The sequence below is a fragment of the Arachis ipaensis genome, chromosome B8 (genome assembly GCF_059453495.1).
Source record: "Arachis ipaensis isolate K30076 ecotype BB chromosome B8, ASM5945349v1, whole genome shotgun sequence".
NCBI lineage: Eukaryota > Viridiplantae > Streptophyta > Magnoliopsida > Fabales > Fabaceae > Arachis > Arachis ipaensis.
This window is the reverse complement of record NC_142443.1, coordinates 16,785,639-16,929,817: the sequence shown is the minus strand read 5'-3', so window position 1 is coordinate 16,929,817 and position 144,179 is coordinate 16,785,639. Positions and strand designations below refer to the sequence as shown.

General features: G+C 34.2%; 14 protein-coding genes, 1 non-coding gene and 3 pseudogenes across 16 annotated transcripts in view; 12 read left to right on the top strand and 6 right to left on the bottom strand.

Annotated features, from left to right (window-relative positions):
- Positions 1 to 408: 408 nt before the first annotated feature.
- Positions 409 to 2,711, top strand: LOC148547327 (uncharacterized). Its single transcript, XM_088495387.1, has 5 exons — positions 409 to 689; positions 911 to 1,121; positions 1,356 to 1,472; positions 1,695 to 2,072; positions 2,388 to 2,711. The coding sequence occupies exons 1-5, from the start codon at positions 409 to 411 to the stop codon at positions 2,709 to 2,711; spliced, it is 1,311 nt and encodes a 436-aa protein (XP_088351513.1).
- Positions 2,712 to 8,082: 5,371 nt separating this feature from the next.
- LOC148547326 (uncharacterized) lies at positions 8,083 to 9,643 on the top strand. The gene is made up of 2 exons (XM_088495386.1): positions 8,083 to 8,195; positions 8,917 to 9,643. Exons 1-2 carry the CDS (start codon positions 8,083 to 8,085, stop codon positions 9,641 to 9,643), a joined length of 840 nt encoding a protein of 279 aa, XP_088351512.1.
- Positions 9,644 to 11,790: 2,147 nt separating this feature from the next.
- LOC148547325 (uncharacterized) lies at positions 11,791 to 12,480 on the top strand. The gene has a single exon (XM_088495385.1). It carries the CDS (start codon positions 11,791 to 11,793, stop codon positions 12,478 to 12,480), a length of 690 nt encoding a protein of 229 aa, XP_088351511.1.
- Positions 12,481 to 16,073: 3,593 nt separating this feature from the next.
- LOC107614444 (HSP20-like chaperones superfamily protein) lies at positions 16,074 to 17,649 on the top strand. The gene is made up of 2 exons (XM_016316652.3): positions 16,074 to 16,453; positions 17,130 to 17,649. The coding sequence occupies exons 1-2, from the start codon at positions 16,144 to 16,146 to the stop codon at positions 17,408 to 17,410; spliced, it is 591 nt and encodes a 196-aa protein (XP_016172138.1). The 5' UTR covers positions 16,074 to 16,143; the 3' UTR covers positions 17,411 to 17,649.
- Positions 17,650 to 18,407: 758 nt separating this feature from the next.
- Positions 18,408 to 18,480, bottom strand: TRNAA-AGC (transfer RNA alanine (anticodon AGC)). The gene has a single exon. It is a non-coding gene; the product is annotated as a tRNA-Ala (tRNA).
- Positions 18,481 to 23,391: 4,911 nt separating this feature from the next.
- LOC107613520 (kinesin-like protein KIN-14N) lies at positions 23,392 to 28,750 on the top strand. The gene is made up of 17 exons (XM_016315562.2): positions 23,392 to 23,950; positions 24,105 to 24,373; positions 24,513 to 24,657; positions 24,753 to 24,862; positions 24,978 to 25,097; positions 25,212 to 25,394; positions 25,952 to 26,161; positions 26,249 to 26,323; positions 26,403 to 26,549; positions 26,639 to 26,777; positions 26,894 to 27,003; positions 27,097 to 27,258; positions 27,351 to 27,571; positions 27,712 to 27,793; positions 27,874 to 27,978; positions 28,092 to 28,196; positions 28,402 to 28,750. Exons 2-17 carry the CDS (start codon positions 24,176 to 24,178, stop codon positions 28,579 to 28,581), a joined length of 2,292 nt encoding a protein of 763 aa, XP_016171048.1. The 5' UTR covers positions 23,392 to 23,950; positions 24,105 to 24,175; the 3' UTR covers positions 28,582 to 28,750.
- A 4,071-nt stretch (positions 28,751 to 32,821) lies between these two features.
- LOC107610583 (uncharacterized) lies at positions 32,822 to 35,452 on the top strand. The gene is made up of 6 exons (XM_088495384.1): positions 32,822 to 33,003; positions 33,219 to 34,309; positions 34,490 to 34,663; positions 34,841 to 34,958; positions 35,041 to 35,207; positions 35,301 to 35,452. Exons 1-6 carry the CDS (start codon positions 32,822 to 32,824, stop codon positions 35,450 to 35,452), a joined length of 1,884 nt encoding a protein of 627 aa, XP_088351510.1.
- Positions 35,453 to 42,335: 6,883 nt separating this feature from the next.
- LOC110265744 (uncharacterized) lies at positions 42,336 to 44,213 on the top strand. Its single transcript, XM_021108961.2, has 3 exons — positions 42,336 to 42,418; positions 42,510 to 43,179; positions 44,195 to 44,213. The coding sequence occupies exons 1-3, from the start codon at positions 42,379 to 42,381 to the stop codon at positions 44,211 to 44,213; spliced, it is 729 nt and encodes a 242-aa protein (XP_020964620.1). The 5' UTR covers positions 42,336 to 42,378.
- Positions 44,214 to 47,809: 3,596 nt separating this feature from the next.
- LOC107612401 (uncharacterized) lies at positions 47,810 to 50,466 on the top strand. The gene is made up of 3 exons (XM_016314125.3): positions 47,810 to 47,948; positions 48,073 to 48,742; positions 50,247 to 50,466. Exons 1-3 carry the CDS (start codon positions 47,909 to 47,911, stop codon positions 50,263 to 50,265), a joined length of 729 nt encoding a protein of 242 aa, XP_016169611.1. The 5' UTR covers positions 47,810 to 47,908; the 3' UTR covers positions 50,266 to 50,466.
- Positions 50,467 to 57,294: 6,828 nt separating this feature from the next.
- On the bottom strand, positions 57,295 to 60,391 carry LOC107610582 (uncharacterized; annotated as a pseudogene).
- A 7,172-nt stretch (positions 60,392 to 67,563) lies between these two features.
- On the bottom strand, positions 67,564 to 69,412 carry LOC107610581 (protein FAR1-RELATED SEQUENCE 5-like; annotated as a pseudogene).
- Positions 69,413 to 81,548: 12,136 nt separating this feature from the next.
- LOC107610579 (uncharacterized) lies at positions 81,549 to 82,745 on the top strand. The gene is made up of 3 exons (XM_016312615.3): positions 81,549 to 81,724; positions 81,822 to 82,491; positions 82,586 to 82,745. The coding sequence occupies exons 1-3, from the start codon at positions 81,685 to 81,687 to the stop codon at positions 82,602 to 82,604; spliced, it is 729 nt and encodes a 242-aa protein (XP_016168101.1). The 5' UTR covers positions 81,549 to 81,684; the 3' UTR covers positions 82,605 to 82,745.
- Positions 82,746 to 83,862: 1,117 nt separating this feature from the next.
- PNSL3 (PsbQ-like 1) lies at positions 83,863 to 131,289 on the bottom strand. Of its 2 annotated transcripts, XM_088496071.1 has the most exons (4): positions 130,871 to 131,289; positions 129,936 to 130,222; positions 129,690 to 129,849; positions 83,863 to 83,935 (listed from the first exon to the last, which is right to left on the bottom strand). In XM_088496071.1, exons 1-3 carry the CDS (start codon positions 131,187 to 131,189, stop codon positions 129,733 to 129,735), a joined length of 723 nt encoding a protein of 240 aa, XP_088352197.1. In that variant the 5' UTR covers positions 131,190 to 131,289; the 3' UTR covers positions 83,863 to 83,935; positions 129,690 to 129,732. The 2 variants fall into 2 exon arrangements, with proteins under 2 accessions (XP_088352197.1, XP_016172127.1); XM_016316641.3 differs by lacking the exon at positions 83,863 to 83,935 and having other exon boundaries at positions 129,600 to 129,849; positions 130,871 to 131,288.
- LOC148547324 (uncharacterized) lies at positions 93,707 to 94,790 on the top strand. The gene is made up of 2 exons (XM_088495383.1): positions 93,707 to 94,322; positions 94,411 to 94,790. Exons 1-2 carry the CDS (start codon positions 93,707 to 93,709, stop codon positions 94,788 to 94,790), a joined length of 996 nt encoding a protein of 331 aa, XP_088351509.1.
- LOC110265238 (protein FAR1-RELATED SEQUENCE 5-like) lies at positions 106,610 to 109,514 on the bottom strand (annotated as a pseudogene).
- On the top strand, positions 125,216 to 125,719 carry LOC148547323 (uncharacterized). The gene has a single exon (XM_088495382.1). The coding sequence runs from the start codon at positions 125,216 to 125,218 to the stop codon at positions 125,717 to 125,719; it is 504 nt and encodes a 167-aa protein (XP_088351508.1).
- A 4,257-nt stretch (positions 131,290 to 135,546) lies between the features above and the next one.
- LOC148547322 (uncharacterized) lies at positions 135,547 to 137,328 on the bottom strand. Its single transcript, XM_088495381.1, has 4 exons — positions 136,884 to 137,328; positions 136,644 to 136,731; positions 136,133 to 136,453; positions 135,547 to 135,730 (listed from the first exon to the last, which is right to left on the bottom strand). The coding sequence occupies exons 1-4, from the start codon at positions 137,326 to 137,328 to the stop codon at positions 135,547 to 135,549; spliced, it is 1,038 nt and encodes a 345-aa protein (XP_088351507.1).
- A 6,427-nt stretch (positions 137,329 to 143,755) lies between these two features.
- The window catches only part of LOC107611822 (thioredoxin-like protein CXXS1), a 1,112-nt gene continuing 688 nt past the window's right edge, over positions 143,756 to 144,179 (top strand). The window contains exons 1-2 of the mRNA XM_016313712.3: positions 143,756 to 143,985; positions 144,142 to 144,179. The exon at positions 144,142 to 144,179 is cut by the window's right edge and continues 85 nt beyond it. Of these exons, the coding sequence (XP_016169198.1) occupies positions 143,884 to 143,985; positions 144,142 to 144,179 (140 nt within the window). The 5' untranslated portion in view covers positions 143,756 to 143,883. The remainder of the gene's footprint in view (positions 143,986 to 144,141) is intronic.

Here is a 144,179-nt window from a genome sequence, read left to right as displayed (position 1 = left end):
AAAGCAGCCCTCGAAGAAACAAATAAGCTCCTCAATGCCGGCATCATCAAAGAAATTCGCTTCACCACATGGCTCTCAAATGTGGTAATGGTAAGAAAAAACTTAGGTAAATGGCGCATGTGCGTCGACTTTACAAATCTCAACAAGGCTTGTCCAAAAGATGTCTATCTTTTACCTTGCATTGATAAACTGGTAGATAATGCTTCTGGGTTTAAAAGGCTAAGCTTTATGGATGCGTACTCTGGTTATAACCAGATTCTCATGCACCCAGAAGACCAAAGCAAAACAGCTTTTATAACAGAATATGGAAATTTTTGTTACAAGGTAATGCCATTTGGCCTTAAGAATTCAGGAGCAACATATCAGTGACTGATGGACAAAGTCTTCCACCAACAAATAGGTCGGAACATGGAAATCTACGTAGATGATATGGTAGCAAAAACCTCAGCACAAGGATCACACTGCGACGACCTACAAGAGATCTTCAAAAAAATCCGAGCATACAACATGAGGCTTAATCCAGAAAAATGTGCATTTGGAGTTCAAGGAGGGAAATTCTTCGGATTCATGCTGACCTCACGGGGAATTGAAGCAAATCCAGAAAAATATGAGGCTGTTCTCAAAATGAATAGCCCAAAGACGATAAAGGAGGTACAACAACTAGCAGGAAGGGTAGCCGCACTGTCACGGTTCCTACCTGCAGTAGCGAACCGATCATACCACTTCTTCCAGACAATCTCCAAAAACAAAAAATTCAACTAGACGGAAGATTGTGAATGATCCTTCACCGAGCTTAAACAAGTTTTTTCATCTCCACCAATCCTTCAGAAGCCAGAACTCGGTAAACCGTTATTTTTATATCTGTCAATTTCTAACTATGCTATAAGCTCGGTATTAGTCTCCGAAACAGGAAAAACACAAAGACCGGTGTACTTTGTCAGCAGAATACTACAATCGGCAGAAACCATATACCCGAAGATAGAACAGCTCGCCCTAGCACTAGTCACCACAGCAAGAAGGCTAAGGCAATACTTCCAAAGCCACACGATAGTAGTAAGAACAGACTAGTCGCTGTGACAAATCCTGACAAAACCCGAGTTAGCTGCACGTCTGATAAAATGGTCCGTTGAGCTTTCTGAATTCGACATACAATATCAACCAAGAAAAAATCCAAGATTGCAAATACCAGCCGACTTCATCTCTGAGCTAACAACCAAAGAGAACAAAGCTGGAAACTATATGTAGATGGCGCATCAAACAAAGAAGGAAGTTGAGCAGAAGTAACACTAAAAGAGGGAGAAGAAGTCATAGTCGAACAATCGCTACAATTTTCCTTTACAGCAAGCAACAACCAGGCAGAATACGAAGCTCTGCTGGCCAGACTAAAGCTCGCCCAGGACCTACAAATACCTCAGCTCACTGTATACTGCGATTCACTACTTGTCGTACAACAAATCAAAGGTGACTTCCAGGTAAAAGATCCTTTGTTAGAGAGATACTGGCTCATAACAAAGGATCTTATTTCAAAATTTCTAAAGTTTGAAATCATACACATAAATAGAGAACAAAATACAAGAGCTGACGTATTATCTAAGCTAGCTACAACAAGGCCACCATTACGCACACCAACACTTTCACAATTAACACTCGAAAAGCCGAGCTTTGAACTAAATGGTGTATTGAGTACTACACAGGTAAGAGACTGGAGGACACCCTTCCTCGAATATATCAAAGCAGGAATTATCCCAAGGGAGGAACAAAGTCCACAGCTCTTTCGAAGAAGAGCAAGCTTCTACACAGTAGTCGGAGACAACCTATACAGGCGAGGATTCTCACAACCTCTCCTAAGATGCATCAGCAAACATGACGCCGAAATAGTAATGGTAGAGACACATGAAAGAGTGTGCAAAAACCACATCGGAGATCGAGCATTATCCGCCAAGATACTACGAACAGGGTATTATTGGCCAACAATGAAAAGAGATTGCATAGCCAAAGTAAAGGCATGCGACAATTGCCAAAAGCACGCCACGATCTCAACAACACCCGCCGAGAAGTTGCATACTCTAGAGGTAAGCTGGCCTTTCGATAGATAGGGACTAGATATTCTCGGCCCCTTCCCGAAAGCGCCAGGGCATGTAAAGTTTCTTTTGGTGTCAATAGACTACTTTTCAAAATGGATTGAAGCACAACCTCTAGCACGAATAACAGCAAAAAAGGTGAGGTCTTTCCTTTGGAAAAACATCATATGCCGCTATGGCATACCAAGAGAAATAATCTCTGACAATGTAAGACAATTCACAGATTATAACCTCGCCACTTTCTTACAAAATTTTAACATAAAACATCATTTTAGTTCGGTTGAACATCCACAAACAAATGGGCAGGTGGAATCAACTAACCGAGTTATTCTGCAGGCCTTAAAAAAGAAGTTGGACGATGTCAAAGGCGAATGGGCCGACCTTATTCCTAAAGTCCTATGGAGCTACAACACAACAATCCAGTCAGCAACAGGGGAGACCCCTTTCAAACTAGTATATGGAGTAGAAGCTCTTATACCAGTAGAGATCAGAATGCCAACCCTAAAAGCCGAGTTATATGATCAAAGCAGAAACAACGATGCAAGATCAACCGACCTAGATCTCATTAACGAGGAAAGAGAGATAGCAGCAATAAAACAACAAGCAATGAAACAACTCATACAAAAATGACATAACAAGAAAGTGATTCCCCGAACATTCGAAAGTGGAGAACTTGTCCTCAGAAACACAGAGGAAGCAAGAAAGCCTCAAACTCATGAGAAGTTAGCAGCAAATTGGGAGGGCCCATTCTGAATCAAAAGAGTTCTCGGCAAGGGAGCATACCAACTAGAAACACTCCTAGGAGATCTAGTACCAGGAAACTGGAATGTCTCCTCTTTGAGGAAATACCAATCATGATATGTATCAAAGCGGATGAAGGTACTCTTTTTCCCATTTGAGGTTTTATCCCATAATAGCAGGGTTTTACTCAAACTCAAAGGATTTTAATGAGGCCGGATGCCATATCCTATTTTACGAATAACATAACTATTTCAATCAATTCTTGCAACAAACATAGTCTATGATGACTATCATATCCTTCATATAAACCTATATATATATATATATATATATATATATATATATATATATATATATATATATATATATATATATATAAACTAAACCGAGCTTCATACTCGGAAAAAATCATAACAACCGAACTACATAGTCGGCAATATTCAAAGCATACAAATGCCAAAACCTTGACAATATTAAAAAAACATCAAAATATCAAACTTACAAACCAAAACAACAAACTAACAATCCTCATTCTATCTTATCCCTAATACTTGAGCTGTCACTTTGCTTATCAGCTTCATCATCAATCAGCTCCCCATTAACAATGATCTTCGTAGCATCAAGCTTACCAACATCAACCTCGGGAAATAGAATTCGAACTTGAGAAGCAGCCCGCTCGAAACCCTAAGCAAATGCCTCGTAAACTTCATTTTCTAACTCCTTCACTCGAGCCGCTAGCTGACCATTCTCATACTTTAAAACCTTAGATCCCTCGGCAACCGACGAGTGAAGCCGCTTTTCCTCAATAAGCTTGGTTTCTTTTTCTTTCAGAGATGAAGAGAGCTCAAGGATTATCTTTTCCTTCTCCTGAACAGAAGAAGACAACTCAGCAACACTAACGAAATCTTTCACCTCAGACTCAACAGCAAGCCCCTGAGCCCTTCCAATGGCAACAATCCAAGCTCCAATAACCTGTGATAAAAGGCATCAACCAATAAGGCCAAGATAAATTAGGAGAAACAAACATAAAGGAATAAGATACCTGAAGGAAACGGCTGGTTCCAGCTCGGCCAACCTCATCGATCATCTTCGAATCCTCAGGGAAGCGACACAGCTCATCAGCAAGGGTCGCAAAAGGGAAAAATCTCGACCATAGAGATCTCATATTGTCATCCTCACAATACGCGTGAAGCCTCTTTTGAGACTCATATGCAGCTTCCACAATCGGCAAAATAGGAGAGTCTTCTTCCTAACTCTCAACCACCTCGGCACGAGCCTTCACCCTTTTTCTTTTTGGACAAGGATTAACCTCGGGCTGTACGGCAGCAGCACCACCCCCTTGCCCACATTGGTTGTCGACTCTTCCTTCTCATTTTTCTTCCTCTAGTTGAAAAATGACTTCAGCCTAGCAGTGGTAATAGTGGGGGCTTTTTCAGCTGCAAGAAATCACAAAAGGCAAATGTCAGTAACAACCATACCACCATACCAAAAATTATTATCAAAGCCAATTACCTAAATAATCCAAAACTGCCTCTTTATCTGAATCCCACTTTAACAACTCTGCAACAGACAACAATCCTCCCGACTCCAACGCCTCTAATAAAAACTCCAAGACAACATTATCATCGGATACCCTATCATCAACATCAAGCACCTAGACAGGCTCAGAAGACCAAGAAATAGGAAACCTCTCCTCTAAAAACTCATTCAAATAGAATGGAAACTCATCTTCAACACTCCTAACTTTGACGAACATAGTCTTAAAGTCTTTATACGAAGATTTATACAGAGAAAAAATAGAACGACGAGGATGGCTACTAAAATTCACCCACAAACCATGCCTAACCCCCTTGGTCTGAAACAAAGAAAAGAAAACCCTTAGAGAGGGAGGTTGTTCCAGAATATGCATCAAGATTTCAAAAGCACGAACAAAACCCCTGGAGTTAGGATGTAACTGAGAGGGAGCACAATTCAGCTAGAACAAAACACCACACTCAAAATCTGTAAATGAAAACCGGACACCCAACTCAGTCAGCAAACAAGAATAAAAATAAAAGTAACACCAACCTTTAACCCTCTCACACACACGATCATTTTCCTCACAGGGTAAAATCTCTATCCTGATGTTATGCCCTTCGCTAACCCATACATTAGACCCCAAAAACCTTCACAGACACAAGATCAATAAACCTATAAACACAACATTTAACCTGCTCACTAACCCAGCTACAAGGATCGTCCTCTGTAACAGTAACCTTAACCTTTTCCATAACTTTAGAGCAAGCAAAACAAAAAACATAAAGAAAAGAGGGGGACCAGAATCCTTCAAAACGTACCTTTGCTACTCATTTCTTTTTCCTCTGTAGAAGATGCAAAGTGAAAAAACCAACAATACAACTGGGGGAATTACCTAAGACAACTCAAGTAATAAAAACATGGGGAACAGAAACGGTTTCTAGCTCTAAAATAAAACCGTATCAATCCTAGCCATCCAAATATCACAGTAAAACCCAACGTCCAGGATGTCACCGAAAACTGAACCGCGATTTCACATCAATCATTTCACCCAGCGCAGGAAACGAAACGGCAATTAAATGCGCAACTTTCTCTTTCCCAAGAAAACCAAGGCAAGTTCGGGGGGAAGTAGCATCTCCGACAACATATCCATGACCGAGGTACACGGAGAAATTAAAAGCTCGCCTTTGTTTTCTTACAAACAAAAGGCAAACTTGGGGGCTATGGTACGTAACGTATACCTCGGCCAACGAACGCATATCTCGGCACAAAATCAAATAATAACAACCAACACAATCCGGACGAGCTATGCAAAGCTCGGAACCTCAACTGACAAAGCTAACGTTATCAATAGCGATAACCTCGGCAAAAACGGAGAATCCCTAAACAAGCTCCAACCGAACAATCCAAAATGCCTATATGAACATACAAACAAAATTGGAGCAAGACAGGTCACAGAACTCACTCTAATTTATTTTCCTCATTTCCTCATAACTCATATTCTTACTTGAGTGTCAGAGTGCTTTTTGCAGGTGCTCCCGCCGTGGTGTTTCAGTTTAGCCTTCTTCCGCCTAAACTCGGTCAACAGCAGAAAATGTCACCAGACCTCGGCTGCATATGCACGGAATAATAATAATAATAATAATATGAGAAGGATTAGTTTTTTCTTTGTTAGTATATTTGGACTTAAAATTCGATATTCTATAGAAAACAGAGGCAAGGGCCTGAAATGTGGAATGTGAGATAGACTCTCTTTCTCTTTGGGCGATGTGCTTTGAGATAAAGTGAACAGCCAATAATTAATTGGTAACAGGCCCAAATCATCTGCTTCCGATGTTGGAATATTTTGTTCATAGAAACTTACAACGGTCCATGCAATCATCCTAACATCAATAAACATTTCTTTTTAGAACATAAGGAGAGTGAGTTCTCTCATGAGGAGAGCTTTTTAGAACATAAGGTTCTAGTCGAGCCCGTACCTGAGTATCATCCATTCCAACAAAATCAACCTACAACAAAAAACTTGTTAGAGCAACTATAGTTTCACCCACATATAACACTGAATCAGCAAGTATTACATTCCATCACTCACACAATCAGCTTATTTATACACCACACATATAATACACAGCACAAAAGCATGGCAACCTTTGGTTTGGCGCCAATAGAAGGAAAAGTGATTGCAATCAACCAGAGAATAGAAGAGGAATACAAAGCTAACGGCATCAACTTGGTGGGCAAGATAATATCGGAGAAAGAACTAAGTTTCAAGGTGATAAGGAATGCTATTATGGGGATATGGGAAAATCCACAAGGTGTTGCTTTTTCGGAGGTAGGAAGGAACAAGGTCCTTATCAGCTTCAAAGATCAGAGAAAAGGGTTTCAAATATTGAAGGGAGGACTATGGAGCATAAGAGGGCAGCTAGTTAACTTGCAAATGTGGAACCAGAGGGAGTCCATACATGAGGTAAACCATGATAGAATGGAGTTATGGATGCAGATACATGGGTTCCCACAGGCATATCTCAACAATAACACTGCAAGAATCATTGGAGACAAGATATGAATAACAATGGAAACAGAGGATCCAAGAAGCAACAATATGTTGGAGAGATCATTTCTCATGGTGAAAGTAGCTTTGGATATAACAAGGCCACTACCAACTGGGTTCTGGCTGGCCAGAGAGGACTTGCCAAATACTTGGATTGAATTTAAGTATGAAAGAATTCAAGATAGCTACTGTTTGAAGTGTGGCTTACTGGGACATGGGAGGAAGGACTGCCAGAGGCCTCAAGCTATGGCAAGCTGGGATCCAAGTAAACCAAGATATTCAGCTGGCCTTGGAGTTAACAAGGCAAAACCGCTCATGTACAAGGAGGCATGGAGAACTGGGGAAGAAACTTTAGACAGCAAAGAGGGAAAAGATGAGGCGCGTGCAATCAACCAAGTTGAAGAGGAAGGTGAGGATCTACAGTTCTCAGCTGAGAATGGCACTGGAGGAATGGGAAGCATTGGGAAACGAAGAGGGAAGGAGGGTGCAAGCGAAAATCAAGGAGAGGGAGTAGCACAGAGCCATAGAGCAGAGGAGCAAGTAGGAGAAGGTTCGAAAAATCAGCAACTGGAAGGATTTGTGTCAGAGAAAGAATATTTGGAGCAGTTAGGAGAATTGGGAAGATATTTTCTGAAGTTAGGTAACTTAAAAACAAACTTGCAAGAGGCTAAGGAAAAAAAGTTAAATAGAGAGGCTGGAAATAATTGGGCCAACATGCCCATTCAATCAAAAAATACAACCTGCATGGAAGTTGAGCAAAGCCCACTAAAAGAAAACAGTGATGGATTACACATGGTGAAGGACAATCTAAGGGAAGGAGAAGCCCAGAATACACAGAGACAGCAGAAACAAAAAGCAAAAATAGGCCCTACTATAATGCAGTTGTTGAAGGAGAAATGGGGAAGATGGGCTACAATTAAAGATAAGGAGTTAGTAGAAAACACGGGAGAAACAGAAAATAATAAGAAGAATGAAAAGGTAGGGAAAGAAAAGTAAATCTGGGAATTCATAGATAAGAGGGATGCAGAATGGAAGGACAAGAAATTGATGTAAAAAATAATGCAATGCAGTGGCAATGGAAATTTTTATTATATGGAACTGCCAAGTGAAGATGAAGGGGAAGGAATTAAGCCTGATGGTGGAACTGACTTAATGGATACAGCGGGAAATTGGGAGGTAGAATTAGCATAGAGTATGGGAATGCAACTGAGCTTGAAGAGGAAGAGGGAGATCATGAAGCCAAAGGCAACAGCAGAGAGCATGCAAGATGAAGAATATGAGGCAGAAGTAGCTGCAAGGAAGAAAAGGTACCTGAACATACAAAACATGGCTGAGGAGGCGGGCCTTAGCATGCCCCACTTGCAATCATGAGTTGCATAAGTTGGAACTGTCGCGGGTTAGCGGCGCCTGCGACAGTGGCGGAGGTGCAGAACCTCTGCAAGCAGTATAAGCCGAGTATTATCTTTTTGATGGAGACTAAAGCCAGTGAAAAACTGTTGATAGAATTAGGAGAAAAATCCATTATGATAAAGCTTTTTGTGTAGAATCCCGGGGTTTGTCCGGTGATTTATGTTTATTTTGGAATGATAATATCAGTAGTAATGTTTATGCATGGTGTCTTAATTATATTAAAGCTACTATTAAATATAAGAATGGAGATGAATGGGAGTGTAATTTTGTTTATGAGCATCCAGATCCAAAGAGAAGGAAAGATTTATGGAAAGAATTATCCATAGAGAATGTAAATCTTAATAAACTGAGAATGTTAATAGGGGATTTCAATGAAATTTTAAATTAAGAAGAGAAAAGAGGCATGCATCCCAAACCAAGAAATCAGATTTTGGTGTTTAGAGATTTTGTGGATACTAATGCACTTATGAATTTTGAGTTGAAGGGTATGAGATTTACATGGTTTAGTAATCCTAGGAATGGATTTATTACTAGGGAAAGAATTGACAGGACCCTATCCACGTGGGAATGGAGGAGAATGTATCCAAATGCTGTGTTAACAACTATACCTTCTATTAGCTCGGATTATACTCCTCTAATTTTGAGGTTTGAACCAAAGGTCAAGATTAGAAAAGAATTTAAATATGAGGCATATTGGGAGGATCATGATGAGTGTGAAAATGTTATCAGAAGGGGATGGGGTAGGGAAGGCAGATCAGAAGATGAGAACTGGAACAAATTAATTAAGAGAATGGAAGGAAGCAAGAGGGAATTAAGAAAGTGGAGTAAAGTGATATTTAAGAGAGCAGATCATGAGATCGAAAGGATGAAAGCAAGACTACAAGAGATTATGAGCTCAGATTTGGCAGAGGAAAGACAAGAAGAAATTAAGGAATTAAAGAGAAGAACCACCTTTCTATGGAAGCAGGAAAAAAAATTCTGGGGACAAAGAGTCCGGATCAAGTGGCTGAGGATGGGAGACAAAAATACAACTTTTTTTCATGCGTCTACAGTTCAAAGGAGGGACAAAAATAGGATTGAAATATTGAAAAATGCAAACGGGGAATGGATAAGTGAAGAAGATGAGGTGAGGAAGATGGCTGAAGAGTATTTTGAAAGCTTGTTCAAAGCCATTAAAGATCTCAGAATGGAGGATTGCATTGGTAAAATTCCAAAACGAGTAACACAAGAGATGAATAATAGTCTCATTGAAGATATTACTGATAAGGAGATTAAAGATGCAGCTTTTAGCTTAGGCAGCCTTAAAGCTCGAGGCCCTGATGGACTTAACAGCCTGTTTTTCTAAAAACACTAGGAGATTATAGGAAAGGAAGTTACCGCAGTAGTAAAGAACTTTTTTAAGGAAGGAACACTAAATGAACAAATTTGTGAAACTACTATTGTCCTGATCCCGAAGGTAAAGTAGCCAGAAACTCTTAATCAGTTGAGGCCGATAAGCTGCTGTAATTTCGTGTACAAAATTATATCAAAAGTCATGGTGATGAGGCTGAGAAAAATATTGGACAAGATTGTATCCCCAACTCAAAGTGCTTTTGTGGGTGGGAGGTTGATACAAGATAATATTGTCATAGTGCAAGAGGTGTTCCATAGTTTGAGTAGAAAAGGGAATGGGGGATCAAAGAATTTGGCCATTAAAGTGGATATGAATAAAGCGTATGATAGGTTGGAGTGGGATTTTATTGAAGCCACCCTGAAGGCGTTTGGTTTTGATGTTATGTGGGTAAAGTGGGCTATGGAATGTGACGAGTAACATACAGAATTAAAATCAATGGAAATTTATCAAGATAGATTCGACCTCAGAGGGGTCTAAGACAAGGGGATCCCTTTTTTCCATATTTGTATATCATTGCAGCCGAGGTTTTCACAATACTTATGGAGGAGGCTCTGAAAGATAAAAGAATATCAGGCATTAAAATAGCTCACTCAGCACCTACACTGACCCATCTCCTTTTTGCGGATGACTGTATCATTTTCTCAGAAGCAAATGAGGATGAAATATACCAACTGATTTCAATCCTCAACTCCTTTATGAAGGCTTCAGGACAAAGGATAAATTTGGAAAAATTTGGCATAATCTTTGGGAACCAAATATCTATTCAGAAAAGAGTGAATATAGAGGAGATTCTGAATATGGCTTCTTGAGAAAATCCTGGAAAGTACTTGGGGCTTACAGCTCAATGGGGAAGGTCCAAGAACAGAACCTTAGCATGGATAGAAGACAGGGTCATGGAGAAATTGGGAGGATGGAAAGAAAAGCTGTTAAATCAAGCGGGCAAAGAAGTACTAATTAAAGCAGTGATACAAGCCATCCCATCATATGCTATGAGTATTGTTAGGTTTCCTAAAGGCTTTTGTCAAAAATTGAGTAACAGAGTGGCTCGATTTTGGTGGGCTTCAAACGGAAAGGATAGGGAAATTTATTGGAAGAGTTGGAATAACATAAGCTTAAGCAAAAAAGAGAGAGGCTTGGGTTTCAAGGACTTATACATTCAAAATTTAGCTTTCCTAGCTAAACAAGCATGGAGGATGGTAGAGAGTCCAAATGCCATCTGGGTAAAAGTACTTAAAGCTGTGTACTTCCCGAATGGTAATTTTTGGGACGCAAAAAATACAAGGAACTCCTCTTGAGCATGGAAAAGCTTGGTACAAGGAAATGATTTTTTGAAAAGGAATGGAAGATGGATAGTGGGAGACGAGACTAAAGTGAGAATTTGGGAGGACAATTGGATTTTGTAAACGAATAAAATACAAGAATGTAGAAGGTCTGAGTTTGAATATGTAAAAGATTTGTTAAAGGAGGGGGAATGATGGGATTTAAGTAAGCTCACTACCTGTTTCAGGCAAGAAGATATAGGAAAAATTATGAAAATCCCAGTAAGTATTATAGATAGAGAAGACAGATTTATCTGGCCTCATACTTTTGAAGGCAGGTATTCTATTAGGTCAGGGTACAAGGTGGCGAGAAAAGAGATTTTAGCGGCTGGTGTAGGAAGCCCTTCGACAAGTGACGATATTAAGAACTTATGGAAAGAATTATGGGGATGTCAAGTCCCACAAAAAATCAAGATGTTCTTATGGAAAGCTGCCCATAACATAGTGCCAGTGTATGCTAATTTGTATAAGAAAAAAGTTACTAACAGCCCTATGTGTCCCATTTGTTTGCAGGAACCAGAGACAACAGAGCATGCCATGCTATTGTGTCCATGGATTAGAGCAGCATGGTTTGGATTCCAGGTTCAATGTAGCCCAACACCACAGACAGTTACAAGTTTCGGCGCATGGATGCTTAAACAAATAGGAAGAATTAGAGAAGAGAGGAGAGAAAGTCAAGATAGGCTCATCAGCAAACTAGCTTTCCTAATATGGGAAATATGGAAATCAAGGAATCAGGCAGTTCACTAACATGTTAGCATCAATCCAAAGACTACTATAATGAGAGCCATACTAATGGAACAAGACTTCATAGATAAGAAAAAGCAGCAAAGAGTAGAGCCACAGACAATTAAAAGGGACAGGACTAGGAGGATTACCTGGAAACCACCACCATTGAATTGGGTCAAGATTAATGTTGATGCAGCATATAACAAGAGCACTGGAAGTGGAGCAATATCAGCAGCAGTTAGAGATCACAGGGAAAAATTGATTACCGATTCTGCAGTAAGGATCAAGGCTAGTTCAGCACTGGCAGCAGAGGCAATGGCAGTTATGAATGCTCTGATAATATCAAAAAACATGCAAATGGAAAGAGTAATCATTGAGACTGATTCACTTACTTTGACACAAGCCGTCAAGTCCAAAGGTAATATAGGTGAAATACAACCTATACTTCAAGATATTAATTTGCTGATGGAGAATTCCGACAAATGTGGTATGACGTGGGTACCCAGAGAAGGTAATGTTTTAGCTCACTCCATAGCTAATTTGGCTGCAGCAAATAATCTAGGATCTCGATGGTGCTTGGAACCGCCAGAGACAGTCAAGATGATTTTGAACAGAGAGGTAATAAGAGTAAGTCCAACGATTAAAGAGCAGAGCACACGCATATATGCAAGCAATTTGGAAACAGAAGTTAATAGAAAAGGTGAGAGCAAAAGTGGAAACCAAGGTCTAGTTGGGAGATAAAGGAACAACAACCAAAATTTACAGCGGAGCCAAATCAGAGCTGATGACTATGGCACGGTCAACGGGAGTATCTATCGGCAGCATCAGGTAGACAATGATCAAGAGGGCTCTCTAAGAAGTGTAGCAGAGATTGAAGTCACCCCAGTATATCAGTTTAGAGAGAAGTCACGAACTTCAAGCCATGGCCAAGATGGAGTTGTAGCTAGTGGTGATGAAGGAAACACGGTGAGGAGTCCCAATGACGACGGAGGATAGCCAGGCAACAACACAAAGAGCAAGTCGACTCGGTAACGATGAGGTGTAAGAGCAGCATCTTCTTTGCATAGAGAAGACAACAATGCAGTGTTGAGTTTTGGGAGTGTCATCCATGAAAATGGAACGCAGCTGCAGCAAGCAATTGTGGGGAACAAGAATTTCAATACCGGGTCGGGTTGGGTTTTGGGGTGTTTGGTCTGGGCCTTTTTTAGGCACTAGACAATGACAAAAAAAAAAGATAAATATTTCTTTTTCTAATACTAAAAATACTAATTATTTTTTCATTTTTTTGTGACTATTTTACTTTTTTATTATCCCCTCCTCAAAAAAAAAAAAAAAAAAACTTTATCATAAAAAACGTTGTATCACACCAATGACATCTGTCTCCTTTCTCCTTGTATAGAAGTGTTGGAGTTAAACATAATAAAAAATTTTTAAATATACGGATACATTAGTATTTCAGTAATTTTTAACTATTAATTTTAATTTTATTTATTATAATTAAGATTAATGATTAAAAATTATTGAAATATCGCTATACCGTACATTTAAAAATTTTTCAAACATAATGTATTTCACTGCAGAAACTTTCTTGGTTTCGTCCACTCAAAAAATAAAAGTTAGTAGAATAAAAATAAAAAACAAAACTTGTATATGTTATTTTTAATTTCAATACATTTACAATAAACTTCCTACCATAAAATACTTATCAAACACACTCCAAAGTGACCTCCAATTCCATTGGCTTGGAATTCTAATGTCCATGAAGTAGATACCGAACATCCCTTATTCCCTTTCCCATATATGATGAGATGCTTCCTAATGCTAAAATGTTATAAATAATAAACAATAATGCCCTAAGGCTTCATCAGTTATCTCCCTTCTCTAGCACTCAAATAGCTCAATGCCCTTCATTCTTACCAAATAAAGTTATTATATTATATATTAGAAATATGCTCTTTTAGATTGACAATAATATGCATCAAAGATAATGGACATCCATTACCACTGGCTAGGCTTGCCATGATTCCTTTCACACCAGCTTTTTCTATTATGGTGAGGCAAATCATCAAGAATCTTCATCAAGTTAATGGATTTTAGGGTCAATGAAAAGAATAATGACAATTACACAATTACTTTGTTTTTGTTTCAAAGGATGGTTCAAATAAACGTCAAATTTCTCATGAGAAGAGTGAAAAAATGAATCACTATATTTCAATAGTTTCATTTTGTGGAATTGAAATATTGAAAAGGAAACCATTGATTTTCCATGTCCTGCTGGCATGTGACAAATTAAACAATGGTATATAAATCAGCTGAAAATATATATTGTCAGATTAAAAGAAATATTTAATTATTTTGTTAGTTTTATAGTTTGATCAAATTTATAATTAAATTTTTATAATTTTTTTAATTAAATTTTTATACTTATTTTAATTTTGTAATTAGATCACGATCAATGTAAAAATATTAGAGTTAGCGAAATATCTTTTTATAAATTAAAGATACTTACAATAAAAATATAATTAAATCTTTGATCATATATTTTTTAAAAGAAATATTCTGTTAATTTTAATATTTTTATATAAAAATATTTAAATATAAAATTACAAATAATTTAATAATCTAATTAAAAAATATATAAATTTAATTATAAATTTAATAAAATTATAACAACTAATAAAATAATTAAACTTAAAAAAAAAACAAGAAGTAACTTTTTGTCGGTGCTCAATAGTATGTGCAAACAGTAATCTTCAACTAGAATTTCTATATATTCAATAGAAAATAAACTTAAATATTTCTTGGACTTATTATATCAAAGCCTGCCCTTCTTAATGAATCCATTGATTGGCAAAAACTCTTGCTAAAATATGATTTAAAGTTATTATTAGTAAAATTTTTTAAATTTTTTAATATATGTATAATATATATTAAAAAATTTAAATTTGTCATTCTTTTAGGTATTTATTATCAGCTAGACCTTTATAGTTAAAACTTTAAAACGAGGATTCAATTCTTTATAATCATCTCATGTAAATGTAGCACATCTTCACTTTTGAAAGGAAAAGTATAAGTAAATAATTTTTAATCAGTTAATTTTAAATAATTATAATTAATAATTAATAATTTTACATTTTTAAAAAATAAAATTTAAATAATTATTAATTAATAATAATTAAGTATAATTTAAAAATATTTATTGACTTATTGTTAGGTAGATCTTTATTAATTATTTAGCAAAATTATTTTTAAAAAATATTGATATATTTAAACTAAAAGTTTCAGTAATATTCTTAGAGAATCAACAACGAATCAGCCAATTTTAGCCAATATACTAAAAAAATTCATTCATTCAAAATGTTTTTGAAATTATTATTATTTTACTTTTTTTTTCTCAACACCATAATTTTACTCATTAACACCACCGTCAATCGACTACTGTTGCTCTAAATCCTAAATTATATATTTTAAATTAATTTTACTTTGTTAGAATTTTAAATATTCTTTTACTTAAATTTTAAATTTTTTAATGTTTAATTTTAAGTGATAAATGTTGGCTACAATAATGTTTATTATGGAATCTTGATTTTCAAGAATTTCTCAAATTACACAAATGTTAAGATTCAATATTTACTTTTCCTTGCATTTGCTTTATATTTTGAACACTACATAACTTTCTATGTTTTTCACTAACAATAGTGATCCTTAACATTTTACTAAAAATTAAATGTGTTTAGAATTTAGTTAAGCTTTTTCATCTCATTCAAAATTGCAATCCACTTTTTCAAACGTTGCAACTTTTTGTTTGGTTGTTTTCCTAATTAATCCCAACTAATGTCTATTTTGACCCTAAAACCCTAATTCTGCTTTCAATTTCATCATGAGATTTTGGCAAAGGCAACGCCAAATTCAAGCACATACTAAGTTCTGATTGGTCAGCAAGTAAGTACATAAATAACTAGTATAAAAAAATTTGACTATAATTGTAGTAGTAATAACTAAATAACTAACTATAATATACATAATAATCAAGCCATAACTTTTTCATAACTAAGGATTCTCCAATTCTGCTACAGAATCCATCTTTTGTCAAAAGATATTGACTTGATTAGTATCCTTTTCCATTTTTTCCATATCTTCAATGGTGCTATACAACCAAATTGCAATTTCTCTTTAGAAAGGAAGAAAGATCTAGAAAAAAAAAGAAGAAAAAGAAAAATATTCTCTTTTTTAGCTTTACAGCCCTCCAAATATGCCAAAGGAATTTGTTCCTTTTTTTTTAAATTATTTTAATTAGATAGCTTGATTGACACTATAAGAGAAGAAAATGCCACAAAAACCTCTCTCTTCATCAAAGAGCTTCCTCATAGCTCATTATTCTTTTTTTTTTTCTTTTTCTTTTCAATGGCTAGTTCCAAGAGGCAAATTGAGGTTCAAACAGAAGATCAAACACCACATAAATGGTGCAAATCATTGGGAGAAGAGGTTTTCAAAAGATTCTTCAGCCAGGCTAATCCAACAGTGCATAAGGTTTTTGGTGATGGATCATTATTCAGTCCTATGTTGTTTGGGAAATTCTTTGATCCTTCTGATGCATTTCCTCTTTGGGAGTTTGAGTCAGATGTGTTGTTGTCTCATCTTAGGAGCAACAATCAAACCTCTGTTGATTGGTCTGAGACAGATGATGGATACATAGTAAAGGCTGAAATACCAGGTAACACAAAAGAATCATGCCCTCTTTGAGTTTACTTAAAATTTAAAAATAATTCGGTTGATGATTGTTAGAGATATAACCATTTATGTTGCTTCTTCCTATCAGCTTAAACTTTCGAGATGAGTGTTTTATGACATGGTATCAAAACTCTATGTCCGAAAAGTCTAGAATTAGATCCTTTATAAATCCTAAAAATGAAAAAATAGCATAAGACAAATAAAAAAAAGAAAAGAAAAGGCCTATGGAAAAATCAAGCAAACCAAAAAAAAAGCTCTTGCTTGGCTTAAGCTTTTGGGATGAGCGGATTCATGACAATGACGATCTAAAGAGTTTGATTACTTTTCAAATTGAACATGTGTGGAACATAGTATGAAACGGAACCTAAAACCTTATGAAACAGCTCCATCATGTAAATGAATTGAACTTAGAGGGTGAATACCGAGTTTCAACATATTATGTAAAATCAGATTAAGTTAAATTTCATCATATCACTTAATCTTAGAGGAGATTAGCATATACTTTCACAAATAGAGATGTGTTACACAATATTGTCTAATATCAGGGGAGATTAATAATTTACAAGAACAAGAACAATGGTTTATGAATGATAAGGCCTAGTTTAGTTATTACTACTTTATTAAGAATTTCTGTGACACAAGTGATTTCTGAAAAACAGGAGCAGGGAAAAGTAACAACATTCAAGTGCATGTTGATAATGGAAAAGTTGTGGAGATTAGTGGACCATGGAAGCAAAGAGAATCATCATCAAAGTCGTCATCATCATCATCATCACATGACTGGAGGTGTGGCCATTGGTGGGATCATGGATTTGTAAGAAGGCTTGAGATTCCAGATGATGCTGATTTCAAGAACATTGAAGCTCACTTATACAATGACGTTTTCTTAGAGATACAAATCCCAAAGACCAAAAGGGGTACCATTGCTGATGTGGCCTAAAACCAAAGTTTCAATGCTACTAGAGTTTGTTTACAATCCTAGTAGTAACAACTTTTTATGCAAAATTGATACTTACATTTTGACATTTAACAAACTTGTTATTATAACTCTCATACTTCAATCTAATGTTACTATATCAGCAAGCTTATTCTAATGATGTAAAATATAAAAATATACACAGAAGGAAGGGAATAAAGATAAAATTGTAGTGTATATAAGATGCACTACTTTATATCTTCTGAAAATGTTGCTGCTGTTCATATTACTTTGCTCTGATGGGAGAGTAATCTCAATAAAACAATTTAGAAGATAATAATATATTGTATAATGTATATGAAGCCATGACCAATCTCCAATTTTCAGAAGAACAAGAAGCAAATTTATATTCAACATACATTCATGTCTGAATCAAGAGGTTGTTGAAAATAGTTATTGTTAGGTGAGACTCATGACATTTGCTTACTAAACCGTAATTTTTATATTATTACATTATATTCGAGTAAATTGATTTAAAAAATGTTACAAGAAGCAGAGTGCATGCATGGAAGATTATTATCAAAACAATAATACTTGTATATTAATAAGACATTAATTTTATGTGTCTAATATCATGTAATGGTGAAAAAAGGAAGAGGGTGTGGCATAAATAATGGACTTGCATAGTAGCATAGCCACTCCCACCAGAGTCAAAAGGAAAATGAACATTCAACAGCCTTATTAATATTATGAATGATAAGAGCCGAATAAACAGGTTAATTATAGGATTCATGAAGCAACAATGATAGTATCTGTTGTAGACGCAAATTTCACCCCAAAGAAGTGAGTGGCATTAATTAAATGTTTGTTTCGTTTGGCACATTAAATTTGTAATCACCATTTGTAGAATTGTAGACTTGTCACTCATGACTGAGACTACTCAACTGTCTAAAGGTGACTAAGTAAGTAACAAAGAGGAAGGTGAAAAAACAATAACACCATTAGAATTAGAAAATAGAAATGGAGATGCGGGGTATCGATCCCCGTACCTCACGCATGCTAAGCGAGCGCTCTACCATCTGAGCTACATCCCCGCTTTGATTATTGCTACCTATACGTTTTTAGATCAATTTAATTTTACTTAAACTTTTTTTCCCCAAAAGTTTTGAAGGCCAAAAAGAAGCGAACAAAAAACCAGACACTAAACCACAGACTAATTCTCATACATGACATTTGGAGCATCCACTAATCTGCTACACCTGTTCCCAGGCCTGCAATAGTGCAACCAAATTTATGTACTTTGTTACCATATTTAATTAGCCTAACTCACTTTTGTCTCACTCTACATTGGGTAGGTTTAAATAAGTAGTTAGGCTAAACCAACTTTTTTTTTATATAATAAAGTCAACAAGTCACAAACAAGAAATGAAGAAAATAATTAATGCTATATATGGAAAATTTTTAGCCTAAGGCCATTGTATATTATGGATCCAAATGATAAATTACAATGTCAATATGGAAAGTTTTATTAGGTGGATGAGCAAAGGTATACTCAATATACTTACCAAACCATAGCCTTGCAGTTATTATTCCTTACACCTAACTAAAGATATTGGTAATTTGGTAGTATTGTTTTGAGAATTAAACCTCTCTAGTCTCTATATATTTCATAAACTTAAGCAACAAGAACAGATCAGCATTGCTTAATTAACAATCTAGCAAAGCAAATTACTCATGTTGCTACTAGCTTATTACTACATTATTTTTCAGTTAAAAATAGATACACTACAACACTTTCTTGCTAGTAATATTATATATATATATATAATATTACATCTTTCATTTTTATTATTAAAAGTAACGGATAAGAAATTAGGAAAAAAATTGTTAATTAGTGGAAGAAAAAAAGAAGTCAATTAGTGTCGACTCAAGCAAAATAAATATAAGAAAAAAGTATTAATTAGCTTCTTAATATTTTTGTTAAAACTCGAATCATTCTCTAGAAGATTGATTGGCCTATTTCGAAAGCATAAGAGCTAAAACGTGCATAACAAAATGTTACAAGGATAAAATACAAATTATAGTTATACTATAAGCCTTGCTTGAATTACTCATTAAATTTCGTAGAATTGTATCTTCCTAACTATTGCGAAACTAATATGGCGTGTAATCAATATCAGTGTCTTATTTTCTGTACATACAAGAATTTCTTGAACAATAGTTGCCACGCAATAAATAAAATGTAACACATATATACGTACTTTGATTGTGCAATTCATAGGCCTAGCTAATGGAATATGATTTATAATCTTAATTATTTTATCCCATTAAAACTTTTGCCGACACTAGCTAGATAGACCAAAGGGCAAGATCCGAACATCCAGATAGAGGAAGATTGTGACACAAAAAAGAGAACCTTTGATCTTTATTCTTCTTAACATATACATGGAAAATGATGTGCACTACAATATTATTGTTATTCAAAAATGCTATGCACATGTAAAAATTAATTATCACATAATTTTGTATAAATATAAATATTTTTTAAAGTTAATTATTTATTTGATATTCGAAAGATTTGGTCGTTGATAAAAAAGTTCTTGAAAATTATTATTGATAAAATAATTCTTAAATAATTTAAAAATACGACAAAAAAATTTAATAAATATACTTTTGTAAGTAATAAAAGAACTTTTATATTTAACAAACAGTTTATCAAATAAATCTAAATTTTTGTGGTAACATTTGAATAAATATTTAAAAAATACACAAGAATTTGGAATAAAATTTAATCTTTAAATTTTTTTAGTTTTCAAAAAAATATGATCATTCACAATATATATTTTTTTAATTTACTTGACAAAAAATATCAAATTTTAAAGTTGAAAAGATTTTATTTTTCTAATAATAATTTTAAATTTTTTTATTAAAATTTACTTTCTAAAATTATTTTTTAAATATATATTTAATATTTAGTTCTTTATACAAACGACTAATTTAATAGTTAACTTTTTTTATATATATACTTAATTTGTTTGATTACTATTAATGTAAGTAATTTTAATTCAGCACGCACAGGACAAAATGTTTTTATTATTTTAATTTGTGCCATATGGAATTATGGAGGACTATAAGTCAATTCCATGAAGGCATGAAGCATTATTTGAAGAATAAGGGAGAGAGAGAAAGAAAGAAAAAGAAAGGGTAAGGGTCATAGGAAAAGGACAAGGAATGAAGCTGAGTACCAACAAGAACTGAATGGAACCACCACCAACTACTACCTTATTGATCATGATGCCATGCTAAATTGGCTAATTGCTAATGCTATTATTATGTGCATGCTTTATTTCACTTTTTGATTTTCCATTATTGTGCTAAAGTTGGCAATTGGCATATAGAAAAGTTGGGTTTGTTAAAAATATTTCTGGGGGAACCTGATGAAAGAGAAAATTATATTCTTAACTCACATCTGACGCAACAGAATATTTTAATTACTAAGTAATTGTTTTTAGATTTCCATGCAGTTTGGCAAAGTTTTGGAATCGGAAACACATGATGAGAACTGAAGTATAACAATTCTTTTTTTTTTTTTTAAATAATAATCTTGAACTTTAGTTTTGAGTGAGAAAAAAATGGTATTAAATGAGTTACAATAACTGAGAAAATTGTTTAGTTAAATTAGCAAGTAAATATTATTTTTCAATATCAGCTAATTTTTTAAATTTTAAACTTTTAATTCTATACCTTGAATCCTAAATTTTATATCCTATAAAAGAATACAAAAATAATAATAAAACCTTGTTCCACTAAGTGGGGTCGACATATTCTATAAAAAGAATAAAAAACAAAAAATAATTTTATGTAAAATATTGATTAATATTAACTAACAAAAAATTAATTTTTTATACATATTCATAATCTTTGTAAAATATTTGATATTTGAACATTATTATTAGAACATCTAATATAAAAAAATACCCATAATTAAAAAAAAAAGAAAAAACAAATGTTATGGAATTAGGGCAAATTGTGTTGGATCCTGGTACTTCAACAGTGTGAGGAACTTATTTTTTATAATTATTTATTGCTATGTTTATAGTTAAAGAACATTAAAGTGGCCTTGTTTTATTTATTCTGTACAATGTATGTCACCATAGCAATGGGAAATGTTCTGTTGTTCCTGCAGATTTGGGCGGGGGAAACAATTAATTTTTGGATCGAACTACTGTATGTGTCATTTTACCTAAGAAAATGGCTCCTAGCCCCCCTTTAATGGGTACAAAGATATGTGACTAGATATAATAATAATAATAAGGCCATGTTTTCAACATATTTAATGTCTTATTTATTCTCAAATAATAGCAATAATCTTATTGCACTAATTAACCACTGTTCATTTTCAATAACTTTTACTTGTTTTATTGATATACAACTTTTTTGTTTTTTTTTTTCTTTTCTTTTCTTTTTCGGTATGAACTTCATATTAATAGCACTTTATATTATGTATCATTATTATCTTTCTAGCTAAAATTACACTCAAAATAACTAATTTGAATTAATCTAATAGTTAGTTTATTAATCTATTTAAATAAGTGTTGAAAATTCGAATTCTTTCTTATACATATAGTAATTTATTGACTAATAGCAAATTCTTAAATAAAATTCGAATCTGCGATAAATTAGTCATTGATAAAAAATACTATAAAAAAACAAAAAATTACATCTCAAATAAATATTGAAATAACTCTAGAACATAACTTAGCTATTTTTGTAAAATAAGTAAATAGAAAAACATTAGATGATGAATATTTTTTATTAATATTAGTTAATATTTTGCATTAATATTTTATTTTTATATTATTAAAATTTAAAATTTAAGATTTAAAATTTAATATAAAATATTATTATTGGTCAAATAATAATAAAAAATAATAAATTTTGTTGGTGGTATAAAATTGTTCGATAAATAATTATTACATCAAACCATGTAAAAGATAAAAAGACAATGTAGGGAAGCACCTTGGCCTTTGGTGATATATATTCATTCCATTTCCACAGATATAAATTAAAGGTTCATTTCTTATTATCGAAGCATATAATAACAATAGTCAATAATGCACCAAACCATCATTTTCACATTATTTTCGTCGCCCCATGTCTATTACATAGTCAATTCCATCAATAAATAGGTTACATGGCTTAGCTCAATTTATCCCTCCTTAGGGTTGGTTTGAAACGCACCTAGAGCTCGCTTTTGAGTAAGCTTTATTTATGACTAACTAAAAAAAATATACATTATAAACTAAATTCACTATATTTACTGTTAGTTAGTGTTGCAAGTGTGAGTAGTGTTGAAGTTAGTCTCATATCAAAAAAAATAGAGAAGAGTGAGGAGTTTATAAGATAAGAGATCCATTAACTTGATTTATATCATTCAATGCTCACCTTTTTTTCAATATAAATATTTAAAAATATAAACCATGTCATATCTAATCCAATAGAAAAAACAAATGAGTTAATTTGTTTGTGTTTGTCATTGTTTGTAAAATATATGTTTAATATGTATATTTTATAAACATTTATAACTACTATATTTTTATTTATTTATATATATTTTTTAATGTATGTTTGGTTATTATAAAAATAAGGTAAGAATATAAATAAATTTCATGAACATTTTTTTTATAGAGTTTATGCATAAAAAGTTCAATTACATTTTTACTTTTCAATAATAACCAACACACCCTTATAAACTATATAAAACACTAAAATAAAAAGATTTTACAAGCTCATAAAATAGATAGAAAATGTGTTATGTGTTTTTGACTCACAAAAAAAAAAAAAAATTTGTAATACTATAAAGTATCAAGGCACCCCATATAACTCTTAACTAGACTCATACAATTACTAAAACATACACATATATAAATATGAATATGGAACATTATGATTATAAATACAAAAACATTATTATGAAATAAATGAAATGCATGGGAGACCGAATCATACACGTGAATACCACCACCACACAAGTTCAAAATTTTTTGAAGGGCAGTAAAATCAAAATCTATCTATTCATCTTAAACTAAGATCCCAACTGACACACAGTACCAAAACACAAACCACAACACAACACAGATCTGTATAATCTATTGGAAGCTCAGGGACCAAGATTTTGAACTCATTAAAAAAATTTTTAAAAGGAAATTAGAAGAAAAAAGTCTTCACCTTTTTCCATTTTTTTCACCTCTTTCCCTTCATCTTAAGCAAGTACTGTTCCCTCTCTCTCTCTCTCTCCTTCTTTTTTCTTCTTCTTCTTCTTCTTCTTCTTCTTGGAACATCATCTATCATCTATCAATCTCTACTTGCTAAAAGCAACGGCTTTGATATATTTTGTTAGCTTCCAACACAATCCATGACCCCACAGTACTAGTCTTAGTAGTGTCTCTCTCACACTCTTTCTCTCTCCTTCATTGTGCATATGAAGAAGTTCAGTGGTTAGGGACCTTCAAAAGGGTCACCATGTACTAGAAACTCCTACCCCTTTCAAAGCTCTTACCAAAGGTACAATCTTTCTTCATTTCCCATGTTTTATTTTCCATTTTCAGCTTAGTTTCATTCATGGATAGTTCTCATTTCCTCACTCTAAGTTGAAACTTTGAAACAGAGCAGGGTTGTTAAAAATGTGATCTTTTTTGTTTGTTGTGGTTTTGTTTAGTTTGTGGGTGATGAAATCCTCGTAGACAAAGACCAAGAGAAGCTAGTAGAGCTGAAAAGGGTTCAAGAAAAATGGTGGGGACTCCTATTAATGGAAGAGCAAGGCCAGCTTTTGCAGTTGTAAATGGTGGACATGATCAACAACATGGCCCTAGTAGTGATCCACCTAGCAATGCTGGGTCAGATTATGGTGTTATAGAGTTCACTAGAGAGGATGTTGAAGCCTTGCTAAATGAAAAGTCCAAAAGGAAAGACAGATTCAATTATAAGGTTAGTTAAGATCTTGTTGTTTTAAGCTCAATGCTTGTTTTGGTTAATTATTTGAGTTTGAGACCAAAGATGGAACCAAGATTCTTAGTTGTTTTGGTAACCATCATCGTGTATTAACACTAAATTTGGGAATTTTTAGGAAAGATGTGAAAACATGGCAGATTATATAAAGAGGCTTAAGGTTTGCATAAGATGGTTCCAAGACCTTGAGATAAGCTACTCATTAGAGCAAGAAAAATTGAAGAGTTCATTGGAATTAGCCCAGCAAAAATGCATGGAGATAGGTAAAGATTGTGTTTCAATTTTCTTCCATTTTTCCTTCTTTTGAAAAATCCTCACTAAGTTGTGTACTTAAGTGGTTAGATTCATTTAATTACAGAGTTGCTGCTCAAAATCAAGGAGGAAGAACTGAATTCAATTATTGTGGAAATGAGAAGGAATTGCACTTCTTTGCAAGAAAAGTTAATAAAGGAAGAAACAGAAAGATCAGTAAGTTAGATTTTTCATCTCAGTGGAATTTCAAGAGTGAATTGTATTATGAAAACTTGCAAGGGACATTTTTCAATCTCAAACTTATACTTTTTATTCTCTTTGTAAACCCAAGGCGGCAACGGAATCTCTTGTTCAAGAGAAAGAGGCTCGGATTAACCTTGAGAGGTCTCAGACTGCACTAACAGAAGACCTCAGCCGAGCTCAGCGAGAGCTCGAAAGCTCAAATCAGAAGGTAAAGTAAAATTACAATCACAATCAACTAAGAACTTCAATTCTTATGAATTATTCCTAGAGATGTCAAGAATTATTTGTGTAACTAAATGTCTTCATCAATGGAGTTCTGCAGATATCATCACTCAATGAGATGTATAAGCGGTTACAAGATTACATAACAAGCTTACAGCAGTACAATGGAAAGCTTCACTCAGAGCTTTCTACAGCTGAAGAAGAACTTAAGCGTGTAGAGAAAGAGAAGGCTACTGTAGTGGAGAGCCTCACAATGTTAAAGGGCCAACTTACTTTGTCTATGGTGAGTTTTCTTTTGGTGTGTGAATTATTTCAATGCAGAACTCAAGTAGGTAAAACAGAAATCCATGGATTCTTAACCAATACCAACATGGAAACAACTCTTTTCATAAGCACAGAAATGTGCAAAGTGTAACTTTTATTGATGAAACAGATTCTAAGGAAGAACCTTAAGATGTATCCATTGTAGTTTAGATGCACATGATACTTCTATAATAGCTTGGCTATGATAGATTTTGAAATATCTTTTATGTTTTTGATTGACCGGACCATATGCTCATTGTTGGTCCTGCCTTTTTGTTCCTCGTTGTGAGCATGCACATTCCCAACCATTACTACATGCATAACTTAGCAACATATGATCAAATGTGGGAGTTTTTTTTGTCTCTAAAGAGAAGTTATGTCATAATTATTTTGTGCAAGTTTGTGCTGTTTTTCTAAATCTTAACCATAAGTAATGTGGATTCTAGATTCGTTATTAGTATCTTTCATGAAATTCTTGATAATTGTTTCACTTAACATGCAATCTGTACCTTATTCAGTTCCATTTTTTCTTTTTAGTCTTCTCAAGAAGAGACTACAAAACAGAAGGATGCTTTGACTATTGAAGTTACAACTCTTCGAGGAGAATTGCAACAGGTAAGAGACGATCGTGACCGCCAGTTATCTCAAGTGCAAACTTTGACTACTGAATTAGCAAAATTCAAAGATTCTTCAGAGAAGTCAGGCTCTGAACTGGGGAACTTGACTATAAAAGCAAGTGAACTGGAGGTCGGTTTTATATCCTATTTTTGTTTTCATAAATATCACAACTCGGAGCTGCTATATAGCCATGAGGTGTTTGATTTTCCTGTGCAGGCGAAATGTGCCTTGCAAGATAGCAAGATAAAGGCATTACAAGAGCAGCTAGAAACTGCAGAGAAGAAACTGCAGGTAATGAGGCATAGTTTTCAATGAACATGGTAAAAGTTTCAGACTTATGATATGATGTTCTTTTTCTTCTCCTTATCAGGTTTCTGATATATCTGCAATTGAGACAAGAATAGAATTTGAAGGCCAACAAAAACTTGTAAATGAGTTACAAAGACGCTTGGCCGATGCAGAATATAAAGTTATAGAAGGGGAGAAGCTGCGGAAATCGTTACACAATACTATTTTGGTAATTTACTTGGCCAAAACAATAATAAGAAAGTCTAAAGTCCAGACTTTACCTTATTAAATTTTAATCCCTCCACTTCATTTTAACAGGAACTTAAAGGGAATATCCGCGTCTTCTGTAGAGTTCGTCCTTTGTTACCGGATGAAGGTTGTAGCACAGAAGGAAAGATTATATCTTATCCCACATCCATGGAAGCTGCTGGTCGAGGCATTGAACTTACTCAAAGTGGTATGGCTCGTGGTGCTGTCATCGAAGTTGTTTCTCTTCTTATTCTTGCATGCTTTGTTTAGTTATTTTAGTTATCATTTAGTTGTGTTATATATGTTGCTTCTTTTCTTAATTAGGCCAAAAGCATTCTTTTACATTCGATAGAGTTTTCGCACCTGATGCATCACAAGAGGAAGTTTTTATTGAAATTTCACAGCTGGTGCAAAGTGCTCTTGATGGTTATAAGGTAATTTCTGTGTTCTTGCTTGGATGCATACAACTTTAGCAATTAGAACTGTTGATTCTTTGGAGTATGATCAATGAACATATACTTTTCCAGGTTTGCATTTTTGCCTATGGTCAAACCGGGTCGGGAAAAACCTATACAATGATGGGCAGGCCTGGACAGCCTGAGGAAAAGGGCTTGATACCTCGCTCGCTAGAACAAATTTTCCAAACAAGACAGGCTCTGCAAGCCCAAGGCTGGAAATATGAACTTCAGGTTATATATGAAATATACTAATTCAGTATTTTCTTTTCAGTTTCTTCACTTATGCTTGATGTCTAAGTTTTTATTTCGAAACTCTTTTATAGGTATCAATGTTGGAAATATACAATGAAACGATTCGCGATCTGTTATCTACAAACAAGTCATCGGATGCAGCTCGAGTAGAAAATGGTACTCCTGGAAGTGGAAAGCAATATGCAATCAAACATGATGCAAACAAAAACACACATGTCTCTGATCTTACAGTGGTGGATGTTCAAAGTGTAAAAGAGGTTGCTTTTCTTTTGAACCAAGCTGCAAATAGCAGGTAATTAGTTCATAAGGTTCCTTCTCCCATTTCATAGCCATGTTTTACAATGATCTTCACTCCTTTTACTTAACCACTCCTTGTAACATTGGCAAAACAGAATCGATAACTATTTCTATATTTCTTTTGTTTCCTTTTAGATCTGTGGGGAAAACACAGATGAATGAACAATCTTCAAGGAGTCATTTTGTGTTCACGCTTCGAATATACGGTGTTAACGAGGTATGATGCTTCTCTTATAGTAATCTGAACCTTGATTCATATTCCAGTCTTAAACACTGACATTCACCTGATTGTGATAGAGCACTGACCAACAAGTACAAGGAATCCTGAATCTTATTGATCTTGCCGGGAGCGAGCGTCTTTCAAAGAGTGGATCGACCGGGGACCGATTGAAAGAAACTCAAGTATGTAAAGCCTTTCTTCCCCCTACCATCTTTTTCCATATACTTCAGCTTTTATTTATCTAGTTGTTTCAAATGATGGTAATTGTAATTTTTGTTTTTTCAATTGTAATTAGGCAATCAATAAAAGTCTATCATCATTAAGTGATGTTATATTTGCCTTGGCCAAGAAGGATGACCATATTCCATTCAGGAACTCAAAGCTTACATATCTACTTCAGGTACTTTTCTAGTTCTATCTTGTGTTCTCTAAGCCTGTGTTTCTTTATATTTGAAGACACACACACATATATATAGACACTGATGTATATAAAATACATGTAGTTTGATTGGTTGTTAAGACACTAAATATATGTAATTTTTAAACCCCTTGATGGTGAATACCAAATTCATGAATAACATATTTGAATACAATGATTGTGACAGCCATGCCTAGGTGGAGACTCAAAGACATTGATGTTTGTGAACATATCTCCAGAGCAGAGTTCAATGGGGGAGTCGCTATGCTCACTACGGTTTGCTTCAAGAGTCAACGCTTGTGAAATTGGTACACCTCGCCGACACATCAATGGAAGAACCTTTGACTCACGCTTGACCTATTGCTAATCGTCTTATATATATTATATACTTAGGATTAATCCCAATACCATAACCTATATAACTTCTTTCTACCCATCAAATTGCTAAATCTATGTAATACCAATAATAAACCAAAATAACTTTGATTCTAACATCTCCATATATATATAGTTTGTATAAAAATCAAAATTACTTAGCTTTCTAGTTTTTTGTTCTTGGTCGTCGCCCAAACACAGAGACTCGGGTTGGGTTCAACCCGCCAAGCAACACACAGACAAGTCGGTTCTACCGGAATATAGTTTGGGCTTCGGCCCTGTTTCATTACAAAAGAAAAATTAACGGATCAACCATTTTCAAGTACTTTTTCATATCCCAAAAAACAAAGAATTAAAAAATCCAGGTAAAGCATTAAAACAATTCCCTCTTGTGGGAAAGTTTTTCATGATGCATCTTTTTATTTTACATTTTTCTGAATGTGTTCGTAAGTTCGTTCAATGGCTGATCACTTTTTCTTATATCAATATTACCGAATCAGTAAATATTAAAATTTAAAAGCATATAATTTATATTTATTAGAATTTACATACATAAATCAATACTGTTTGTATTTATATTTTTTAGAATTTACATACATAAATTAATAAAATTTAATTGTCAAAAATAATTTAATATTTATATTAATTAAATAATGACAAAAATATTTAAAATTATTGACCCTAAGAGTTCCTCTAAAAATAAAAGAGAGTTTTTCATGCTTGTTTGTCATGAATAAATTTCATTGTAATTATACTCGAGATTGTGATTATTTACGAGTTTACTCCGAACAAATAAAATTTATAGAAAGAAGGTATTTGAACACTTAAATAGATGTTTCGCAACATTTTTGTACTAATTACTGAATCTATAATTAATGACGAATTTAAAAAATGTTGACGGTAAAAGCAATATATATATATAATATAATAATAATTTTGTTAATAAAAATATTATATGCACATAAAAATCAGTTAATAAATTATTTATTAATTATTATATATTTGTGTATAAATATATATATATATTGTTTAATTTATTTTTAATGTATATTTTATATTTTAATATATATTTTATACAGGTCATTATTTTTTATGTACATAGAACATGATTATTATTATAATTATATTTTGTTATTGTAAATATAATTAGTCTTCATATAATAACATATAATTTATAATTTATTATTTAGGTTTCATATTTTAAAAAAATTGAGTAATTTTTTTCTTAACAATACAATTAAAATATCTCTCTTTTATATACATATTAATAAACAATTATTTAAAAATTTACTTCTCATACAATTAGAAGCCAACTCTTATTGATATTTATAGTTGAGAAAATTCTTTTAATTAATAAAATTGTTACGGAAAAAATTAAAGCTAATATAAAAAAAGATTAATAATCTTTCGAGTCGATTTCTAAGAAAAAAAACATCATTTCATTTAAATTAAAAATTAATTATTTTAATAAGTATCTAATATAAAATTCTTAAATTGACTATTAAATACTAAAAATTGAGTAAAAAAATATTATAGAGACAAATTCAATAATTAATAGAAATAAATAAATATTATTATCATATATTACTCAAAAAATTTCAAATTGTGATAGAACTCTTGTCTTCACAATAATACACGTACATTCATCTCTATCTACAATAATAATAAATTGATCTGTGGATTTTTTTTTATTTTATACTTCTCATATTCTCTACCTTTATATTTAAACTAGTTTTACTTAATCAAACACCGATTTAGGTTTACAAATATTAATATAGAGTGGAGGATTATTTTAGTTCCAAACTTTTGGACAAATTTTAATTGAATCTTTAATATTTTAATGTTTTATTTTAGTGTAAAAAGGTTTTAAACGAGTTTAATATTATTCTGTTATTACATTTGACACCAACAATTAATATATTGTAAAACCAATAATTTTTTATTTCAATATGTAAGTAAAATCGATTTACTAGCTAACAATCATCAATGCAAAAAACTTTTCTTTTGATTTTTAAAAGTTGATTATTAATTGCTAGGATTCGGATTTTATAAAAAAAAAAACAAAAATAAATATTATAATAATATTTTATTTATATTTTTTTAACACATAAAAATAAAAAAATTTTAAATTTATGACTTAACTAATAATTCATGATATTCACTCTGTTAATTATTTATGTCAATTTAATAATAGAACAATATATTAAACTTATTTAAAATTTTTTAAAATAAAAATAAAATATTTAAGATATTAAAAATTAAATTAAAATTTGACCAAATTTTATAGACCAAAATAGTATTTTACAGATTTAATATATCTTCGCCCTTTATACGTACTTAAATAACAATGATAATATATACACGTATCGCATTCGTATATATATAGTATACGATTCGTTAAAGCTGGCAAAGCAGGTCAAAGTTGCAGGACACAGCTGCGAGTGAGAGGTCTCTATTGGTTTTATTCTCCAAAGTTGGAGTGTAGGACATGTACCAACCACAAGTTACTTTTATGTTTCAGCATTTTTTTGTGTAAAAGCTGTGTGTAAAAGATTTTAACTTCTCAGTTCTCACCCTGTGATACTGTGTACGGCTCAATATCTTATTTCTTATCCTTCGTTACATTGTCCTAGTTTATCGTCTTCTTTTAATTTTGTCTTTTCTCTTCTCTTCCATATTGCTATTAATTGGATGGTGTCAAGTTCTGGGATCAGGGATGTCAAGAGATTAATTATCATTTAATTTATAATTTTTATCATACGTTAAGTTTTATTATTTTGGTAAAGAGTGATTGATAAATCTTTATATTATCATTTTATTAAATACGAGGTGTATATTAATATTAATATAGTCATTAAAATTAACTACTAAGATAAAAATATTAAAATATAAAAAATAAATTAAAAATACATGTATTTATATATAAATATATAATAATTAATTTTAGTGATTAATTTTAATATTTTTTTCAGTGTTCTCAGAGTCTGTGCTATGGTGCATGCTTTTTGCCGATGATATCGTCCTTATGGGAGAGTCAAGGGAAGACCTAAATAAGAAGTTGGAGTTATGGAGAGAAGCTCTAAAAGTGTATGGTTTGCGCATAAGCCGTAGCAAGACGGAATATATGGAATGTAAGTTAAGTCTGAGAAGGGAAAACCCCAATATAGAGGTGAAGATTGGAGAAAACATCCTACGAAAAGTTAAAAGTTTTAAGTATCTTGGGTGCATCATACAGGATAATGGAGAGATTGAATAGGATGTAAATTATAGGATCCAAGCAGGTTGGTCAAAATGGCGGAGTGCATCTGGTTTTATATGCGACCAAAAAGTGCCTTTAAAACTTAAAGGTAAATTCTATCGCACCGCTATAAGACCGGCTATGTTGTATGGTACGGAGTGTTGGGCGGCTAAAGGGGAGCACGAACATAAGCTGAGTGTGGCAAAGATGAAGATGTTGAGATGGATGAGTGGTCATACACGATTGGATAAAATAAGGAATGAAGATATAAGAGAGAGAGTTGGAGTAGCACCCATTGTGGAAAAGATGGTTGAATCGCGTCTCAGGTGGTTTGGACATGTGAGAAGAAGACCGATAGAACATCCAGTCAGGAGGGTGGATGAGATGGAAGATGGACAAAGGGCGAAAGGCAGAGAAAGACCTAAGAAGACCATCCATGAGGTGGTCAAACGAGATCTACATGTAAACGGTCTCTCTGTAGATATGATACATGACAGAGCATAATGGCGTCGTTTGATTCATGTAGCCGACCCCACTTAGTGAGACAAGGCTTTGTTGTTGTTGTTCTGAGAACCGGACCGACCCGGCTGGTCGGACCGAAAAACTGGCGAACCGGTGTCATAACCGGTCCGGGTGAGGCATCTAACCGAACAAGAAATCGAACCAGAATGACCCGAATTGAACCGGTCAGGTTTGATTAGAACCGGTGAACCGACAGGTTTTATTTAACCCGGACCGGTTCGAACTTTTTTTTTATTTTTTTCTGCGCTGGAAACGACGTCGTTTCTTAATTAAAAAAAAAAAACAAAAGCTGCTGTTGAAAGTGTAACCCTAGCCTCCATCCGTCTCATTCCCTCCATCCCTTGTTTCCCACTTTCCCTTCCCAAATGGTTTGGCCATGAGAAACCACCATGGCACCATGACTCCATGAGAGCTGACAGCTGAGAGATAGAGAGTCTGCTACTCACCACACCTCACCACCGCAACTAGAGCAATGCGCCACTCACCACCACCAAGAAGCACGTCCACGGTCCATCGAAGATTCAACATTCAAGTCGCCTCCTCGTCGCCTACTGACTCCTGGTCCACTGGTCGTCAGTCGTCAATCGCCAGTCGCCAGTCGCCACCTCCGGTCTCCCTCTTCTCTGCTCGTCCCTCCATCCCTCCAGGGTCCAGGTATGTATTTATTGCGAGAAGCCTATTAGGGATGGAGGAATTAACCGGGTTAAGCATCATTTGGCTGGAAAAGGCGGAGATATTGAGGCATGTCGAAAGGTGCCAGCTGTGGTGAGACACCAATTCAATCAAAACATTGAAGATCTTCGAACCAAGAAAAGGAAAACTCAAGAAGAATATGCAGAAAGTTATGGTGCTTGTGATGACGTTGAAAGTGAATTTGATGAGATTGAACGTAATGAGATGCGACAACAACAAGCATCAAGAATTCCAGCACCTAGCTCTAGAAAGGGAGTTGGAAAACAACTCAAGGGATTACAATCCTTTTTTCCACCTGCAGCAACACCTGGAGCTCAACCAAGTATTAAAAGTGTTCTCCAAAGCAAAGAAATTGTGGAGAAGTGTGATATTGCTATTACAAGATGGATGATGGATGCTTTTGTGCCATTCAATGCGGTTAATTCAGCTTATTATCAGCCGATGATCGATGCTATTGCAAACATGGGTGCAGGGTATAAAGGGCCAAATTACCAAAGAGTTCGTGGATATTTGTTGAGTAAATTGGTTGAAGATGTAAAGAAGATGATTGAAGGTTATCGTGTGATTTGGAAACAAATTGGATGTACTATCATGGCTGATGGATGGACTGATCGTTGTAGGCGTACTTTAATTAATTTCTTGGTTTATTGCCCTAAAGGAACTATTTTCCTAAAGTCAGTTGATGCTTCTCATATCTCGAAAACTGCTGAGGCTTTGTTTAAGTTGCTTAGGGATGTTGTGTTATTTGTTGGTCCTGAAAATGTTGTACATGTAGTGACGGATAATGCTGCAAATTACGTTGCTGCTGAAAGGTTGTTGGAATCGGAGTTTCCTAGATTGTATTGGTCTCCTTGTGTGGCACATTGTATTAATCTGATGTTGCAGGATATTGGGAAGTTCGTGGAAGTGACTGAAACTGTGTCACAAGCTTCAATGATTACGAAGTATATCTATAATCACTGCCATCCGTTGTACTTGATGAGACAATTCACAAGCGGCCGAAAAATACTTCGTCCAGCTCCAACTCGATTCGCCACTAATTTCATTGCTTTGCAAAGTATTTTGGCTCAAAAGGATGGATTGAGAGCTATGGTGACATCTAGAGAATGGACAAGTTCAACTTACTCTAAAGAAGCCAAAGCTAAAAAGTTTGTGGATCAAGTCTTAGATTCTAAATTTTGGAATCAATGCACTGATATTGTTAAGCTTACGGAGTCACTTGTTCATGTATTGCGTATTGTGGATAGTGAAGATAGAGCTGCAATGGGTTTCCTTTATCAAGCTATGTATAAGGCTAGGGAAGATATGGTAAAGAGGTTTCAAAAAAGAAAGAGGGTTGTTGAACCTTAATTGAAGATTTTAGATTCACGTTGGGATTCACAACTTAAAAGAAACCTTCATGCTGCTGGTTATTGGTTAAATCCAGCTTTTTGATTTAATTCTGCAGAATTTGACAAGCACAAAGAAACAATTTCTGGCCTACTAGATGTGATTGAGAGATATGCTTACGGTGATGCTGATTTGAATACTAAATTGACAAGTGAGAAGATAATCTTTAAGAATGCTGAAGGAGATTTTGGAAGACAGTCTGCAATACATGAGCAAAGCACAGTGATGCCTGGTAAATTTTTTATTAAAATTAGTCTTTTATGATTGTGATATGTTTAAGATTTGATTTTTATGATTGTGATTATTTTCTTTTTCTGTTAAGATCAATGGTGGGAATCTTATGGATGTCGAGCACCAAACTTGTAAAAGTTAGCGATTCGTGTTTTGAGCCAAACTTGTAGTTCTTCAGGTTGTGAGCGTAACTGGAGCATTTTCGAACACATTCACTCAAAGAAAAGGAATCGGTTAGAGCATCAAAAGCTTAATGATCTTGTTTATGTTCATTACAACTTAAGGCTACAACAAAGGTACTTTTTATTATTCTTTCTTGAAGGCATTATTTTAAATTTTTAGTCATAATAAGAATAATCAAGTTAATTGATAATATAGGAACCGAATGAGAAAGCAAAGTTATGATCCAATTTGTCTTGATGCATTTGAGGATCATTCAGAATGGATAATGGAAGATTCACAACCATTTTTAACTCCTGAAGAAGTTGATGCTTTACGGAATGATCTTGCAAATATGTCTCTTCAATCAGCTTTAGATGATTTGGGTATGCTTTTGTTAGGGATGATTTTGTAATGCTTTAACCAAATGTTTTGCCTTATTATTGATTATGATTTGTGAAACATTATTGAAATGCTAGATGAATTGAATCTGAAAGATGATCGAGATGATGGTGAAGTTAATAATACTTCTGCAGAAAATGCAAATCAGAATGAAACCAATCAAGATGTAGCTCCAGATTTGTCAGATGAAGAAAGATATCCACACTTTGAAGTTACTCCTTGGATATAATCCATGAATTGTTATTTTCATTGTGTTAAATTGAGTTGTTCATGTAATAGACTAATAGTACTAACAAATTTTATGTTTATTTTCGTATTACTACTTATTTTTAGGATTTGAGACTTAATGTTTATTAAAATATTATTGGAGATATGTTTTTTAACTGTTAATTTTTAAGTTTTTAGCTATTTTATACGTTTTACTTAGTGGGACTGGGTTAACCGGTTCAACCAGTGACCCACCGGTTGAACCAGTAACCCAATGACCTAGTAGCCTGAGTGCCTGACCGGTTCGATCACCGGTTCAGTTCTGACAACTATGATTTTTTTTTATAACCGATTGATTTTAATATGTAAATAGTATTTTTATTTATTAAAATTTTTTGTTTTAGAAAAACTCAATTCACTTTATCGAGGAGGACCATCTTAAATTTCAAATTATAATAATAATTCTTGAATAATAAGAGTACGGGAGCGAAAGTACGGGATCATGAAACAGCAATGGTTGCCGCTGCACAGATATCGCAGAGCAGTGATACTTTCGAACGGACAAGCATCTCGCGTCAAAGTTGCCTTTGATGATGACGTGAAATGTAGATATGGACTGGTGGGGCATTGTGGAGGCTGCGTGATGGAGGTCAGAAATGTTATTAGGGTGGAATGATAGGAATCGTATATAGCGTAAATGTCTTTAGGGATCCTAATTTTAAATCTCAAATTTTAAAACATAAAAATATTTAATTAATTAAAATTTTATTTTTAAAATTAATTTTATATTTTTTTAATTTGTTGTTCGTGTTGTTTAATATATGCGTTGCTTTTTTATATTTTCTCTATTTGATTATTAGACTAAAATAATTAAATTAATGAATAAAATTATTGGCCAAAAATAATAAATTATACTAGTTTTCTAGTAATTTTCTAAAAATAAAATATTAACTCAAAATATTAACTAATACAATAATATTAAGTGTACATAAAAATCAATCAATAATATAAAATAAATATTAAAAATAAATTAAACAAGAAAAGTCTCGCGTGAAATAGTTACGGTGGGTGACCAAAATACGAAGTTCTTCCATGCAAAGTTTCATGCTCGAAATAGACAGATTAGAGAAACTGAAGGACGAGAACGGACTGTACCGAACTGATGTGGAAGGTATTGGAGAGGTAGCTGAATCCTTTTTTAAGAAGGTCTTTTCTACTTCAAATCCTAAAAACCCCGAAGATGCTCTAGAAGGTTTGGAAAGGAAGGTAGATGATAAAATGAACCGCATACTCACTAGACCCATCACGGAGGAAGAGGTTAAAAAAGTTATTTTCTCTGTCAATCTTTTCTCAGCGCCAGGTGAGGATGGGTTCACAGCAAGATTTTTCCAATTCTATTGGGAGGTTATCAAGAATGAAGTCTTTCAAGCATGTGCTAGCTTTTTCTCTGGAGGTAAAATGCTTCGCTCCCTGAACCACACACAAATTTGTTTAATACCGAAGATTACATGTGTTGATTCTATGACTCAGATTCGACCTATTAGTCTGAGTACGGTATTTTATAAGGTAATTTCAAAGCTTCTGGCACATAGAATGTAGTTTTGTATGGATAAAATCATCAGTATGAATCAAAGTGCGTTTATTAAGGGTAGATTGATCAGTAATAATATACTTATAGCCCATGAATTTATGCACTATTTGAAGAACAAGAGGCAAGGTGATTTTGATATGACATTGAAGTTGGATATGAGTAAAGCCTATGACCGAGTTGAGTGAAATTTTGTTTGGGAAATGCTCAAGAGGATGGGATTTTTTCAGAAGTGGATTGACTGGATGCAGGAGTGTGTGACTACGATTTCCTACTCAGTTCTTGTGGATGGGTTCTCCCACGGATTTTTCAAGCCTACTAGGGGTCTTCGGCAGGGAGACCCCTTTTCTCCCTATCTATTTCTCATTTGTGTAGAGGGATTATCTCATCTGCTCCACAAGAGTGAACAGAGACATGAGTTTTCAGGTTTATGGTTAAACTGATGGTGTCCTACCATTAGTCACTTATTTTTTACAGATAATTCTATTCTATTTAGAAAAACCAACGCTCAAACATGTCAAAATATACTTCGACTACTTCAGGAGTATAGTTAGGGGTGGCAGTGGGGTGGGTAGGGGCGGATTTTTGCCCTACCCGACCCCGCCCCGCTGTCCTTTTACTCAGGTACTACCCGCCTCATCACTACCCGCGGGTAGTAAATTACAGTACCCTAACCCGCTCCTGCGGGTCCTCGTCCCACCCCTACCCGCCCTATAAAAATTTAATATTATTTTAATTTTTACATATTTATATATAAATTAAAACAAACACTTAAAATTCATAGATAAATTAAAATACAAACATAAAATTCATACAATGTCATTAGTTCAAATAACTTGAAATTAAAAAATAAATTACTGTTAGATCACTACAAATTCAACAATATAATAAAGAATTTACAATATTAGATATAAAATACTCTTCAATCCTTATTTTTTATCACTTTCTACATCATCATTATTAAAAATTTGCAAATCAAAATTTAAACCTGAAAATCAAAAGTGATAACAATTAAACAAAATTAAAAATACTTAGTAGAATTAAACAAAATAAAAATACAAACAAACAAAAATAATTCAAGTAATATATAATGACAATAAACAGCATATTAGTCTTCTTTACAAAGTTGAAACAAATAATAACACACCACACTTCTGTAAAAGATTAAACAAAGCATATAAATTATAGTATAAGACTTTAAATTATTAGAACGAATAATTATTAAGACTCATTTGTCAATAATAATTTATAAGCATGATTAGGGAGTGATTTAAGATTATTATTCATAAGCACATGACTCAGATAAATAGAACAATAATAATTCATAAGCACATGATTTGTCAATAATAATTTGGATTATTCTAGAATGAAAATATGATTGTACAAGAAATAATGAATTTCTGCCAAGAGATAATAAGCACAAGATAACTATCAAATAAGCACATGATTTGTTGAAATAAATTTTTTCTTTGATTCTCAATCAATGAAAAAATCATGTCGCCTTAAGAAAGACTCTATATTTCACTTGGATTACTCATTTTTTCACTGTCACCTTGGCCATGTTTTTCTACAAATTACTTTTTTCTAAACTACGGTTTTGATTAGAAGCCAAATTAGAATACTATCCCATTGACCTTTTAAATTATAAACTGATTTGAATACTATATGTTAATTGACCACATTAGTTTGTTTTTCTTATTTGTTAAGTTAGCTTTTCTATTTTCGGTGCTAACAGTTATTAATAAAGAAAAAGTGAAAAGGTTCTTCGTCCGTGTGGGTAGAGACATTCCTCTCTCCCTCTTTGTTCTGAAGAGTGAAAGTGAAACAAAAATCCTAGGACAACTATAAAATTTTTTTATATATTTTTATATTTAATAATATATATAATATACTCCAGGGCGGCTAGGGGCGGGTTCACCTTAGCCCCGACCCCGCCTCGCCCCGACAAAACTTGCCCCGCACCCGGGGTGGGTAATAACCCGCCCCAACCGGGTAGGGGCGGGTCGGGTACCCGCGGGTTCGGGTACTCCTGCCACCCCTAAGTATAGTGAGATTAGTGGTCAAGTTACTAACCTGAACAAATCTTCGATTTTCTTTAGTCAGAACACGCCTGAGGAGCTGAGGAATGAGATTGCTGAGATTTTGCAAGTTTCACATGTTGGTTCACAGGATAAATATCTAGGCCTCCCTGCAGTTGTGAACAGATAAAAAAACACTATCTTTAACTATATTGAAGTTAAGGTAACCAAGAAACTTAATCAATGGAAGCGATCATTGTTATCGGCTAGTAGTAGAAAAGTTCTTATTAAGGCTGTGGGTTCTGTTGTGTCTATATATACCCTAAGCTGCTTCAAACTGCCAGAGTCACTCATAGACAACATACAAAGAAAAATGATACAGTTCTGGTGGGGTCAGAGGGTGAACGAAAGAAAGCTTCAATAGATTAAGTGGGACACTGTGTGGAGAAATAAAAATTAGGAAGGATTGTGTTTCAAGGACTTAGAAGCCTTTAATTTGGCAATGTTGGAAAAGCAAAGTTGGAGGATACTAAAGAAAACTAATTCTTTGCTGCACCGAGTTTACAAGGCCAAGTACTTTTTCTATTCTCCTTTCATGAATGCTCAGATTGGTCAGAACTCCTCTTCGGCTTGGAAGAACATTCTTGAAGGCAGAAATGTGCTCGAAAAAGGTTTGGAATGGCAAATTGGACAAGGTACTCAGGTCCGTATCTATGAGAATGTCTGGAGAAACAATAAAGACAGAATTCAGAGAGAATCGATGAATATTTTAAATAATAACCTAACATGGGTCAATCAGCTAATGCTTCCTAATGACACATGACACTTTCACAGATACAGTAGCTCAAAACATCTTGCAAACTCCTAGAACTGGTGATTGGTGAACAAGATAAGCTTATATGGGGGAAGGAAAAAAAATGCTCTTACTCAGTAAATACCGGTTATCAGATTAACTTCCAATTCTTCCATCCAGCTTAGGAGTACCTTCCAAAAATTTTTCTTTGTAAAAAAGAATCTGCAAGTTAGAATCCCCACAACCCCATCAAATTGCCCCAAATGTCAAATTGAGGAAGAAATTGTTTTGCACTGTTTAATTACATGCCAACACTCAACTCAAGTATGGTCAAAAATTGGAATTGCTAATATACCTGAAAATTATGACTGAGTTGTAGAAATCGTGGTCTTGAATATGAAGAATATGGGTTCAGGCAATAGTGATATTCATAGGAAATGTCTCGCTACAATAACCCTCTGACAAATTTGGATAACTCAAAACCTAAAGGTGTTTAAAGACAAAAACTCCTTAAGTTTGGAGACTGCTCAAGCTGTCATTAGAGCCAGAGACGAGTTTTGCGGAGTTACCTTCTGCTAATTCTTAATTTTAATTCCTTTTTTTTAAGTTTTTTTCAGTACTCTTTAGTCAATGAATTGTTTGTTTTGGCGAGTGCCACCTCTTCAATTCTGTTGTCCTTTTGAGGACTAACCCAATTTTTTCATTTAATAAAATAACTGTGATACGTGATTCAAATGTTCGTGATATGAAGAGTTCAAGAGTTATTTAGAAGATATTTTAGTTTATATTTTTAGAATATTTTATTTAATATATTTTGATTTTGTTTATTTAATTACTAGATTGGGCCTTATGTTTATGGGCTTTAGGTTTTCTTTGTTTTAACCTAATAAGAGGTTATAAATACCTCCTTAGCTATTGTAGTCATAGAATAGAATTTTTAGAGGTTTCAAAACCCCTTTTTTGGTTTCGTGATGAAACCATGGTGTGGACAATTGAGGTTGAGGAGTCCCTCTCTTGTTACATCGGGAAATTGAGTAGAAGGTTGAGGAGTCCCTTCGATTCAATTTTCAAATTATGGCGTTGACAAGTTAGGTTGAGGAGTCCCTTTCTTGTTGCGTCAAGAAATTGGGTAGAAAGTAGAGTGATTCTCTTTGTACTCAATTTCAACTTATCTTTTTTGTTTCTATTTTAATTTCAATGTATCTTTTTATTCAATTTGAATCCTTATTTTCTTGTTTATTTTTTTATTTTCGTATCATTTGGTATCAGAGCTCAGGTATTAGATTAATTCTTATTAATCTATATTTGTTCTTCTTTTATCATAAAAAAAAGAGTCCAGTGTTTGTCGCGTCTTTCTTTTTGTTCTTGTGTTCTTGTTTTCGTTTGCGTTTCATTATTGTAAAAAAAAAAAAAGAAGAAGCATAAAGTGAAAAAAAAAAAAACAAAAAAAGAAGAAAAAAATAAAAAAAAATGAAATTATCTTCCTTATAATTATTGTCCTTTTTATATATTATTTTTTTCCACCTACAAGATTCGAGGACGCATCTTTTTGAAGAGGAGGAGAATGATACGTGATTCAAATGTTCGTGATATGAAGAGTTCAAGAGTTATTTAGAAGATATTTTAGTTTATATTTTTAGAATATTTTATTTAATGTATTTTGATTTTGTTTATTTAATTACTAGATTGGGCCTTATGTTTATGGGCTTTAGGTTTTCTTTGTTTTAACCTAATAAGAGGTTATAAATACCTCCTTAGCTATTGTAGTCATAGAATAGAATTTTTAGAGGTTTCAAAACCCCTTTTTTGGTTTCGTGATGAAACCATGGTGTGGACAATTGAGGTTGAGGAGTCCCTCTCTTATTACATCGGGAAATTGAGTAGAAGGTTGAGGAGTCCCTTCGATTCAATTTTCAAATTATGGCGTTGACAAGTTAGGTTGAGGAGTCCCTTTCTTGTTGCGTCAAGAAATTGGGTAGAAAGTAGAGTGATTCTCTTTGTACTCAATTTCAACTTATCTTTTTTGTTTCTATTTTAATTTCAATGTATCTTTTTATTCAATTTGAATCCTTATTTTCTTGTTTATTTTTTTATTTTCGTATCAAACTGTTTTTGAGAAAAAAAAAACAATACTCCTTAGTTAATGAATTGTTTGTTTTGGCGAGTGCCACCTCTTAAATTCTGTTGTCCTTTTGAGGACTAACCCAATTTTTTCATTTAATAAAATAACTGTTTTTGAGAAAAAAAAAAAAACAATACATAAAATTATTTAGAGTGTATACGTAACATTTTTTAACTAATTAAAAATTGTTAATCTCTGATATTTTTCATAAACTAAAAATGATTAATATTCCTAATTAAACTTTTTCCGTACATAATATTGGCATGGCCGCGTATTCGAACGAGTCTTGACTCTTAGACTAAGATGCACATGCCAACCGTCTCTTAATATCACGCCATTCTCCACTCCAACTCGCATCGAATACCGCTCTCTCTCTCTTCTTCTTCTTCTTCGTCTTGGTTCCCATCAACACATTCCCTCATTCCCCATGGATCGTACGAGCTATCCGTGCAGTTGCGGACGGAATCGTAAGTCATTTCATTTATTCACACTACTAACAAGTAACGATTCTCTCTATATACCTACATTACCCACTTGTTTCTCCTTGAAATTAAACAGCAAGCATGTGCTACGCTTTCATAGCCGCCTGTGAGAGCCGCCTACGCGTCCAAGAGATCATCCATAAACCAGAAAACCAACGGAACTTGGTCGAACTCGACGTCCACGATCTGGTCAAATCGGTCAAAGATTTCGACGACGTATTCTGGGCCCTCCAGTACATGGGCACAGTGGGAGTCAGATCCCGACCTTTATCCCCAACCGGAGATGCACTACCCGGCTCCGAATGGACCGGCCGGTTCAAAATCAAAGGCATCAGAAGAATCCCAACTACTAAAATCGACCAAGTGAAGAGCTACATCCAGGAGCATTGCGGCGTGTTAGTTACGTTTCCTATCAACCAAGATTTTTATTCACGTTCCGTTGCGATGCCTTATGAACGTGATAAAAGCACCGCAGATCTAGGGTTCCATAATGTGTGTTTGGTTGGGTTTGAGGATAGGAAAAGAGCTTGGATGTTTCAGAATAGTTTTGGTGCTAACTGGGGAGATGAGGGTTATGGAAAGATTAGGTATGATCGTGTTGTGCAGTATGTAGTGCCAATATTCATGGATGAAGAGATTCTACCTAGCTATGATAATGTTCAGCTTCCTAATGATCCTGCTCCGCCTCCTGTTGCTTCAACTTCATCAAGCTCTTGTGATCCTGAAGAGCACCAAACCCGAAGAAGGTATGTCTACTGTAACTGCCACGTTATCATCTAACTTTTGTTAATTAACAATTTAATCGTTATCATAAATGCATGTAATATGGATAAATGACTTGTTATCTTTTCTTCCTATTATCATACTGCTGATGCGATTTTATTGATTCCATTTTCTAGTTTCTCTTCTCAAATTAAAACTAACCAATTTTTGTTATCCATTTGAATAATTTTCTCGGTTAAAAAATAAAATAAAAAACTAACAATAAGAGAAATGTCAAGGCCAACAACTTTTATGATTTGTATAGCTATCAAATAACAATTGGTGTGAAATTTTATGAAATGACTCATTTTTTTTGGTTAAATGCTGGTTAAAATTTAAAAAAGTTGCTAGTTCGTAGACTTTTATTTGTTGTTTAACTTAATTTTAATATATATTTTATACTAATATTTATTTTAGGAGATAATTTTAATATATAAATAATATTTTTACTTAATCAAACAAAGCAACAATAATAAGTAATAGTTCAAATGGCATAAACTCCCCATACTAAATTAAGAGGTTGCGAGTTCGAATTTCCTATCTTTCCAAATTTTTGCTAATGAACAACAAGGACCTTTAATTTCAAAAAAGTTTGTCTATTTTTTTCAATAAATGATTGACATTAGATATTAAGGTAGGTGATATGGTAATAAATGAGAGAGAATTTATTCGGGAAAGAGAAACATTAACTAAAACTTAAAAATCAGAATTAAATTTATTATAAAAAAATATATGTGTATTACATATGATTTTGGTGTTAATTTTGTATATCCCATTACAACAATACATGCTTACTATCGCTGGTATGTGAAAATTAAAATATTGATACTTGGTTTGATAATTTACTATGTGTATAGATTGGCATTTATTTTTTATTATGCACCCATTATCGGGTTTTGTTTAACTATGTTATGTTATTTTATTTGTCCTGTTGTGTGTTATGGATACATGCATTGTGTAGTGCTGAGTGTAAAACTCACTTTGATCTTATATTTTCAGATTTGGACGTCGACACTAGTTGTATTCCACAAGTTCTTGGTAGTTCTATACTTCTATTAATATGTGTTTAATAGAACTCCTGTTGTTAAATTTTAGTCGTGCTACATGTTAGTTTGACGACTGCTGTTAATTACATATTAAGAATTTGGATTTATGTAAACCTATATTAAACTAGACATGCTATATATTTTAAGATAGGATCCCGCTAGGGAGACAATAATGGATAATATAGACTTTAGTAGTTTATTATAAACTAGTCGTGCTAAATGTTAGTTTATCAGCACAATTTATCCACTTTGCAATTATTAAACCCGAAAAGCGGATAGCCAATTTACCATCATAGAACAAAAACAATACAACTAAAAAAATTTCTAATTATAATTTTATTTGATTTTTTTCTCTTCCCAAAAGAGGTTAATACATTAGGTAATCATCATGGCATGCAAGTCATAGCAAGTTTTAGAGTACGCCTAACTAGCAAGTTCATTGAGATATACATGAAGCAGGTAACAAAAAAAATTAAATCCGTGAACGACGGAAAAATGCAACATGTATTCAGGATTAGCCGATTAGGATCTTTCATTTTAGAGTGAATATCCAATCCGGTCTTTAGATAATTTTGTTTTAAGAATTACGAAGCTTTAAAAAAAAATTTTTTTTTTAGTCTTTGATATTTAATTTCGTTAGTTTTTTTTTATCAATTATCTCTTTTCAAAACATACTTACGTAACATATTAATCATTAATATATTTTTATTTAATTTTTATAAATAAAACTAATTTAAAAATCACTAATATTTCTTAGTTTTATACAATAAATTTAGCTAGTTTAGTTAATGTATTTGAAAAAATAATAAAAAATAAGAATAAAAATCAAATAACCTTGACAATTATCCTTAAAAAGATAACGAGACTTCCAAATCAACCGTTTAACATGATATATAGGCTTATTCTATTAATATAGAAAAAAATATTAATAAAAGAATTAATCATTTTTATAAAAATAAATATCAAAGATCAAAAATAATATTTTTTTATTAAAAATTTTGTTATCTTTTGAAATAATTGTCAAGGCCATTTATAATTTTATCTCTTCATTTTTATTATCCGATTAATGAAATTTGGAAATGGTTGTTAGAATTTTTTTTATCTTATTTTACTCCAAATAAATATAAAATTTATAAAAAAAGGTATTTGAAACCTAAATAGAAGTTGCACATTTTTATACTAAACACAAAAATAAAGTGAATTATTGTGAACTTTTATTTACTCTTATATACTCATCTTCTCTACACTTACATTTCAATTGATTTTTTTTTTAATTATTAAACATCGATTTATGTTTACAAATAGCCCTACATACGTACTTACATAATAATGACAATATATATACGTATCATCCACGTATATATATAGTATATGTTAAAGCTGGCAAAGCAGGTCAAAGTTGCAGGACACAGCTGGTAGTGAGAGGTCTCTATTGGTTTTATTCACCAAAGTTGGAATGTAGAACATGTGCCAAGCACACCTTACTTTTATGTTTCAGCATTTCTTTGTGTACAAGATTTTAACTTTCCACCCCTTGATACTGTGCATTTCTCTATTTCTTATCCGTCCTTATATTATCCTAGTTTCTCTTCTTTTAATTTTGTCTTTTCTCTTCTCTTCCATGTTGCTATTAATTGGATGGTTCAAGTTCAGGGGATGTTATAAAAGGGAACAAGTGTACTGTCCAAAAAAGGGGAAAAGAATTGAGATATAATAAAATTATTGTCTCTTTTAAGTTTTATTATATAGATTTATTGAAAAATATATTAATATATTTAAGTAATTTTTTATCTAAATATATTAATTCTTAAATGAATTTAAAAAATAAAAATGATACTTAATTTAACATTGAATATAAAATTAGTCTCTTGGTATCACATCTCGACTAATGAAAGTATTATTGTTCTCGTTTGGGCGGTGAATAAAATCACAATTGATTTGATTATAGAAGGTTGTTGTTGCATCACCCCAAATAGTGTTATTTGTAGCATGTTCACTGCTAGAAGGAAAATGGAATTGCTTTTAGGACGGGGGTAGGCTGTTTTTTTTATATGGAAAAAAATTTAGAGTAACACTTTGAAATGAATCTGCTGAGAGTAATTGAATTCATATGATATTAAAGCAAAATGCAAGTTATAATTTGTGTAAAATAATTTTTTTTTACCTGCAAAATGCAGGTTATAATTTACTTTTTTATTTTATTTTGATACCATCAAAATGCAGGTAATGTTCTGCAGGTCTTTTATTATTTTTATGCCGCTTGCAAAAATGCTTGCATTTTTTTTTAATTTATAACATAGGTTGCTTTTTGAAAAAATGTAAGTTGTGTTTTGAATAATTTAAATATTATAATCCAAGAATTTTGTCTATAAATATTATTGTTATTTTTTTTTATGTTTGTAAAATTTTTTGTGATAATTAATAGTGTCAAAAAAATTAGGTAAAATTAAAACTATAGAAGATATTGCAAATTTATAAGTATATTAAAATTAAAAGAATAAATTGAATATTTACTCATTTAAAACAATAATAATAATAATTAAATTATATTTTTGTTCAGAACATAGGTACATATTAAGATTTTAACTATTGAAACCTTTATATAAAATAAAATGATTACACTCTAGTTATACATACTTTGTCATTAAAAAATAATTAATTTTTCAATTAAAAAATTAATTAAAATGATATTTTTATTCTTATATTTATTAGTTTTTTCACTTCTTTTCTTTTTTAATACTATAATTTCATGTACTCTTTGTCGTCACGAACCACCTGCTGATTAGCCATTTTACCGTTGTCGACCACTTTAAATTCTAAACCCTAATCCTAAAACTTACCCTAAATTTTATATTTGAAAATCTAAATCCTTTAAAACTAAAAATTAAAAAATTAACTAATATTCGACTGATAAAACCTTCTTTGTCTATGTAATTTTAATAAGTAATCATTTAAATTGGTACTTAAAAAATTTTAAATAAGACACTTTAATTTTTAATAAATTTTTATTACATTAAAAGTTCTCCAGATAAATTAGTTCTTTTTAAAAAAAAAATTCATTTATCTTATAAAGATATTCGTTGAGAATTAAATTGTCCTATAATAAATTTGTTAAGAGATTTATTTATATAATACATATATTAAAATTTTTTTGAAAGTTATAGTAGATTAGTGAGACTAATTTATCTGATAAATATAATTTTTAAAATAATAAAAAATATATATATATTAAAAATTAAAGTATCTGATCTAAAATTTATTAAAAAATAATTTGGATATAATATTGCAATATCTATATTTTTTATAATAAACATTATTTTAACACCATTACACCAGTCTTCTTTTAATAATTGAACACAATTTTTTTATTAATTAAAAAATAATTGAAATACACAATTAAATAATAATTATATTTTTACATAGATATCAAGAGTATTTGCAGAATAAATAATTTATTTTTGTTTAGGCATATACTCGATTCTAAATTTATAATGATTTTCATTGGCATGGCCGCATACCAAATCACGCCGTTCTCCACTTCAAGTCCCATCCATTTTAATACTTTTCAGTTTTCACAGTCACACCACACACACACCTCTCTCTCTCTCTCTCTCCCATTCTTCTTTTTCTTCTTCCTCGTTACCATCAACACATTCCCTCCTTCACCATGGATCGTACGAGTCATCGGTGCATTTGCGGACAGAATCGTAAGTCTTTTCATTTTTGAACACTGCTAACACTATTTAATTCCTTCTTTTTTTTTTTTTCCTCCGGTCCTTTCTATATAGCGTTGTTATATATACACCTGTTTTTGTTTTCCCTTTGAAACAGCAAGCATGTGCTATGCTTTCATAGCCGCGTGTGAGTGCCGCACACGCCTGGAAGAGATGCTCCATAAACCAGAACATCAACGGAACCTGATTGAACTCGACGTCGACGATCTGGTCAACTCGGTCAAAGATTTCGACGACGTATTCTGGGCCCTCCAGTACATGGGCACAGTTGGAGTAAGATCTCGACCTTTATCCCCAACCGCAGCTGAAATACCCGGGTCTGAGTGGACCGGCCGGTTCAAAATCAAAGGCATCAGAAGAATCCCAACAACTAAATTGGACCAAGTGAAGAGCTACATCCGCGAGAAATGCGGCGTCTTAGCTACGTTTCGTATCAACCAAGATTTCTATTCACATTCCGTTGCGATGCCGTATGAACGTGACAGAAGCACTGCAGATAACGGTTTCCATAACGTGTGTTTGACTGGGTATGATGATAACAAAGGAATTTGGTCATTTCTGAATAGTTTTGGTGCGGATTGGGGAAAGAATGGTTTTGGAAAGATTAGGTATAATCATGTTGTGCAGTATGTAGTGCCAATATTCATGGATGAAGAGATTCTACCTAGCTATGAGAATGTTCAGCTTCCCAATGATCCTGCTCCTCCTCCTGTGGCTTCAACTTCGTCAAGTTCTTGTGATGCTCAAGAGCATCAAACCCGAAGAAGGTATGTGTACAGTAACTGCCACGTTATACTGCCGATATTTCATTGATTGCATTTTTTCTGTTTCGCTTCTCAAATTGCATTATAGTCTAGTAAAACTGACTCACCAATTTTAGTTATCCATTTGAATACTTTTCTCTATTAAAACAAACAAGCAAAACAAATGAAGGAGGTTGATTTAATAAAAGTTATAAAACACAGCGTCAACAAGGCATTGTAGAACCTTATAGGGTAATAATACAAGGGAGATAAAATATCTACTTGCATATTAAAAATTAGTTATAAAATATTATTTAATTTATTTTTATTGGATATTTTATGTTTTAACATGTATTATATGTATCAATGACTGATTTAGTAATAAATTTTTTTTATATACTAGCATGATTAAAGGAAGATACATATATTCCCTGCTGTTTAAGAATTTAATAAATGTAATTCAGTATTTGACTTGCATCTTTTCTCCCTTTTTTTTTGGTCCAAGTAACACATTTATCTATAAAATGATTATGATTCCATGAAACAAACTCACCTATCTTACTCTCTTTTGTTGACTGAAATTTAAACTTCTGGGTTTTGGAATATAAAAGGATATCTAAAAAAAAAAATTAAATATTTTTTGGTATATATACTTTTTCTTTTCCTGCATTATTTCATTAACCACACAAAATATACAAATAAGAAACAGAAAATTTGTATATTTGTATATTTAAGAAACAGAAAATCAAATGACACAGTCTCTCCATACTCAATTAAGAAATTGCGGGTTCGAGTCTCCTATCTTTGGTTAAAAAAAAAAAAAAATAAGGATGTCGTTGCTGTTTTTTAGTCACCAAAAAAAATAAGAAACAGAAAATAAAACAAAATCTTTTGGACGAAATTTGATGTACAATTTTTTTTTAAAAAAAAAAATATCATTCTCATGTATTTCTATAAAAAAGAAATTTTTTCGCTATTCTTAAACGACTTTAGCTTGAATCTAAGACTTTTTAGTAAATAGATAAACTACTTACCATATTGACTATTTATGTCACTTATTACTATTATATACATTGAATCTGTGAATAATGGCAGATTCATAATTAACATGGTGATTAAAAATTAATGTGTTGTATTTACAAAAGAAAAAAAAAATTAATAGCACGTTTTAGAAAACGTTCAAAATTACAACAATATATGCTTATTAGTGTTCATATGTAAAATTCAAAATACTGATACTTGGTTTGTTAATTTACTATGTGAATATTTTTGTATATATGTTTATTAGATAGAAACCTTTTTGGTAACTAGTAGAATGAACCAAGAGTACATATTTTTACTAAATTTATAAAGAACATGTATTTTGCATATATTAAACTTTTTGTTGAATTTTTTAAACTAAAAAAAAAAAAAATAGTTTCGCTCTTCACCAAAATTTGAGTATTCACCCATAGCATGGCCTTTATTTTTATTATGGATACATGCATTGTGTAGTGTTGAGTGTAAAACTCTGTTCTTATATTTTCAGATTTGGACGTCAACACTAGTCTATTCCACAAGTTCTACGGTAGCTTTTATCTGATTTCATTAATCAAACTTTATCATTCAAGGGCAACATGTGTTTAATAGAACTCCTGTTGTTAAATTTTAGTCGTGCTACATGTTAGTTTGACGATTGCTGTTAATTACATATTAAAATTTTGGATTTATGTAAACCTATTAAACTAGACGTGCTATATATTTTAAGATAATATAGACTTTAGTTTATTATAAACTAGTCCTCGTGCTAAATGTTATTTTATGAGCACAATTTATCCACTTTGCAATGATCACCGTAAACCGTAAAAGAGGATAGCCAATCTACCATCATAGAACAAAAACAATACAACTAAACAATTTCTAATTATAATTTTATTTGATTTTTTATTCTTTCCATAAGAGGTTAAGATATTAGGTATTCATTCTGGCATGCAAGTTATAGCAAGCTTTAGAGTACTCCTAACTAACAAGTTCAATGAGATATGAGATATACATCACCTCAATTTTGACAATGCGATATCCTTGCCCTGACTAGGAAGACATTAACATTTTTTCCCCTAAGGTATTTTTCACTCGGTAAGTAAATAATTAATTAATTACAGATTTGAGTTTCATTTAAAGATTTGTGATTGACTAATAAGTTACTGCATATATAAAGGTATCAAGCTAGGAAGGAGAGAGGGAGGGAGGGAGGGAGGGAGGGAGGGAGGGAGAGAGAGAGAGAGAGAGAGATTATTAGATGATCTGTGATGAGTGAATACAGGGATAATGGGTCTGGACCAAGAGTGTGATCAGAAACGGGTGAAGCAGGAAAAGAGCTCGAACAATTTGTGAGAGTGTCATGAAGGCCTTGACAAGAAGATGGGGCCAAAGCTAAATTTTGGTTGTTTGTGAGAATAGAGAGTGAAGGTCTGAATTGGTGATTTGAGGGAGAGGGAGTAGTTGACGGATTAGAGACACTAGACTTATAAGGGAAGGAGGCTTCATTGAAATAAACATGCCGTGTAGTAATCACCTTTCTTGAAGCAGTAAGACAATTGCATCCCTTTTGTTGATTTGCATAGCCAATAAACACACATTGGCTGAGATCTGTCATCGATCTTGCGCACATTATAAGCTCTTGTGTAAGGGAAACAAAGACACCCAAACATCTTGAGAGACAAGTAATCAGGTTTTTTGTTGAAGAGTTTCTCATAAGGACTAACATTCATAATGGTGGGACTTGGGAGCATGTTGATGAGCTTGACTGTAATAAGGAAGGCTTGCCCCCCAAATTTCTTTGGCATAGAGGCATTTGCCAATAATGTGAGGTCAGTTTCAACAACATGTCGATGTTTCCTTTCCACAGTGCCGTTTTGTTGATGGACATACGGGTAAGAAAATCGCCACGCAACACCTGTTTCCTACACACACTTAGCCAAGCTTACATACTTTTTAGCATTGTCACTCTGCATAGTTTTGATTTTGGTTCTAAGTTGCAATTTAACCATATTTTGGAAATGTTGAAAAATAGTTCTAACTTGGGATTTAGAGGAGATGAGATAGATCCAAGTAAAGCGAGAGAAAGCATCAATAAAATGGACATAATATCTAAAATTATTCATTGATTGAATTGGAGCTGGACCCCAAACATTCGTGCACACTAACTCTAAAGGTTTCAAATATCTGAAAGTAGAATTATTAAAGGGAAGTTGATGAGCTTTTCCTACCCAACATGAAGGACATACAAAGTTTACTTCATCTAAAGACAAATTGCAGAAACTTAAAACTCTTTTGACAACACTATTGGCAGGGTGCCCAAGGCGAGCGTGCCACACTACAAAGTCTTTATTCTTCGGGACGGAAGCAAGGGATGCAGCAGCAACACCACAACCAGCTGCTAAATGAGCTACTAGAAATTTGTACAGGCCTTTATCCACTGTTTCTTGAAGTATGACCTCCTTGAAAATCTTGCATTTAACAAGACAGCAATCATCGTGAAACTCGAAGAAGACTTTATTGTCTTTAACAAATTGATACACACTCAATAGATTCTTTGAGATTTGAGGAATAAGAAAAAGTTTATTAAGCAAGAACTGTTTTCTATTAGAGATAGAAGTAAGAGTTGAATTTTTAATACGAGGAGTGCTAGAGGCCAGCAGATTTTGAGTTGTAGCCATCAATTAGCCATCAATAGTATATTTAATGATGTGAGATTTTATCTAATGGTCAAGAATTACTCATTTTTCTTTTGCTGACTAAGTGCTGGCCAGATCTATTAAAATCTGGTGGTCCCTAGACTTTCCCTTTCAATATAGCTAATTAGCAAACCTCAACCATTACCAATGGTCACCTTCTCGGCACCATTGTATTCTGATTTTTCTGTGAAGTTTGAAGCATCTGCAATCATATGATGCGTGGCACCAGAATCTGGATACGAATTCGGATCTTGAAAAATTGTAGGTGTTGCATATTCAGCTTCATTTATATTGCTTGAGTGTGAAAACTTTGCTACTGGACTGTGAGACTGAGTCTTGATTTGCACTTCCAAAACCTGTGTCATATCGTACCAACATGCTACAGCAGTGTGACCGACTTTGTTGTCCAATTGACATTGTGGAGGAAATTTTGAAGATGATCTTCCATAGCCATGAACTTGATTATCGTGCACTGTTCTGCCTCCTCTGAACCTGTGTGATCCTCGACCTCTGGAGAAGTTTCTACCGCTTCTGTGCCCTCCTCAAGCGTGGTAATGAGAGGACTGTGTATGCGCGACATGAACTTGTACAAAGTTCTCTGGATTCTTTTACTTTTGAAGAAGCTCTTCATGTGCCATAAGCAACGCCTCTAGTTCACCTACTGAAACAGGATCAGATCTGGTAGTGATTGTAGTGATGAAAGAAGTATATTCTTCTGGCAGACCGTTCAAGAGAGCGTCTACATGATCTGACTCGCTGATCGCATCACCAACACATATCAATGAGTCTACAACCTTCTTAATTTCGAGGAGATAATCACTAATTGAACCGTCCTTTCTTGTGTTCACTAGTTTGTTCTTTAATTGGCAAATTTTTGCAGTGATCTGAGAAGCAAAGAAGGTTTCTAACCTACTCCAGACCTTATGAGCGAACACACACCCTACCATGCGAGTGGTGCATCTCCTACTCATCGACGCGAGTAACCATGTCTTCAGCAAACACGCCGCGCTTCTTCCATATTGCAAATTTGGGATTGACCACGCATGCGAGTTCATCTTCATTCGAAAGATACTTCTTTAGTATTGCTCCTCCAGTGATGTGATCAAGTAATTCATAGCCTTCGATCATTGATTCTACCTGATAGATAGATAGATAGATAGATAGAATGATGTAGGTGTAGAAGAATGTGATTATTAGATGATTTGTGATGAGTGAATACAAGGATATATATATATGGTGAGTTCTTTACATTACGATGTATACGGTGACTTAGGTTGAATTTGGATAAATAATTTAATTAAGTTATTTTTAAAAAAATAGCTTAACTAATAAATATTTATATTAAAAGTAGTTTATAAATAAATTATTTTATATTTGATTTTTTAATTTTAAAAATATTTATTTTAAGAGAAAAATGATGAAAAAAATTTTTATTATGAGAGAAGTTATTTTTTTTTTAATTTCTCTTTAAATGCTAAAATAGTTTTTTAGAAAGTTGTAATTTTATTTTAAAAATTGTATCAGACATTAATACTACATCTTTTTATAAGTTAAAAGTTAAAAAAAAAATCACTTATAAATCTATCCAAACGAATTCTAAGAGTGACCAAGAATGACTTTTGATTGACCTTCCAATAATCTTGAGACACGTGGGTTATTGGAATGAGTTGCTGGACGGGTTGTCACTTGTCAAAACAAGTTTAAAGTTGAACACGGTAATTATTTCGGGTTTACCGCTAGGGTATTTAAAAAATTTTAAGATAAAAAATAATGAATTGAGATGAACCACAGAGATTCAATCAGTTAAAAACCGAAAAAGATGGGCCGTTGGGATGTTCACCGTTAAAAAAAAAACATAGCTGAATGGAAGAAAGGATAGAGAGCAAAAAATTAGATTCAGTTGGAATAAGCCCAAAAAAATGAAACTCAATTATTATTATTATTATTATTATTATTATTGTTATTATTATTTTGAAATTTATATTCAATTTTATTATTATTGTTATACCCTAACAATTAAAATGTATAACATAATTTTTTTTAGTTAAAATTTAGATGGCATATTTTTTTCAACTTAATAAACTCGGTTGTTTCGTTATCTCGTTTAATTTACGATTTAGTATAGATTTATTTGTTTAAAATAACTCTTTTTTGTTAGAAAAAAATTATTTGCCTATTATTTTTATCAGATGACATAAAATTATTTTAAAAAATTTATATTAATCGTGTATCCTTTTGATGATTTGAAAAAAAGAAAAATATCTACATTGTAGATAATTAAAGCAAAGACTAAATTTTTTAATGTAAGAATTAAAATTATAAAATATAATTATTTATTGTCCTATTTTTTATACATTCTGAAAATAGAAAAACGAAAAAAACAATTAAAATTATAAAGAAAATTAAACCTTTATTTTTTTGAGAAGATAAAATAGGTGAAATAGATGAAGCAATCTAATTTATTAGTTTAATGACTGATTTGTCTTTTTTTTTGGATTTGGATTAATATTCACAAAAGCAAACCGAACCCACAGAATTCGACCCATTCCCAACAGACTCATACCTTCGACTTGGTTCCCACCCACTCCAACGTAGACCTTCTTCCTCCGATAGTAACATATAAAAGTTTCATGAACGTTGAAGAAGATGATGTTCTTTGTGGGCTCTTTACACGCTATCGTGGAAGCTTCGTCGGAACATATCTCATTGCTGCCTTTGTACCATAGTTGTCGAAACGGAACCGATCATCAAACCAGTTAGACTACTGGATCACAAGTTTAAACAGTGAATAACGGGTTGAACCGATTGATCCGATCATACGTAAATAAAAAAATAAAATAGTAAAAAATAAAAAATTTAAATTTAAAACGCATAATTTCAGTAACAATTTAAGAATAACCAAATAATTCTAAAACAATACAAAACAGTGATAATAAGTATTTCATTATTTCTATTATGTCAAAAATAATTTTATTTTATTTTTATGTTTAAATAAGTATTATTTTCACATTTCAATAATATATTAATTACTTTATATGCATTATAGTATTATATACTACAGGTATTTATTAAAAAAAATATTATTAATATATATAATATAATTACGAAAATAAAAAGTGAAGGAGCGTATGATTATTGTTAAAAAAATATAATTAATTTAAAAATGAGTGAATTTCTAACTAAAATTAAAATAAATTAATTAGAAGTAAACTATTTGATAAAAGATATCTATATGTATTATAATTTGCATATATATTAATAAGCATGACCACTCGGTGGCTATTCATTGATGCCCCTTTCTTTGAGGAGAGGGATTTAAGTATGAAGAATTATACTGTGCACATACTATTCTTTTCTACAACTATTATTTTTAATTATATTCTTTCATTGGATCGAATACTATTATTTTTTAGGCTTTGTCTTTGGTGGAAAAAGTATTTTTCAGACCTTGATGGACCGAGTGGAAAGATGCTAATTCAATGGCTAGGATTATATCCATATAACAAGTGTTAGAAATTCTATGTTTAAACCAAAGTTTAATAAATTTGCAGACTGATTCAGTATAATTTGGTTGGACCAATTATTTAAAGACTGCTTTTTTTTAAAATAATTTTTTTACCAATTATTATTTTTTTTTGGTAACATGGACTTAAAATAATGTAACACAAATCCATACTCCCAAAAAACGGCCTCAATTACTACCAATTCTTAATGATCAAACACCGCATATTTTAATGAAACACATATTCTCCTGTACAACTTTATCTTTCATATTGACATATGATTTTTTTTTTTTTCCGTAAAACTTGAAGGAAATGAAAAAGAATTTATAATAAATCCCAAGTGATTTAATTTATCATTTCTAATAGGATCAATAATACATATTATAAAAAAAAATTAGAAGAATAAACAATATACAAAAATTACAATGATAAATTTAACAATATCAAACAAAAAATATTCTATCGTTGTTTTAATATTGTCAGTATTTTTTTATTTAGTATTATTTTGGACGATAACATTTTATTACTTATAACTCTATCGTTATGTATCATAAGTTTTTTATTTATTTTGTCATTTTTAATAACATCAATAATTGATATTATAACAAAATTATAATAAATAATTTAATTAAAAAAATAAAAGATCAAAATATAAAAGAAAGTATTAAAAATGATAAAAAAAATTATGGAGAAAATTATTAAAACCAATAATGACCAACAACAAACATAAACACAAGTTAAGTGCACAAAAGCTACAGTTTCTTGTGTCAAGTGAACGCGCTTTTAGGATACAAAATTACGTCTACGTTTAGAGCAAAAAAAAGATTGCCAAACATCTCAACGTGTTTGCCAAACACACTCTTAACAGTAATAGTATATCAAAAACCATAGTGTCTTGTTTGAACAGAATGAGTGCATCAGGTAACGAAATTCCTAAAAAGTTATATACCAACATAATCCACAAAATACTAGTCTGATTAATAAAGAAAAGAATAGCAAGATTGATCAGCTTCCAGCATCGTCGTGACATCGGGCCTGCAATATTGTGACTGGCTCAATTGAGATGACCTCGAACACCCCAACACATTCGGCCTTCAAGTCAGGGTTGTTCTTGTTCCCATCTTCCTCTGGCTCTAAAATTTCACCAATTTGTTTATGTGAATCACCTCCCAGCACATCAATTGCAGGCACATTTGATTCCACATCCTTAATCCAACTAATCAGCTTGTTATGAACATCAAGGGAGACAATATTCTTGCTGCTAAGTAACCTTATCGAATCCTCTGTCTCCTCCATATCTCCATTAAATTTCAAGTACTAAAAAATGGCAGTTAAGAATTCCGGTAGTGGCCTCCACTTACACCCCACTTCGTAATGGAACATCCTCAGAGGCTTGGGCGTTGCAACCAGATCTGGAGAGGCGATGAACTGCGGTGGCGACGGCAACGACGACAGTGAGGCGAGCTCTCTCTCCTCTCTGAATCTCTCTGTTTTGCTCTTCTATCAGATCTTCTGAACCAGCAATGTTAGAGTCCACGCCAAGGTTGTCAAACTCGCGAGTCTAGGTAAACTCGTGGAGCTGACCTAGACTCGACTCGTAGACTCATACGAGTTTACCTGTTATACATTTTTCATATAAAAATATATATAGTATGTATAATACATATATTTACTCAGATATAGACATTCAAACTTAACAATTTCAACATCAAAACACATAATAAATTAACATAATACATTAATACTACAATTACAAGTTACAACAAGTACTCTGGATCACACATTTAAATCCTTCACAAGTATGTATCTAGTTCAACATAAAACATACAATCACACAATTAAATCTTCAAAAGACACAACCAAAACACAAAAGAAAACAACAAAGCAACAATTAAATGTTCTAATAAACTCTAAAACTCAAATCCTCAAATATCTTCATCTTCCATGGCATCAACATCATCATCTTCACCATCTTCATCAGAAACATCATTTCTTTCAGGCTCAGGTTCAACACGGCCAACAAAATCATCATCATCATCATTCACATGTTCATCTTCTTCCTCTATTAAATTTTGTTGTGGATCCCCAATAAACTCATTCTCACCTCCCTCACCCATGTTGAATTCATTACTATTCATACCTGGAATAATAAATTCATTACTATTTGGATCATCGTTAGTATTGTCATTCATTGACAAGTGAGAATGCTCAACACTTTCAACAATATTTTCATTAACATTCTCAGTTATCCACTCATCATCAGAATGCACTGCATCAAATTCAAGTTCTGGACTTTTTCTAATTTGCTTGCCCTTTAACTTCAAATTATACATCACATACACTAAATCATTCATTTTCTTTTGATGCAACCGATTTCTTCTTTTTGTATGAACCTACAAACATATAGTGCCAATAGTTAATAAATATACAGAAATTAAAATTAAAATAAATAATGAATAGTTCTAAGGATTAAGGAATCACCATTTCAAATGCACTCCAATTACGCTCACAACCAGATGAACTACAAGTTAAGCTTAGAACTCGGATAGCAAACTTCTTTAATTCTGGAAAACTATCTCCATAGAAGTCCCACCACTCAGCAGGTAGCATGGTCTTCCTACTACTCTTTGCAGTTTTATTACCAAAGAGGCCTCTAGCATAATGAAAGTCAGGAAGCTGTAGACCAACTTTTTTCCTTTCTTCCTGGTTAGGAACCAGTTTTTTCAAACAACTATATAGACCAATCTTAATGTCAGCATCATCAACCATGAAATTTAGTTCATAGTGATAATGAGGATTAAGATAATACGCAGCTGCATGCAATGGTCTATGCAGTTGGCTTTCCCACCTTCCGTCAATAATTTCCCATATAGGTTCATAACTAAAAATAACAATGCAAATGAATAAAAATAAGAAAATTAAATAAATAACTGAATATAATAAGAAAACATGGTAACATGATACATTGATAATCAAATATTAAAGCTTTCAATTAGTCAAGACTCAAGATTACCTCTTTTTAACACAACCAAAATTAGTCTTGATTGTTTCTTTGGCTTTTCTCATGCCTTCAAAGATGAAACCCATGGCTGGTTTTTCATCTGAATCAACCAATTACCGAAGGACTGTAATGAGAGGAATAGCAGCCTTGAGGCATATGACAATATTCTTCCATAGCCTACTATCCAAGGGCATATTTTGGACTCTTATTCCTTCAGGAGTTGATGCAACCTTAGTTGTCTTCCAATCAGCAGAAGTAAACATAGTCATCAACGGTCCTTTATTATCATGAAGACAAGTGAGAGTCAAATAGGCAGTGGCAAATCTTGTGGCACCTGGCCGAACCAAGTCCTTTCCTTTTGTAAAATTCCTCAACATGCTAATGAGCATACTCCGGGAGTAGATAAAAGTGGTGATTTTTCTTCCCTTTTTTATGGTTGTTTCATGCACCTTTCCAATATCAAATCTATGCAGTGTGCAGCACATGGTGTCCAGTACAAACTTTTTCTAGTCTCCATCATTCTTTCTCCAGCAGCCTTATAATTAGCAGCATTATCTGTAACAATTTGGACTACATTCTCTTCGCCAACAAATTCTACAGCATCTTGTAGCATTTTAACAACTTTATCTGTTATTTTTGATATGTCAGAAGTGTCCAATGAATAAAGAAAAACTGTTCCTTTAGGGCTGTTCACCAAGAAATTACAAATACTACACCTTTTTTTATCAGTCCATCCATCCGACATGATTGAACAACCAGTTCTCTTCCACTCTGCCTTAAACTCGGTAAGCATTTCATCAACATTGGTCACTGCCTTCTTTAATTGGGTTTCTCTTAACTCATGGTAAGAAGGGGGTTTGTAGCCAATTCCATATCTCCCAACCAACTCACAAAACTTTAAAAATTCGGGATTCTTAATAACATTGAAAGGAATAGCACTTGTATAGAAAAATATGGCACATTGTTGATCACATTGTTCCTTTAGATCCTCCTTCATCATTTGATTTATTGTTGATTGAACTTGAGCCCATTTTCCTTTTGTGACAAAGTTGTGAATATCTTTCCCCTTTTGTTGAGAATTGTCCTTCTCCTTTTTTGTTTATTTAGGATAATCCTCATCATCACCGAATCTTCTCTTTTTCAATGATGCTTCTTTAGCCTCCACACAGACTTTTAACATCACAGCCTTAACTTCTTCAGGTACTGAAGCACAAGGCTCTGAATCCTCTTTAGTACCGGCAAGATGATGCTTGAATCTATAAATCCCTCCGCTTATAGTCTTTGAGCAATAATTACACTTCACTTTTTTACCATTGCCTTGAACATCAATCCTATGTTTCCATCCTATATCACTTTTATTTCCAGTTGCATTTTTCCTCCTAGAAACAGCAGGTGTAGGTCTAGGAATACTAGGAAGCGAAGACCCTGTCCCTGAACCAACATTCTCAGACATTTTGTATTTTTATCCCTAAAAATCAACAACCCAGATAACAAATTCAGATTCAGATTATCCACTAACTAAATTCAGATTCAGATTATCCACAATCCACTAACAAATTCAGATTCAGATTATCCACTAACTAAATTCATAACTAACACTAACTAAACTAACACAGTAACACTAACATTTTAGACTTCAGAGTCTCAGTCAGATATTCAGACACATTAACAAAAATCAAATGCAGATCAGAGCAGAACCAAAATTTAATTTATCCACTAACTAAATGCAGATTAGGGCAGACACATTAAGTCATTAACAGCATTAGTTTAATTTTTTTCAACATATCAAACGCAGATCAGGGCAAAACCAAAATTGCAGAATTGATACCAAAATTGTTAATATTTGAATTTGTTTACAAAAATTACTTTAGAGATCGGCAGAATTGAAGCAGATCGGCAGTGAAGAACAACTGAACAAGGGCGACAAACAGGGGAGGGAAGGCAAACGCAGTGATGCAGAACACGAAGGACTGCGACGGCCGACGACCACAGAACAGGGGCGGTGAACCTTCACTGCGTGGTGGTGGGGTGGTGTCGACGAAGAAGGAGGAACCTTCACTGCGTGGTGGATGGTGGTGGCCTGGTGGGCTCTGCGACTCTGCGTGGGATGATGGATGAAGGATGAGGCGAGGCGACAGGCGAGGGATGAGGGATCCGTCCGACGTCCGGCCTCTGCTTGGCGGCGCAGACAACTTTGCAGACAACGGTGGCGATTCAGCGCCGTTGGAGAAGAAGAAGAGAGTGAGGCTTGGTGAATGGTGAGGGCTTCGAGTTCGTGGAGTCACTGGAGTGTGAGGGTTTCGAATTAGGGCTGGGTTACTGGGTCTGGGTTAGCTGTAGATTTTTTTTTGGGCCCCAAAACAATGCCGTTTTGGCAAAAATGGGCACCGCTATCAAACTCGCTGACTCGCTAGCAAACTCGCGAGTTTGAGCGATTCTGTCCGAGTCTAGCCGAGTCAACCCGAGTCTACCCAGAAACGAGTTTATGTCCGAGTCAACTCAATTCTACTACCTAAACTCGTAAACTCGTACAAGTTTACGAGTTAACTCGCGAGTTTGACAACCATGGTCCACGCCCAACTTACCGGGGAAGACGACGCAACGATGACAACCGAGCGGATCTCCTCCACCATGACGCGCTGTTGGTGCTTTCTTGTAATAAAAAATTCTAAACTTTTTTCAAATTCCTCTCAACCGTTATTCTGCTTTATTTGTGAACCAATTCATACATTTTTTATTATTTGAATTTATAACCTGGTCCTTCAAAGTCTAAATTATTCTTTTCCCACCGAAGAAACCTCCATATTCTCTAATACTATTATTGTTTGTACAGATATGAGTTTTAGAAAAGAATAATATTAAATTATATTTTTTTTATCTATGAGAACACCATAACTTATTATATTATAAATTAACACTGTACCATTCAACAGAAAATAAAAATATATATTTAATTTTTGTTACTTATTTTTTTAACGGTCTAAGTTAACTTTTATATATATATATATATATATAACTTATATATATATATATATATATATATATATATATATATATATATTATGAAATTATTTAAATTATTTAGGCAATATTTTTTTCCGTTGGTAATTATTCATTGATAAATAAGGAATTAACAATTTTGTTTATTATATTTCAGTGTAGTTATTTTCAAAACATTTGTTTAAACGAGGGAAAAAAATATAAAATCAACATTTTCATGGTTCTCAATAAATAAGTAGTCAATCTTTGTTAAAAATAATTTGTTTATATCATACATTTTCCCTTTTTTTACAAATAAAAATATAATATTAAAAATGAGGAGTCATTAAATTTAAAGAGTTAATTATTTTTGGATGCATAATCTTTTGGATTAAACATGATAAAAAATTAAGTTTTGAAGATTTCGTCACTTCTGATATTTTATTAGTAGATACATAAATCATCTTGTAGTTAGCTAAAAAGCTTTGCGTATATAAACATGGCATCTTGTAAGTTGTAACCTTCTTGGAAAAATATGTTATTATTAATGTTGAATTAGGATATGCTAAATTTTAAATTTTTACTTTAAAGAGTAAAGTGTGATTTATCATCCTTAAAAAGTATTTCTTTTGTTTTTTTCTGGTTCCAACTATGGAATAAATTGTACGAGATCATACTTTATACTCTACAGAAAAATAAAAAATTTAGAAAATCCAAATCCATTAATATTGTATGCAAACTTTTCTAACTTGCTTTATTTACACGACAAGCCTGTTTGTCGATTTAAAAATTTAATCCTCATATATGCTAATCTTTTAAAATCTAATTTAAAATGTAACATTGTAACTTTGCTAACAAAATTAATTCTAAAAAATATTTTGGTCTTTGTAGACTTCATTTTATTTCTTTACTATTTACATTAAATTTGTAATTTTTAGCGATTTTAAAAAACAATAATACTGACATGTTGGTACCTTTTATCTTTTTAATTAACATTGAAAGGGATATGTAAAAAGATCACAGACTATGATAAATAGTTTGGAATTTAAAGGCAACGTAAAAGTTATACACGAGATAGTACACCGATACAGAGTAATGTTCGATCGCGTAGTACAAGAAAGTGCAACATCTAAATTGGCGTCATAGCAAAATAAAAAGCATTGTTCCGAATGGCTTAAGGTTCTCCTATTACCAAAGGTGACTTGATATCGGTTGTGACAATGACGTGGTTGAGGCCTACGAAGAAGTAGGAATCGTCTACTCCGAGGCAGACTCAGAACTTGATGACAGGAACTCAGGGTGATTCAGCCGGCGATAATTCCTGAATGATGAGGCCATGTCGTGAAAACGTGCACGGAGTCGTTTAAGGGCGTTGGGGGTCTCGTAGTGGACAAGTTTCTCCTCCTTTAACAAGTCATGGTTGAAGTTACCATCGCATGCAACTCCAACAGCTTTCTCAACAAGGCCGCTATAGTATCTTCGCGCGCAAGGTGTTCGTCGGTCAAGTATCTCCTGGCCGCACTGCAAGAAGAATATTCCGAGTCTGTTGGAACGACAACCAGGAATCTGTGAACAGTTCCCCTGGTGGCGGATTCGTAGGTCTACTTGTGGTAGACAGGCCAAGGTTCGTGCAGACTAGTACACACTTGCCGGAGTGAGGTTTAGCGGCTCTTGAAAAAGCCACATGGCTCCAATCACAATCTGGAATGAATTTGACTCCTGCAAAGAAACATGTGGTCAAACACGTATTGCAGGTGCGAAATGGGGATGTTCTAGTAGGTGGAGGATGACGGACAAGTACCGTGTTCATGGCGGTCCGCGAGGTTCAACTGGCGAAGGACGTCGTTCTAGTTGAATGACCATGGATTAGCGTGAATACTTGAGCCCGCTCGTCGCTGTTCCAAACGCGCTGCACAAATGAGTGCCCGAATGTGCTCCATGGATGCAACTTCGTTGGCGTTGGCGGCAGGGTTGATCGGGTGCGACATGGCCTGCGGGTTGGAGATACAACGTGAGTTTGAAGGGCCTTTGGTGTGTTCTATACGAGGCAACGTGAAGGCAAAAAAATGCCTGGGTTCAAGTATAAATAGGCAGGAGATCCATCCCCTCCACCACATACAATGGGCCCGACGTACTATGTTCATTTGCAAAAACAGTGGATACCTATTGGCTAAAAAAACCATTATGGAGTTTCGGTAGGTGCAATAAAGAATTATTGAACTACAAATTATATACCATATTTAAAACGCATTACACATGAACATAGGATAAAGTTTAAACTATAATCTAATTAAGCATAACAGAGATAAAAAAATACATTACCTGTTTAATCAGTTTTCTGATTTCTTAATCAAAGTCATTAGATGGAAAGCGAGAACGATAGGAAGTACACTTTAGAGTTATAATTTTTTAGTAATTCTGAATGTAAGCATATTACAGTTAATTGGTCTTAACTTTGTTCAATTTAATAAGATAAATTATTCATGTGAACGAGCATTAGGTACAGTTTTGAGTTATAATTAGGGGAACACTCAAATAAAGATGCTTATTTCATCTTTTATTAAAGATGTATTTATGTTGTGTTTTAATTGGCTTCTGCATAATTTATTCGGTGTTCCTCGAAACATATTATTAAATTCCTCGAAAGTTTTTCTTTTCGAAAACAATAAAAAATATTTAATTTAGACTAAAACCAAAAAGGTAATAGATTAAGTATTATATTTTTTCTCGATAATAATTTACATAAAAAAATGTCACACTCATCAATTTATATATTTAATTTTTTTAAAATAAAATTTATCATACAAATTATATCGATAACAAACTCAAGTCTCTTAAAATTTTTACAAATAAAAAAATAACTTATTTATATTCCAGCGATATATAAAATAATTACTGTATTATTTTTATATTATAGATTAAAATTTATTAATTTAAATTTGTTTTCATTTTTAATGTAAGCATTAGAAACAAACAAAATTTTTACAACTAGATGTAGGGAAATAAAATATATTTAATATTAATTATTGGTTACAATAATTAAGTACATGGTTAAAAATAGTAGCAAATCGAATGAATTTGCTTCGATTTATAAGTAAGAATAAGTCGAATTCAATAGATTCGATTTAGCCAACTGAAAAAACGTCCAACGTAATTAGGGTAGATTTACTGCTCTATGTGGTGCGATAACCATTGGTTTCTCGTTGTCGTTGACCTCTCACGAAAGCAACTGGTGTATCTTGACTCGCTACGGTCCCCAACAGCCAAGTCAAAGAGATGTCGACAGATCCGAAAATTGGTAATGTTCTTATTCCGTAACGTCTTAATAGCCTAACTGCGTAGTAATGTCAATGAACGGTTTTTTTGAAATACCATATGTCCCCATTCCTATCTTGCATGACCTTAATATGTAATTGTAGATCAAGTTTTATTAGTGTCGACATAACTATTAGCCATGGGGTGTTGACTTAAAGGCCTGCACCTGTCAAATCCTGGTGTCCTCCTTTAATATCCACATCAAATGTACTGCCATGAATAGAAAAGAATGGGTGACTTATATTGTAGAATACTAACCATTCAAATTTGGTTAAAAAAAACTAAATGTCATGATTAAAGTTCAAAATTAAGGTCATGCAGGATAAACAGTTCACATGTTGAAATTCAAAATTAAGGTTGTTGTGTTTGCAATAAGTGTTTGTTGTGATAATTTTATTCCGAACCATTTCATTATAGTTATTTTTTTAAAATTCTCAACCAAATTATTGCATTAAACAAGACATTATTAACACTAATGAATTATTATTGTTACACAGCCAATCTTTCTGGATGACCTCTTGGATGACCGGGCTTAGTATGCTAATGCAGACACTGACAAAATAGAATGTAGTGAGTTTGACATAAAGGAGCTTGAGGTTGTTCAACAACTTTCTAAAAGGTGAATTATTTAGACCTAGAACAAAGTAAAATTTATATTCAGTGGCTGCAACTATTACGATACTTCAATTGGTTAAGACAAATTGAAATCTGATTGGGCGACTTTATTTGTCTTCTTTTCAAACTCGGGGCCAATAACCGGAATAGCAATGATTGTGGCGTATTTATTGCGCAGTGGATGATCATGTACCACTTGTTCTATGACTACGATGTCGAGGTATTATCTGTACTTACCTTACATGCAACTATAACAAATTACCTCACTTCCTAATGAGGTTGTATGAATTATCGTCAAATGTAAAGCTGCACAATTGCTTATCCTAACCTACAAGCGTGCTTTTGATTATTACAGAAATTTCAGTTTGTGACTGATTACAGTAGGATGTGCCTCGCAATCGACATGGTATTAAAGTATCACAACGATAACAGAATGGAAACCGTTGAAGCAGCTCTAAAATACTGGAAGAGTTTCATAACTGCTCCATGATAGGAATCCGGCTGAATCTGTTTCTTTGGTTTCAGGCATACAAACTTTTGTTATGTTCAAGGACTTTTTTAGTTGTGCTATTTTGTAAGGTCATTAGTGTAACCAATATGGAAGTGAAAACTGTTATATTTGTGCTGCAGCACATGTGATGTTTAACATGTAATGTGGATTTCATGCTACTGGACATGGTTATTTTGAATGGCTTGTAAGCTTTAATTTACAAGATTGTTGGCATAGCCTTTAGTAATGGTTAGAGAATACGGATTGAGTTGCAAACTTTTGTTGGTGTGCCTTTAGAAAAGGTTGCCCGATAATTTTTGTGTATACTTGTATACATTGACTATAGCTTTTAGATGAAGTTTCTTACTGTCATCAGCATCACCTTTTATGTTCACAATTCAACCAATTAAACTGTCATCACAAAGCATTCATGCATGGCAAATTATTAATAATACAGGCCTACTCAATAACAACGTTGCATTTAATGGAATATATTTTTTCAAGCGTGACCTGAAGCATTATCTTTTATTGGTGATTTGATATTGATGAAAACTTATATCGCACAAATGCCTAATGTTAACTAATGATTTTTTTTAGTTACAATTCTAGCCTTATTTTAATGGCCAATAGTTTAGACATGCTCAAGAAAAGAATTTCAAATCTTGGAACTACATAAGTAACTGAATGACATAAGTTACTGGGTAACTGAAAAATTTTTCACAATAACAAAAGATAAGGAAAGAATAACCTGCCTTAATAATGCCTAACATCAAAATGAAGAAGCCATGACAGGAATAGAACAAACTACTTACACTCAACACCAAAAGTATTGCCTCAAAAAAGTCTCATCCATGAGAAAACCATCACATAAAAACCAATGTTGACATCACATAACCTACCACAAAAATGAATAAATTGACAACACAACCAGAATCATTTACATTGGACAACCAAGGTAAAAATATGTAAATTTTTTCTAATCACCTAAAGACTTCAATCACATGTAGTCATGTCCATCAACCTAGTTTCATCGTGACCTCTTTCCGAAATTATAAACTGGCCTACAGCCGGATCCACCATCCTGCAAACAAATAAATCGCTTGTGCAATCAAATTCTATAGTTCAAAACATTAATGCACTACAACTATCATGACATAAGTAACAAGTAGAAATGTCAAGCATTACCACATCAGGCGCATATGGATCACCAGAATCATAGGAATTAATCAACACATACAAACCTCATCAACAACATCGTCATTCATGGCAGTACAATTTCTTCTGTCGTGGCCTAATCCGAGGCACAGCCTACAACGCCTCCCATTATTGGCATTTGTGCTCCCCCGAGGTGCACCCTTGGACCTGATAACCTTTGGGTCGAGAATGTGAGTTTCATCCACCCTTGCTTGAACACGACTACTCCTTTGCCCTGTGCCACCTAGAGATTTAAACTCCATCGACATTCTGGCAACCTCTGTCATGGCAGTGTTGTATGTTTCCGTGCATTGCGCGGCTGTAAAACACAGCGACAGGCAGGCACTCCACAATGCACCGTATCTAACGCGAAATCCATCCGTGGGATTGACTGAGGCATGCTGACTATTACTATCGGCGACCTTGGCATCTTTGCACCACCTAGGCAAGACCAATTGGCTCGGCAAATCTTCTTTCTCTAGCTCTTTCAGGACACAAAATATATGGCAGCAAGGTATCCCTAATTTCTCCTACAACTTACAAGAACATTCATACTTATCACAACTTCTATCCACGAAAACCGAGTACACATGATGGGCTTTCAATACTTTCGGAACATGAACTTCTCGGTGCCACCGATACTATCCCTGTGCAACACTAATAATGCCCTAACTCCCTCGATCTGTTTTTGCATCTCATAGAATATTTTCCTCATGTAGAACATGCTCATAGATTTTTCCAATGTTTCAAGACCCATTGTCAACACTGGATTTGAGTAAAGAGTCTTGTAATCTGCAATGAACTCGTTATTCCGGTAATCCTTAACTACTCGATCCAAGTTCTCGACCAACTCAAGTATGCAATTCTTCGACTTGATAAATTTCTTAAGTGATGAATTAATACCCTCGCACCGAGAAGTGGTTCGAATGCCGGCACAAAACTTCTCACACAAATAAGCATTTGCCCACATCTCTCTCTTTTCGTATGTCTTTGCGACCCAATCGTTGTCCTCTAAACCGAATGACATGATCATGTCCACCCAATATTTCTCAAACTCTTCCACATCAAAGTGATCATACACAACAGTCTTAAACGCAGCACAAAAATTTTTGTCCTTGATATTAACAACTGCATTTCGAGCAAGATGCCAGGTGCATAGTCTATGTATTGCATTAGGGAATTCACATCTAATGGCCTCTCGCATGGATTCATCGTCATTTGTGACAACGACTTTCGGCTCCTTGTGCCTCATTACTTCTAAGAAGCTACTTAACAACCATTTGTAGGACGAAATCTTCTCGTCCTCTAGCAAACCAAACCCAAAAATAATTGTCTGTCTGTGATGGTTGGTGCCCGAAAATATCACAAGAGGTCTGTTATATAAGTTTTTTCTGTACGTTGAGTCAAATACTAACACATCACCAAAGCATTCATAGTCACGCTGCATGTTATCATCTGACCAAAATAGGTGCCCAAGGTGCTTCTCAACGCAATAAGAGTATTGCACAACTGCCATCGGATCCAACTCAGCCTTGCCCTTTAAGTAGCTTATTGCTGCGACTGCATCTCCCTCGACGATCCTAGATTGCCTAACTCCATCCATATAATTATACAAGTTCTTACTTATGAAGTTAAGATTCCGATATCCACCACACATGTGGGCAAGAAGCCCATTATTTGAGTTGTTTGGAACCCAGCTTCATGCATGCTATGTATATGCGCTTTGTGCCCTTCTGGGATCTTTCTATGTGGAGCTATGACATTAGTGAACTCTTGGGGCGCCAATTCGTGATTATGTTCCTTGACCAATGTTTTCGTCCGCCATTTCCCACAACTTTTGTCCAGAAACACCACAAGCTTGGCATTGCAATTCGTTCTCATCTCCGGTTTATGAGTCATTTTTCTGTCAACTCGCTCGTAATGCTTCTTTTCACGCAGCCCTTGCCGATTGCAGTAGAAAAACTTCCTAACAATATTCCCCTCCTCGTCTTTAATAGAATCTCCCTTTCGCACTGCAAAACCAATACCCTTTGCATACGCGACATAGCTTGCATACGCATCTCCAATCCCATTAAATTCTGCATGTAACAACACAGAACCAATCACAGGGTCTGGACAGTTGAATTGTGTACCCATGACATTCTCGAAGTTTGCATGATCCTCTGCGGAAGCATGCTTATCGCTTTCACCACCATCCCTGCCTTTGTATTCACTGTCTGCATGGCCACTATCCCCTTCCTCAGTCAGCCGTTCCTCCAACCCGTTCAAATCATCCCCATCTCCCGAATCGGTGCTCCAACCATCAGTCCAATGGCTTGACAACTCTGATGTGTTGCCATCATCCAAATCCGACTCACTATCAGACATCCCTAGATTTAAAAAAAAATCCATTGAGGAACACAACATATCGTACACATTGTTGCTTATGGAATTAACTTAAATGGAGATAATTGCTATACAAATTGGCATTAAGCGAAGGCCATAATTGTCAGTCAATAGTCTATCACAATTTTTGGTCTATATAAATTGATTGACTCATTGGTTTCTAACATTACAAAGACAAATTTTTAATTTTTGGGTTAAGGTTGACCAGAAGAGAATTGCTAAAAGAATATATCAAATTCAGTTTAACCAAAATCATTTATACTAAACGCACATAGTTTTTGTTTTCAAAAGCATAAATTTGGTTATTTGATTTTACAGCATAGGGACCTCAAGACTATGACAACGATTAAATATTCTATTAAGTTTACTATTTTTGGTAAAGTCATAAGGAACTGCTTTTGTTCCAATCATAAGGAGTCCCTAATAAACAATTTTTCCGGTGGTCGATTACAAGGTTCATCTTGTTCCTAAGCATCATAATAGAGGTATTTATTTACTTTCAAAAATACAATTTAAGCAACTCTGTGCATTTTTTTGGAAAATAAAACCAGTATATCCTATGCCTAACACAGCAGATTAACAACCATCTCAGCAAATTCAGCACGATTGCATATTCCTCCGATATAGAACAAAGATAAAAAATTAAACTCACCAATGTTAGAGCATAGAATAGGAACGAACAGGAGCCAAATTCTACCATTTCCGAAAACTAACGACGCAACCTAGGAGAGACGACGGACACTAGGCGAGTTAGAGATCCAGAACCAGCATCCAGAGTTCAGGGGTTCCACCCTTGAGAGAGATCGAAGCGGCACTTCAAAAGAGACAGAGGAGAGGCAATGATGGCGCGAACCCTACCGTTCCACTATTCTTCTGCTCTTCTCCGCTGAATTGCCAGAAAAGATTCCGATCGCCTCTTTAGGGATGGCATGCGACCACTTCCCGCAACAGTGTGCACAACTTCAAGATGAACCCTAACTTCTCTAACTGGCTTGAAGGTCTGCTCATTCAATTCTAAAATTTGGGGAATTTTTTAATTTTTTCTTTTGATTTCTATTTCAATTCCCTCCTGTTTCAAGTATTTTGAAATTCGAAAAAATGACCCTCACAAACTACAATTGCTAATCCATTACGTTTCCTACTTACCCGTGTTTACTCACATTTACCGTGGCTCATTAACCAAACTCATTATTTCCATAGTCAAACTCGTATGGAAGTTAGTCAACATTCATTCCATGTGTCAACCTTCAATTGGCTACATATTTTTTAGCCACCTTGTCTACCCAAATAAATTGGCTACCACAGAAGTCACCACATATATATATATATATATCATGCATGAGATGCATGTAGCTTAGCTGTTGAGCCAGCTAGAACCTGACTAACTCTCTATCCTGTATCTAACAAACTGTAACAGAAAGACCTAGCTCTCACTCAAAAACTGAGTTTAATCCCAACAATATAATAAAACTCATGTAGAAATTTGTCAATACATTGTCAAATAATAAGGGTGCTGAAGCTCCTCATGATAGGTTAACTAATATAAAACTTACTCATTTAACATATCTAATAGTAATATAATTTTTTTTTCTTATAGTATGTGAGATTTTTTTTACCATGTCTTTTACAATCTATATTATGATGTTAAAGTGAGTTGTCTCTTAAATGCAGCTTAAAGAATGAGATGTCTTTTTTTTAGATGAGTACGAAAAAACTATGTCTGATATTAAAATTATTACTATAATTTTAATAATCATAAAAAATATATATGAATTTAATAAATAGTTTATGATTATTAAAATTATTCTGATTTTATACATAGAAAATAATAGATAATAATTATTACTATAAAATAAATAAATTTTAGAGAATTTCTTTGCAAAATTTATCTACAAAATGTAAAATAGAAATGGAATTGACGAAATAGCTTTCTGTAAAATGTTAATTAATCTTTCATAATAACATGTATTTGTTTTCCTTTTTTTTTTACTCAGTTCAATGGTCTTGAGAGAGTGGTAATTTATAATATGCAACAATAAATATTAAGAAATAATAGAGAGGAGTGAAAGTCATTACACAAAAAAATTTAGGATATCTTAAGAAAAGATATTTTTTAGTTGTTTCTTCTGTGTTTGGGAAAGAATGATTTAGAAAAAATAGAATTTAGTTTTTAATATTTAAAAAATTATATAATTATCTATTTTAAATAATTATTTAATTATAAAATAGTTTTATTATAGTTAAAATATTAATTTTAATTAAATTGAAGTAACTCAAGTTATAAGTATAGTTAATTATCAAATTAAGATAACATTCAATTAAAAATTAACACATCATCTAAAATAAATTATATGTTATTTAAAAAAAATTGAGTAAAATTTATTATTTTATTAATGGACTTTTGAAAATTATACACTAATGGATTTTTTAAAATAATAATAATTTAGTAGAATACAACAAGACTTGTTGTCATCATCATAATCATTAGAATAATTGATTTGTTTTAAATACTATTTTATGTTTTATTAATTTTTTAGTTTCATTTTTTATAGATAAAAATATTAAAATATCTAATAAATATTAATTTTATTGTATCTGTATAGACTGATAAAAATTTTGTAAGTTACAAATTTTATAATTTAAATCTTTTAAACTAAGTTTCATACAATTATATTTTCTTATACTATCTTTAAAAATTCAAATAACTTTTTATCTAATTTAATCTATTATATCTATTTAAATATTATTTTACATTTTATTGATTTTTAATTTAATTTTTTAGATAAAAATATTAAAATATTCAATAAATATTAGTTTTATTGTATCCGTATAGACTAATAAAAAATTTATAAGTTACAACTTTTATAATTTAAATCTTTTAAACTAAGTTTCATATAATTATATTTTCTTATACTATCTTTAAAAATTCAGATAATTTTTTTATCTAATTTAATCTATTATCTATTATATATTACTAATTTTACAATCAAAATATACCACGTGTCACTCTTTCATTATAATTGAAATTAAATCATTTCTTTTAAAATTAAATAATTCTCTCCTCCTTCTTCTTCTTTTTTCTATCTCTCTTATTTCTTCACCCACTCTATCTCACTTGTATATCATTATCAATAACTAATTACGAATTCGACAATCAAAATGTGCAAAATGACATTCACTAATTGTATTTAAATTAATTAAAATTAAAATTAAAATTAACTATATTATATATTATATATTATATATTACTAACTAATTTAATAATCAAAATATGTCACATGACACTCTCTTATTAAAATTAAGAATAAATATTTTCCTCCAAATTTAATAAACTCACTTCCTACATTCTCTTATCTATCTCTCTTCCTTTTTCTATTTCTCTCTACCCTTCCCACTCTATATATAATTTATAATTTATATTAGTAATTTAACAAATTAAAATATCACCAGATATTTTTTCATTACAATTAAAATAATTTTTTTCTTCTAAAATTAACAAATTTTCACTCTCATTCTTCTTTTTTTTTATCTTTCTCTCTCTTTTCTCTCATTCTTTATTTTTCTCTACCTTTTCGTTCTGCAAAAAATAAAATTAACAAAATAATATAATTCAAATAAAAAATTATTATTATTATTTTTTTTTCAAATTTTTTTATTTAGTTTCAATTTCTCACTGCTTATCTTTTTAATATATATTTTCACTTCTCTTCTTCCAAATATTTATTACATATAATTTAAAGAGAATACTAATATTGTGATTAAAAGTTAGAATCAAGATTCAATTGTTTAAAAAAAATTAATTTTGAGTTAATTTTACAACTATCAATATAAATTTTTTTTATGCTAATATCGAATTATATTTTATATACATTGAGAGAAAAAAATATTATTTTAAATAGTAAGTGTAACACCCTCACTACCAGAATGTCACGCTTCCAGCTGTGCCATTCTGATAGAAAGAAGTATTACGACTTCATATACTTAATAATAAATAGGAGCCTTTGACTCGAATTTGTAACGTTGTTTTCTTTGAAAGGTCGGGAAATACTTTATCTTGAAAACAAACAAACATATACATATATATAAAAGTTCTTACATAAATAGCCTATGAATATAATATACATACAAAACATACAATTCCTATCCCTCTTACGAAATGTAATAGTGATAGAGAGGGGTAAATAAATAATAACTAAAACAATAACATCGAATAAACAAAACGCAATAAAACTCTTCATAAGCCTCGTCATCCGTCTCCTGAAAAGATAAAGTTGTAGGGGGTGAGAACCTAACCACATGGTCTCACTACAGAGTTTTCAGAATTGTCATAAGAAAATATTTAATAAGAAAATCGTCTTTAAACTCAGTGATTATTATTGTCTTTATGAATCCTTTGAAAAACCGATGGTTTAACCACCAAAAATTCAAAAGAATTTTAAAGAAAATTAGTTAATTATCCAAAAATTAAAAACTTACTTTTTAGATAAAAAGATCTTAAAAGTTTTCTAACAGTATGAATGACCAACCTGTTCCAAGCATGAGTTCATTAAGTCTATGCTGAACCAGCTTGATATTTCATACTTTACTAAACCACAACACAAACCAAACATGACTTCAGGCCCAATCAGCTCAATCAATATCCAATTCACTATAACCCAACTAATTTCAGTCACAAACACAAGTAGGGATGTTCGAGCACAATCAAGTAGTTACATCAAGTAGAGCAATTAGCAATTAGACAGAATTATTCACATAGGCAAACCAAGTACAATATGCACACCCAAACAATGTCACATAGATGCATATGATGAATGTCTGCCCTATGGCTGATGAGTCTCATCTGTTAGTTATCAAGCCAACCTGACAATTCCGGTTTACTAAACCTTTGGACTGTCTCCCGACACGCATTCCCATGAGTCTATGCATAGCTTTTTCTCATATATATATCAAATCGCTCAATGGAGGTACCATTCCTGAAAATTTATACGTGCTTGGTCACCCTTACGTCGTAGGGTCAACAGAGTATCAAGTCTCAACTTGGAACACGTGGTGGCAAGCCACGGTACTTTACCCAGAGAAACTCGTATCTCAGATAAAAGAAGTGCAAAAGCCACATATTCATTTATTCATCATCATTTCCACACTTCATTAACAATTCATATCAAATCAATCATCATTCAAGCCATAAGTCACTTTTTCTCAAATGTAAGTTCCCCCTTTTTTTTTTTAAAACACAGTCACCATCCACAACATCTTCCCAAAATATTTCAAAAATCACACCAAATTAAAAGCCTCTTATAATAGATTTAAAATCATTCATCCTTCCATTCCATTTATCAACAATCCCAATTCAAAACATAATTCTTATTTTCTAAATAAATCAAACTTAAAACATATGATCTTTAAAATCAATTTTTTTTTTAAAAAAATTACTTCAAATGAAGTTTTTTTTTTATAAAAAATTCAGCAGCATCTCCTTTAAAACTCGGACTCTACCATTCTTTTTGGGTCCCACCCAAACATTCCTCAAACCTTTCTCAATCATTTTTAAATCTTAATCATTTTCCAAAATTCAACCAGTTCTAATATCAAATTATTTTCAGATCGGATCAATTCCAATAATAAATCTTTTTCAAAATCAAACCAGCTCCAATATTAAATCATTTATAAAATCATACTAATTCAAAACTAAACCACTTCTAAAATCAATTCATTTTTATATCTCAAATCATTTCCAAAGCCAATGTATTTACATAATCAAATTAACTTCATTATCAAATTAATTCCGGAACCAAGAAAAATCATTTTTTTATCAACAACCGCACACCACTCACGCAATTAGTAATTCAATCCAGCAAACAACCACATCCACAAGACAAACAAATCACAAAAATATATTTTTCACATCAATATCTATTTATAACAACTCTGTAATATAAAATAAATTTTAAGAAAAACTCCAACCCCAACTCGTCGAAACTCGAAAGCTATACAGCGCGTCAAAACCCCTTCTTCTCTGTCTGTAACCTTGGCAGCCGCAACCTCAATTCCAATCCACTTCTGCAGCAACCACAGCAACTCTAGTCACAATGTATATAATAATCTAAACGCAATCTTATAACAATTAACACCGCAAAATCTCAGCTAAGATAATAGAACAGTGACCAAAGGGATTTCAGGAATGAAAATGCTTACCGCAACTAAGGAGAAACACTGAACTGAAAAGTAGCGATTCAAGCAGTGGCCCCGGCGGCTATGACGCCGTTCCTAGCATCCAGAGATGCGGTGACGTGATTCAAACAGAACCAGGAGGAGTGACAGCAACCCCAAGCGGCTTCCGTTGAGCTCCAGCAGCATAGACCTCTTCCGGTGGTGGCCCGACAGTGACGACGGCGACAAGAGCTTCGATGGCGGCGGTTGTGGCTCGACAATGAAGGGAACAACCCCTTCCTTCCTCGGTCTTCCTTCTCTCTCGTTCGCGTTAACAACAGCAATGAAGGTCCTTCCAGCGGCGGCGTACGGTTCTAACGGCGACAGAAGCACGGATGGCGGCGATGGGCTTCATCACCGATAGCGGCGGTGATTGGCGCGAGGAGGCGGCGCAGCTTCTCTTCCTCTCCTGCTCTCGGATCTCCTCTCGCGACACGACGGCGACATAGGAACGGCGGCATGACGGCATAGGAACGGCGGCCGTGGCAAGGCGGTGGCGAGCTACGCGGTCTTTCTCTCCCGTCAGTGCTCTCTCTTCTTCTCGGATCTCTTCCCTTCTCCGTCAACAGCGGCAGCGACAGTGGCAGTAACGCCCACCACGCCACCTTCCCTTCTTGCCCCTCTCCTTCCTCTCTGCGGTGTGTTTTGTGTACGTATGGAAAAAAGGAAATGGTGGGGATTTAACGGCTACTGAAAGGGAAAAACAAGGTGTGGGTGTGCTGTGTGCAAGCAAAGGCGACAGTGGAAATAAGGAGGTGGGGTGAGTGTAGTATGTTATTTAGTTAGGGTTAGGATTTTGGGAAGTATTTAGCAAATTAGGGTTTCATTTTAGGGACAATTAATAATATAATTAGGGTATAAAATAGTATTAAAAACTAAGTTTAATCAAATAAAATCATCTTCAAAAAAAGTACTATTTGTTCATCAATATATAAATTATATTCAAATAACTAGTAATTAAATAAAAATTAGAAATAATTAAATTTATTTATTTTTTTATTTATAAAATAAAGCTCAACATCTAAATATTCAAAATATAGTACATAAAATCCATCATTATTATTCAATTACTAGAACTTTACATTATAATTGGGAAATTACCCGAACTTTAAATTATAATTGAGAAATTACCCGATTTATATGTAAAATATCTTAAAATATAATATTGATTAAATATAATAAATAGTAAATAACTTATTATTTAATTTTAGAAAATTTGGAATTTTACAGTAAGCATAAAAATTAATTATTTTTATTTGTGTAATAGACTTAACACTTAATCAAATATAAAAATATACACGTTAAATTCTTTCAAATTTTAGATAACGAATGTGAAAATTAATTATTAGCAAAAAATTAAACTCTTTCGTATACAAATAATAACTAAATATCTTATTATTTGAATTTTTTTATCTATAAAAACCTTGGTCATGTTAGCCGACTGTCACGGCCTTGGACACACTACACGCTACCGTGCCAGCATTCAAACTTACTCAACCTCTTGATCTAAGACCAAGTCAACCTAACCCTCAATATTTAACAAGAAAGCTAAGAACACAAGAGAAAGAAAGTTTTGGTGGAAAGAACACTTTATTACTCAAGTGTTTGTTACAAATGACTCACATACTCAAATTCTAACTCTCGCCTCCTATTTATAGCCATCCACCTCCTCAATAGATAGTTAGGATTCTTTTTTAGAAGATTGGTTAATGATGCAGCCTTGGTAAAGTATCCCTTGATAAACCTCCGCTAGTAATTAGCCAATCTAAGGAATGACCTCAATTCAGATACTTTATTTGGTGGCTCTTACTCTTTGATAGCCTTCACATTTTCTTGATCCATGAAGAGAGTTTCATCTTTAATGATGTGTCCCAAGAAGTGGACTTCGTCCCTTGCAAAAGAACACTTTTCCTTCTTCACATATAGGTTATTCTCTCGCAAGATCTTGAACACGGTTCGTAAGTGTTCTACATGTTCCTCCAAGGTATTGCTATAGACAATAATGTCATCCAAATATACCACTACAAACCGATCAAGGTAAGGTCGAAAGATCTCGTTCATCAAGGTAAAGAAGGTCGCAGGAGCATTGGTCAAGTCAAAAGGCATCACCAACCACGCATACGATCCATACCTCGTGACACATGTGGTCTTAGACTCATCATCATCAGCAATCCTCATTTGGTGATATTCTGACCTCAAATCCAGCTTTGAAAACCACTTAGCTCTACCAAGTTGATCAAACAAATTAGCTATTAAAGGAATAGGGTATTTGTTCTTGATGGTTACCTTGTTAAGTGCTCGATAGTTGATGCATAGTTTCAACGAACCATCATGCTTCTTTTGGAATAAGATTGGTAAGGTGCCTTCGATGGACGGATGAATCCAGCATCTAGCAAATCTTTGAGTTGCTTCTTCAACTCCTCAAATTCTGGCAGTGCCATCTATAAGGTGCTGAGGCAAGCAACTTGTCTCCTGACTCCAATTCAATCTTGTGGTCCACCTTCCTCTTAGGTGGAAGTTGTTTTGGCAACTCGTGAGGCATCACATCCTTATTTTCTTCAAGGACTTCTTTAATTTCAGAAGGAACGTCTTCTCTTTCAGATGTTGACTCTTCTTGTAATAGAGCCAAATATATAATCTCTCCATTCTTGAACCCTTTCTTGAGTTGTATAGCAGAAAACATCAGTAGTCCTCCAACTTTAGAGATTATTGGGACCATGCATGGAGACCCTTTCTCCATGACACATACTATGTCGTAGTATAGTATAGGTATTATATTTGCCTTCCTTTGTAAATCAAGCCCAATGACTATTTTGAAATCGTCCATGAGTGCTACTGAGAAATCTACAAGTACCTTCTAAGAACCAAGAGTCATTTCAACCCCTTTTGTTACTCCCTAAAGGGGTTCATTCTTAGTATTCACGGGTTTGAACCAGCCATTCTTTTTGGTAATCTTCAATCCAAGCCTCTTTGCTTTATTAGGTGTGATGAAGTTGTGTGTAGCACCAGTGTCAATCATAGCCATGACGGATTTTTCATTGATAAAGACTTTGACATACATCAAGCCTTTTCTTTTCTGTAGTGCTTGCCTCTTTATCCTTCACGGCATTCATGAATTGGATAGATTTAACACACTCAGTTACTTAAGATTGAGCCTCTTGTTCTTCGGCGATAGAGGCCAGAGTTCCTAGCTTAGGACAATCCTTCATTTGGTGTGGTCCCTTGCACACGAATCATCTTCCTTTGGGTACAAAAGCCTTCTTTTCCTCGTACTCTTTCTTTGAAGAGTATTTTTCTTCTTTTTTGTTGAGAAACTATTTTCCTTGTCTCCCCCCACCTTTAGTAGAACTAGGTTTGGAGGAAGACTTGGGTCTCCCCTATGATACTCAGTGAATGATTCGGCCACCACGATGGCCTTATCGACATCCTTAACATTTCTTCTTTGTAGTTCTTGCTTTGCCCAAGGTTGGAACAATGCATCTTCTGATGCTAAGTTGGGGATTTGAAGCGTCAGAGTAGTGAACTCCCTTAGGTAGTCACTAATCGTACTCTTGTGCTTCAACTCCCTCAACTTCTTCCTTACTTCATAGACCACATTCTCACAGAAGAATTGTCTTTTCAACTCTCTTTTGAAATCTTTCCATATGGCTATGTTGCAAGTACCCTTTTTCATATCTACGCATTTTCTCCTCCACCACAAAGTAGCATTATCAGAAAGATAGAGAGCTGTAGTGTGTATCTTTATTGCTTATTCGACTACCCCTTAGCCTTCAAAGTACCTCTCCATTTGCCATAGGTAGTTCTCCACCTCTCGAGCATCCCTCACGCCATGGAATTCCTTTGGCTTGGGGAGATCAATCTTTGTCGTCTCTCTTATAATGGTTGGTCGAGATTTTGCCTCCTCGAACCAAACTCGAACTTCCTTAAATAGCTTCAAGGAATTCTCAAGCTTCTCTTTGATTTGGAGCAAGCTTTCTTTGAAAGCATCTAGTTCTCCCAACACGTGAGTTTCGAGGGTCTTCTTGTCATATTCTATCCTTTGGAAGCGCTCATCCATAGAGAATAGAACATTCTTCAACATAGAAACTCCCTCTTCTAAGAAGTTAGAGTCCTTACCTCTAAGTTCACTTGAAGAACGGACCTTTTTGCCCTCTCCCCCATTGAGAAGAAATAGCATTCTTTTTCCCTTTGAGACTCAACATGCTCTATGATTACACTAGAAGCCATACCCACAAACCACTTATGCTCCCTCTCGAACCTTGTTCTGATGCCAAATTGTCAGGGCCTTGGACACACTCTAACGCTACCATGTCGGCACTCGGACTTTCTCAACCTCTTGAGCTAAGACCAAGCCAGCCTAACCCTCAGTATTTAGTAAGAAAGCTAAGAACACAAGAGAAAAGAAGCTTTTGTGGAAAGAATACTTTATTACTCAAGTGTTTGTTATAAATGACTTACACACTCAAACTCTAACTCTCGCCCCCTATTTATAGCCATCCACCTCCCCAATTGATGGTTAGGATTAAATCTAATCAACAATCTAGATTGATCATCGAAAACCTTCACTACAAATATCTATCGTACCATATTTCTCTAAATACTTCTAGATTATTCCATATGACTCTTCATACTCCTATATACATCCATACTCTTCTAGAATACTCTATGACCTTCCAGAGTCTTCTAGAACCTTCTAGGGTATTCCGGGGTCTTCTAGGACATTCTAAAATGTTCCGAAATCATATAGAGCATTCTCAAACACTCTAGAAAACTATACAAACACCGTTAAATCTAACCTTCTTAAATTTACGGTGACACGACGAATACTTTTGTCCCTTACAACTTTTTTATAAAAGTAGTTTGATTTTATAAATCTTTTGTGCCAAAATTTATAATTTCAGAACAGAGTCAACGTAAATTTAAAAGATTTATATTCCCATAATATTATTATAAATAAAAATACTAATTTAATACTATTTTACTCGCTTTTTAATTGATTTTTTTTGTAAGAAAAATATTCAATAAGTATTATATTAATTTTGATCATTGTAATTATATTTTTTTTACATATGTTACCGTTTATATATTTAAAAAAATTATATCTAATGAGTTTATCTTAATTTTTTAGAATTAGACAATAAAAATAATAAAAATATTATAAATTTTGTTCTAATTTAATTATTAAAGATTTTAAGTATTCAAAATCCAAAAATTACCACTCTAAAGTATTTCATAAAATTTATTTATAAAATTATTTATTTTTTATAAAACTTTAAGGATAATGATATTTATAAATGTTGTTTCTATATAAATGCTATTATGTATTTTTTATATGAAAATTTTTTGTCTCTTCAAAAATTATTTTTAAGCTGAGTCTTCATGGGAAGGAGTCTTGACCAAGATACACATGCCATCCGTCTCTCAATATCACACCATTCTCCTTCTCCACCCTCCACTCTCATAACACACTACTCTCCCAACTTCCCAAGTCCCATCCATTTTCTAATACACACCTCTCCTCTTTCTCTCTCTCTCTCCAACACATTCCCTCCTTCCCCATGGATCGTACGAGTTATTCCTGCGTTTGCGGCCAGAATCGTAAGTCCTTTCATTTTGAACACTATTTAATTCCTTCTCCCCTTTCTATATAGCGTTGTTATAATATACACTTGTTTTCGTTTTCCCCTTCAAACAGCAAGCATGTGCTATGCTTTTATAGGCGCGTGTGCGAGCCGCCTCCGCATGGAAGAGCTGTTCCATAAACCAGAAGATCAATGGAACCTGATTGAACTCGACGTCCACGATCTGGTCAAATCGGTCAAAGATTTCGACGACGTATTCTGGGCCCTCCAGTACATGGGCACAGTGGGAGTCAGGTCCCGACCTTTATCCCCAACCGGAGATGAAATACCCGGGTCCGAGTGGACCGGCCGGTTCAAAATCAAAGGCATCAGAAGAATCCCAAGAACCAAAATGGAGGAAGTGAAGAGCTACATCCGCGAGAAAGGCACGGTCTTAGCGACGATTCGTATCAATCTAGATTTTTATTCGGACTCCGTTGCGATGCCGTATGAACGTGATAGAAGCAGTCCAAGTAACGGTTTCCATAACGTGTGTTTGGTTGGGTACGATGATGGGAAAGGAATTTGGCAGTTTCAGAATAGTTTTGGTACGAAATGGGGAAAGAATGGTTTTGGAAAGATTAGGTATAATCGAGTTGTGCAGTATGTAGTGCCAATATTTATGAATGAAGAAATTCTAGATACTTATGAGAATGTTCAGCTGCCAAATGATCCTGCTCCTCCTCCTCCTCCTGTAGCTTCAACTTCTTCATCAAGTTCTTGTGAGCATCAAACCCGAACAAGGTATGTATGTGTAAAGTAACTGCCACGTTCTCTTCCTGTTATACTGCCGATATTGTGCTATTATGTAAAACTCACTTCATTCTTATCTTTTCAGATTTGGGCGTCGACATTAGTTCTATTCCTCCACAAGTTCGTTCTATGCTAGTTTTTATCTAATCTCATTAGTCTTTACTCTTTATCTTCTAAGGGGCGGTTTAATACAACTCTTGTTAAAATTTTAGTCCTGCTAAACGTTAGTTTGAGGACAACTCTTAAATTACAATTTGGATTTATGTAACCCTATTAAACTAGACATTCTATATATTTCAGATATTATAGACTCTATTTTATTATAAACTAGTGGTGCTAAATGTTAGTTTATCAGCTCAATTTATCCATTTTGCAATAATCACCATAAACCCTAAAAGAGGATAGCCAATCTACCAAGTATCATCATAGGACAAATGCACTGGCTACAACAAAAACAATTTCTAACTATAATTTTATTTTTAATTTTTCTCCAAAAAAAAATGTCAAGACATTAGATCTGGAAGATAATATTGGCCTAACTTGTAGGCTCCATATACATATAATCTGGTGTTCAGATGCATTACGATGACCCTAAAATAAAAATTAAATAAATGAAAGATATGTTTATCATGTTAGATGGATTGAATTTTGTAGACAGAAATTCTTTTTTTGGTTTGGTTGTTGGTGGGAAATAAATTTGTTTCGTCCAACATGACCATTTTGATGGACGCGCTTAGAAATGTTTCAGTTCAAAAATTGGACATTAGTATTTCAATGCATCAAGATCGTACCTAGTTTTTATCTTTTGCTGATCTAAGGGCTAATATTCAAGGGGTAAGTATGACACTGTATAGTGGTCCCAATCGGACTAGTCCCTTGACTCCCTTCTACCACGCCTAATGGCTGCTAGACCCGCCATAATATTTTTTATTTTAAAAAAAAATAATTTAATTAACATTAAAAAATTTATAATTTAAAAGTTTTTAATCTAAAATTCTTATAATTTTATCAAACTAACTTTATTATAAATCAAGTTGATAACTATTTTTATAATAGGAATTGATGTGGATATTTAGTACTAAAAAAATAAATTAAACTTTTTTTTAAGGTAAGTTCAATTTTCTAGCTCAATCCATTTTTTAGCGGATTAAGCAGGTAGCTCATTGGATTTCATCCTCTTTAGAACCCCTAATGATGGAAGTGGAAATGATAATAATAGACATGCGCATATGGTGTTTGAAAGAGATGCAGTGGTTACCGAAATTTAGCCTTGAAGAAGCATTACCAAAACGGAGAAGACAGTGAACCAATCTTGTAAAGATATTAAGGACTAGTGTCAAATCTTTGAATCACTTTATTTACTTGTGGACAATTTTTGCAAACTTGTTAACCAAGTTTTTGTTGCATCATGTTCGGTCACACGCTTCTTGATTCTCTGGATAGATTAGTATTATACTGTGAGAGGATATATATGCAACTTTGGAATAAATTAGTGTTATATTGGTATTCTTACGTTTATTTTTTTAAAAAATATAGTAGTATAATAATATTGTTAGTGATATTCTCACATTCTTTTTGAATTGAAAAATACAACAATATTTTTAGAGATAATATAATAGAACATCGTGAGTCACCATCAAACACACTAACGATGTCAATTGTCAACCCTCTCAATAGAAGCGTGACTTCTGTCATTATTCCTTGGCCGAATCTCTTCCTTCATGGACGTAGTCTTTGTTTTCACCTTAGGTGTTATAAATCAAAAAAAGGTGAATCGATAAAATAAAAAATTAACCATAAAATAATAATAAAATTATAAATAATAAAATTATAATAAAAAATATTAAAAATACTAAAAAAATATCATCTATTTTTATTGTAAAATTTGTAATTATAATTTTTTTACTGTTTATTGTTATATTTTTTATAATATGAATTACTAATTCTAATAAAAAATAAATTAAATAAAAATTAATTATAAATAATAATAAAACTATAATTAATAAAAGATAGTTTAAAACATATTAAAAAATAAGAGTATTGAGAATGCTAAAAAAATATAATAAAAAATGTATTAAAAGAATATAAAATTAAAATTTCTATGTATATATTTAAAATAAAATAATAAAATAATATAAAGCTAATCTATTTCTAGAATTAAGAAATGTCTAAGAGTATTAAGATAATAATAATATGTCCTGAGAGTCGCACAAATGTCCTTTCACAATATATCTTAGATTCTTTTTACTTTAGGTGGTAACACGTGTCTCCAGCAATTTTTTCTTCTATTATTTTCTACAATATATGAACACGTTAATTTATTATTTATATTTATTTTTATTTGATTAAATTATTTGTAATTCTACTAGTTTAACATGAAATTTACATTTTTGTGAAATAAAAATTAATACAACAATAAAATAAACGAGTAATTATTATTAAATTTTATAATTTTTATTATTTTATTTAAAAAATTAAAAATTTACATTTTAACTTCTTTTTTTTGAGAATAGAGTATTTTTTAAGTCTTTTAGATTTTATCAGAAATCTACTTAAAAAATATTACATAATTGTTTATTACCTTTTAGTAAGGAGGTTTATAGAACAGTATCAGGGTTTTTTTAATGAAGAAAGTTGTCATAGTCTTTAATCTCTTCTCTCTCACCAGGACAAGTATCAACTTATCAGGTTTCTTCCTTTTCTCTCTCACCCGGATAAGATTACAATGTAAATGTGCGAGAGATGCAAGTGGAGGTAGTTTGGAAAACGAGAATAAACTGGATGAGGATCACAATGCTTGTTTATATTTTTTAAAATATTATTTAATATATATAAATAAAAAAAATTAATACCTTAAGCTATTTGTTTTTTCAAACTTAGCAAATGCCAATCAACACTTATTGCAAATCATCCAAAAATATTATTCAACTTTTTGATAGTGTCATTAGACTATTACTAAATTATGTGAATCTAATTTTTTTTAGTTCTTCTTCTTGTTAATTAGAATATGTTATATATTTTTTAATTAATTAAATAATAATTTTTAATCAAATTTGTTCACATTCAAATAATACAAATTTATTGAACGAACTTCAATAAAACAAAAAATGTTAAAATATCAATCTATGATTTTCGTGTTTTTTTCATTTTAATCAATCTAAACTTAATGATAAAACATACTTAACAAGTTAACAGCATGCATGTATGTATTCTCTCTATATATGTTAAGACAATTATTATTTTAATTTATTTAATATATATAAAAAAATTAACATTTATTTTGTGATAATGGAATATAAACACATTTTGATCTTTTTGTTTAAAAATTAATTAAATAAATAAATGCATAAAAATTATTATTGAATACTAATGGAGGACTTTTGAAAGATGAACAAGTGTATGTTCATTAGTGTTATAATAAATTTTCTTTTTTGAATCTATTAATTAGTATCAAAAGTTATTAAAAGTGGTATCTTATATAATCTCAAATCTTTATGAATTTAACTATAATCCAATCTTGTATTGCATGCACATTATTCCTCATAAGTGGTGAGGTAATCACATGCATTTCATAATAATAATGGCTATTTAATTAACATATAAATGAAATGTATCTGTCACAATGAATGATTTCGCTGGATGGTTTTATAATTACTTTGACTTTAAAGGGCACATTGTGTTTATATATAAAAAATAATAATTTATTAACAAATACTATACAATAGAAAAATTTACTAAAAAATAATAATTTTATATTTAATAATATTCATATATCAATTTTTTATTACAAAAGACTTTAATTTTTATCTTCTACTATTATAAAAAGTACGGGATAAATAATATAAATCAAATACTTTAATACTTTTGATATATATTTAAATAAATTAGTGAATAGGAATATAGGATATTAATAATATGAATTGTGTTGTCATCTTTAATATTAAAAAAAATAGCTAATAAAAATATTTAGATTTATGATATATAATTCATTTAAAATAGAGACGTAAGTCGCTAATGAAAATAGAATTATATTGATTTCATCAGGAATGCATAAAGAATAATTATATTACATGTTTATACGAAAATTAATTATTAATATAAGTCAATAAATTATAATTCAAATGACATAATTTTTTTATATTCTCATAAAAATCGTAGATTCACAAATTTTACTCTTAATTTTTAAAAAAATTAATTATCAATATAAAATATATATACATATACATAAACATACAGTGATTTGTTTTGATGATTTTTTTTGTGTTTATATAATTTTTTATTCTTTTTAAGAAATCAATGAAGTTGCTCAATTACAATCCATGATTAAAACTTAGATTTTGCCTTTTGTACACTGAAGGCATGAAATTTAAATTTAAAATTTCATATATATGTTAAAAGATTCAAACTCTTATCATCATATTATTTTGAGTGAATTACTCTGCTTAAACATTGTAAAATAATTATTACAAATTAATGTAATTTTCGTTTTTGAAAAAATATTAAAACAAAGCAAAAAGAGTATAATACAAAAATTTATATAATTAAAAAAAACATACAGCTACTTTAACTACTCGTGTATATATATATATATATACATCCTAATATAAAATATCTTAAAGATGTTCGATCATAAATTAAGCTTTTGAAAATCACATTCTTTGAGAGTTGCGTTTTTTTTTGTTATATTGCCCATATTTTGTAATTTTTAAATTTATTTATACTTTTAATACAAATTGCCACTTATTCTTCTTAAACAATTATTTTTAAAGAATTTCGATCTATGATTTCTTAGACCGAAAAAAATAGCACATTATTAGACAAGGGCATAAAAATAGTTTACCATACATCTAAAAGGTAAGCATGATGTTCAATGATTCCAGGAGAAAAAGCATGTTTCTCAATATTTCAAGAGAGCCTAATTCATCTATCTAATTTGTAACGGGTTAGGAATAAGGCCAATGCTACCATGTTGAAGTGAAAATTTTTCGACATCTATTGAAATGAGGTGGATACTTCTTATGAAAGACGCGTGCTCGTGTTAATATGATAGAAGGAGACACGGACTGAGTGGCAGTAATAGGACGCAGGAATTTGTCGAGTGTTATGAGGCAATTAGATGAAAAAGCATGTTTAAATTAAGTGCTTAATCATTTTCTTAATTATGGAAAGAATTGGGTTGGTCATTTTTTATGCAGTTGGGCGTTTTTTGCTAAATCCATGAATTGGGCTGATATTGTATGGAATTGATCCAAATGAACTCATACTCTTATATAAATTAAATAACTTAGCTGTTTGCCATAAAAAAAAAAAAAAAAAACTTAGCTCATAAATTCAAGAGGGAACAAAGGACTTACTTGATAAATTATTGTTTAATAATCAGTGGTTGCATTATATTCAAATAAATTAAATATTTTATTCTTCAAAATATTAATCTGTTAACAATGATTTACATCAGTTAACCAAATAGTAACATTGTCACTCATTTAACTAAACACGATGTAATTTATTTTATTTTGAAATCACAAAATCAATTTTTTTGACAGTATTTATTTTTAAATAATTTAATTTATAGTCAATATTTTCAATTTAACCTTAATATTCACTAATTTAATAAAGCAAATTTTTTTTTCATAACCAAATACACATCACTAACAATATAACCATATTACATGCTATCCCGTCCCACCAAGCAATGGAGACATAGGCTGTGTAGAGTCAGAGGATATGCAGTCAGTGTTAGAGAAGGGGATTTATGTGGTTATAGTTATTCATCCCTAATGATGATGACTATGATGTTAGGGTTTTTGGTGTAGGCCCAGCATATGAGTTTTGTTATGATGTGGGATGGGCTTTTTGGTTCGGTTTTTCGGTAGTTAAAATTATGAGTTAAAGTTTTTGTGAGTTGGATAGAAAAGAAAAGTTTTGGTAAAAAAGATTGATAATTATAAAAGTAGAAAACAAAAATACAATGGTAGTCGCTAGTAATTAGTTAATTTAGGAAGGAAAATATATAAGCCAATTCCAAAAAAAAAAAATGAAAAGGAAATATGTGACAAAAAAAAACTTAGTTAGGAAAATTATGATTAGAATTTAGAATGTTGTTCAGAGTCAATCTAATTTTGATAATTTGAAAATTGATAAGATTTAAGAATTTAAAAAATTAGAAAATGATAACTTTGATTTAAAGGAAGAATTGTTTCAATTAAAATGTAAGTAGATGTTTATTAAATCAAGTAGGAATGATAAAAAAGTATCTACGTATTTTTAAAGACGATAACAATAGTTGCCATTGTTAAGTATGAGTTAATTTTTTTAAAATTTATAATTAAAAAATTCTTGAAGAAGTCATGCTTGTTGTCTGTGTATTTTTGTGTATTGTTATATACTGTTTATAGATTTATATATTATCTGGAGATGGTGATAATGGATTAAAAAGCGGAATTGAAAAAACTTAAAACAGAGTTCGCCGCGGGGTTAGGCGAACTATATAAAATTTATAGAGTTTGCCGGAGATTAGGCGAACTTGCCAATTTTTATAGAGTTTGCCGGGGGTTCGGCGAACTTGCTTAAATGCTAGAAAAGAAAAAAAAAATCGTATTTAGGAAATTAAAGTTCAGAAATCATGTTGGGAAAAATAATACCCTTTTTTATTTTAAAAAAATATCCCTTAGGATATGCATTTGATTAAGCAAAATGTAATGCACAACACAAAACACACCTGGCAAGTGATTTGTGATCATATTCCGCAAAGACCGTTTCTACCGTGCTGTAGCCCTTATATTTCAGCAGGTGATAAACTGAGCTGGCGGCATCATCTAGTGGACGCGTATTGATGAACTCCGCATGTCCGCCGTTCTCCTTTCCGGCCTAATTATGCTTGAGAGTGCATGTGGTGCTTCACGCTCCTCGCTGTGCTTGACGCCGTCAAACTGAGCACAGACAGCAGGGATGGTTGGTGTAGGTAGAGATTATACTGGAGCGACAAATAGAGGCTGAACAAGCTCCAAAAGGGAAGTCCGGAGACGATGGGAGGCAGAAGGACCAACAGGCACACTTTAAGCGGACCTACCGAAGCTACCATCATAGGAAGTAGCTGATGGGTTCAGAGAAGTGTGTTCTCTTAATCCATGTCGAAGGGGCAGCTGACCTCCGTGTACGAAGTACAAGAACGACCGACAAAGTACATGAAGGTGGAGAAGGTTGGCCGGCTAAGAGAGCCTGTCCGGAAACACTTGTTCGTGGTCTTCTGGACGGAGCAGACAATTTTTGGTGCAAAGAAGTTACGCCAGTTAATTCGGTCAGACGTGTTGTGAAAGAATTACCGTTATGTAACCTTCAATTATAATATACGGTTTACTTCTGTCTAATTTGTATTTACTTGCAGTGATCAATTATGTCGTTGTTAAGATAATTATATTTTGATTTCACAATAGTTATATTCGTACCCTGGCCCGACACCAACGCCCAGGTCCAAGTAGGATAAAAAAGTCCGAATCCATAGGTTGGCCTCCCGACGTAATCGACCTCCTTCCAAGAAATCGGACTCAACACAGAGTCCACCCTAAGGAAGTTGGGAACGAAGGTTAGCTGGCAGATAAGACTTATTCAAATAAGTAACTGCCCCTAAAATCTCTCAACCCACTTCCAGGAGCCATATCTCAACTTCCCTTAGATAAAAGGACGGTTATCCTTCTTAAAAGGTGAAGCTTCTCCAAAGGTGGTTATTGAATCACCACTATGAATACACTGATACCCCTCAGGTATCTCTAAGTTGCAATATTCTCCAAACTTAGTTAGACTCTTTCTCGTTCAGAGGATTGGCCCATGAACAAGGAGTCCAGCCTACTATTCTCCGGTTACCCCTCGTAAGAAGTTATATAGTGTCATTTTGTCCGGTATGGATAATTACATTACATTACCTGCAGTAGTGGTATTTTACAAGAAATACTTATAGTATTTAACAGTGAAACGGATGTAAACTAATTAAGAAATTATTGAAATTTAACAATGATAGTTATCTCATTATAAAAACAAATTAAAAAAATGTACTTTAGGGTAAATATAGCAAAATATATTTTATTCTTGAACCATATTATTTAATATGCAGTTTGATATTCTTAAAGTTTTATGAAAAAAATGTATTTCAAAGTTAACTTTTTCAACCGGTTATTATTTTTCTTTTGTAATTTTGTAGCCACTAGTATAAAATGATGGTGCTGAAAACCGAACCGGACCGGACGGTTCAACCCGGTTAATGGAGAACCGATCAGCTAACCGATCCGGGTAAGCCTAAAAACCGCATGGCCAAAAACTGGTGATAGTGCCGGCCGAACAGACGGTTAACCGGTGAATCGGTAAAACCAGTCGGTTTTTTGACGGTTTTTAAAGGTTTAAAAAAAAAAACAAACCCCCATATAACAGCCCAACTACCCCCTTTCTCTCAGAAGAAAACCGTAAAACCCCTTTGTATCTCCCTCTGAGTTCCACGCCGCCACCACCCCTTATGTTTGCAAATCATTCCCTCCATGAGCTTTCACTATAGGCGTCCTGATAGGGAATCAAAATCTTTCCCTCTTTGAGCGTGTCGTATTCTCCGTCCTCATGGAGAAACCACACTGCTGGTCTTACGTGAGCGCTACGCTTCGATGTCCTCAGTAGACCGTAGTCAATGTCTCATGCACGGTTCTATAAACTGAACCGGTCATTGAACTGTTCTAGCTGTTGGTTCAGTCGTTTATGGGTTCAACCGTAACTGAAGCTAAAAAACCAATTTATAATAAAATAAGAAATAAAATATAAATAAACACATCGAACCATATTATTATGATCTCATTCAAATACAAACTCATAAGACAAAATACCAAAGAAAATAAACTCGATCACAACATATGAACTGAAGGATAAAAACTACAATCATATGCGTCAACAGTGCTAGGCCCAGTAACGGATCCAGAAAATTTTGTTAGTGGGGGCAAATCATACATAATAAAAACAATAATTTTTGGGGTAAAATGTAATTTTTGTTCTTAATATTTGTAATTTTTTGAAGATACACTTAACATTTACTCGCATTCAATTTTGTTCCTAATATTGTCGATTTGTGTCAAAATTATCCGTAGATGTCAACTTATATATAATGTTAGGAATAAATTGAAAACTTTTAGGGATATTTTCGAAACAAATAAAAAACATTAAGAACCATTTTGACTTAATAAAAAACGTTAGAAAAAAGATTGAATGAAATTAAATGTTAGAAATTTTTTTGAAAAAAAAATGCAAATTTTGGGACAAAAAATAAATAACCCAAATTTTTATAATTATATTTTATTATTGTAAAACGTAATTTGAAATTTTTATTCATTGTCCAGAATCTACTATAAGTGTTTGTATTTTAAATTTTAAAAACGTCTTTTTACTAGAAGAGATTACTGAATTATTTTGACATCCAAACTCTGATGGTGATGTTTTCTTTAAAGTATTTCTGCGTTACTACAAAATAAGTTTATAACTTTAAATTAATTTAGTAATAAATATAAATATTATAAAAATACAATTTATAATTTCACAAAAAACTAAAAGTCCAATATGAATATAAAAGACTCAGAAACCATTCATTGAAAAAAATACTAATAAAATTTTATTATACAATAACCATTAAGTCAAAAATAAAAAAATTACACAATAGTATAATTACAAAATAAATATGGTTTAATTTAATAAAATTAAGATTACAAAAAATAACCATAAACTCTTATTTTTTGTAATCAAAAGAAAATAAAAAAAAATCAACGAAAATAGAAAAATAAGAAACTGGACAAATATAACGAAATATAGCAGCGAGAAAGTGAGTTTTAGGAATAGTTAGGATTAGGATTGCTTATTTTGATTCGTCATTTTTTTGTTATTATTTATGTAATAACTTTTTTATGAAATAGTGAAACTCAAATTTTATATATTTATAAAATTATATTTAACTAAATGTCCTTTAATAATATTGAATTATGAAGAGTGGAGTCAAATATAACGAAATGAGATTTTATTTTTGTACCATATTATTCAAGAGTTGGTTGATATTCTTAAAATGTTATTAAAAAAATATATATTAAAATTTAATAATAAACTACTTATTATTTTTATATGTCATTCTTTTGTACTCACGAGTATAAAATACATATTGCAATACAAATACACGTTTCAGATACATTAAACCGGATGTATATTAACATAAAAAATTATTTAATGGTTGATTTTAGTTGATAAGTTTATCCGAAAAAAATATTTCTTTATAACAATATGATCCTAATATATGGAAAAATGTTTGATTAAAGAGGATAACAAAAGAATAAAGTGGGCTGCAGCTTCAAGAGAAAATAGGAGACTTTTTGCTATAGGTGTCGAGACCTCAGTTAGACAACTAAAAAAAGCAATAGTCTGAGCTGGTCACATCAGGATCGTTTCGCCGTCCATCATATTCCTGCAGCTATTACTGTGACCAAAGAGAGACAAAGAGAGTACATAATTGAAAATTGATCTCCTCGTGAATTAACTTTTGGGTTTCTTGACTTATTTATTTTTTAATTTTTTTTTTAGATTTGAATTAAATTGCTAATCTCGAACTTTGGCCTGGATTAAATAATATATATTCTCTCCTTTCAAACGTTATAGTTGATCTTGATACTTAAATTAAATAATAAAATAATTATAATAACTCCAATAGTTAATTGTGGCTTATTAATTTTGATATGGAAAAGGGTTTGGTGATGTGCATTGAAATGGGTGTTTCACCAATTTTTGCACCGCTATGGGCCAGACAACAAACGCATGTTGCGTTTTTTATTTTCTACAACTATTTTTTTTGTTTTTGAAGCTAAGGAAAAACGCAAGTTACGTTTTTTGCATGGAGGCACAACAAACGCATGTTGCGTTTGTCAGATGGGCATCAAAAAATTTTTTTTTACTTAAAACGCAAGATGCGTTTGTCAGACTGATAGGCTCAGATTTTTTTTTACTTAAAACGCAGATTGCATTTTATATGTAAAATAATATTTTAATGAAGAGCCTTGCATATAAATTGCTAACTCAGCTATCTCTAACTCGTACCTCACTCCTAAATCCCTCACTTGTGCTCCCTTTCACCTTTCATTCATTCATGCATCCCATAATTGTGAGATTTTTTGGGTATTAGAAGGGTAAAAAAAGTGAGATTATGGAAGGTATTGCAAATATACGAGTGTATTATAACGGTGAGGTTATACCGAACACACACGAAGGAGTGACTTTTGTTTGTGAATGTCCGTTTTTATTTGCTATTCCATACACCACGAGTTTTGTAGAGTTGCAAAATGGTCTTTGTGTCAACATACCAAGTCACATTTCGAAAAGGGTGAGCAATATTTTGTACAGGAGTCCTGTACAAGTATTTGGTGGGCTGATACAGTTTCAAATAATGGCCATCACTGACGATGCAAGCATGCAGCAGATGTTCTGTATTTATCAACAAACCCGATTTCAGGCGTTGCTAATAGAGCTGTACGTTGAGTTTGAACAGCATACGGGGGTGGACGAGTTTGATGAGGAGGTCAACGTTAACGAGTTCGGGGATATAGGCTGGGAAGAAGATAACGACGACAGTGAAGAGGAGTTCGAAACCAACTATGAAGTCGATGACGAAAATGATGACAGAGATCTGGCAGGCAATCCGGCGGTGCCAAATGAAGCACATGCTGTTATAAGCCAGCAGCCGTTTGGTGTTCCATCTTTTATGCGAACTCTGGATCTCGAAGCCATGCATGCCCCAGAATTTCCTGAGTATGCGAATATGGGTATGTTATATTATGGTTATTAATTCACGTTACCACTAGTGTCCATTTTATTTGCCTTGTCTGACTGATGGTGGTGCGCTTGTCGTAGGTGAAGGCAACGTTGCGGTCGAAGATGGTGAATTCAGTGTCAGAATGGAATTTGGCTCTAGAGAGTCGATGATATCTGCAATCAAAAGCTACACTATCTCTAGAGGAGTTGATTATACTGTGTATGAGTCTGAGCCGCATAAATTCTATGCGAAATGCAAGGGTTATGGTGCCGGGTGTGATTGGCTTATCCAAGCTAGCTTGATTCGAAAGAAAGCTTGTTGGGAGATCAGGAGATACAATGGCAAACACACGTGCACCATGGGAACGATCTCGCAAGATCATGCCAAGTTGGACTCAGACACAATTGCAGATGCCATTAGGCTGTTGGTCGAAGCAGATCCATCGATAAATGTGAAGTCTATTATTACAGAAGTTTAGTCAAGGTTCAACTACACTATCAGTTACCGCAAGGCTTGGTTGGCAAAGCAGAAATCTGTCGCAAAATTTTTTGGTGGTTGGGAGGTTTTTTATCAGACTCTGCCAGTTTGGTTGAAAGCAATGACTGCAAAGATGCCAAGGTCTCGTGTTCAAATAAAGACGCTCCCTGTTTACCGTGAGTGTGAGGAGGTTCAAGGTGTAAGAGTTCTTCATCGCGTTTTTTGGAGCTTCTATCCGTGTATAGTAGCATTCCGACACTGCAAGCCACTGGTGCAGGTTGATGGCATACACCTGTACAGAAAATATAAAGGTGCGCTTCTAATTGCCGTTCACAGGATGGGAACCAAAACATTGTGCCTATTACGTTTGCAATAGTCGAGGGTGAGACGGCAAACGCGTGGGAGTTTTTCCTAAGCAACCCAGAGATATGTTGTTACCATCGATGGCGTCGGCATTATTTCTGACCGCCATAACTCCATCGACACAGCAATAGCTCGCAGCAACGGTGCATGGTCACCGCCAAGAGCGTGGCACATGTATTGCATCAGGCACATCGGTTCCAACTTCTTAAGGAGGTTCAAGGCTTCGTATTTGCATAAACTCATGGTTAACACAGGTATTTGATTTCGTTGTTATGGTTCTGTTCGTATTAATTTCGTGGAACTTGCTTATGATTAAATGGTTTCTCCAATAGGATATTCTAGGACGGAGCAAGAGTAGAATAAAAACTACCAAAGGCTGAGAGAGCGGGGTGAGGCGTATACGCAGTGGTGTGATGATTTCGGTGTTCAGAGATGGGTGTTGGCATTCGACGGGGGTCATCGTTGGAGACATATGACGACAAACTTCGTAGAGTGCATAAATTCTGTCCTGAAGGGTGCACGCAACCTTCCTGTGACTGCCATTGTTAGGTCTACTTTCTATCGGCTGAACGAATTGTTCACTCGGAAGAGCGCCGAGGCTCATGAGCGTGTCTGCAACGGATTCACATATTCAGAATTTGCCACCAAAAGAGTCGAAGAAAGTTTTCGACGTGCAGGCAACATTGTGGTCAATAGGTTCGACAGGCGCAACGAGATGTTTGAGGTTCGCGAAATGCAAGATGGTTTCATTCACACCGTTAATCTCGCGCAACGACACTGCGATTATGGCCATTTCCAGGCGAGCGACTCCCATGTCGCCACGTTATTGCATGTTGCGCCAACCAGCGTCTTGATTGGCAAATATATGTGCATGACGTGTACAAGATGTCCGAAATTTGCAAGGTCTACAGAGGCGAGTTTGTCTCGATGGGTGACCCATCTATGTGGGCTCCGTATGAAGGAGCGAAGGTGATCGCGAATTGGACATTGAGGCGCGCGACGAAAGGAAGACCCAAGTCAACCCGCTACTTGAATGAGATGGATTCGCGGGACATGCGTCGTCCTCGCCGGTGTACTATATGTGGACGGGAGGGACATAGCCAGATTCGATGTCCGCAGCGCGCAGGTCCAAGTTCTGCCGGGGATCAATCGTGATTAAGACTTTTTATGTAACTTTTTATGTAACTTTTTTTGGACTTTTATATGTAACTTTTTATGGACCTTTATATGTAACTTTTTATGTAAGCTTTTTTATGTCTTTGTGCGTTTTATTTATATATGCAGTAAATAACAAATAATAACTACGAATATAGATAGTAATAGAGACGATTACAAATAGAAACATCTAAACATACTATACGATCTCCATCACTGAATAAAAACATCTAAACATTTAAACATAGTAACAGAGACGATTACAAATAGAAACATCTAAACACATAGTAATTGAGACGATTACTAATACAAACATCTAAACACATAGTAATAGAGAAGGTAACTAACAGAGACATCTAAACATACTATACGATCTACATCACTGAATAAAAACATAAACTCAAACGGACTGAACTAAACTGCATCAACCTACTTCCTGGGCGCCTTCTTCGCGTACTGAGATGGGGTGTATTTGTCCGGAGGCGCAATATGTGTCCGTAAATTATACGGACGACCCTGAGTACTACTGGAGTCACCAACACCGACATCTGGCATGCTGGCACCGCCAGTGTCGTAAGCATTGGATCTACTCATGCCCTGAGCACTATATCCACCAGAATGAGACTCGTGCTGGAGGGCATCTCCTAGAAATCCCTCTTCCGACTGTGGGCATTCATTTAAGTCGAACAACGCAGTGCGTGGTGGTGCGGACAGACGAGTAGGACCTACATGACCCGGCGATCGATCCATACTGAAGTCACTAGCATGACCTGATGTGGCGCGACGACCAACAGACGGCTCACTACCAACAGGCCCTTGCTGCTCTCGCGCTGGAAATAGCTGAGATGTATCTCTCATGAGCCGAGAGAAGCTTATCGAATCAAGCCCAACAAATGGACTTAACTGACCATCTGCTGGAATGAGCAACTGTGGTATGTAAGGCTCAGCTGCCTGATGTTGTTGTGGTTCCTGAACGTGCTGCTCATATGCCGGCACCTGATAATGCTGCTCATACCCTGGCATCATGAACTGGGGGTATGCAGGCGCTTGGAATTGGGGCTCATATGCAGGCGCCTGGAACTAGGGCTCATGTGGCGGCACCTAATTGTAAATGAATGACGCTAATCAATAACGGTAACATTAAAGCTTATAATTAACAACGGTAATATTAACACCAATAAACCTTAACGATACCTGAAACCCTTGATCATAGGCCAGTTCCTGATGCTGAGGTCCAGCTGGTTGTGGTGGACCTTCTTGCTGTGCGTTCGTGTCGGCCTCTTCACCTACAACTCTATCTGACAGTCGTAGGTGACCTCCGTATTGCTGTGTGTACCAGTCATAGTACAATGGGAGGGGATGGAAGTCGACAATCTCCTTTCCTACCTGCAGTGTATCATAGCGGCCAGAACGCCACATGTCAAGCCATTCCTTGGTCCGGTCTCTCCAGTCATGATGCTGGGCACCGCTCAAACGCCTGTAATGAGCACTACCGATCTGAAATGCCGGGTCTGGTGGAAGCTGCTACAACCCGAATTGTCGACGAACTCGATCTGTTGGGTGCCATTCTATACATTCGAACGACACTAACGGCGACTTCATGGAGCACATAAACAAATTTAGGCCGAGGTCGACCGGAACATCCACTTCGATATACGGCCGCCATATAAACTGCACACCAGTAACCACGAGACCTATTAGTAACATTATTTTTCTTAACAAAGACACTAACCTAAATGGTTAAAACTTACATCGTTGACTCCCATGTCATCGAGTCCTCGCCTAAACTGTGTCGTAGACCTCCGTGTATATCTTGTATGCCGGCGCCAATGACTCCACCTAAGCACAAGTAGGATGACTTCAACAACAACAACAACAACAACAACAACAACAACAACAATAATAATAATAATAATAACAGTAAAGTACAATACCGTCGCGCAAGTGGAACACCAATATCGAGAAGCTGATTGCGCGGTATAGGGGCCATGAACGGCATACGCTCCCACGCCTAAACAAAAAGCAAAATCAGTCGCCCATCCATCTTTTTACAGTTGTACCGCGATGCACGACACAACGATCTGTATAGATGTGCCAGACTAGCTGCCCCCCAACTGTATCGTGAGATCTGATGAAAATCCCGAAGTAGAGGCAAAAACTTCGAGTTCAAAGATGTGGTGGACTTATCTAGAAACACCACTGTACCAAGCACGCAGAAAATGTGAGCCCTGACGTACCGCTCAATAGACTCCTGCGTGTCACACGGTTCACTGTCTCTGCACCGCCGGACCCAATGGAGATTTACCTTGCCCAACACGTGATCGTCCGGATCCGGTTGCCGACCAAAACAAGCGACGTAGTTATCCACCAAAAATTGGTAACTGCTATCCGATCTACCCGTGACGGGTTCTCCTTTAACCTGGAGGCCAAGTATATGTATCACGTCTTCCAGCGTCACCGTCACTTCACCCACTGGAAGGTGGAACATGTGGGTTTCTGGCCTTCATCGTTCCACCAAGGCACTTAAGAGTGCAGAATGACCTCTCATTTCACCAATTCGCGAAACGTGTTGAAACCCAGTTAATGCTAGTGCCTCTGCAGCTCTCTCATTAAAGGTATCCGGCGGATCAAATTTTCTAGACAACAAATTTCTGATCGCCTGCAAAAAAAAAGATAATATTCATTGAAATTAACAACAACTAACACAATAATATTAATCCTAATATAATAATAAAAAAATAAAAATAACAACAACAACAACAACAACAACAACAACAACAACAATAATAATAATAATAATAATCCGGTTACTACTACTACTACTACTACTACTACTACTACTACTATATTGATAACAATAATAGTAATCATCATAATAATAATAACTACTATTATTATAACAACAACAACAACAACAACAACAACAACAACAACAACAACAACAACAACAATAATAATAATAATAATAATCCGGTTATTACTACTACTACTATATTGATAACAATAATAATAATCATCATAATAATAATAACTACTATTATTATAATAATTACTACTACTACTACTAATAATAATAATAATAATAATAATAATAATAATAATAATAATAATAATAATAATAATAATAATAATAATAATAATACGGTTATTATTACTACTACTACTATATTGATTACAACAACAACAATAATAATAATAATAATAATAATAATAATAATAATAATAATAATAATAATAATAATAATGTTACTAACTAACAGTAATAATAACAATAACACTGTTCAAATAAAAAAAATAAATTAAAAATAAATATATTTATTTATCATAAAATTAAAAGAAAAAATATTACCCATTGAGGATGATCCAAATACTCAATAATGTGTTCTTCAGGTAACGTAAAATCACGAACCATTTTTTTTAATTCATAAACTTAAACCCAGCCTATTATTTCTTCTTCTTCCTCCCACAGGCGACACCGCTATGCTCCTCCATCGCAGCTTCAACTCTCTTCATTACACTCTCCATCCTCTCCATCTGCGTTTGGAACTTTGCATTTTTAAAGCCATCTCCAAATCCATTCAACGAACACGCGTCGAACATGCAGCAAGGGTCACTGACAATCGCAAGTTGCGATTGTAGAGTGCAACTTGCAGGTTGACCAAGACACATACCATCCATGCATTGGTTTCATTTCTGTTCATGAATAAAACGCAACTTGCGTTTTTCAGTGTGCAGCAGATACACGTCTCATCCATGCATTGGTTTCATTTTTGTTCATGAATAAAACGCAAGTTGCATTTTTCAGAGCCTGTTTTTGGCAGATCCACATTTCGGGATAACACGCCATGTTACAATAACCTTGCATAACACCATTTTTGGTTCCATTCATAAATTATTTTCCGGTTAATTGTTAACGCCAAGTTTCGAAATAGTCTTCATGAGGAACTTTCAAAATGAGATCATTAATTATTAGCTGATGGCAGTGAAGGGTTTGTGCGATGCTAACATGAAGGAACTTAATATTTTAATAATATTTACTAAAATTAATGGAAAGTCCATTCATTTAATATTAAACGGAGCCTCCTACTATTCTTTTCACCAATTAGTTTCAACAAATGAGTTTGATGGTTTACTTCACTCGGTGTGGCTTTATATCCATCGTTTGCCTTACAGATAGAGAAGGAGCAGTCCTTTTTCACAGTGACCGATCCCCACCATAAATTTTAACCAAGCGCAATATCCATGGCCATCAGAAAGTACAGGCTCTACGCTGTTCGGAGGGAAAAAAATCCTGGCATCTATACGTCTTGGGAGGATTGTAAAGAAGAAGTTAACGGGTTTAAAGATGCATAATTCAAGGGTTTTCGCCTCCTGCGAGACGCCAAATCTTGGTTGGGATTGGTAGATCCACCATTGCCACCACCCCCACTTACGAAACTTCATTCTGGAGTGCATCCTCGGACGGGGCTGCTCGAGCAACCGTTCTCTTTATCCACACACTTCAACAGCATGCAAGTTGGCCCAACATTGGGAAAGTCATCACAGAAAGCATTCGTTCCTTGTTCTCAGACACCACTAGGTAGGGGTCAAGTTCTGGTAGGTTTACAGCTAGGGTTTTTTTCCTTTTATTTCGATTCACATTAATAAACATGATGACTGAGTTTGGGTGTTTGTCATGGTCATCGTTGTTCAGGAGCGAATACTGTTCCGGAAACTAGTTCACCTCAGTTTGTACTGGTTGAAGATATGGAGGTGTATCTCATTTGCGTGTGTTGCCAACTGAAGCTTGATTATCCAGTCTTCAACAGGCGTGAGTTTTTTTCCGACAGTGGGGAGTGCTTCATGGCTATTGGGTGACACTGCAATCCCAACAGTACGATGTTAACTGGATCGTTGAGGGTGGGTTCTCCTCTGATGAGCAGAAGGCAAGGCAGGACGCGTCATTCAAAATGTTGGGGAAGGTGTTATCTTTGCTCGGGAAGGAAATCAACGATTACAACTATAGGATCGTGGCAGGCTTGATAGCTCGGGTTGAGGAACTGGAACGACAACTATCAACACCCGTCTACCAGCGAATCCGGGATCTCGAACAGGAGAACCAAAACCTTAAGTCTGATCTTGACAAGTATAACGAGTTATTTGAGTGTTGAATCGAGGGTTGACAATGTTAGCAACATTCTATGTGCACAGTTTAGCAGTGTGTTGTTAATTCTTGTTCCTTTTCGTTTGTTCCTATTTACTAGTTAATCCTATTTACGTTTGCATGTTGTTAACGTTGACGGTGTTGTTGTAACGTGGTGGACGGTTCAGGACGTAATTATGAAAATATAAAGGTTAATTACATATTTTACGGTCGTCCGTTCCGTGTTATACATTTACTCAAAATTAATTTCTGTAACTTCGCTATGGTAAACTTAGGCATTCGGAAGCCAAAATAGGAACTTTGGCCTAAGTCCCGCAATAATTATTGTATTTAACTTACCGACGACGTACACAACCGTATCAACTGCTGTGTAAGCACAAAATTTTGTAGATCTAGCGACGTAGGGGGTAGCAGCCATGGAACTCCTTCTTTTAAGCGCAGCTGTTGACTTAATTTTTTTTAAAAAATATTTGATTAAGTTATCCACTGATAAACTAGGGTGTAGTCTGCTGCAACTGATATAGGATATCATTTACCTGAAGGAAGGTGTAGCTTCTCCTGTCTTGTCAAAGAGAAATGAATACGTGTGCAGATGTGGTGGGAAAATCTTGATGTGTGGTTGGATAAAGTTAAAGGAAACCCTAATTTGCATTTGACATCAGGGTGAGTCTTGAGTAAGTTTTTCCCTGTGCTGCATTTTTCCACAGGAAAAATACGTGTACACAAAGGATGACATTGAGCCGATTAGGCCAGAATACCAAAAAAGCCCAACAATAGAAACCATAACATAGGGTTTGCTTTGCATTATAATACACCTTATGGGCCGAGATTGACCAGATTAGGTGACTACAGTTAACAGTTTGAGTAGCCACACGTGTGTCATATTTAGGGACTGCAATGTAAAAGTGAATCGTGTTAAGCGCACTAGTAACCTTATCCATTGTAACCCCATTCTATTGTAGTACTCCTCGTACTGTTCACAATGGAGTTAGAGAAAGAGGAACGCGTCGAGGATGTTGTAAAGCGGCGAAGGAGAACATCCAAGGATGAATCGTTGGAGTGGGTGACCACCGTTGACGATGCAGTCAGCGGTGTCGACGATCAAAAACAGGTATCATTTAGTTGTTCTTTTTTCAGCAAAAGTTTGGTTTATCTTTCCTGCATTTCTCCTCCAGTTTAGTCTAACTTGCAAACGGAAACGCTGACACGCTTCCCTTCAACCGTCATTGTTCAGAAACAGTTAACTGGAGATGACATGATTTTGGGGATCTTGAAGACACAAGCAAACCAAATACAAGCACTAACCGCAATCGTGGCACAACACGGCAAGGTGCTGGAACTTCTCACATCTATGAATGTACCTCCTACTGGTGACAACAAACCGATCATGGACCTGAACCTAGACTTGCATCCTTCTGGAGGAGTGCACATTTACCTAAGCGATGGAGCACTTCAGGAAAAGGTGAAAGCGGTAGCTAACACCGGGACGCTCCCGAGTGAACCTCCGACACGCCAACAGTGTCCTCCACTAAAACCGGAGGATGTTATACGAGGTATATCGGCCCCACCGACTAGAAGGATGGCCGGGGTCAATAAGGGAGCAGCCGGGACTCCTCCACCAGCACCACAAGTCAACTTACAGGTTTGTAGTCTTCCAACCGGATTTTATTTTCAGGTTATTGTTGCCTTATTTTTTTAAATAAATTCATCGTGGTTTTAATATACATATATACACGTATATATTTTCTTCATGTCAGAGAAAGCTGTCCTTTAAAGATGAAGGGGAAACCTCAGACGAACTTATTAGAAACATAAGGTCCACTGGTCCTGGCTCTCCGTGGACATTTTACACGCACAGGAGTGCAGACATTAGGTCGGAGGAGACTCCGAAGGTACATAAAAAACTTGATGGAAACCCTGAATAGCCATTCTGTTGTATTTTTGGGGTCAACTTGATGCCTTTGGTCAAAGATTTGTTTTCGGCCAAGACAAACACTTTTTTTTCTTATTGGTCCGGACGACAAATTTTTGGGTTCATTACCTTTTCATGGGCCGGCATACAGGGCAACTCGGAATTCATTTTTTTTTTGTATACAGCCCAATATTTGCATGCTGAATTTGCTAAACATAATGTGTCACGACCCAGTACTGTTCACTTTTTGGGAGGTTTTTTGTTTCACCGCGAACCGTTTCTCTTTTAATTTTGCAAATATGATCACCTTCGAACCATTAGGTCTACTCTTAAGGTTTTAATCGTGTTGGGCCTGGGACATAAGAATTTTAAGAAATTTAATTTCTTCGATTCTAACAACTTCATGGATAAGCAGTGCTTGGACCTCTCATTCTGGCCCCCGCCAGGGATGCAGTTCGTTGGCCACGAACTGGCTGTTGCCACCTACATCTTTGCCAATGGCCTACAACCGAGGTGAGCAGTTACCTTTTCAGGTTCTCTTGTTTAGTAGCGTAGAATTATTTTTTTCCTTGGAAACTATCCTCACCACTGACGGCTGTTCCTTTATTAATTTACGGTGACCTGGCAGCGAAATCTTGGTGGAGGATGAACATTGCACTGGGAATCGATAGGCCCTTTGGACATTATGCCCTGGAGAGGAGGCTGTCGATGATGTAAGTGCGTTGATTTTTTATTTTCGTCCCAGCGTTGCCACATTCCTTCTCAGTATATCCTTCAATTGATTGCGCTTAAATTTTCCAACAACTAGGTTATCAACCTTGTCGTGGCAATGGTTTCGTCGAATAAGGCTGACAAACAAAGGTGGTGGCTTCCTACCACGTTTGCGGTGAGTTTTTTACCCGGTTAAGTTTTGTTTGTGCAAAACGTTGACTCATCTCCATTGGATATTAAACTGCTTCATGATGTTGTTGTTGCAAATAATGTTTTTCACAGTAAATAGCCATGAGCCCAGCCCACCACTGCAAGTCAACCCTGGATTACATCATTGCTAAGTACATGGGTTTTGCCGACAATCTACTGAAGGTGAGGCTTCTCACACCATAAACATTTACTTACCATTTAAACGGTCATCATATTTACAATCTCAGTTGCTAGTGTCCGTGTTGGTGCAGATTTATGTTCCTTTCCACATGGGACGCCACTGGTATTTGATGATTGTTGACATGTGGGATGAGAATTTGATTTATCTGGACTCATTAAAGTCCAGCGACGAGCGACAGGCTCGAATAGACCAAATGCTTGTAGTTGTGTGTTCCTCTCTCACCAATGATTGTCGTCTAATCATGCAGTGGTTTTGTTGAAATTTTTAATATTTTTTAATCTCCTTCGATTCTACGTCTTGTACATATCTTACAACGACCTGATTGGCAGAACAACCACAAACTAAACTTGTTCTCCAAGGCTGCATAATTTTTAAGATTCATCCCGTACATGGTGCTAACAATATGTATCTCACTTATGATGCTAGGCTCGTTTACTTGATGTATTGTTATCTGACATGTCTGCATACGAGTATAAGACGACTGTCCCGAAGTGTATATCAAAATTTAGAATCCATGAGCCACACATTTCTCAACAGGCTGCGGACTCGTATGTTATGAAGTCTTTGAACCATTCCTTTTTGCCGTGATAACTATTTTGATTATAAAGCTCCTTTTTGTGTATGCAACATGGACTGCGGAGTTTGGGTTGCAGAGTGGATGATCCAATACGATTTGTGGGCATCGTATGACCTTCAGGTAAGATAATTAAATGGTTTAGGGCATGGTGTAAATCATGTACAGGATTTAGGTTGCAGTTCATGTGCTTGTGATGAATATATATCTGTTACCATTCTGCCTTGTCGTTTCAGGAGGTCAACGACTCCACTAGAATGACCATCGCTGTTGATCTAGTTATGGGTGATCACAACCCTATCTCCAAAGAAGTTCAAGAAAAGGCCGTAAAATTCTGGGACAGGAATATGATTTGTTCTTACAAGAAAGGAGCCGGACCAAGAAAGAGGACCTGTAGCCCTTTGGGGCCACTAAGTCCCTAGGTTTCATGTGACTCGAACAAGAGTATTTTTTGGGTTGTTGAATGCTCAATTAAATGCTTTAATGGATCTCTGTAAGGATGAATTACCCTGCGTTCACAACTTCATGCGTGCTCCCTTTTTTTGCTCAATATGAATGAAGCACAATCTGGGTACGCCCAACATTCAGGTTCCTTTACAATGTTGGGTGAACATTTTTTGGGGTTAAATGCATCAACCGAGATATGGTTTGCTATAGATTTTTTGTGTCCATAGTTGACAGGCATGAATTTTTTGATTTGGAATTAGTGGTCTCTATTGTATTTAGAAAGCAATATTATTGTATGACAAGTTGTGAATGTTCCTCAGTATATATAAATTGTAAATGAAATTTTATCCCATATCTCATTCAATAAACTTGTCCATGCCAAATACACGACTCGACGTGATTGTATCGAGGACCGCATGAATGAGTAGTTTTAATTTTGTTTATACTAAAAACCCTGAGACACGGAAAACATGACCCCATGCTATATATAATCTGTGGTTTCATGGACTCATTTGCAAGCCACTAATAAAGCCCGTTACGAGAAGTGGCTAAACAACAATATCTACCATTAGTGCTTCATAAACCTTGAACCAGTTTAATTCATCATCGCTTGCACCAAAAATCGAATACAACACGCATGGTTAAAAACACGAGTCTAATTTATGATCATGCTCCATTGAAAGATGATAAGGATAGCATACTGACTGGAAGTGGTGCTGTGACTATATGAAAGACTTTGAATTATTTTAATCCTAAATATTACTAGTCCTAGTATTGGTTTTATTAATGTCATGTTAGTCTTCAATGGTTGCACAGATGATAATTGTAGCTCACCACCACGAATACAACTCTAATAAGCACACGTCATCTAATAAATGTACTCCAATAGCAAATACCTGGTTGCAATAATGTTCCTTATAAAAGATAAAAAATTTTCATCCAATTTTTCTTAATCGGTGGCACAATTGACACTTCATTGGTACCGATTTAGGCAGTCTTTTTACCCATCCAATAGTATACTGAAGCAAACGCAGAAACTAACACTTTAGAAAACAAAGAGCATAAAGCACAGCTATTATATCAGGAAACTGAATTCTCTAATAAACACCATCATGGACTACTAATTATGCAGGGAACCTCGAACCCAGTCTTGAACTGATATCAGTTATTTGAGTCAGCAGCTGCACAGTGTAAAGTAAATATAATCACCACATTTAGTCTCAGAATTTCTTAGTACGTGTCACCAGAAAATGAGTGCAAAAGTCAGATATTTAACTACGACAAGCTTACCAATACCACGTACCTGTTTTAGTAAATCATCGGTGTTACGTATCACGTTCCTCTTGCATTCCATAGTCTCACTACGTCTACTTGCAGCAGGAATTTCATCTTGTAATCTAATCTTCGAACCTGATGACTCTGAGCAAACCTGCGTAGCCAAATTGTTGGGTCTAAGATCACCCGTTTTGCCCTGTTCTAACCGGACCTGCACGCCAAACAGAGGAATGAAGCCATCAAAAGGAAATAAAAACATAGAATCTTTGAAACACATAAAAGTAGTTGCTACAATGAGAAAAGATATGCGGTGTGCTTACCCCTTCCGTTGGCGATGACCCCTCCGACCCTAAATTTGTTGCCTCAAAATCTTTGTTGTCTTTAGCTTTTGATACAAAGGCACCATCGGCATTGCAGTATCGTTTTGTGTGCCCCGTTTTACGGCAACGGGTGCATCGCCTTTTCCATCCGCCCTGCCTCCTCACACGAGGGGCACCCTTGGTCTTCACCACAGCAGGGTCATGCATTTCAACCGTGTCATATGCTTTGTTCTGACGGACATTTTCATGGCCTCTATCCAGTTCCTGACATAGCGTGTGGAGACCGTTAAGCGCCTGTGTGAAAGAGGAATTGGCTCCTAGCTCCGACATATAGCATCCACCGTGCGGCTGCATGAAGTGCACCATGGCGCAACAACAAATCCCTTTCACTACCAACTTCCTCTATCTCGGCATATTTATCCAACGACTTTGCATCCTTGCGCCGCCTCTTCAAATCCATCCTTTCAGGAATTCGAGTCAAATGCTCATGCTTCATTACAAAAAACATGTGACGACAAGGAATTCCCTTTTGGCTCCAAAAATTGCATCGGCACTCCATTTTCATTGAAACCCTATCGTACAACACAATCACCTCTCTACCTGGGTCTCCATATTCCTCCAATGTGTACACCATTGTAGTTGAACGTCTAATCTTGGCTACAAAATTAACTGCACCGGCACCCACTATTTCCTTCTTCGCATCAACGAATATCTCCCGCGTGTATGCATCTGCAGCATACTTTTCAAGAGGATCCAAACAAGTTGTCATAACCGGCATCCCATGGAATGATCTAAATTGTGCAAGCAATTCATTATTGCGGTACTCTCGCACAACCAACTCCAAATTTTGAACCATATCAAGGAGACTGTGCCTAGACTTAAGGAAATTCTTCACATACGCGTTAATGCCTTCGCACCGGGATGTTGTCCGAAAGCCTGCACAGAACTTGTCTTGTAGATACGCATTAGCCCACATCATCCTTTTTTGAAAAGTTTCTTTGGCCCAAAAACTGTTTTGCAACCCATACTCTTCAACTGCATCATCCCACTCAGCCTCAAATTCATCTATTTCCATCTCCGAGTACAGCCACCGGGTGAAACATTGCCGCAGTCCCTCTTCCTTCACATTAGCAGTTACGTTCTTCTCCATATGCCAAGCACACAATCGATGCGTTGCCTCTGGAAAAACAGACTTGATTGCAGCTTTCATTGAATTACAGCCATCCGTGACGACAACTGACGGCTTCTTGTTACACATGACTTCCAACAAATTTTCCAGCAACCACTTATAAGGCCCAACACTTTCATCTAACACAAACCCAAACCCAAATATTGTCGTCTGCTTATGGTTATTCACACCAGAAAATATCACCAGCGGCCTCTGATATTTATTTTTCTTGTAGGTCGAATCAAAGGCTAGAACATTCCCAAAGTATTGGTAATCAACTCTACTACCACCATCCGCCCAAAACATATTGGCCAGCATATTATCCTTAGTAAGATTATACCTAGCCATCGACATCGGATCTGCCCTCGCTTTTCCCTCCAAGTATACAACAGCCGCGTTGGCGTCCCCATCAATAATCTTTGCACGCTTAGCCTTGTTAATATAATTGTAAGCATCCTTCTTAGTGAAGCCCATTAGAGAATAGCCACCAGCCTGTCCAGCCATATACCCCATAATCTTGGACGTCGAAACACCATGAGCCTGCATACCAGATATTTGTGCCTTGGCAGAAACAACTTATTTCTCTAAAATTCGTCATCATATGAACCATATATGCCGGAGTTAAATCATGGTTATGATCCAATACTATTTTTCTCACCCTCCATATACCACTGACCACATCAAGGTAGACTGACAGCTTTGCCTGACAATTTGTGTGCGTTTCTGGTCTATGACCTCTCTGCCTATCTAGCCTATCATAGTGATGACGTTGTCGCAGGCCGGCTCTATTACAAAAAAATCTACAACGAATAACCCTTCCACTTTCATCTTTTCCCAAGTCACCCTTTCGAATACCAAAACCAAAACATTTGCTGAACCTCCTGTAAAATTCATATGCTGCTTCATCGCTTCGGAAAGCCTTATTCATTATCTCTTCCTTACTCAACTGCAACACATCTCCATAGTCACCGGCTTCTTCATCCAACATTTCATATCCAGTCTCATCCATTAAAATTTTCACTGAATTTGGGAGTTCAATAAGTTCAACAACCAATACCCTGGAAGAAAATTTGCATCAAAATAAATAATAAAATTAACTGCTCAGTAATACACCAACAAAATATCTCCTCACCACTGTGACTGATTCATTCCGAAAATAAAAAACCTGAGTAGCAAAACAGAATATTTCCACAATAACATCACACTATACTCACTAATCCCGACCTTTGCGGTACTTACCAACCACAATACAAGATATCCCTGCATCTCTACGGATTAACCCCACTTATCCTAAATATCACTTCATTTTTAGACATGAAGAAAGCACGCTACACTTACTCATCTACTTAGGCTAAAGAATTTTACAATCAATCATGCAGCAACAACAACAAGCTCTATTTATTTCTAAAAATCATTCTCAACCATCATTACGTCAGAAAAATATCTTACATCACAAATTATACCTACCCTTACCAACAAATCCCCAATAACACTTTCAACATAAAGAAAAATTGGCATCAATTTCATTTGCTTATTTTTAATCACATCCTCTATTGCGAGCAAAAAACCTACGACGCCAATTTTAACTTGTCTACCGCCAGACAACTCAAACACACCCTTGCAACAACATACAACCAAGAATAATCTTCAATGTTCAAAATTAAAGTATTCTGTTGGAAAAACTTACCGGCTTAAATGGTATGGACACAAATCAGTCCCGCTCCCGTTCCTTTCCCTTCGTACCCTTCAATTTTTCCGGCCTTTCACCGTGTACTGCTGTCAACCTTCCCCCTCCTAACACCGATACAGCGTCTCGGTTACCCTAGTTGTTCCAACACTTTCTTCACATAGTTATTATTATTATTATTATTATTATTATTATTATTATTATTATTATTATTATTATTATTATTATTATTATTATTATTAGATTGGGACTAAGCCCAGACAGGGATAACGCAGCACCTCAATCTATTCTTGTTGAATGAATAACCCAGCTTCACAAAAATTTTATTGGGCTTGAAATAAAAAAAGCCCAAATATTTAATGACAGTAATTAACATAAAATATTACTTATCTCAGTAATCAGTCTCACATGTGAAAGCCTGCTGTCTCTGCTTTTGCTCAGAAATGCTGTTTCTTAGGGAACAACTCTCCACACGTCAACCAATCTTCTACTCCACGTTGCTTCAGCATGAAAAGAAATTTTTTTCTTTCATCACGGTAGCACCCCTCTAGGAATAATTGCTGTATCCAATCTCTCGGGTTAAGTTTTTAGCTTTATCTATGACAAAACAAAAAATTATTCTTCAGTGGATCTATAACGTCTCTACATATTCCGCACGCCAATGTTATTGTTCTTTATCTTTCACAAATTTAAATATCTAAATCCTAATTATATCTTTGTTGCCCACGTTCAAAGTTTGTTTAATTAGCATTTTTTAATATTTTAGCCTTCAATTAAATTTGTCCACCTTAAATAACTGATAAATTATATTTGTGTTTCTTTTATTATGACTGATTTTAGGTGATCAGTCAATGATAATAAGAGAGAATAATAATAAAAAAAATAAAATACTAAAAAAATTTTATTAAATGTGTTGAATGAAAATATTAATTACATCAATAAAAAAAGAATATTTATGAAAAAGCAATTTTAAAGTTAATAAAAAATCAAATTTGATTTGAATTAATAAAAAATTTAAGTTAAATTAAATTAGTTTTAAATGAGAAGAAATTAATTATTAACTTTTATAAAAGTAATAAATCAGTTTTTAAATAATTAAAAAAATATTCTATTTTAAAATTAATTTCTCATTTAAAAATTAGATTATTCATTTAAAAATCAATTTTATATAAAAATAATATTAAGAGGGTTGATAATTAGCACCGTTATATAATATTATCACTAACATAACACTAATCAATACTGTGTCTTTCACACAACATATTATTAATACGAATCCCGCTAGAGAGCCAATGGAGTATTTGTACAATGTGTATAATAGGTTATTTATTTGGTCCAATATGAGTTAAAAAGTCAGAGAAAAATTTTACTAATTTCTCAAATACAATACACTCATACTATCCAGAATAACCATCCGCGTACAAAGGATAATAAATATCTGATATCCTACTTAATCGAATATCCCTAAACCCCATTATACACATTGTACACATATTTCATTGGCTCCCTATACTTCTTCTATTGATACTACTGTGTTTTTTAGTTCAAGGTGTAAACCCCGGTTAAATTAGTAGATAATTAGTCAATAAATTAGTTTTTAATAAGGAAGATTAGAAGCGCGAATATTATATCAAATTAGGATAGAGCTCATTGAAACGAAAATTTTGACACTAATTTTAAAGAAAACAGTCCAAGATTAGACCGAACGGGCCGAACCGGGCCCGTGGACCGAACCGGCCCAGCACATTTAAGTGACTTACGGGCTCTTCTTCCTCATTTTCAGAAGCACACTGAAGCTAATAACAGGGAGAAGAAGAACGAAGCACTCCCAAAACATTACAGCAACTTTTCGATCTCCGTAACTTCTCCGTCCGAGCTCCAATCGCCGCACCGTTTGCGATCACGCGTTCACCGCGTCGAGCTCTATATTTCTACCAGAATAATTTCATAGGTTACTTGTTATTTCACCTCAGCCTCTTCTTTCCCCCAATTTTCGAATTATGAATATGAAGGTTGAATTTCTTTTATTTTTGATGTTTTAGGATCCAATTAGCTTGAGGGAAACGTTCACTCTTGCTTATGTGAAGTTTGGGTAAGGTGAAGATACGATAATTCTATTTTATTTTCTTTGAATTTGAGCTTTGAGTATTAAATTGGATATATATGTGTTATGAATGTGTATTAGGTTGTGAATAAATAACTGGAGCTTGAAATTGTGAATACTGGAACTTGGAGGAAGCTGATTAGGTGAGGTTTTGAGGGCTGTGTTCTTTTAGGAAATTGTCTTGGAATAATACTTGGGAATCGGCTAAGGTATAGTTTAGGTTTCTTGCATTTAATATATAATGTTCTGTGAAAACTTAGGCTAGATGACCATAGGATAAGTTGGATTGCATGTGTATATTTAATACTTAGTATCCTGTTGATGAACATGGTTGGTTTGGCGCTTGTTGAGTAACTGGTGCTTTGGTGAATTATTGATTTGAAGTATTTTGTGTTAAAAGCCTAGGATTTGTGAACTATTATTCTTAGTTGAATTTTGGTTGTTGGATTTGAATATTGTATGAGTATAATTATTGATCTGAGGTAGATTTATTGTGGTGATTGTTATGATGATGAGGAAGGGTATGTTGAATTGAAAAGAATGCAGGTTTGGACCCGAAAAGGGTGGCAAAGTCCGAGTTTTAGAGGAGATGATGTCGAAATTTTATAAAAATTAGAGATTTTGTTTATATGATTATTTAAAAAAGATTAGATTCAAAGGTTATATGGTTTGATTTTGAGTTATTAAGAAAATGATCATGTTTTAAGTTTGATTCATTTAGAAAAGAATGAATTATGTTTTGAATTGGAACTATTGATGTACGGAATGAGAGGTGTGATAATGAAGGATAAGGATTGAATATGATTAATGTATGATGATGAATGAGATGCGATTGAGAATGATGTGGATGTTGATGAATTATAATTGAATTATTTATATGGCTTATGAATTTGAATGATCTGAGATATGAGATTCCCTGGATAAAGTGTCGTGGCTTGCCACCACGTGTACCAGGTTAAAAACTCAATACTCTGTTGACCCTATGACGTAAGTGTGACCGGGCACTATATAAATTCCCGGGAATGTTACCCCCATTGACCAATATTGATTATTTGAGATAAAGCTATGCATAGACTCTTGGGGATGCACGTCGAGGGACAGTCTAAGTTCAATTCAGACTTATCGGGTTGGCTGGATAACCGACAGATGAGCCTCATCAGCCATAGGACAGGCATGCATCATATGCATATTACTTAAATTACTTGCTTGTGCTTTAATTGGGTGTGCCTACATGTACTTGCCATGTTAAATGTGTTTTTGTAACCTTCTTGTGCTTGCCTTTATCTATCTATTTGTCTGTGAAAATGTATGATGGAGTTGGAGGTATGGAGGAACGGCAGTATGGGACTTAGATTTAAGGTTAAGTTAAGTTAGGTTTAGATACTCTTAGAAAACCACCTTTTATGGCTTCTGCTTAATACTTTAAGCTCTATAATCTGAGTATCAGCGTTCTAGGATTGCCTCTGGCATTCTCAGGGCCTTATTTATTATGTGTGTGGAACCTTTACTATACTAAGAATCTCCGGTTCTCATTCCATACTATGTTGTTGTTTTTCATATGCAGGTCGAGAGGCATCTCGTTAGGCGTCTAGACTCTTGAAGCGGAGTGGTTACTGGGTTATTTTGTTATGCTATGATGTATATATATATATATATGTACTTGGCTTTCTCTCTGCATAACTTGTTCTTTTTGATCCTCTTAGAGGTTTATGGAGAGGCAGGTTTTTGCTTATGTACATTTGGGTTTTGGATATGTATATATATATATGTAAATATTCTCCGGCCAGCCTTGACTTCGCAGACTGAGTTAGGAGCTTGTTATTTTATATCTTTGGCACTCTATTCCTACTTCTGTCATCTTATGTTTAGTAGTTATAGTTTTCTTAGCGCGCAAATTAACTCGTTCCTTGAGCGTTGCGCTTTTATTTTGCGATTTTTATTTCCTCTATTCTTCAAGGCTCCTAGCACATTATAATTCTTTTGCTATTATATGTACTCATTTTATTTTAAAGGTCGTAATACCACACCACCTCTGTTTTATGACTTAAGCGTAAAGCTTTGTGTGGTAGGGTGTTACATTATGGTATCAGAGCAGTTCGTTCCTATAGAGCCTGAAAGATGGACTGATTGTGCTTCTGTGCATTCTCTGTATATGTGTTTATGTGCTGTTAGGATATCTGACTGATATATATATATATATATATATATATATATATATATATATAGCATAAACGCTTGTGAGCATGCATTTGGAACTTAAAGCATTAGACCTGTGATATTAAGACTGATCAACTTAATATCACTTGTTTAGTGTGTATAAGGACCATATGTCGACTCGCAGACGTGGTCGCGGGCGAGGTAGAGATAGGATAGGCACCGTTACTCTTGGCGTGGCAGGGACTGATCCAGTAGACTTTATGGCTGCCCTAGGAAATATGGCTGCAGCTATGCAGGCGATAGCCGAGGCACTGGGCAATCAGATAAATCAGGGTAATCATGGGAACAATAATGGTGAGGACGGTCCTATGACACTTGCTACATTTCTGAAAGTTCACCCTCCGACCTTCAGGGGAACCTCAAATCCCACTGATGCAGATAATTGGATTCAGGCTATGGAACGGGCATTGCAGGCCCAACAGGTTTCTGAAGAGCAATGGGTTGAGTTTGGAACTTATCAGTTGCAAGGTGAAGCTCAGCGTTGGTGGTAGAGAATACGATGTATCCTGCAGGCAGATGATGCTGGGATAACCGGGAGGTTGGTTATCTAAGGATCATGTTTTACCTGTTTACTCTGAGAAGCCAGTACAGTTTATGCCGGAAGGGTCAGAAGCACCGGTTCTGGTGAATAGTTACTATTTGAATTCTATGATAGTAAACTGTTCTGGAACTGAATGTCAGGGTATTATGTTATTAACTGTGGGAGTATCAGGTGATGATCAGAGTTTAGTGCAGATTTCGGTTGTATGTGAATTTTCAGACGTGTTTCCGGATGATGTTAATGAATTTCCACCTAATCAGGAGGTTGAATTTGCAATTGAGTTGGTGCCTAGAGCCAGTTTGATTTCGATTATTCTTTACAGGATGTCACCTTTAGAAATGGTTGAACTCAAAGCTTAACTAAAAGATCTGTTGGGTAAGTATTTTAACTGACCAAGTGTTTCTTCGTGGGGAGCGCTAGTGTTACTGGTAAAGAAGAAAGATTGGAGTATGCATTTATGTGTCGATTATCGACAATTGAATAAGATCACTGTGAAGAACAAATATCCGTTGCCTAGAATCGACGATCTAATGGATCAGTTACAGGGTGCCGGTGTGTTTTCTAAGATTGATTTGCGATCCGGTTATCGTCAGATAAGGGTTAGAGATGAAGATATTCCAAAAACTACTTTCAGAACATGTTATGGTCATTATGAGTATACGGTGATGTCTTTTGGGTTAACTAATGCCCCAACAGTATTCATGGATTATATGAACAGGATTTTCTGACCGTATCTGGACAAGTTTGTTATTGTCTTCATTGATGACATTCTTGTTTATTCTAAGACTGAAGAGGAGCATACTGATCACTTGCGAACTGTGCTGCAAATTCTGAGAAACAGGAAGTTATATGCTAAGTTTTCTAAATGTGAGTTCTGGAAGAGTGAAGTGAAGTTTCTCGGCCACATGGTGAGTAAGCAGGGAATAGCTATGGATCCTGCTAAGGTGGAAGCAGTGATGAATTGGGAGCGACCAACTTCAGTGACAGAGATCAAGAGTTTCCTAGGTTTGGCGGGGTATTATCGCAGATTCATTAAGGGATTTTCACAGCTCGCCTTACCTTTAACCAAGTTGACTAGGAAGGATATGCCTTTTGTCTAGACTCCGGAATGTGAAGAGAGTTTCCAAGCATTGAAGCACAGGTTGACTACTACACCTGTATTGGTATTACCTGAACCAAGTGAACCGTTTGAAGTGTACTGTGATGCATCTCTGAAAGGTTTAGGGTGCGTTCTAATGCAGCATCGAAATGTTGTAGCATACGCCTCACAGAAATTAAGGCCGCATGAGATGAACTATCTGACTCACTACTTAGAACTTGCTGCTGTTGTGTTTGCTCTGAAAATCTGGGGGCATTATCTCTATGGCATTAAGTTTCATGTTTTCTCATATCATAAGAGTTTGAAGTATCTTTTTGAGCAGAAAGAGTTGAATATACGTCAGAGAAGGTGGATGGAACTTCCGAAAGATTATGATTTTGAATTGAATTATCATCCAGAAAAAGTGAACGTTGTGGCGGATGCCTTGAGTTGGAAGTCTTTATATGCGGCTTGGATGATGCTATGGGAAGAAGAATTACTAAGGGCATTTCAAGGTTTGAATTTGGGAATTAGAAAAGAATCTGGAATTTTGTGTTTGAGTTAGTTGCAGATTTCAAGTGATTTTAAGTTGGAAATTTTGAAGGCTCATTGAGACAGTGAAACATTACGTAAGGTATTACTAGCAGTTGAATAGGAAAAATAGTGGAGAGTGTCAGAATGACAGGATGGTTTGTGGAGGTTCAAGAATCGGATTGTTGTGCCAGATATTGGGGACCTGCGACAGAGTATCTTGAAGGAAGCTCATAAGAGCGGATTTTCAATTCATCCAGGGAGCACTAAAATGTATCAGGATCTGAAAGCGATGTTCTGGTGGCCAGGTATGAAGAATGATGTGGCATTTCATGTATCTAAATGTTTAACGTGTCAGAAGGTTAAGATTGAGCATCAGAGACCATTAGGGACCCTTCAGCCTTTAGAGATTCCACAATGAAAATGGGAGAGTATCGCAATGAATTTTGTGATAGGTTTGCCTAGAACCCGGTCTGGTTGTGACGCTATTTGGGTAGTTGTGGATCGACTGACGAAATCAGCTCACTTTCTTCCTATCCGAATAAGTTGCACAATGGAAGAATTGGCTCGAATGTATATCAACAAGATTGTTAGGTTGCATGGCGTGCCTTCTACCATTATATCTGACAGAGATTCCCGTTTTACATCAAGATTTTGGGGAGCTTTTCAGCGTGCATTTGGGACTCAGTTAAGCTTGAGTATTGCGTATCACCCTCAGACAGATGGTCAGTCAGAGAGAACTATTCATACCTTGGAGGATATGTTAAGGGCTTGTGTTTTGAACCAGCCAGCAAGTTGGGATCGGTATATGCCATTAGTGGAGTTTGCTTATAACAATAGCTATCATGCAAGCATTGGAATGGCTCCATATGAGGCTCTGTATGGCAGAAAATGTCAATTTCCACTATGTTGGTATGAAACTGGAGAAAGAAGTTTGTTAGGGCCTGAGATGATAGCTGAAACTACTGAACGGATAAAGAAGATTCGTAGTCAAATGCTTATAGCTCAGAGCCGTCAGAAGAGTTATACTGATCAGAGGCGAAAGCCTTTGGAATTTGAGGAAGGAGAGCATGTTTTTCTGAAAGTTACACCAACCACTGGAGTGGGAAGAGCTATTAAGACTAAGAAACTAAATCCCCGTTATATTTGACCGTTTGAGATCCTAAAGAGAATTAGGCCAGTGGCTTATAGAATTGCCTTACCGCCGTATCTTTCGAATTTGCACGATGTGTTTCATGTGTCACAGCTTCGGAAGTATACTCCTAACGCAAGTCATGTTCTAGAACCGGAACCAATCCAAATAAGAGAAGATCTAACACTTCCAGTAACTCCGGTGAGAATTGATGACACCAGTGTTAAATGGTTACAAGGGAAGGAAGTATCATTGGTAAAAATAGCTTGGAGTCGAGCTGGTATCGAGGAACATACCTGGGAACTCAAATCAGATATGCGAAAGGACTACCCACATCTCTTTTCAGGTAACTGAATTTGAATTTTGATGGCAAAATTCTTTATTAGGTGGGTAGGATGTAAACCCCGGTTCAATTAGTAGATAATTATTCAATAAATTAGTTTTTAATAAGGAATATTAGAAGCACGAATATTATATCAAATTAGGATAGAGCTCATCGAAATGAGAATTTTGACACTAATTTCGAAGAAAACGGTCCAAGATTGGACCGAACGGGCCGAACCGGGCCCGTGAGCCCAACCGGCCCAGCACATTTAAGTGACTTACGGGCTCTTCTTCCTCATTTTCAAAAGCACGCTGAAGCTAATAACAGAGAGAAGAAGAACGAAACACCCCCGAAACGTTATGGTAACTTTCCGATCCCCGTAACTTCTCCGTCCGAGCTCCAATCGCCGCACCATTCGCGGCCACGCGTTCACCACGTCGAGCTCTACGTTTCTACTGAAATAATTTCATAGGTAACTTGTTATTTCACCTCAGCCTCTTTTTTCCCCCAATTTTCAAATTAGGAATAGAAAGGTTGAATTTCTTTGATTTTTGATGTTTTAGGATCCGATTAGCTTGAGGGAAACGTTCACTCTTGCTTATGTGAAGCTTGGGTAAGGTGAGGATACGATAATTCTATTTTATTTTCTTTGAATTTGAGATTTGAGTATTAAATTGGATATATATGTGTTATGAATGTGTATTAGGTTGTGAATAAATAATTGGAGCTTGAAATTGTGAATACTGGAACTTGGAGGAAGCTGATTAGTTGAGGTTTTGAGGGCTGTGTTTTTTTAGAAAAATTGTCTTGGAATAATACTTGGGAATCGGCTAAAGTATGGTTTAGGTTTCTTGCATTTAATATATAATATTCTGTGAAAACTTAGGCTAGATGACCAGAGGATAAGTTGGATTGCATGTGTATATTTAATACTTAGTATCCTGTTGATGAACATGGTTGGTTTGGCGCTTGTTGAGTAACTGGTGCTTTGGTGAATTATTGATTTGAAGTATTTTGTGTTAAAAGCCTAGGATTTGTGAACTATAATTCTTAGTTGAATTTTGGTTGTTGGATTTGAATATTGTATGAGTATAATTGTTGATCTGAGGTAAATTTATTGTGGTGATTGTTATAATGATGAGGAAGGGTATATTGAATTGAAAAGAATACAGGTTTGGACCCGAAAAGGGTGGCAAAGTCCGAGTTTTAGAGGAAATGATGTCGAAATTTTATAAAAATTAGAGATTTTGTTTATATGATTATTTAAAAAAGATTTATATTCAAAGGTTATATGGTTTGATTTTGAGTTATTAAGAAAATGAGCATGTTTTAAGTTTGATTCATTTAGAAAAGAATGAATTATGTTTTGAATTGGAACTATTGATGGACGGAATGGGAAGTGTGATAATGAAGGATAAGGATTGAATATGATTGATGTATGATGATGAATGAGATGCGATTGAGAATGATGTGGATGTTGATGAATTATAATTGAATTATTTATATGGCTTATAAATTTGAATGATCTGAGATACGAGATTCCCTTGATAAAGTGTCGTGGCTTGCCACCACGTGTACCAGGTCAAAAACTTAATACTCTGTTGACTCTATGACGTAAGTGTGACCGGGCACTATATAAATTCCTTAGAATGTTACCCCTATTGAGCAATATTGATTATTTGAGATAAAGCTATGCATAGACTCTTGGGGATACACATCGGGGGACAGTCTAAGTTCAATTCAGACTTGTCGGGTTGGCTGGATAACCGACAGATGAGCCTCATCAGCCATAAGACAGGCATGCATCATATGCATATTTCTTGAATTACTTGCTTGTGCTTTAATTGGGTGTGCCTACATGTACTTGCCATGTTAAATGTGTATTTGTAACCTTCTTGTGCTTGCCTTTATCTGTCTATTTGTCTGTGAAAATGCATAATGGAATTGGAGGTATGGAGGAACGGCAGTATGAGACTTAGATTTAAGGTTAAGTTAAGTTAGGTTTAGATACTCTTAGAAAACCACCTTTTATGGCTTCTGCTTAATACTTTAAGCTCTATAATCTGAGTATCGGCATTCTAGGATTGCCTCTGGCATTCCTAGGGCCTTATTTATTATGTGTGTGGAACCTTTACTATACTGAGAACCTCCGGTTCTCATTCCATACTATGTTGTTGTTTTTCAGATGCAGGTCGAGAGGCACCTCGTTAGGCGTCTGGACTCTTGAAGCGGAGTGATTACGGGGTTATTTTGTTATGCTATGATGTATATATATATGTACTTGGCTTTCTCTCTGCATAACTTGTTCTTTTTGATCCTCTTAGAGGTTTATGGAGAGGCAGGGTTTTGCTTATGTACATTTGGGTTTTGGATATGTATATATATATGTAAATATTCTCCAGCCAGCCTTGACTTCGCAGACTGAGTTAGGAGCTTGTTATTTTGTATCTTTGGCACTCTTATTCCTACTTCTGTCATCTTATGTTTAGTAGTTATAGTTTTCTTAGCACGCAAGTTTACTCGTTCCTTGAGCGTTGTGCTTTTATTTTGCGATTTTTATTTCCTCTATTCTTCAAGGCTCCTAGCACATTATAATTCTTTTGCTATTATATGTACTCATTTTATTTTAGAGGTCGTACTACCACACCACCTCTGTTTTACGACTTAAGCGTAAAGTTTTGTGTGGTAGGGTGTTACACAAGGTATTTAGAGTACTAACATAACATTAGTTTGTCATAAAACTGTACAAATGTCTCTTCTACAATATATTACTGATACTACTGTGTTTTTTCAATTCAAGAAGCATGAGAATGTCAACACAATCCTAATCTATCGACATTCAAGAAACGTTTGAGATTGAGAGCCGCACAAATGTCTTCCCATAACATATTTTGGATTCTTTTTACTTTAAGTGACAACATGTGCTTCTCTCACAAATATTTTTTTTATTATTTTTTATGATTTGTGAACGTATTAATTTATTATTTATATTTATTTTCATTTGATTAAATTATTTGTAATTCTACTAATTTAACATAAAATTTATATTTTTGTAAAATAAAATAATAAAATAAATGAAAAATTATTTTTACATTTATAATTTTTATTATTTTAATTAAAAAATTAAATATTTATTTTTTAAATGTATAATAGATGTAATTGATAATAAATTTGTAGTTTTTTTGGTAGTAATTGCAATTTCAGTTTTTTTATTCAATACATTTTGTTCTTTTTATTATGAATGATTTTAAGCTATTAATCAACAGTAACAGGAGAAAATAATTAGAATAAAAGAAAAAAAATAGAAAAAAATATATAATAAAGATAAATTCTATTAAATGTTTAAATGAAAAAGTTAATTACATCAACGTAGAAAAGAATATTTATAAAAAAATATTATTGTGTTTTTTAATTCAAAAAGGGTATTAAAGCCACACAGGTTTACTCTCCCTCTTACACAATATATTACTGATACTAGTGTATTTTCAGTTAAAAAGCTTATAAAATTACCAACATAATACTAATTTATTCCAGAACTATGCATAGATGTCTCTCTCACAACATATCACTAATACTACTGTGATTTTTAGTTCAAGAAACGTGAGAGTACTAGAGTACTAAGATAACACTAATCTATTTTAAGAATTAATAAACGTCTAAGAATATTAAGATAACACTAATCTGTCCTAAAAGCCGCACAAATATTCCTTCCACAACATACCATGGATTCTTTTAACTTTAAGTGGCAACACGTATTTCTCTCATAACATACTTTGGATTCTTTTAACTTTATATAGCAACACGTGTCTTCAGCAGTTTTTTTTTTCTATTATTTTTTATGATCTATGGACAGTGAATACATTAATTTATTATTTATATTTATTTTTATTTGATTAAATTATTTGTAATTCTACTAATTTAATATGAAATTTATATATTTTAAATAAAAAATTAATTAAATAAAAATAAATAAGTAATTATTATTAAATTTATAATTTTTATTATTTTAATTAAAAAAAATTAAATATTTATTTTCTAATATTATTGGGAATAGAATATTTTTTAAGTCTTGTTTAGGTTTAGTAAAAAATTTCTTAAAAAAATAAATAAAAATATTAATATTTTAATTTAATTAATTTTTTATTATTTTTATTTTTTTATATTACTCTATTTATGTGATTAAAATATTTAGCATTTTAACTGATCTCAATTAACAGCTTCTTTAGCAAATTGTAATCATGTTCAAATAGAAAATTTGTGATCCTCTTTTTTGCAATTACAATTTTAATTTTTTGGTAAATTATATTTGTGTCTTTTTTATTAAGATTTATTTTAAACGAATAGTTAATGGTAATAGGAAAGAATAATCAAATTTAGAAGAGAAAGAAGAATAGAAAAAAATAACAAAATACAAAAAAAATTCTATTAAAGATGTTAAATAAAAGGGATAATTTCATTTACGAAAAAGAGAATATGTATGAAGAAGTGATTTTAAAGTTAATAAAAAAAATCATACTTGATTCGAATTAATAAAAAATTATGTTAAATTAAACTAATTTTAAATGAAAACAAATTAGTTATTAACAGTTTATAAAAATAATAAATCAGTTGTTAATAACTAATTTTAAATTCGTGTTTGTGGATAATTTACCAGAAGATATTTTAAGAAAGGAGTTGTATCATTTGTTCTGTTGGACGGGACGAATTAAGGACATCTATTTGGCCCGTAAACGCAAACTAGGGGCGGTGTATCTATTTGCTTTTGTACGATACACTACGAAAGGCGGCGCGCTGAAGGCCATTACGGAGATGAATAATATGAGTCTACGAGGGAAGATCGTTTCTGTAGGTGAAGCTAGGTTTCGAAGGCAACAGCAGGGGAGGGAACGGCGGGTGCAGGTGGAGCGAAGACATCAGCATGCGGAGGAGCATACGGAATGTGGTAGTGGCAGGGAAGTGACTGTGGCACAACATGAGGAGGTGAAGAAAGATGGTAAGCAAATCACTGATCAATATGTGAATGAGCAGTTGAAGAGGGTTGAAGTGCCGATAGCGACAGAGAATATGGAGTGGTTAGTGCGGAGCTTAGTAGGAAGCACATTGAAACCTTTTGACCTTCAATCGTTGAGAAGAACAATTTGCAAAAATGTGCCTCATGTTGTGGAGGTAAGCGAGCTCGATGCATGTAAGGTTTTAATCACGTTTGAGTCGGTGAAGCACGCGGACGAGGCATTCACTTTCAAGTTGGATAGGTTATTACAATTTGTTCATAAAGTTTGGCGTTGGGAGGAGTCGGAACGATGTGAGACCAGAAGAGTTTGGTTAGAATGCTACGGGGTGCCTTTACACGTATGGTCTTCAGAAACATTTACAATCATGGGTGACATATGGGGTGATGTGGTTAGTTGTGATATAGGTACAGGAGCAGGATCATCCTTTAGAGCTGGACGGATTCAAATTGACACAAGCATTTTTAACGTCATCCGAGATTGGATCCATATCTCAATCGGTGATAGGGGTTTTGATGTTTATGTTAAAGAAGTGGGTTATGAGGCATATGGTATAGAAAGTATGAGTCGGGACCAAGATGGGGGGCCTGTGATCAGAAACTCAGATGCTGGCAGTAATAGTCACACGACTGAGGTGGTGCCGTGGGATCCGGTGGCAGACCTGCAGATTTTCAATGATAAGTTGATCGGCGGTGAGGAGGGTATAAGGGTCATTGATGAAGTGCTTTTGAATGATTTAAATTTCAAATATCATAATTTGAATAAGGCATTTATGGTAATTGATTGGGATAGTTACTCTGGGTGTAATGGGAAGGAGGATTTTGGGGGATATGAATTGAATGGGGAGGAGGGTTCGGAGAGAACGGTTACGCAGGAAATTAACGTCCTGCATGGGGCTGCTAGGGTAGGTGAGGTTAAGGGAGTGGGATGCTCATATGAAGACCAAAATAAGGGACATATGGCTGATGGGGGTGGTTTGGGCTTGGAAGTAAGTGGCCCAGGTACCAAAATGCAAGTAGGAGGGCTGAAACAAAAGGGGATTTGGGCGGATGATAATTGGGCTAATAAAGATATGTTGCTGGGCCCGGGGACTACAGGAGTATCCACGGGAGAGAGGTTGGCTGAGAGGGCAGTAGAGCCGGGTCGGACTGTAGTGGCGCGGGTCAGCCAGAATGTTGAGAAGGGCACGCTGCAGGAACAGGGGCCGTGTCTGTAAGCTAGGAAAGCATGCCCAGGAATGCGCGGTCTGGACGTTGCTGCTGCGGAGTGGGACGAGGCGCTCGAACTGGGTCAATGGATGGCGGATGCGAGAAACTCCATGGCCGGCGCAGGGCACTGCAACCCAGGGAGTGGCGAGAACCGTGAAAGAGGCCAAAAGGCGTCGTGGAGGGTGGAGAGGGTAGGGGAGCTGGTGGAACCGGTTGAGGGGGGAGAGGACAATCTCTCTTCTTGTAACCTATCTGCGAACCCGGTTCAGGAATGTAAGACTTCGACACCAATGAGGCTGGTTGCGCGGAACACATGCGGGCAGGATATGGCGATTGGGGAGTCAAACGTGGTGGCAACCGAGGAGTACCAGGCAGGAACAGCGACCAGGCAGGGGACAGGTGAGGGTAGAAGTCCGGTGCAAGATCAGAGGAAAGAGAATGAGAAAACATGGGCGTTGGTAGTAGAGTCGGGTGCTGTTTTATATGATGAAGAAGTGGATATTATGGCAATCTTGAAAGAGCAGAATGAAGAAGTAGCGGCGAAGAGAAAGATGGCAAAACAAAAAGAAAAGGCAAGAAGAAGTCGGCCGAAGAGTCTCAATAAGGTGAGTAAGAATGTTGTTAAATAATTTTTAGCTGTTGGAATATTCGGGGGTTGAGGGGGGATGGCAAATTGAGTATGTTAAAATCTTTGAAGAAATGTTATAAGCTCAACATGCTAGGTTTGATTGAAACTAAGAGGCAGGTTGTTACTAAATTTGATGTTGCAAGAATCTGGGGTTATAGTTCTGTGGGATGGGAGTATGTGGAGTCGGCAGGGGCCTCGGGGGATTTGTTGCTAATTTGGGATGAGGAGGTGTTTAAAGCAAACAACTGTTATAAAGGGGAGAGATGGTTGTGCGTTGAAGGAGTGATGACGAAAAATAATTTTAATTGTGCTTTTTGTTTGGTGTATGGGGCGCATGAGAGAGAGGAGAAGCAGGCTATCTGGGAGGAGTTGAGTTATATTGCGGGTCTGTGTCAGGTGCCTTTCTGCTTCTTTGGGGACTTCAATGAGATCCTTCATATTGACGAGCGTAAAGGAACTAGTAGTTTACCGGTGTCAGCAGAAGAGTTTAGAATTTGGGTATAGGATATGCAGTTGATGGACTTGCCTCTGAATGATAGGAAGTTCACGTGGTTCAGGGGTCAATCGTGCAGCCGGATTGATCGGGTCTTGGTGAATATAGAGTGGGTTGAGGAATTTCCTGATGTTCGTCTAAAAGGTGGGCCTAGAGGGCTGTCAGACCACTGTCCGTTGATTGTGGAGGATAAGAGGGCTGGGGATGGCCCCCGACCTTTCAGAAGTCTAGATTCCTGGTTTACGCATGAGGGTTTTCTGAGCATGGTTAAAAATGAATGGAGAAATTTGGGGGACGCACAATTCACTAGTAAGTTGAAGGCTTTGACGGGTCCGCTACGACTATGGCACAAGAACAATTTCGGGGATATGGATAAGAGATTGAAGATGCTTGAGGAGGAGATTAAGAAACTAGATACTATGGCTAGCGAAGGTATATATGATGGTACAACGGAGGCTAGAAGGAAGGCGTTGGTGAGCTATTGCCAGAAGTGGTATGTTAGAAAGGAGTTACACTAGAAGCAGATGTCGAGGTCTCAGCATGCCAAGTACATGGATAAAAATACTAGAAACTTCCATAATATTGCCTCGGCTAGAAGACGGAATAACAAGATTGATGCTCTGATGATCCATGGCCGGTTAGTGCGGAATCAGACAAGAATAAAGGTTGCAATTAGAAGTTTTTATAAGGACCTGTATCGGCAGGAAGTTGTTCCGAGGATAAGATTTTGGGATGGTTTGGTAAGACAGATTGATGGAGCAGAGGCTGTTGCTTTGGAGGTGATACCGTCTGTGGAGGAAATTAGGGAGGCATTTTGGGACTGCGAATCCTCTAAAGCCCCGGGCAGTGATGGATACAATCTGAATTTCATCAAACGATGCTGGGAAGATATTGGTCAGGAGTTCACTGCAGCGGTGATGGAGTTCTTCCAAAGTGCTAAGCTACCAAAAGATGCAAATGTCACCTGGGTGACACTAGCTCCGAAGTTTGTGGGTGCCAAAGAGATCAAGGATTTCAGACCGATTAGTATGGTGGGATGTGTGTATAAGGTAATCTCCAAGGTCCTAGTGCGGAGAATGAGAACAGTAATGCCAGAGCTGGTGGGAGAGACTCAAAGTGCTTTTGTTAAGGGTAGGAAGATACATGACGGCGCCCTTATTGCTTGTGAGACGGTTCACTGGCTCAAGTCGAGAAGAAAGAAGACGGCAATCATAAAGCTAGACTTTTAGAAAGCCTATGATAAAGTTAGATGGAGCTTTGTGGATATTGTGCTTCAGAAGATGGGTTTCAGTCAAAAGTGGAGGAATTGGGTGAAAGAGTGTGTCAGTACGGCCTCTATGTCTATCTTGGTGAATGGCTCACCGTCCAAGGCGTTTAAAATGGAGAGGAAATTAAGACAAGGGGATCCACTATCTCCTCTGCTGTTTGTGCTTGTGGTTGATGTGTTGCATCGAATGTTGGGGGAGGCTGTAAGAAATGGGCGCATTGCTCCGTTGCTAGTCGGGAAAGATCATATTGAATTGTCTCATCTCCAGTTTGCAGATGATACTATCTTGTTTTGCCCTCCGGAGACAGAAACAATTGCGAACTACAAGAGGTTGCTGTGCTGCTTTGAGTTGATGTCTGGGCTGAGCATCAATTTTGATAAGTCGAATTTGATCCCAGTCAATTGTGAGCAGGAGTGGGTGGAGCATGTGTGTGGTCTTCTGGGGTGTAAACAAGCGGCGCTTCCTATTAGATACCTCGGTATTTCTCTAGGAGCGAATCCTCAGCTGGTAAAGACTTGGAAGCCGATCATATACAAGGTGGAAGAGAAGCTAAGCTTGTGGAAGGCAAAGGTCTTAAACAAATCAGGTAAGCTAGTTCTCATCAAATCAGTTTTGAACAACTTACCGATTTATTACCTTAGCCTGTATAAGATGCCGAAGGTGGTCGCCAACAAGCTAATTACACTTCAGAGGAGTTTTCTATGGTACAAGGAGGATGGTAACTGTGGTATGCCCCTGGTAAAATGGGAAGTGGTCCAGGCTCCAAAAAAGGCTGGAGGATTGGGGGTCGGCGATGCAGTAATGAGGAACACAGCGCTATTGTTCAAGTGGTGGTGGCGTTTCTCAAAGGAGGAGTGCCCGCTGTGGAAGAGGGTTGTGTGTTCGTGTAATAATTTGGCTCCTAATGTTATGCTTTGTAGTCAGACTCTTCCGGTAACGGGGGGTCCATGGAAAGACATATGTCAGTTGAATATAGCAAAACAACAGGTGAAAGAAAAACTTATTAGTGGCCTGGCAATGGAAGTAGGAAATGGAAGACGGACGCGATTTTGGGTTGATAATTGGGTGTAAGGTGGTCCTTTGAAAGCCAGTTTTCCAAGACTCTTCTCTATTTCAAACCAACAAAGATCAGTGATAAGGGATTGTGGGTTCTGGGATGGGATAAAGTGGATTTGGAATTTCCATTAGAGGAGAGAGTTGTTCCAATGGGAGTTGGAATTAGTTCATCAACTCCATGAGAGGTTAAGGCCAGTGAAACTATCCACTGGCAGAGAGGATAATATTATATGGAAATTTGATGATAAAGGTATTTTTTCTACTAACTCTTTCCTGCAGGTGTTGCAATCGGAGACTCTCTCGGAAGATATTACGAGCTACAGTTTCACTAGATCAATTTGGAGAGGTTTGGTACCTCCGAGAATTGAGCTTTTTGGCTGGTTTGTCCTGATTGGCAGGGTAAATACCAAAGAAAGGTTGAGTAGATTAGGCGTGATTCATCAGAATGACAGTGTTTGTGCCCAAGGAAACAGAATATGTGCACAATTTGTTTCTTTTATGTGAGTTTATGTGGCAGGTATGGTGTGACTGGCTCAGGCGCTTAGATAAACCGTGGGTGGTACCAGGAACCATGAAAGGACTGTTTGAGAGTTGGACTGGCATGCATACCAGAAAGAAGGAGAAGAGGCTGTTGTTGATTGGTTTCTTTGCAGTGATCTGGAATATCTGGATGGAGAGAAATGATAGAATCTTCAACAATAGGAAAGCAGGTGTTGAGGATGTACAACAAAGGACGTTTTTGAGCTACAAGGAGTGGTCTGGTATTGACCCTTTTGGTTGTTGATGGCTCTGCCGGAGATGACCGGGATTCATCCATTTATGTTTTATTTGTTTCTTTGTTGTTTATTTTCTTACTGCTCCACCACAATGTGTTGAGCTTCCTTTGTTTCAAAAAAAAAATAATAAATTAATTTTTAAATAATTAAAAAAAATAATTTTCTATTTAAAAATCAATTTTTTATTTAAAAATTAGTTTATTCATTGAAAAATCAATTTCATATAAAAATAAATTTTAACTTATGAACTAACTTTTTACACTTTAAACAAATAAGTTTAGTCTTTTTGTCTATCTATTATAAAATTAGTTTAGGTTTATAACAAATTTATATTAGAATAATTAATTTTAAAATTTCAAATCTTCAAACCAATTTTGGTTTAGTTAATCGATTTACAAATTAATTTTTATCAATTTAATTAATTATTTTTTAAAACTAGTTATAGCTTGTAAACTATTTTAAATTTGGTTAAGATTTTTTTAATTTTTATATCAAAATAAATTATAATAAATAAATTTTATTTAAAAAATTATTTTTAAATAAAAAATTATTAAAAAAATATAAATTTAAATAATTTTTATATTATTTTATTATTTTATTTTAAATATATACATAGAAATTTTTATTTTGTATTTTTTCAATATATTTTTTATTATATTTTTTAACATTCTCAATATTCTTATTTTTTAATATGTTTTAGACTATTTTTTATTAATTATAATTTTATTATTATTTATAATTAATTTTTTATTTAATTTATTTTTTTATTAGAATCAGTATTTCATATTATAAAAAATATAACAATAAAACGTAAAAAAAATTATAATTACAAATTTTACAATAAAAATAGATTATATTTTTTTAGTATTTTTAATATTTTTTATTTAATTTTATTTTTTATTATAATTTTATTATTTCTAATTTTATTATTATTTTATGGTTAAGTTTTTATTTTTATCTTTTTTTTTTTTCTGATTTATAACACTTAAGTGAGAATAAAGACTAGGTCCATGGAGTAAGAGATCAGGCCAAGAAATAATAATGGAGGTGACGCGCTTCTATTGAGAGGGTTGACAATTGACACCAAGTGTGTTTGATGGTGACAATCACGTGACTCACTCATGATGTTCTATTATATTATCATTGAAAATATTATTGTATTTTTCAGTTCAAGAAGAACGTGAGAGTATCACTAACGATATTATTATACTGCTATATTTTTCAAAGAAATAAACGTGAAAGTACCAATGTAACACTAATCTATTTTAAAGCCGCATACATGTGTCCCTCTCACAGTATATCACTGATAGAACTGTATTTTTTAATTCAAGAAGTATAAGAGTACCAATATAATACTAATCTATCCAGAGAATCAAGAAGCGTGTGACTAAGATATTTTTAGTATAAACACAACTTCGAATTAAATTAATATCAAATTGTTTTATACATTACATCCATCCGATCCATGACATCATGTAGCATGACTTCAGTTTCTTGGTAGATTGATTGTGTATCAGGTAAACTTTTCCTCCTTGAAGCTTCTTCAAGCTGTCAATGCATTACAAAATTTCAATTTCTTAATCAAACTTTACTTATAAACATGGTAGTATAAAACACTAAATATTATAACGTACCTTTTCAAAATTATCAAATAATTTGTTAGCCATGTCAGTTAATTGTTGCTTATTATCCACTGGCATAGCTGATATAACTTTGTCAAAATCATAGTACATGAAAGTAGACTTGATTCTGAGGTATCTCCTCACATAATTGAGTGTGTCTGCTGCAATCAAATCCGCCATAGCCAGAAGATCAAATGCATATTTCTTAATCCTATAAACACTCCCTTTAACTCCAATGTCTGCCATGTATATTCCCTTCTTAATAAATGAACGGGTACCCGTTTTCTCATTTGCAAGGTCTAATCAAAACAAATACAACTATTCAATAGTCACATTAAAATATATAAACATAAATAAATGAAAAACATAAATCACAAGTGAAATCAACTTTTTATAAGAGCAATGGAAAACAAACTCATTTCATTTTATTTCCCATGCATATATCAAACTTCTTTACATTGTCAACTTATTTCAATTACACTTCACATACAAGAATTCATTTACATATTTATATTTCTTCTTTCAATTTATTTGTCCATCAAAAGAAATTGGGTATGTATATAGAAATTATATAAACTAACAAAATATATTGTGTAAAATTAATTATGATATCATTATTAATGATTAACTCCATCATTTACTATATAGAGTACCACTATAGTCACCAAAAAAAAAAATATAGAGTACCACTGTTCAAGAATGAGTAAAAAATATTTTTATGGATATATATAAAGAAAAAATTAGAGTTTCATACATAAACATCTCGCATCAATAGAGAATGATCACATCTAAAAAATTTAATGTAAGCATAACATGATAATTATGTGACAACTTAAACTCGTGACTTTGAGATCACACAAAGACAATTCAACCGCTGCTTTAAGGCAATAAATAGATATTCTAAAACTCTAAAAATGTGTAAGTGGCAATTATAATAAAGTGCTTACTGTTAGTGACAGTTGGAAGAGGCAAAGGTAAATCATCATACCACCAGCCATTATGGGTATGTTCTTGAGCAAGTGAAATCTTGTCATGGAATTGGGCAGTGAGAACTATGGAGGCAACAAGGCCTATTGCTGCTCTTCTTGTAGTAGTGTCAACAAGAGATTCTTGTGATGAAGATTCTGATTCATGTGCCGTATTATTATTGCTTCCAACTATTTGCACTCTTTTGTTGAGATGAAGGTTCCTATGGGCATTTGGAAGGCATGTAACAATGGGAGCCAAAGTTTTTGGGAGTCCATGCAAGTTTGTGATTGGAGCCATATTGATGATTGATGAAGGAATTCAAATGAGAGAGAGTTGAGAAGAGTAGTAGTTCATTGTGTCACTCATATCCATGTGGTTAGTGTTATCCATTCCATGACCACCGGAAAAGGATATCGTTTATTAAGGATGTTTTGGTAATTTTAGTCCTTGGGTTTTTCATTTTTTTTGGTCTTGTATGTTTTTTATTGTTTTTGGAAATCTATGTTTTTCACTTTTATTTTGTTTGCTTTCTGCATGTATGGGCTGAGCCTAATTCTTTTGGGCCAGAGGGTGGTATTTGTTTATTTATTGGTATTCCGCGGGAAATAAAAAAAGAAGGGTGGCATTTAAGTATGTATAACATTGAAAATGATATAAATGTGTTTTCAATAGTTAAATTGTAAAATGACATAAATGTGTTTGCAATGGTTAAAATGAATATAATATAGTAAAATGTGTCAAAGCAACTATTACTCATATGAAATTTTGAAAAGTTGAAAATGTTTTAATATTTTATCATATTATTTTATTTTGATGTATAATATAACTTTAAAAATTATGTAATTATTAATCATTAAATTATATATCTATTGATGGTTGAATTTTTTAAATACGATAACCATAACTTGATTATCAATCAATATAACATAATAACTCAATAGTTAAATTGATAAAATTTTAATACATACAAATTTATTTAACGATATAAAAATGAATAAAACTTGTAAGTTATAACGAACGAATTGTTCATTTGACCATAATATAAGATATTAATCATAAAACTAGAATATAATTTTAGATTTGTCTAAATATACACTATTCAATGACCCTTAAAAAATGACTTTTTATAATAAGTAGAGATGACAAATGGTTAAAATTTACCAAATCAACCTTTTTAACTCTCAAAAAAGTAAATTAGGTTTGAAAATTGAGACTATCAAATAAATAATAGACAAATTCTCTCATGTCTTTAATTTTGGTGCCAAAATTGTCGAAGTTGTTTTTTATAATAAGTTTAAATATTAAAAAATTGTTTACTTTTATATTTTATAATTTAAATATTAATTTTTATCTTTTTTTTAATAAGTTAGACAAATATATATAAGTACCATAGCATACACCTAAACAATATTGGTCAAATTGATTCTGCTTGACTCGTGTACTTTAGCAGATGAAACTAACTGACATTCGCCAATTTTTTGTATAAAAACAAAGAGAGTTAACTTTAAGTTAATTTTTTATGGATTTATAAATTTTAACTATTATTTTTTATTGTTAATTTGATTATGAAATTATAAATTTTATTTTTCATTTTAATTAACACGATAGCAATATTTTTTTAATTTTTTGAAAGTAAAAAAAATATTTATAGCTAATTAACCTACGCCCGTCAATAAATGAAACCGAATAAAATATTTTATATCATATTTTTTAGTTGTTCACGATATCTTTCAATTTAATAGGTTAAAAATTAATTCATTATGAATTTAAACTCTATTTAAAAATTTATCATTAGTCAATAAATTTTTATATGTACAATCTAACACTTATTTAAATAGATGAATAAACTGATCACTCGACTAATCCAAATTAGTTTAGACCACATTTTTAACTGAACAAACACTTGTCCATTTATTGACAACTTTAATGGGCCGGAGCAGCCCCATTTCCCACAGGGATTAAAGTGGGGTATTTTTCTTTTCACGTTTTTAATTTGATTATAGTGGGGTATTTCTCACACGGATTAAAGTGAAGGTGACAATTAAAAATAACTTGTCAATTTCATTTTCTTTTCTTCATTTTTTATTTTTAGAAAAATTTTCTAATTTCATTGTTTATGCTTCAGAGAAAAATAAACCTAAAAAGAAAATATTTCTCCCAATTTAAAGAATTTTTTTTCTGAAAAAAAAATGAAAATCAAACACACAATCTCAAATTTAAATAAAACATGAAAAATTTAATCATTAAATTATAAAGTATAAATTCAACTACTTTAAATAATTTAAATTATTTAGTTAAAAATTTTTTAATTAAATAATCTAAAACTTAATTTATTAAGCTTAAATTTCTCTAACAGTCAAATAAAATTAGAATGAATCCAAAAATTAAGTACCATTGTGGTCTGGAGATACTAACTATAAAAAATTTAAAATTCATAATTGGCCAACTAACATGACAATAGACTTGAGAACTGTCGGAAAAATTAAGATTTAATAAGAACCTGTCTAATAGCGAAAACACTAAAAATAATTTTCTCACAACCTGTGCGATTAAATAGGTAATACCAAAGATGCTCCAAGCAGCAAATATAATGACAGAAATTAAATAATCAAACACCAGAATTTTATCGTGGAATCCCTCCCCCCTCCCCTAAAAGAGGGACAAAAAACCCACGGGACCTAATCTAGTAAAATCTTCTACTATTAGAATAATGGGTACACAAACAGTCTTCCTAATGACACTAGGACATCTTAATAATCAACAAAATATATCATCAAAACTGATGGAATCAACATAAACCCTCCACAAAGTGGGTATCTCAAATCAGACAAAAGAGAAGGCAATACAACTAGCAAGTTACATCCTAATGTTCATCTCTACGTGAGGCATGTGACCTATGTTAGGTCCATAAAATACCACCGCTTTTGGTGTTCTATGATTCACCTCCGAATAATGAGTAGGTAGTTCGATCCTTTTTATTCTTCTCTTCATAGTAAACTTACGGGGGGGTGCGGACCAATAGGTCGAATTACTATATAAAGAAGAGTTGTAAACTATCTTCCTTCTTGTTCGAGTAGGAAGATATCGCTTCTCGTTTCTTCTCTTCGATAAGAATAGGGATTTGAAATGATAAAAATTCTTCTTCATTCTGTTGTGCGCAGCGAAAGAACTTCCTAAGCATACTTTTTTGAATCCAAACTTCTTTGTGCTTTCTAAGTATTCTTCTTGCATAGAATAACGCAACTGTTGTTGCAAAAATCGGGATTTTAGTAGCAGGCGGCATCCCCGCTTAGTTTTGAGTAGGCGGAACCATTCTGTTTTGGTTCTTCTCCACATTCTTACCCGGTGACCCAGGAATTTGCCTATAATTTTTTCTACTGATATTTCGATATAGAAAGATCTCCTTATTTCTTCACCGCAGATTTTCGCGTCATTTTCTTGAAAAGATATTAGATTGCCGTGGGAAACTTTCAAACGAGTAATGCTTCCCATTCGATTATTCACACAAACCCTTCGATGACTTATCGGCTGCCTTGCTTGAGGAATAGTTTCACAAAAATGGAGACGAACCGGAATAACGTCCGATCTTGTTTCTGGATTGAGTAGAAAAGGGATATATGAAGTTCGTTCTGTTCCTCTGTGCATCTCTGTGATGGGTAAATCCCATGAATAAGGGGCAACTTTCGTGTAGTTTGTGATTGGATGTAACTGTTAAGATTTTCTCTTGGATAAATCTTTCTCTTAATAGATCTCTTCTTGTTCCTCAATCTTCGGAGAATGCGGCGTTGCATTATTGTAAGTTCTCTCTTCCGAACATTTCCTGAAAGTAGACGACAAGTTTTAAATCTTAATGCAGACATATCTCCGTTGAATCAGTCTGATTCGCCACATCGCGTATAACGGGAGTCGAACCCAATTCTGCCAAAACCCCCGCAAAAGCAAGAAGGAAACTACCTATCATTTTTCTCTCTTTCTTTGACCTAGCACACTGAACACATACCCCATCTAGAAGAAAGTAAAAGTGACTACATCTTCTTCGGACCCTGACGTGAACGACAGCTTTCATTGAGTCTAAGTTTGATGATCGAACATTCTTTCGATTGCATGTGTTAAGCAAAGCACGCACAATTGAACAAAAGATAGAAGATCAAACTCCTCAATAGTCAGATAGGATCGTAGGCGTACGGTGACCGGCTTCGCGAGACCTTATTGGTCTACTCAAGGCGTTGCTCTATTGGGCGCAGCTTTCTTGATCTAGCTTTCTGACTAACTGAATAGGCTCTTTTCAATTCTTTCTTCTCTTATGATATTTCGGTCACATTACTTCAAGAAGTGTCCTTAATCTTATATACGATACCACCCACTTCCTCCCTTTCTTCCTACACCAGGAATAACATACTAAAATTTCATAAGAAATGGAGCAAGTTTACGAGTTCAATCGGAGCATAGTGTAACTGCCTTTTTTTCCCATTTTTCTCGAAGCTCTCAATTTCTTTCTTTGCTTTCTTTCAAAATTGAAGAAGCCTCTCTCTCTCTCTCTCTCTATCTCTCTCTCTCTGCTTTTAGCCACTTATTTATTTATTTATTTTGTTTTGTTTTTAACTGTGGGCCTCACTTAGTTGGGGACCCACCAACAAATCTCTTCCTCACCAACTCAAGTGGGGATAGGCTGCTCCACAAAATCCGCCTTGTCTTTGCAGGAATCAAACTTCACTGCAGGTAAACTCTTAGTCATCATATCTGAACCATTATCATCAGTATAAATCTTCTCAAGTTCATATGACTTCATCTCAAGTGCTTGACGTATCCAATGATACCTCAACTCTATGTGATTCGATCTGGAATGAAACGTCAGATTCTTGCTGAGATGGATAGCACTTTGACTGTCACAAAATAACACAAACTTCTCTTGATTGATGCCTAACTCTTGTAGAAAATTTTTCATCCACAAGAGTTCCTTAGAAGCTTCAACAATAGCAATGTATTCTGCCTCTGTAGTAGACAAAGCAACACACTTCTAAAGTCGAGATTGCCACGACACAGCTCCCCCTGCAAAAGTCATTATATAACCAGAAGTAGACTTTCTTGAATCAAGATCCCTAGCCATATCCGCATCTGTGTAACCATCTAAAACAGGTTGGCCACTCCCAAAGTATAAACAAACTCTGGAAGTACCATTAAGGTATCTGAGAATCCACTTCACTGCTTCTCAGTGTTCCTTGCCAGGATTAGAGAGAAACCGACTAACAACTCCAACGACATGAGTAATATCTGGCCTGGTGCAAACTATAGCATACATCAAATTGCCAACTCTAGATGCATATGGAATCTTCTTTATTTCTGCTTTGTCTTTCTCACTTGTAGGGCATTGCCGCGAACACAGTTTGAAATGACTAGCAAGTGGAGTACTAACAGATTTAGAATTACTCATGCTAAACCTCTCTAAAAGCTTCTCAATATACTTCTGCTGCGACAACCACAGTTTCCTACTCTTCCTGTCACGAGTGATACTCATGCCAAGAAATTTTTTTGCAGGACCCAAATCCTTCATAGCAAAGGATCTGTTCAAGTCTTTCATAAGACTTTCAATCTTCTTAGTGTCATGACCAACAATCAACATGTCATCAACATAAAGCAAAAAAAATTATAAAATCACCATCAGAGAATTTTTTATCATACACATAATGATCAGAAGAAGTCTTACTATACTCATGACCTTCCATGAAGGAATCAAACTTTGTGTACCACTACCTTGACACTTGCTTCAACCCATATAAGCTCTTCTTCAACTTGCATACAAGGTGCTCCTTTCGTTTAACCTTGAAACTCTCTGGTTGCTCTATATAAATTTTTTTATTTATGTCACTATAAAGGAATGCAGTCTTCACATCAATTTGCTCAACCTCTAAATTTAAGTTAGCCGCCAATCCAAGCACAACTCGAATAGAGACATCTTCACAATTGGAGAGAAAATCTCTTCAAAATCAATACCTTTCTTTTGCTCATCAGACATAGCTTCCTGATAGCTTTCTGACTCCCCAGTCTCAGTGTTCATCACATACTCATGAGGAGAGTATTTTTGAGAAGGATGACGCTCTCTATTAGATCTTCTCAATTCAAGCTCAACTGGTGGTTCAGGTGGAACTTCAACATTTGGTGGAACTTCTGCATCTGGCACCTCAGGTTGAGGTGTAGGTTCATCATGCAAATCATCACCATCATTATCAACTTGTACATCTCCCCCATCAATAGGAGGTCTAGTGGAAGGACCAGGTTCATCATCAGCAGAACGTCTAACAGTTATTGTTGATTTATCTGTCTTCTCAAGGTCTTCAATAGTTTGGTCTTCAAGAAAAATCACATCTCGGCTTCTAATTATCTTTTTACTCACTAGATCCCATAATCTGTAACCAAAGTCTTCGTGACCATAACCCATGAAGATACACTACTTTGACTTTCCATCAAGTTTGGACCTTTCATCTCTTGGAATGTGAACAAAAGTCCTACAGCCGAACACTCGCAAATGACTATAGGAGACATCTTTTCCTTTCCAAAATTTCTCTGGAACATCACCATTTAGTGGAACTGAAGGAGAAAGATTGATCAAATCTACTGCAGTCCTCATTGCTTCACCCCAAAAGGATTTAGGCAACTTTGCATGAGAGAGCATACACCTGACTCTATCATTGATAGTGCGATTTATTCTCTCTGCAACTCCATTATGTTGAGGAGTCTTAGGAACCGTCTTCTCAAGCTTGATCCCATGTCCTTTACAATACTCTTCAAACGGACCCCTGTATTCACCAACATTATCTACTCGAACACATTTCAATTTTCTTTCTGTTTCTTTTTCAACACTTGCATGAAATTGTTTGAAGATACCGAGCACCTGATCTTTAGATTTCAAAATAAAAGCCCATATTTTTCGAGAATAATCATCAATAAAAGTAACAAAGTATGATGCACCACCTAGTGTCTTAGCATCCATAGTGCAAACATCAGTGTGAACTAAATCTAGAACATGTAATCTCCTATGAGGTCCGGAACTATGAAATGATACTCTAGCATGCTTTCCAACAAAACAATAAGTACAAGTATTTAAAGTTGTACCTTTCACTGGAAATGAGTGCTTCTTGACTAAGACGCTTAGTCCTTTCTCGCTCAAGTGACCAAGACGTATATACCACAAATCAGAAGAGGAATCATCAGCTACATTCACCTCTTTTTGCACAACTTTGCTTGCAACCAGTAGAGAGTAGTGAGACTATTATCTTCTTTAGCAACAATGAGAGCTCCTTTGGTAATCTTATATTTTTCACTACCAAAGGAAATGCAATACCCCTCTTGATCTAATGCCTTCACTAAAATAAGATTGAACCGCATATCTGGCGCATGCCTAACATTCTTCAATTGCAACTTGCATCCCATGTTAGTTTCATGCCACATATCATCCATACCAATGATATTACACATTCCTTTATCTCCCAATTTGATCTTGCTAAAATTTCCAACAGTATAGAAAGTGAAAAATTCACACCTCGGAGTGACATGACATGAGGCACCGGAGTCCATAATCCAAGTGGAATCATCATAGACAAGATTCACATAATTTTCATCATATGTGATAAGAACATCTTCATAAACAATAGCAGTAGTTTCTTTATCACTATCTTTACCTTTGTCTTCGTTTCTTTCCCTTGATTGTTCTCTTTTCAAGAACCTACAATACCTCTTGATATGCCCCGACTTGCCACAATGGTGACAAATGAACTCCTTTCTTAGCTTGTACTTTCCTCTTGACTTGCTTCGACTCTCTGACTTGTCAGAATTGTGAGGTTTTCTAATTTAACTTCTCTCCCGTGACTCTGAAACAAGTGCTTCTGACTGGGAGGAGGCATTAATCAAATCTTGTTCTCTTCTTTTGCCTTCTTCATTCAACATACTCTCTTTAACCATTGCTAATGTCAACTTTTCTTTTGGAGCTGAGTTAGTCAATGTCACAACTAGAATTTTCCAACTATCAGGCAAAGAGCTCAACAATAACAAAGCTTGCAACTCATCATTCAAAGTAATTTCATTATTTGTCAGTTGATTCACCATCTCCTGAAAAGTGCTCAAGTACTCCGGCATTGATTTACCTTCAATATACTTCATATTGACAAGATTCCTAATCAAGAATGCTTTGTTTTGCACATTCTTTCTCTTATATAGCTCCTTCAATTTTTTCAACATCTTCTCGGCATTCGTTTCGGTGTCAACATGTGGATACACGCTAAGATCAAGACATTGCCTAATCAAAGTAACTGTCTTTCGATTCATCTTCTTCCATTCAGCATCAGATTTAGTACCTTTAGATTTATCCCCTCCACAGGATCATACAAGTCCTTGCTATATAACATATCTTCCATGAGGGTCTTCCAAATCGAATAATTTTGGGAATTCAATTTGACCATATTTGGCCCATGAATATTTTCTCCATTTAATTAGCACAGAGATAAACAACCAAAGCTCTAGATACTACTTTGTTGGAAAAATTGAGGTTCAACAAGAACTTGTTTAACGGCGGAAGTACCAAAAATAATTCTTTTACAACCTGTGCGATTAAATAGGTAATACCAAAGATACTCCAAGCAGTAAATATAATGACAGAAATTAAATAATCAAACACCAGAATTTTATCATGAAAAACCCCTCAAAAAAGGGACAAAAAACTCATAGGACCTAGTCTAGTAAAATCTTCCACTATCAGAATAATGGGTACACAAACAGTATTCCTAGTGGCACTAGGGCATCTCAACAATCAACAAAATACATCATCAAAACTGATAGAATCAACATAAACCCTCCACAAAGTGTGTATTTCAAATTAAACAAAAGAGAAGGCAATACAATTAGCAAGTTATATCCTAATATTCATCTCTACACCAGAAATAACATACTAAAATTTCATAAGAAATGGAGCAAGTTTACCAGTTCAATCGGAGCACATTGTAATTGTCATTTTCCCCATTTTTCTCTTCTCCTTCGTCGAAGCTCCCTGTTTCTTTCTTTGCTTTCTTTCAAAATTGAAGAAGCCCCTCACTCTCGCTCTCTCGTGGCTTTTAGCCATTTATTTATTTATTTTGTTTTGTTTTTAACTGTGGGCCTCATTTAGTTGGAGACCCACCAACAAGAACTAGACTATACACATGTAAATTTTGGCAACTGAGTGGTACAACTCTAACTTATTTATATCTAATTGAGTTTTACTATATAGTTGAAGTAGTGTGGTAGAAATCTAAATTATGTTGTTGATGTTTTGATTAATTACTTGTGACTTCATTACTTATGCCTGTAAATTTTGTGATAACTTGCTTATTTAGTATAATAATATATTTATTACATTATTTCTATTTTATTTGATCCGAAATAAAAATTTTCTGTGTTCATATTTGTGCTGCATTGGCAAGGGTAGGCAAGCATCCTAAACATTTTTTCTATAAGTGGTTGACAATAGATACATATAATGACACATATACATTCTATATCAACCCTCTTTCTGACCAGGCATTATGGGAAAAATTCCTTTACAATAGACCACAGACATCCGAGTTTAAGAAGATGTCAGGAACACCAAAAAAATGAAGAAAGGATGTGATGAAGCTATGAGAGGTAAGAAGCAGAAGACTGACAAGCTGAATAGGATATATAAAGAGGATTCTTGTTGCCACTGTGGTGGTAAGGGTCATGAAAAAAGAAACTACTCGAAGAAGAAAGTTGAAGATGTGGCTACATCTGTTGCCTCTGATAAAGTTATTACAAGTACTAATAATAAACTAATCTCAACTAATGCAAATGAACTCCAAAATGAAAGTAATGCAACTGAGATTGAGTTTATTATGAGCCAACCTAATGTGTGAGAAAATGAAAACACTCAACAGGTATTAATGTAATGTTTATTAAAGTTGTTTTGTATCTTTTTTTGTATCTCATTAGACATTTTTCTATAACTGTGAATAGGTTGGATCATAAGCTGTGCAGCTCAAGGCAAGGTCAACAAAACTTTCCTTTATAGAAAATAGTTTGTTAATGCACACCCTAAACCACTAACCACTGCAACAGCGTTAATTACTCCACCAGCTATCACTACTCTAGTGTCAAGTACTCTATCACCTATTGCTCTAGTTTAAGTACTCCATCACCAACAACTGGCACTATTGATCCAATGATTGGTGCATCTGCAACTACAGCATCAAAGCTAAGAAACTTCTTACGATTTGTTTCAATCCCATGATTGAAATCACCAAGAAAGTTCAAGAAGTGAACTTATGCGAAAAAAGATTTTTTTTTATTGATGAAATTGTGATATTTTGGTTTTATCGATTGTCTATTTAGTTACTGACTTATGTAATAGAAAATGTCTTAGTTGTTATTTTAAATATTCTAGATGTGTGACATGTTGTTTTATGGTATTTTAAATATGCTTTAAATGGTATAAATGTTATCAATGGATATTTGGTTTTATTACTATTACTTAGCTTCATTTTCCTTCATATTTAAATTACAAGATACAAACAAGAATGACAAAATAGAATAATTTCAACTTCTATTCATTTGTTCATAGGTACAACCATCACATTTGGTTCAATCTATTACACAATATCCATATGTTATTTCACCACTTTTATACTACACACACAGCTAATAAGATTACAATAACAAACATAATAACCAACAACAAACAAAATGCCAATTTTAGAGCTCTAACTTCATATTCCAAACTTTCAATTTTTCAGAAAAATTTCATTCTTCATTTCTCTTTTTCAAATTTGGGATCTGCTCTACTAGTAACTTTTTCTTCCTCCTGAACTTTATCAGCCCAAATAAAAATACCACACCAACTATTTCCAACTCTCTGCAAATACATTACATAGCTATGGAGAAGAAATATTACATATTAAAATAGCAATGACACCAGCTTCGTAAATTAACAAAAGGCACTTACATTGTAGTTTGGACAACCATAAAACGACCTCCCTAAATTCGTATATGTTCCTGACAATTTGAGAACAGATTCAGCTACCATATCGACATCTCTCTGGAAGTCGTTCGCGACTATTTTTGGTGCTTCTCCTCCCACAGCTTCTTGCAAAGCCTCGGTTGCTGGAGCTACAAACAATGTTGTTGCCGCCACCCATCATCACCCTTTCCAACGGTGGAGGAGAAGAAAGAGAATGGCTTGTAATGGTGTATGATACTTTCTACTCAAATTAGGATTAGGGTTATAAAACCATAATATGGACTAAATTGAGTTACAAACTTACAATTGTCATGTCATATAGCCGTTGGACGTCCAACGTGGCTTTTCTCCATACATGTCATCACCTCGATCACGAATCTTCGTCAGAATATTTCGCAGGGACGACTGCGAATCACTTTTGTTAAGTCTAGGGACAAAATTGGAGTCATAGTACGTTTAGAAACGATTTAGAGGCTCGATTATAAGTTTAGAGACCACTTTAAGTATTAACTCGACAAATTTATTTAACAATATAAAAACAAATAAAACTTACAAGTTACAACTAATGAATTGCCCATTCAGCTATGATATAAGATATTAATCATAAAATTAGAATATATTTTTGAATTTATCTAAATATACACTATTCAATGACTCCACAAAATAAAATAATTCTTTATAACAAACAAAAATAGCAAATGGTTAAAATTTACCGAATCAACCTGTTTAACTCTCAGAAAAGTAAATTGGGTTTAAAGATTGAGACTATCAAATAAAAAATATTGGTCAAATCTATTTTGCTTGACTCGTGGGCATTGAAAGATGAAACTCACAGACATTTGCTAATTTTTTTTTATATATAAAAACAAAAAATTCAAGTATTTCTTATATTTTTAAGTCAATTTTTTTATGGAATTATAAATTTTATCTATTATTTTTTATTGTTAATTTAATTATGAAATTATAAATTTTATTTTTCATTTTAATTAACACAATAACAATATTTTTTAATTTTTGAAGGTGAAAAAAAATAAATTTATAGCAAATTAGCCTACGCGCGTCAAAAAACGAAACCCAGTAAAATATTTAGACACATTTTTTAACTGAACAAGCCACTTGTTCCATTTATTGACGGGCTTCAGGGATTAAAGTGGGGTATTTTTTTAATACCAAAAAAAAAAGTGGGGTGTTTTTCTTTTCACATTCTTAATTTCATATCAGTGAGTGAAGATGAAAACTGGAAATGAATTGTGACCATTTTCTTCTTTTTTTTCTATTTTTAGAAAAAAAAATAATTTTGTTATTTATGCTTCAGAGAAAAAAACCTTAAAAAAAATATTTCTCCCAATTTAAGGGGTTTTTTCTGAAAAAAAAAATCAAACACACAATCTCAAATTCAAATGAGACATAAAAATTCAATCATTAAACTATAAAGTATAAACTCAACTACTTTGAATAATTGAAATTATTTAGTTGAAATTTTTTAATTAAATAATCTAAAACATAATTTATTAAGCTTAAATTTCTATAACAGTCCAATAAAATAAATTTGAGAATGAATGAATGATAGATGTAGATAACTTTTTCATCCAAAACCAGACATAATTTAGATAAAAAGGGCAACCATATAATAATATCTTTATTAAAGGCATGTACCACATGGCCATTAGATTTTCTAACTCATCAATTCCAGCTAGATTATTTTCCTTTTTTATTTTTTATTCATTGGACTTCAACTAATTCAGTTCAAACTTATTAATTATTAATTATTATGGATGAAAACTCTTTCCAAGCAGATTAGGATTGTCTATCCCTATGTATCCAATCCAATTACTTATTTCTTAATCTGAATATATAAGCCCAATCAACAATCAATAATTTATAAAAATGAAAACAAACATTTAATTTCTTTCGCCAAAAGATTTAATTTTTTTATTTTTTTTCACTTTATATATAGACCCTTTTGAAGGAAGCAATAGCAAGCAGGAAGAAATGGAGGGACAAAAGAAGCTCAAAAAGTCCAAGGTTGTCAAGATAGAATCTCAAGAATCATGGCAACACCACATCTCTCATGCTAACAACAAAGGTTACCCTGTAAGTAGTGTTCCTCAATTTGCCTTCTTGGATTTCATTATTTAATAATCAAGCTTAGCTTGCTTAATTATTACAAAAAATGAAATTGGGTAATAAGGAACCAGATAGATAGCTTTGTTCTAAACTAAACATATATAAACTATGTTGTCTTTTCAGGTTGTAGTTCACTTCTCTGCTTTTTGGTGCATAACCTC

What these genes read in the sequence shown, in the direction of transcription:
- LOC107610579 (XM_016312615.3), top strand. Translation starts at nt 81,685, where the DNA reads ATGGATCGTACGAGTTATTCCTGCGTTTGCGGCCAGAATC. An exon ending in CTGCGTTTGCGGCCAGAATC is followed by an intron (nt 81,725 to 81,821) that starts GTAAGTCCTTTC and finishes CCCTTCAAACAG; the next exon opens with CAAGCATGTGCTATGCTTTT.
- LOC148547323 (XM_088495382.1), top strand. Translation starts at nt 125,216, where the DNA reads ATGCAGTTGATGGACTTGCCTCTGAATGATAGGAAGTTCACGTGGTTC.
- LOC148547322 (XM_088495381.1), bottom strand. Translation starts at nt 137,328, where the DNA reads ATGGGTTATGGTCACGAAGACTTTGGTTACAGATTATGGGATCTAGTG. An exon ending in GTCTGATGAGCAAAAGAAAG is followed by an intron (nt 136,732 to 136,883) that starts GTATTGATTTTG and finishes AAATTTATATAG; the next exon opens with AGCAACCAGAGAGTTTCAAG. An exon ending in GGGTTGAAGCAAGTGTCAAG is followed by an intron (nt 136,454 to 136,643) that starts GTAGTGGTACAC and finishes AGACTTGAACAG; the next exon opens with ATCCTTTGCTATGAAGGATT.
- LOC148547326 (XM_088495386.1), top strand. Translation starts at nt 8,083, where the DNA reads ATGGGAATGCAACTGAGCTTGAAGAGGAAGAGGGAGATCATGAAGCCA. An exon ending in GTAGCTGCAAGGAAGAAAAG is followed by an intron (nt 8,196 to 8,916) that starts GTACCTGAACAT and finishes ACCTTCTATTAG; the next exon opens with CTCGGATTATACTCCTCTAA.
- PNSL3 (XM_088496071.1), bottom strand. Translation starts at nt 131,189, where the DNA reads ATGGCTCCAATCACAAACTTGCATGGACTCCCAAAAACTTTGGCTCCC. An exon ending in TCTTCCAACTGTCACTAACA is followed by an intron (nt 130,223 to 130,870) that starts GTAAGCACTTTA and finishes TGTTTTGATTAG; the next exon opens with ACCTTGCAAATGAGAAAACG. An exon ending in TATTTGATAATTTTGAAAAG is followed by an intron (nt 129,850 to 129,935) that starts GTACGTTATAAT and finishes ATGCATTGACAG; the next exon opens with CTTGAAGAAGCTTCAAGGAG.
- LOC110265744 (XM_021108961.2), top strand. Translation starts at nt 42,379, where the DNA reads ATGGATCGTACGAGCTATCCGTGCAGTTGCGGACGGAATC. An exon ending in GTGCAGTTGCGGACGGAATC is followed by an intron (nt 42,419 to 42,509) that starts GTAAGTCATTTC and finishes GAAATTAAACAG; the next exon opens with CAAGCATGTGCTACGCTTTC.
- LOC107614444 (XM_016316652.3), top strand. Translation starts at nt 16,144, where the DNA reads ATGGCTAGTTCCAAGAGGCAAATTGAGGTTCAAACAGAAGATCAAACA. An exon ending in AGTAAAGGCTGAAATACCAG is followed by an intron (nt 16,454 to 17,129) that starts GTAACACAAAAG and finishes TCTGAAAAACAG; the next exon opens with GAGCAGGGAAAAGTAACAAC.
- LOC148547327 (XM_088495387.1), top strand. Translation starts at nt 409, where the DNA reads ATGGAAATCTACGTAGATGATATGGTAGCAAAAACCTCAGCACAAGGA. An exon ending in AGGGTAGCCGCACTGTCACG is followed by an intron (nt 690 to 910) that starts GTTCCTACCTGC and finishes TCTCCGAAACAG; the next exon opens with GAAAAACACAAAGACCGGTG. An exon ending in AGAAGTTGCATACTCTAGAG is followed by an intron (nt 2,073 to 2,387) that starts GTAAGCTGGCCT and finishes ACAAATGGGCAG; the next exon opens with GTGGAATCAACTAACCGAGT.
- LOC148547324 (XM_088495383.1), top strand. Translation starts at nt 93,707, where the DNA reads ATGGAAGGTATTGCAAATATACGAGTGTATTATAACGGTGAGGTTATA. An exon ending in TCCTGAGTATGCGAATATGG is followed by an intron (nt 94,323 to 94,410) that starts GTATGTTATATT and finishes CGCTTGTCGTAG; the next exon opens with GTGAAGGCAACGTTGCGGTC.
- LOC107613520 (XM_016315562.2), top strand. Translation starts at nt 24,176, where the DNA reads ATGGTGGGGACTCCTATTAATGGAAGAGCAAGGCCAGCTTTTGCAGTT. An exon ending in TCGAAAGCTCAAATCAGAAG is followed by an intron (nt 25,098 to 25,211) that starts GTAAAGTAAAAT and finishes GGAGTTCTGCAG; the next exon opens with ATATCATCACTCAATGAGAT. An exon ending in CGTTACACAATACTATTTTG is followed by an intron (nt 26,550 to 26,638) that starts GTAATTTACTTG and finishes TCATTTTAACAG; the next exon opens with GAACTTAAAGGGAATATCCG.
- LOC107612401 (XM_016314125.3), top strand. Translation starts at nt 47,909, where the DNA reads ATGGATCGTACGAGTCATCGGTGCATTTGCGGACAGAATC. An exon ending in GTGCATTTGCGGACAGAATC is followed by an intron (nt 47,949 to 48,072) that starts GTAAGTCTTTTC and finishes CCTTTGAAACAG; the next exon opens with CAAGCATGTGCTATGCTTTC.
- LOC148547325 (XM_088495385.1), top strand. Translation starts at nt 11,791, where the DNA reads ATGAGAGCCATACTAATGGAACAAGACTTCATAGATAAGAAAAAGCAG.
- LOC107610583 (XM_088495384.1), top strand. Translation starts at nt 32,822, where the DNA reads ATGCGCCACTCACCACCACCAAGAAGCACGTCCACGGTCCATCGAAGA. An exon ending in TGAAGATAGAGCTGCAATGG is followed by an intron (nt 34,310 to 34,489) that starts GTTTCCTTTATC and finishes TTAATTCTGCAG; the next exon opens with AATTTGACAAGCACAAAGAA. An exon ending in GCAAAGCACAGTGATGCCTG is followed by an intron (nt 34,664 to 34,840) that starts GTAAATTTTTTA and finishes GTAGTTCTTCAG; the next exon opens with GTTGTGAGCGTAACTGGAGC.